This window comes from Phasianus colchicus, chromosome Z, assembly GCF_987193195.1.
Source record: "Phasianus colchicus chromosome Z, bPhaCol1.hap1.1, whole genome shotgun sequence".
NCBI classification, from domain to species: domain Eukaryota; kingdom Metazoa; phylum Chordata; class Aves; order Galliformes; family Phasianidae; genus Phasianus; species Phasianus colchicus.
In genome coordinates this window covers 55034794-55154108 of record NC_143476.1, presented here as the reverse complement: position 1 = coordinate 55154108, position 119315 = coordinate 55034794, and the positions used below count along the sequence as shown (strand labels likewise).

Below are 119315 nucleotides of genomic sequence, written 5' to 3'. Positions count from 1 at the left end.
ATCCACAAGTTAATTCTGACCTGAGCTATGCAGCTCAGATTTACTGGAGTCTTCTGTGAGATATCTTAGAACACTGAAATTTGCTATTGCTATTGTAACAGGTTATTCTAGGTGCTGAAGAAAGATCTAGGAGCTACAATCATGAATGTGAATGAGAGCAGCAGAGACTTCTAGACTAACTCTGGGACACCAGCAAAAAGAATATACAAAATAAATAAATGCATTGTTAAGGGGAATATAACAGAAGCTCAGTTAGCATTTAAGATTTGCAAGAGGGTGAATAACTCAGACTCTAAATTCCATCAGTATTACTTTCATATGGACCTTAACAGGCTCCAACCTCTTCTACAGGATTAAATTTGATATATTTAAAGCGACATCTGACACTCTGGTTTTCTTTCAGACATATTAGATGCTAGCATACCATTACTGACAGGAAAAAAAAAAAAAAAAGAAGAAAAGAAAAAGAAAAACAGGGAATAGCATAGGAGGCACAGGAACTGCTGAAACAAACTAGTCATCTATAAACCTTATTCCAAAAGCAAAATTCACGGTAACTTTGCCTTCTCATAGACAATCCAGGACAAGACTCATGAACTGTACAAAAGTATCCAAGCTGGAGCTTAACAAATAAGCCAAGTCTCCTACAGATATGCAATTAAAAAGCTATTACAGGAAACTGAGGATTCAACACAAATGGAAGATCACTGCTGACATTTTAAGTGCTGTCAAACAGCATGTGGGCTCAGACTTCACTCAGAGGTGCTGTATAGGCATACATTTTTTAAAAGCATTTCAGAGCAATGTAGCTGCAAAGGCAGGAAACACAAGGAAAGCAGCTTTGGACAACATTTGCCTATAAAAACGAGGCCAAGGACTACATTTGTTCATGGATCTCTGCATGTAACTTAAAGAAAGGACAAGAAAAAGAGGCATTTTCAATTAAATTACTGGTCTTTAGAGGACAAATTTCCTTACAGCTGAGTAATTAGCCTCCTTGCTCCAATTTTTTTCTCTTTTCTTTTTTTTTTTTTTCTTCTGGGACTCCAGGGTAACAGCAAAATATCCATAAAAAAATATTCTTTAGAGAAAAGGTAAGCAAGTCTGTGGAAACCCTATTGTTTTGGCCACCGTACTGCTGCTCCTACAGTGGTCTCAGTGAAACAAATTCTTTTATCCAAGAGTCATTCTGGAATACAGTAAAACTAAAGCAGTCTCATCTAAATAGTACATTAACTTCCTTTATTTACCTAGTACACTATATTACACAATTGGAATCAGCAAATGCCAGTGCTTGCAAGAACAGCACTGAAAAGCATTCAGACTTATTAGCAGTGGATTACATTTTCTAAAATCTGAATTAATTTCAGTCCACAGAGCAAATCACCATCAAATAAGAAAACAGGATGACTGTCCCACATATTACTGCTCCATACAGGGAGCAATCATGTCAGTGGCCCTTAAAGCAGCAAGAGCAAGAGCAACCCTACTTTTTAAATCAGAAATCCTACGGAAAGCAATCAACTGACATAACAAATAACTGCACTAACCTTGAAATTGACAGGCCCAATGAACATTGACCAATTTTCATCATTAGCAGTATTTTCACTGCATATCTAACATTTAAATGCAAATATGCCCACAGGTGAGATACACTCAGAGCAGTTCAAATACACTGTGCAGACAGCAAAGGAACTGCACGTGGACCTAACACACGCACTGCAGGGTACGTGCACCTGTTTTATCTTGGAGAAAGTCATAACAAGAAATATGAACTAAAAAACCCTGGTATTTCCTGAACAGCTCATGCTCCACCCCAAGTTGGCATGCTCAGTCTCTTGAGTCAAATAGAAGGAATGGACAAAGTGCTAAGGCCTCCCTGATCAGGGAAGTCAAAAGCCAAGATCAAAAGACTAGAAGGGGTGAGGAAACCAAAGCACATTACACATATATGGCTTTGTTTTGCTTTTCCATAAACTTTTGTGCACTGCACCTGGAGAGGGGGTTCAAAGAGGACAGTAGCTAGCAGCCAAGGATAGTGGTCAAGCCAGGGATTGCTTCAGAGCACTGGAGCCACACACATCCCTGAGACCTGCTGGGCTGCATCCCAGGGTGCTGATGGTGCTGGCTGATGCCTCTGTACATTTGTTAATACTTAGATCAGTTTTCCCAGAGTTCCATCCATCCTGGCCTTGAACATCTCCAAGGATGGAGCATCGAGCATCCACAGCTTCTCTGTGCAACCTGTTCCAGTGCTTCGTAACACTCATAGTGAAGAATTTTTTCCTCCTATCTAGTCTAAATCTGTCCTCTATCACTTTAACACCATTATTGCTTAGTCCAATCACTACACTCCAGAAAAAGAAACTCTCCTCATTTTTTTCTGTAGGACCTCCTTAAGTACTTAATGCCAGCAATGACATCTCTCTGGAGCCTTCTCTTCTCCAGACTAAACAACCTCAGCTCCATCAGCCTCTCTTTGTAGAAGAAGTGCCTCAGCCATCTGATCATCCTTGTGGCATCTCTAGATTCTCTAGCATTCAGCAGGTCCATGCTGGGATACCTGATCTGAATGAAGTACTTTAAGTGGGGTCCCACTAGCAAGAAGTAGAGTGGGATAATAACTTCCCTCGACTTGCTGGTCATGCTTCTTTTGATGCAGCTCACAATATGACTAGGCATAAACATGCCTAAAAGGTCAGACAGAGACAACTTGTGAAAGCATCTCAAATGTGCAAAGATCTAGAAGTACTGCATTCCTGAATACTCAACCAGTGAGGCTGGTCTAGGTTCAGTCTGGCATGTGTTTATGAACACTTACAGAACAGTGACTTGAGGTAATTTCAACAGAGAAGCAGTAAGTTTCTCAAATTTCATTAGGAACTACTTAACAGAGTTATTCTTAGTATTAGCAAATACTTGCATAACCTACTCATAAACAGTTTGCAAACCTTGGAAGTTTCCTGCAAATAAGAAACCACTAAAAGATTTCAATTGCCTATGATACTGTGATATTGGGTCAAATTATAATAGGTGTCAAGTTCATTCAAACAGTTTTGGACTATGTGGAACACTGCAGATCTCAAGCTGACTTCACAGCTGATCTAATAAGTAGAGTATAAGCAATTATAATGCTCAGGTAAAAATTACTTCTCCTTGTTAAGAATAGGAAAATTCTTCTGTAACAGAGCTCTGAGTGTGGTTTAAGAAACACAAGTAGAAAAGAACGTTTAATATTTGAGGAAACATAATCAAAAATAATAGCTGGCTGAAACAAACATCAGACAACCCCATACATGTAGAAAGAGGGACATACATGATACACAGGAAAATGTTCACCAAATAGTAAAATAAACAACTAAAAGATGAAAAATAAAAAGAAAAATCCAAAAGTATGCAATTTCATTACAGAGAAGGTTGAAAGAGAAAAATGAACACACTTTATGAGGTGCACACTTTCAGTTTCTTTTCCTTTCTTTCTTAACGTAGTATTGCATTCATGCAACTGAACAGGTATAAGCACAAGCTAGCTTCAGTTTGAAGCACAAGTTAACTTCAGCTTACATACACACCAAAGTATCACCAAATTAGCAGGAAGCAATAAAATCTTTACAGCATTTCTAGTTCTAAAACATTTGCAAAAAATCTTAGGATCTCTTTTCTTCTCCTCCAAAGCAACCACTCTTTTTGCACAGATCAATCGCTTTAGTTTTAAGACCAATGCTATTCTGTGTATTAATCATTTTCAGCAATGTGATTCATAGAAGTAATTTATTTGCTTTTTGGAAAATGTGAATCTTGTTTCACATAAGTCTTAGAAGTGAAACAAACAACAGAATAGGGTAGAATAGAATAGAGTACTTTAGTTCCATTAGAAAGGACCTTCAAAGATCATCTAGTCCAGCTGAAAAATGTTAAATGCAACATAAAAAAAGCAAATAGTCTTGCTTATGCAAATGACAGGGCTAATTTTTACCAGTTTCCTAGTCCTCAGAAAACCAGTTGTTTTCTGGTGCTTCAGCTTTCAAAAGTCTTTAATACAAAACAAATGCAAAGAAAAGTTAAATTTTTGTTCTAGAAACTATTTATTACCATAAACATACAATATCAAAAGGTGTTTCGGGATAGCAGCTGAGCAAAGAATTTTGGATGGAAACCAACTAGTTTATATAAGCTACAAAGACTAGCTGCTTGAAAAATATAAAAGCCAGATAAAAGCACCAGAATAATGTAATTTTTGTTGCTTGTTGAAGGTGTGGATGCCCAGTGCAACCTTCAGAAATTCTGTCATCAGGGATGTTTCCATTGTCCTCTTTCTTCCCTTTTTATTTAGCTTCTCCTCTTTTTCCTGATTCTTACTTCTTAATTTTCCTGATTCCCATTGCCTTCCTCTCTCTCTCCTTGTATCATCCAGGATACGGCCCGAACTTAAAGATAAACTCATTCACAGAAGTTATTTGGATAAAATTTTCTACTGCGAGCAAGTTAAAATTTATTGTGCAATTTATGTTACCTGGGTTTATGGTAAACCTTCCTCCCACGTATCCAGAAATGGTGTTCTGACATTGTAAGAGGAAGGATTTTGTTGTTATTGTTGCTTCCTAGAGTAGGAATTGCTAGCTTTAGGTCATTACAAAATTCATATGTACATTATTTTTGCACTGTTACCTGATTAAATTCTGGCACACCTGGCATCCTGCAAGACATCTATGACAAAGATAAATAATTAATATATGCATGTACAAAAGAAAACATCTGTAATAATCATAAGATATAAATTCATACTTGACAAAATTCTTACCATCAAAATTAAAGGTTGTCTTCTTCTGTATTAACCACTGGAAGAGCTACTAGATAACTTCAGTGATTTGGTTTGCATGTTACATCTCAAAATATATATTCCATCTACATTTCGAAGATGAGTTTCTCTTTTGTCTATGCAATCCATGTGTTCAAAACAACATAATAGAAATTACAAGTTCACGTCATCAAAACATGTTCTTGCTGAGGATATTTAGGCAGCAGCTTCCATTAGATACAATCTGGAGTGTCAAATCATGTTTTTTTTTTTCCCAGTTCCCACAGAATTGCTTAAGATTTTGATCTTTTCCTTACTCTTTTCACACTGTATGTCAATCTGAGAGGAAACCTGTATCTCACAAGACTTTGATCAACAGCAGGCAATAATTTGAGGATGGGAGAAAACAGTAGTACAGGATTATGGATTTCTGTGCAGTGGTAGTTCAATATCAGAAGCATGCTACTTTTTTTCTCTTTAATTTGGATGACATATCACAGTTTTAGTTATTGGATAGCATGATACCAGGAAGGCATGGAAGGTTAATTGTTTATAACTTCTAATTCAAATGAACAGCAACATTTAAAATGTACTGGTAAGAGGACCTATGAAAATCACCAACAGTTGTACTGCAAAGATGGAAAGAATTGCGCTCAAACTTCACAAAACACCCATAAAAGTGAACTCCGATTCTTTCTAAATTCAACAGAAAGAAATGAAAGTCATTGTTTTACCTGTGAGGGTCTTTCAAATAGGGAATAATATTTGCACATTCCCTTTTACTGAAGACTTCTTCTATCCAAGATTTGGGTATCTGAAAAAAAATTTCAAACAGAATTATATTCTTTAACTTTAGAACACAAAGCAAAACATGGCTCTACAAAGTTTAGGCTACTGTATATGCCTAATTCTGAATAATTTCCACCACAACGTCAAATGAAACCAAATGATATTAGCTGAAACTGGAGCTTTGAATTGTACAAGCCATACACTCCCAAACTTTTTTTCTTAGAAATATGTATCCTAATATATATTCCTATTCTTCAGTAATAAACATGAAAATGATTTAGAGGATCACATACATGTAACTGAAATTTAGAGGATCACATACGTGTAACTGCGCATTCTGATAGAAGACTAACAGATAGCAATATTACTAAAACTGATACTGTGCAAAAAGGCATTATTTCATTTTTACCTGAAAGACACTAAACAGTGTCTTTCCTTCTTGTTTTATTATTATAAGATTTCAGAATTGCTGCATCCTAGTTACATGTTTACTGAACTAGGACTATGCTGAAGTACAGAAGACAGGGAACATTGACTGGACTGCATCTAGAGTGTGTCAGGTGAAGTTTCCCCCCTGTGATACTGCCTCAATGAAGGCTGTTGTTGCTGAATGAACTGAACTGAATTGCTCATGTGCACAGATTTTTTTCAGAGAACCTCTTTCTATTCTAGCCAATCAGACCACAATAACCAAAGGATCCCCTGCAATCTCACCATGAGGCAGAAAGAGAAACCTATTAGACAGAGGTGAATGGAAGCAGGTCACTGCTCAGGGCAGCAGAAAAACTTCCAATCTGCCTACCCCACCCTCCAAGATGCTTTCAGACAACAGATATAAAGCTCTGGAACTTGGCGGACAGGCATCCTAACATCCATATCACAACCACCTCTGACAAGAAGCATTTCTATCATAGGCAAGTCCCTTATGAGGGCAACTAGACCAGACCTATAGGGAAGTCTGCTGCCTCCCTGGAGCCCAAGTAAGAGATGTTACTAGGAAACTCACTAGGTTGGTACAGCCCCCTGATTATTAACCATTATTCATGTCAGCAACAATGAGATATCAAAAAGAATTCCAAGGTCAATCAAATGGGACTTCAGGGCTTTGGGGTGACTAAGGATGAAGGAGCAAGGGCACAGGTAGTGTTCCCTTCTACCCTTCCTGTAGCAGTACTGATAGTAAAAGAATAGGCAGACCCAGCTAGTCAATATGTAGCTCCAAAGTTGGTGTTACCAGCAGAATTTTGGGTTTCTTGATCATGGGGTAATCTAAACAACACCAGGACTGATGATGCCTGGTGGGCTGCATCTTTCTCGAAAACAATTTCTGCTATAGGCCCCCTAGCCAAGGTGACAACATCTATGAATTATTCTTTAAGGAACTTAGAGATATCTCTAGATTGGCTGCCTTTGTCTTTATGGGTGACTTCAATTTTCCAGATGTTAACTAGGAACATCAGCTGACACAAACAGATATAAACAGATCCAGGAGATTCCTAAAACATTTTGATGAAAACTTTTTGGTACAGGCACAAAGGAATGGTACAGGCAACTAGGAATGGTTCCCTCCTGGATTTTTTTTTTGTCTGTAAGAAGAAAAAGCCTTGTGAGTGAAGTGGAAATTAATGGCTTTCTTGGTGATCATGAAGTATACAAGTTTAAAATTTTTGGTGATAGGAGGAAAACTGCCATCAGAACTACAGCTCCAGATATGGGGAGAGCAGACTTCAAGCTACTCATTTTATGATTCGGCAAGAAAGGCAAATGGTAATCAAATAATAAACACTGACTAAGTTCTCTAAGTTGAAAATTGATTACTCCTGTGCAATATGCCTAACTTGCAAAAATACTTGTGGTAAGTACTTTTCTTGATACTTGTGTAAAAAACGCCTCCTTCCTACAACGAATTAGAAAAGAATTCAATTTGTGAGAATCCCTGTAACAACTGATTAAGAGCAGCGCTCAGAGCATTTTTATGGTTGGAGTTCAGCAATAATTCTTATAAAAGAGAATACTTCTCTTTTATCTCCTGAAAAGAATTATGATCCTTAATAAAAAAAGGTTTGTTTGAGGATTTTTACTTCAGCTTTACATCCCTAAATACCTCTGCATTAACTCATAGCTGATCACCTGGTTATGGAATACCAAGAGGTACACGCATGAAATAGCAACCCAGCTCCCATCAGGACTAACAGCAGTCCTCAGAAAGTAGTCCGAATCAGTCCCCCATTGACAAAGATGAAAGAGTTTATTAAAAAGCAGTTTGCAGGTATTGATATGCGTGTGTATTCTTCCAAGAGTAACTAATTGAATTGTGTCTGTTTGAGCTTAGAATGAAGAAGAGCATGGAAGATCCTTGGGGCTGGACAGATCGTGGGCATACAGGAAAATTAAATATCTCAGAAATACACCTATTGAAGACATCTGACAAAAATTAAATCCAAGGAAAAACCCGAGAAGCAGTACAGCAAATTTCATTGTTTGAGGGCAGGCATGCAGTGCTTTCAAAAACCTTTCAATAGTAGTCTTGTTAGTAATCGTTATTGTTTCATGCTTCCCAAATCACTTTATTCTAGTTTCTGAGCTATCAAGCAAAATAGATAAATGTTTCTACTATTACAATGCCCTGGGACTCCGATCTTCTGAAATCCCTTAATATTTCTGGTAACACTTTTCAATTGGAACTAAGGAACAAGAAATCTTTTTATTTATGGGATGCCTTGGATAAGAATGAACTTCACTAAACTTTTCATTAACAGGAGAGGGAGTAATGGAGTTGCCAAGAAGTTGGCAAGCCTCACAGCACTTGCTAGGGAAACATGCTCAACCTTGTGAGAGAAGAACATTCACACTGCTGTCATTTTGATTAATAACACCATTAGCAGTTCAAATACTTTTGAACAAGCTGTTGGCATTATTCAATCTTCCCCTCAGCAATACTATCTCCAGCATGATGTGTTCTGTAAATCAAGCGTTATGGAGGTATCTTTCCAGGTGTGAAGGCCAGCACTGGAGAATATATAGTAAATTATATACCCCAGTACAACTGGGTGTATTGCATAAGCCTGCACAGCAACAGCAAAACATACTGTCAAATGAGCAACACATATGTGGTCAGAAGTGTGACTCCATTTAAAAAACGGTGTCAAAAGAAGATTTTTCCTCCAAAATTTAATGTTCTTTGGCAAAAAGCTGTATTATACAACTTACAACATCAATGAGTAATTTTAAAGAGGGTAGAGGTCATGTGGAACACTACCTGTTTTAGATCACAGAATCACAGAATGGTTTGAGTTGGAAGGGACCTCAAGTATCACTAAGTTCCAACTCTCCTGCCACAGGCAGAGATGTGGTTATTTAAAACCAAAATATAATTTACAGTCTTCAGGGATGGCAGTAAAGTTTGCTGAAGTTACAGCAGGTAACATGGGAAATAAAAAGCCTTCTTTACTGTTAGTTTTTCGAACATCTAGGCTTTTTCCTAAATAACATACCTTGTTCTAAACATTATTTTGTTTAGATTCTGGAGAATCTAAAAAGGGAGGTTAGGGAGTTAAGACAAAAGTAACAATGCTTAAAATTCTGGATGCTTTGTGCAACATTTTACAATTTAGTCCAACACCACAGGTTTTCTCATGCAGCTGAGACAGTGACTAACATATGCTACAGTTGATCAGGCCACTCTAATCCCAATGGGTTGGACTCAATGTATAACAAAACCAGTGGAAAAAATCCTACTGATTCCGACAAGCCTTGGTTGATATATCATTAACCCAATCTTGGATCATTGATAAAATTCCCATTTAATTTGAATGAACAAGGTCATGATTCAATTAATTTGATCCTTGAATCTTGATGCACCAAAGATGCACCTCACATAGTGTCTCTGATATACCCCTAGCCTCACACTCATCTGAGTTAGCTTCACTTCAAGATTCTTAATTATTTATTTTTATAACCAATGAGAAGCAAGTAAACATAGCCAAAAGCCTAGTTTGCAAATTCTATATCATTTTTGTCGTGATGAAATTTCAGATAGTTTTACTTAAATAAATAAACAAATTTATTCCAATCAGCCATAGGAAAAAATGAAATACAGGTTTGTACTACTGTATTTCACCTTGTTATGACTAAGTTCCAAAACTGAAACATTGTGAGATGCAATACATTTACCATTTTTATATAAAATTCAGATGAAATCTTTGCTTAATGTACAGTGTATACCATAAAAATAACATCCATTCCTCAGTCTAAGGTGTCCAAATTAATAAGCAGAAAAAGGGTTTTAAACTTTCATGTTCTCTACAGCAATCTGTGAATTCAGGACTGGGCAAGTAAGAATGAAAAGAGGAGACTTCTCATCTGCTGTTTGTCTTGGCTCCTAGCTTTTTGAAACACCTCTGCTATACGTATATTTCTCTCTTAAAACATTTCAGAAGTGTCATCATTCAGTTAAACTTCAACAACAGATTAAAACTTCTTCCTTCACTGCAACTGAGGTATATATATATATCTCAGTCACTATCAGCAAGCACTCTCTATCACAAAAATAGATCTACCTATTGTTTATGATTTAGAAATTTATTTTCTGATATACTGAAGACTGCAAGCAATGTTTATATTGCAGTTTTCCTCCTAGAAAATCTTGAGACCTTTATTTGGGAGATTTGCCTTCTCATTTCTTACCAGTCTAAGGATTAGGATTGCTTATGCTCCCTTGCCACAGAAGAGGCTTTGGAGATTTCTAGCCTGATTTAGTCAATGGAGTGGGAAGAGTTTGGCGCTGAAATTTAAGGCACATGAGTAGTTTTTAGAAAACCACTTTTAATCACTTCTCCAGTATATTTAGTGTCTGAGATTCTTACATAATATGGTATTAAAGGGACACTCTCAGGTCAAAGTTGGTTTCACAGAAGTAAGCTTTCCAGTAGTAAAGAAAGAGATCAAGAGACTAAAATTCAGAGAACACACCACAATGCTTATTTCTTTCAAACTCCTGTTGGTTGGAGGTGCAAGAAGACAAAACGTAAAAACCCAGACCAGCAGGAAGGCAAGCAGTTTTCCAAAGCCTAGCAGTGACACCCATGATGTGCCACCACGACTGGGACTTCACGCAGAGGGTTCAGTAGTTCTTCATGCCGGAGGGTCAGGCAGCATGAGCAGGGGAGTCACCCAGGCACCCCATGCTGACCCTATCCTCAGGGGTCCCCAGCTGCCTCAGAGAAACAGTGTGATCGCTGTTCCAGCTGTCTTCTGCCCATGCTCACCCTGCTCCCTTGTATGCAGCTTGTCAAAGTCCTAGATGCACTGCACTAATTACTAACAAACAGTGGCAAATGTGCAATTGTCCTGCTTTGGAATGAGCTTTCCTAAACCAAGGTCTGCAATAAACATTCAGGCTCTTCAAGAACAGACAACACCATTCATTGGTTAAGTACTAAAGTCAGGAAAATTAGCTTACACTGAGCATACTAAACAACAATTTTTTAGGACTATTGGGTGTAATAATGTCCACTTTGGGTTGAAAGGCACAGATACACACATCTTCAAAAGACACCACACACTACTTCTGACACCATCAAATCACCTGCAAAAAGTAATTGAAAGGCACACACATCTCTCTTTCAGAATTCCATCCATTATTGAAATATAATGACTTTCTCTACAAAACAGCAGCATCTGCATATTATAGATTTAGACAAGGGAAGATAATGTAAATTATATAATGACTAGACAATTCCAGTAATAATACGCTAAGTTATTTAAGCAAAATCCATTCACGCTGAAACTGGTCATAACAATCAAGTTTGTAATCTCTTTCTTACTACACTACAACAAATTGGTACTGACATCACAAACAGCAATGATCTGCAAGTCATGTCTTAGCCAAAACACTACTTAAAGAGCTGAAAAGTGCCACCAAACACTGTACCTATGCTCTGCAAAGAATCCACTATATATAACCTCTTTTCTAAGTCATATTGCAATGTCTCATATGCTCAAAAAGTATCCCTAAAGATCTTAACATTTGTAAAAAGCTGAGCAGATATGGCAGAATCACTGCAAAACAAGATACAACTGCACTGTTTCCAGTTAAGAAATGTTTTGTTATCATTAAAATGATGAGGTGAAAGCAAATACTCATTTAGTAGCAACAGATAATTAAGGGGCTGATACACTTGCCCCACACTCCTGAGTACCCACACAGTATCTGCAAAGAATGCTTATTACTAATGTCAAGAAATTGACCCAAAAGATCTAAAAGTGATTTTTGGTGCCTAGAAAGGAGGGAGCTACCATTACCAAATGAAAGCTGAGAGAAATTAATCTAAGGGAGTATGTGGCCAACGTTTACTCAAACACAAAGTGAGGGGAAGGAAAGAGGAATTTCTCAGCATAGCCACCATGGGAATACAGCCTCCACAGTATCCTAAAGCATTTTAAACCCTTTTAAAAATTAACTAGACATGGAGCAAGTCAATTGCAAGAACACCAGGTACCTGAAATGCAGCCAGATTTCTTGAAAGTTAACACTCAAAACTGTTTCACAAGAGCTCAGCCTGTCAGCCAATTTATGTCTTTTTTAACCCTTAGTCCTGGAATGCTTATTGAGCTATAAAAGCTAGACCAGCCTTGAAGGTATTGTAATTTCATGCATAATAATTCTTACGTGAAACATAGGACTTCAGCAATATTTCTACTCCCCAAGGTGAAGGCTAAATTACTGCCAGCATGAAAGATTTCAAACTTCAACATGCTGTCTCGGGGTAGGAACTCTCCTCCTTAGTTTCCATTACATACACACTTACGGTATGAAGTAATGTTCATACAAAGTAACTGTTCATAACAAAGAACGCCACTTCAGATTCACATAGGACAGAAGTGTATTGTAAAACATCAGAGTGTGCAATACGAACCCAACGTGAGGTTTCCAACAAACACTCAGGCATTCTAAAATTTCCTCCTGTTCAGGCTATACTGTTGGAAGACAGAAGCCTGGCTTTACAACACAGAAATGCTGCAGTTCCTCCCAACTTTCATCACTGCAGTACATTGGATCATCTGTTACTAACAAGTATCTTTTGCTTTTACCAATTTTCTTACTCCTTTGCTCAAGTGTTTAAAACTCTGTACATCTGTAAAAATACTACATTATAAGTAATTGGATTTGTAAGAAAACTGTCATCACTACATTTTGAGAAGAGTCTCAGAAGTACTGTGCAGAATGCTCCATTAGAATGCTTCACTGTTCAACAGTGAAATTCCCAATTACAAAAGACAACTCCCAGTTACTCCCAAGCCACTTCTGCAGGAATTCCATAGCTACGGATTCTTTGTTCCCCCTTTTTAAAAGTAAAAAATGATTTCAGCAGAAGTTCTGTGATTTTTTCCTAGTAGTCCATTTAACTGTATCAGCTCTTAATTCCCAATTTTTTGTTGATATGCACAGTAAAATAAGAGTCATTTCTGCTAGACGGGTAAATGCAGACGCAGGATAAGGAGAGGCAAAAGAACTTGCTAAGAATCTTCATGCAGAAAAGAGACTTCAGATTATTTTCCTAGCACAAACGGAGTTTATGAGCTTCTCAGGAATACACAAATTCAGACTTCTACCAATGTCATACTGTGGCATTTACTTTCACACTTAGGCAACTGCACATAAAAGTAAAGCATGCATGCCTAACTGCCTTTCTGGATTGCAGTCTTAAATTGAAGGCTCATAAAAATGTTTCCAAAACTGCAGTCCCAAACTCAGCAAATGAAAGAAAATCCCGTTGACAGTTATGAGCTTTCCAACACACTGCTTCTAATCTCAGAGTGGACTGCACAAGACAATAAAAAGAACATTTCTGAATGCAAATAGCAGTTGGGCCATGGCAACAAAACACAGGAAATGCTAAACAGAAAATTATCTTCTTGTTACTGTTGAAGAAGCTCCAGTTTGACCCTTGGAACACAGAACTAGCAAGCTGACAGAACACTAAGCCCATAGAATGAAGGACTAGGCCTCTGACCAATAATTAAGTCTTACTATTTTAAGCTTATCAGTTAATCAAGCAAGCCCTTCTGCTATCACCAAAGACATAACATTTTGGAAAAATACATAAAACTAAAAAAAAAGCTCTACAAGTGCTTCCAGCTCAGCACAGTTGCACTGGGAGGCTCTAAGCAAGCCTTCATCTCTGCCTGCATGGCCTATGGCACCCAACTACACGGGAGGAAAGCCAAGGAAGCTTCCCACCATAACACTTCTGCCAATAGTCCAGGCATTTGCAAATGGGCTAAACATAGGAAATCTACATCCATAATTCATCTTCCTCAGCACAGACCTTGAAGCCGGCCCCAAAGGCATTACTTAAAATCTTATTTTGTTATTACACATTCATAATTTTTTTAAAAAACAGATTTCCTGGTCATACTCCCCAACTGGAAATGACAAAAGGTCTCTGTGACATGGAATGTAATTTAGCTTTCTCCCTGAAATAGGCTGATCCAAAACCCACAATGCCAGCAGAGTGGCATTTTTGAGTAAGTTTGGATATGTCTATGCTTCATAACTGCAATCTACACAGACAACAAAGAATCTGTGCTTAAAGCAGATAGCAGCTGCCTTGCTAAACACTGACATCTGCCTCACATTGCTAGCACTGGAACACAGTATGATACTATACATCACCTTCTCTTACAAAGCCAATTCAATAAGCAGTTTAAAACATAGATTATTAAAACAACTAGTCACATGTAAAGATATATAGAGACATCTTATAATGACTTAAATTGATGGAAAACATTCCAAAACTGCAGAGTAAATTATGAAAGACAAAAAAAAAAACTTTTGATAGACAAGAGCAGGAACAAATAATAGAGTATTTTCAAATAATTATAAATCCTAAACTATAAAAATGGCCTTGCTTTCCACATTTCTTTTAGAGAACTCCTTAATGAATAGCTATGCTTGACTCACTGGCAATCTTTCTGAACTTAGTAGTATTGGCAAAACAGAGAAAATAAAGCAGTTAGTCTTACTGTATTCACTAGTGTTGTAACATCAGAAAATCCCACAAATTCAAGCAGATTACACATCCACTTTGAAATTATTTTATTGCAAGTCATTTTAAAGTAGTAAAAACCCAGGTAGTCATAAGAAAATGTTGCTTCCAGATTATTAGTCAGAGGATTAATGCAGTACTTCAAGCCTTACTCAGATTTCCACCTTGGGAACAACAGAAGCCGATGCATTTCCTTTGTTTACAATTCAAACAAGAAAAATCAACTTGTGGTATCTGAAACTGTGTCTCTCCTTCCTGGCAGTGAGGGATCACAATCCACCAAAGATTCAAAATTCGACACAGTTCTTCCTTGTTTAAACCAACTACAGCATCATTTGCAGTACATATCACCTATGGCTCACACTTGATGAAATTATAAAGCGTTTTACTCATAGCACTGAACACAGCTTTACAGCAAATATTGTGAGCTACTGATCAATAGACAAAGATTTTCTCTTGACAACCATCAAACCTCATTCATGTTTCTTGAAGATTTTTTTTTTATTTCTCCCAGGAAAATTCACAGCAAATTTTGCATTCAATTAAAATTTCTCCTCTGCTCTAAAAACATTCTATGGCTGCCTAGAAATTTAGTCTCTATGTATGAAGTCACACTGAAATGTAATTTATGCCCATATTTATACAATTTTTTCCTCCTTTCTCATTTCTCTTGTCTTTTGGACTAATGATATACATTTTTCTTCACCAAGATAAGGTGTTCAAGAGGAAGTGAAAGAAGTTACATTTGGCACCTGCAGGTAAATTCAGAGCTTTGTTTCTTTCTTTCTTTCTTTCTTTTTTTCAAAACAGAAGAATATTAGATAGAGAGGTGAACCTCCAAAGACAGGATATATCTAAAGTATCCAAAGTTACTGATGAAAGGAAAACAAATACAAACTGCAGAACTCACCTGCAAGAAGCATGAAGGGTGCCAAGAAGTGAGCTTGACAGAAGTCTGCGTTAAGACACAATACTACAAAGTTTGCAGGACGTGAACTACCTAGACTACTGGCTTTTGAAGCTACTTGGCCATTTGCAGTCACTCCTGACAGTGTTGCTTGTTTTGCTCCCCTGCTTATCTCACACTCTAATAAAACTTTATGGCTGGACTTGTACACAGCAAATTTCATACATACTCTGAGAGAGCTTTACTTTTCACAGTGCCAAAATCCCTTTTCACAAACAGAGGGAACATAGCTCTGATGACCACCAAGAAGGTCAAAAAGGCTGAAGCCATGGTTCTACATTTTCCAGCTGGGCATCTGCTGCTTGCCTCAGTTAAGCCCACCCTAGCACTCCATCCCTCCCCCCCAAAAAAGTTTCCCTTGTGGTCTTGTCTTGCCTTTAAATATAAATCTCACTCAATTTTAAATCATAGTATGACCTCATGGCTGGGGAGCAGCTGCATGTGTGTGGGGCCATGGAGATAGGAGTATCATCCTGCCCCTTTGCCACAGAGGCCACCTAAGCACATCCTTTGGCTTTTCACGGGTCTGTCAAAACTATCCCTCAGCCTCATGTGCAAAGATACCCACTGTAATTCCAGCGTTGCCAGCCATTCTGCGTGCCAGAGGCTGGCAGAGCAGCCAAAGGGCTTTTCTCCTGGGTTTGGAGAGTGAAAAGTAGCAACTAGGCCTTGTTCAAGCTGCTGCACAAGCAGCAGCAGGAGACCTGGCAGGGCTCCTGTACAGTCCAGGTGTTCTCAGATGCCTGGCCTCCTGTCCTCCAGTTGCACATCCTGCACTTTCTGCTCAGCTGAATCCATGGGACTGGCTCTGGCACCCAGCCTTTCTGATGAGTGCTGCTGAGATGGTTGGCAGATATATCTTGTAAGTATTTGGTGTCTGCTGGTACAAGCTTCTCTATCTCTCTTTGGGTGTTAAATTGTGCCATAAAGTATAAACAACAACAGCATTTTATAGTGGACTGTAAAAAATGTATATCCACAACCAAACCTTATAAACACAGCCTAATCCAACTGACATTAAAGTCACAGTTGGTGACAAACTCTTTATGGAAGTGACCAAACCCCCTTTGCATACTCCTCAGTGCTACTCAGCACCTAGGAACCCACTTATGTAATGAAATGTGTCATTTTTTGACTCTGCAGGGCTGGCATCGTGGCACGGCCCAGCTGTTTGTACAGTTCCAGACCATTACACCGGGAGCCACAAACAGCAGCAATGCACAAGTGGACTGAACTCTATTCTCATCACTGATAGCTACTAATTAGTGAAAAACAGAAGTACTCATTCCAGTAGCAACTTGATGGCATGATTTGAAACATCAAGATGCATGTTAAAAACCCTTTTTACTGGATTGCATATACCAGTTTGTCTATCTTCTGTCCCAAGACAAGACAAGAGCAGCAAGAAGCCCCAGACAGTATTTTCAGATGCCTCCTTTTATGCCTGCATTGTGGACAGAGGGAACCAGACAGCTCAGAAGAACTTGTACCAGAAACTACACTGTGGAAACAAGCAAAGCAACTACAGAATCATACTGCAGAATCACAGAATCATATCATAGAATATCACTGAATCTATCATCATGATGACAGAAACTTAATAAATCCTGCCCTTCTTGGTGTGTAAGCACTTTCCTTAGAGCTATGGCCCTCTCAAGGACTCTCTTTTAGTGCTAACTGAAGAATCAGTTTCTCATTAGCTCTCAGTAACTGAGTTAAAATAGTAGAGATAAGAACATAGAGAAAAAGAACTGGTAATTCAAAGCACAGAGTGGATCACAAGAGTTCATCCAGTATATCCGTTACACAGAAACACGTTCATTTATCACCTTGTGATATCAGGGGAGCTTTACATAACAGTTAAAGGAGGTCTTCTTGAAAAACAACACTGAGAAAAAATGAAAAAGTTTCATCACAGGCACCCCAACTTCCCACTACATTGAGAGCTGACTGAAGTCCAAACCCAATTCTCCATAAATTGAATTACCCAGATGGGACCTGCCACCCTCCTGGAGAGAACCAAAGGCCTAGGATCCAGGTTCTTGGTGTCATGTGGGGACTGACTTTCTCAGCAAACACGGTGCTGCAAGTTAAGGCTAACTGAGCCATGAAAAGGCAGAATGGAAAGTGGGATCATTTAGGAGAACACAGAGAACCCTCCTTGGAGTGTTCCACTCCAGGTTCTTTGTATGACACTCCAGAAGACTCTGTCAAATAGATTAACCCTTCAGAGTTAAAAGCTGATGTGTGAACCAGACATGTAACTGTCCTGTCAAGACCAAGACCAAGGAAGACTTTAGTGCCAGCATCAGTATTCAAGTTTAGCTGAAAGAGATTAGCTCATCTAGCTATTGCTGTAATTCCAGACCTTTACTCCTCACAATATATGCTCATCTGATACAATTCACCTCCAGGATAAACAAATTAATATATTTCTTGGAAATAGCTGTCTGATATAAAATACTTGTGATTTATGTGTAACTGTTCATATTGTTGCAAGAAAATAAAAGTAATAAACATGTTTAGAAGATTTAACATTCATTTGCACTTTTTTGTGTTGTCACAGAACTGACCACTTGCAGAAAAACCACCAAACCGCCTTCCTGATTCTCATCAAAAATGATCTCAGTTCAAGTCTCAAAACTGCTCAGTCAGAAAGAAATATTAACAGTCAGGTTCCCACTGAACATCTCTTTGGGAACATAGTATATGGAGTTGTGAATGCTAACAGGAGTTGAAGTACTTTGTAACAGACTATCCCTGTACTTATCCCAGTACTTCTACTCCATAACTTATGTGACTGAGCTAAAGCAGACAAATACTTACCAGTTTCTTCGTGCATTCCTCCAAAGAATGTTAAAAATGAAAGAACAGATTACATAGTTTCTATTGCTTCTCATATGTTTTGCGCGCTTAACCTCTCTCCAATAGTATTGAAAAGTTACAGGAACAATATTGTTCTTTTCCTCTTCTGCTTAAGGTTTTCCTCCTGGGAAGTTTTCATTTGGGTACAGCAGATATCACCAAGACCAGACACATGCTGATGGACACTGCAGACTGGATACAGCAGTCCTCCATCATCTTTGCCACCCTTTTGATAACATCAGCCTCATTCAGAGTGGTGCTGATAACAAGCTGAAGGTACCAGCCTTCTCTTCTACACTTGCAACTTTCCCCTGACAAGCTACTGTGTACCAAAACCCTCTTTAAAGACCTTACTTTAAAACAAAGATGTTTCTGGCCCAGTGAAGACTGCAACTTGTTTTCAATTATCCCTGAGCATCTGCCATAGCGATTACACACAGGTAAACAACAACTCCTTCTGACAAAGGAGTGGCACCATACAGCCACATTCAGGCAATTTGTGTAATAAGTTACCTGCAGCCCCGCCATGAGCTCAGCATGGTTACATGAATGCAGATGCTTACAAAGGCCTTTCATGAGTTGTAAGAGTTTTAAAGTCTGCTCTTTTAAATCCACTACAAGACTTTTAGGGTCTACTTTGGTGATTCCAAGTGAAAAGGAAAAAAAAAAAAAAAAAAAAAAAAGGTATCAAATATCTTCCTTATCCTGTCCCTGCAAGATTTAAGGAAAAAAAAAAAAAAAAAAATTAGGGTGGAGCACAGAGGGAAAAGTCTTCCTCCAGTACAGTTCTGCAGTTGTTATGATTTCCCCCTGATGTGGGTTACTTCTAGGAAAGCATACTTCACTATTGGGCAATTTCTTTGCCTCTGACCTTGTAACAGCTGAGAAAGCTTCATCCTTTGTCCCTCATCAAGCCCAAAGATGATTAAAGAAACTTAAGTTCAAACATAATTGAATCTACTTGCTGCTTATCGTGTTTTTAATAGCACTGCCATGACTTTATGCGAGGTTGTTACAGCATCACATAAATGTATGAAGAAAGAGCCTGTAAAGCAATTTCACAACTGCAAAACAAAATGACGCTTACTGAAATTCTTTTTAGCCTTGCACAAGTATGAGCACATTCCTGCAGGTAGCACTGCAATCCCTCTTGGTTTGTCTATCCATGATGTCCTACGTACAGTGAATCCATTTTGGTACCAAGAAACGAGCCTGTGATTTAATATCAGGAGCTCACAGCTTAAAACCTGATTGCGTTGTTTTCTCAGTGCGCAGGCAGTGTAATTTTCTGCAAATTACATCCATAAACTGAAATGCCCACAAAGAAAACTCCACAGCAGATGCATTTCTATCACCAAAATATTAGCAATGGACACTTGGGGTTACAGCATAAAACTCTGTCCCATCTGACAACTTCACTTACAGCTGCAGAGCTGTCTTCCCAGAAGCCCAGCATCCGAACCATTACAGTTCCCAGTCCCAAACAATGCCGTCAGCCGGCGGTACACCGAACGGCAGCTCCGGCAGAGGCAGGGGCGGCTCTCCCACACCTCACACCTCACCGTGCGGCCCCAGGGGGATCGTCCCGCGCCCACCAGAGGAGGGGCGGCAGCCGGGCACGGCTTGCCCGCACTCAGCTGACGGGGAACCATCCCGGGCTCCGCTCCTAACGGGCTGTCGAACGAAGCCTTCTTATTACCTCGCCGTCCCGGTGAGCTCCGACGCCGGAGCGCTCGGCCCCGGGAAAGGCACGCTATCCCCCGCGCGCGCCCGCCCGCCCCTCACCTCATGCGGCGCGGACGCCGTGGGTTCGCGGCTGCCCTCGGCCCGGCCGCGGCGGCGCGGGTGCCGCAAGCCTCCCCCCGGCCAGTCTCTGCCGCCGCGGCAGACGGGGCCGAGCTGAGAGAAGAGCAGGTCCCGCCACGACGCCATGCCGGTCCTCGTCCCGCGGCAGAGGGGCAGGCGGGCGGCGCCTCTACGGGGCGCGGCGGCTCCCGGGGCGCCGGCCTTCACCTCCGGCATGGTCGGCTCGGAGCGCTCGCTCCGCCCGGCGAGGTCCCGCAGCGCACAGCCCCAGCCCGGCCGGCTCTGCGTGAGGCCGACGCGTGGTGTCGAGCGACCCATCCAACACGCGTGTGGCTCCAGCTCGTCCGCTTATCGGTTATCCCCCTCAAGCTGGAGATGCTTTTTGTCTGAAAATAAATTCATGGTGGGAAATGAAGTTGTAGCCTAATGGAAAAGTCAAAGTGGAAACTTGTTATTCTCTCTTGGATTATGAAGGTTTAAATCATATGTAACCAGCACGCTGAGAAGCAAGAGGTGAAGAAGTGCCTGCGTTATGGCTCGTGACCGTGGAAAACTCAACCACTGTACAAGAAAACCAGTGCATTGTCTGTGTGTTAGTTAAACGCTGCTTGTGCGCAGAGGGATGACAGTTGGATATAAACCCAAACTTTTGAATGTTTTGTGACAAGACTTTGTGTCACTTTTTCGACAATAGCAAACAAAATTGAATGCAGAAACCACAGCACACCTTCAGCAGCTATCACTGTCTCCTGACAGGCTGGAGACCTTCAACACGGCAAAGTCCATGGGCTCTTGCACCACAACAAGATCTGACAGCAACCTGAATCACAGAACAGCTTTATAGGGATTGAAGGGATCTTAAATCCATCCGGTTCCAACCTCTCTGCCACAGGCAGGGCTGCCCCCCACCAGCTCAGGCTGCCCAGGGCCCCATCTAACTTGGCTTTGAACATCTCCAGGCATGGGGAATCCACAGCTTCTTTGGACAGTCTGTGCCAGTGCCTCACTGCCCTCTGAGTAAAGAATTTCCTCCAACCACCTAAACTAAATGTCTCCTCTTTTAGTTTAAAACTATTACACCTTGTTCTATCATTGCAGGCCCTGTAATAAGTCCCTCTCTATCTTAGTTTAAAGCATCTTTTATGCATTGAAGGACTTCACTAAGGTCTCCCCTTCTCTTTTCCAGGCTAAACAAACCCAGCTCCCTCAGGCTGCTTTCACAGGAAAGGTGCTCCAACCCTCTGATCATCTTTGCGGCCCTCCCCTGGATCCACTACAGCAGCTCCACATCCCTCTTGTGTTTCAGGCCCCAGACCTGAATGCAGCATTCCAGGTGAGGCCTCCTGACTTCCTTCTCTCTGCTGGCCACTCCTTTTCTTCATCCACCAGTTTCTCTGAGTTCTTCCCTCCAAGGGTGCTCTCATCCAGTTCATCGCCCACACAGTGTTGACATTAGGGATTGCCCTGACTCAGTGCTGGACCTGGCACTTATAGCTGGCTGTACTTAATGTGGTCTAACACATCTGGCATGGTTATTCTTCCTTTATTCCAAGCTCCATATATTTTTTTCTTTTTCCAGCATGCCTCTCAAGCCTCACTTTTTTGAGCTCTAAGTTGCTTTTTTTTTGCCCCCAAATCAAATTCTTTCCATAATCAATGAGTTCTTTGATTTTTCTACCCTGCCTTCTCCTCCTTTTTTTTTTTTTTTTTTTTTTTCCTTTTGATTGTTTTCAGTTGTGCCACTGAATTTACTGTGATCTTCAGTACCTGCCTCTGAATGCTGTCTGTATTTCCCATCTACTTTTCCATTTTCCAGTCTTCCCATTTCCAGTTTTCCTGCACAGGCAACCTCTGCTTCCTCCTTGGTGCCTTGCAGCTTGTCCTCCTCTCCTGCCTGCAGGACAGCTCTGCCTTCAGACCATGCTGTCTCCTTCCCTAAGGGCACCTGTGCACAGGTCATGTCGAGTGCCCACGCTTCGCAGCTCTGTAAATCCCAGCAGAAATGCCTGCTGAGTGTGCCCTGAGGCCTTGCTGCTAAACTTAGTGGTGGTTTCACATAAATGGTTCTTTCAGAGATGAGGATAAAACTGTGTTTCTAGGCCCCAGCATGTCACACATTTATGCTTCTTACATTGTTTCTATTTTGTCTTTAGCATACTTACATTGCATTTAATTCCAGGAAATATTAGCAGGTGATAAACAGTGTGTTCTTTCATTTTCCTCCTACATTTTTTCAATTATTTTCAGTTTTTGCAAACATATTATCCTGAGTCAGCATAGAAACTTCCAGCTCCTTCTCCTAGTTTCACCGATGTGTAAATGGAATAAAAAAATGTTCTTTTAATAGACATATTAGATGAATGTATCAGCCAGTATTACCAGGTCCCATCTCTGTATGAATCTGAACCTTGTAAGAAAACTGAGATATGTGTATGCCAGCACCTGCAGATGCTGTGGACTTTAACTGGAACACAGTAAGGTGTTCACATTCCTCTGACTTCAAGCGTTTTCGTAATTGCAAATCTCTGGTTTTTAATTCTAAGCTGTGAGTATTCTTTCAGGCACAGAAATTCTGTCTTCTTTGGAATCAAGACTCATCATTTGTTTTTAATATAAAAACCTAGAAGTCTGTTCTACAAAGGCATGTAAGCCAATTCTCGTGCTGCAAATTCTCACACCCATTTCTCTAGCACTTCACAGATATGAAAACGTGTGATGTGTTTTATAACAGACACTGTAAGATTTCAAAGTCCACAGAACTAACATGTACCCTTTCTACTGTTATCTCTAGAAATCAGAATTGCTAATATGCTTTCTCCTGCAGTCCTTCTGCAGACAACCAGTCCTATTTCTACAGCCTTACCTTAAGATCAGAGACAACTTTCCTGTTTACACTTTATGCTTCTTTCTTCGTGAATTCTATATTCCCAGTGTCTAAGCTGTTACTACAACAGTAATGAGGCCAGCTCAATTCCGGATGCCCATTAGGAATAAAAATTCACACCTCCCATTTTTCATGCCCTAAGCAAGCACATGCATGCCTGTCAAAGTATGCCTGCATTAATTCATACAGAACCTTCCATTTTATTCAAAGTCCAAGAATCTTCTACCGAAAACAGATTTTGAAAGATGATAATGTGCTTAATAGAAACTTTCACCAAAACAAGAATGGTCTTGTTTCTTTTGTTTTTTGTTTTTGTTTTTGTTTTGTTTTTCTTGAGGTGCCTTTATTCCAGGCAGAATAACAGAATTCTGTTTTCTTGAGGTGCCTGGAATAAAGGGATTAGCACCCAGATGCCCATTCAATTTAGTGTGTTCTGTTAGATCATACTTTGATCATACCATTGATCAAGAATATTAATAAGGTTTTCTATAAACTATATTTAATCAGGCAGGATCTACTGAAGAAGTATGAAGATTTTGAAATGAAGAAGCCAAAACTAATCTACATTTTATGTACCAACCTACTTAAGAGGGAACTCCCATCACTGTTTATCATTTCCAAACACACACTGAAAACATCAAATTTAATGAGACTACCTGAATTTTTTATCTTTTTATCTTTTCTTAGCATCCTTGTAGATCTTCAAGAACTGATGAAGAAGTGAAAAGCACAGCACGAAACTATTAAAGACTTCTTCATGAACTATTTGTTCATGAAGAAATGAGAGTACAAGGTAAGAACTCTAGTTATTACTAGGGTTATTACTAGAGTTCTTACCTTGTACTCTCATTTCTTCATGAACAAATCAGCCTTCTATTAGGCTTATTTATTTTATTTTCTGATATAAATTTAGAAGAATCATAAGACAGTCCAACACTCTGGCTGGGAGCAGATACAATGAGCACACATTTATCAAATGATGACTGAGCTACTGCTTTATCATGCTGTGTAGAGCAGTGAAGCAGAAACAGGGCTGTTTTTTTCAACATAGCACTGGCACTTGGCTGGCAGTGTGCACTGCTGGCTCGTGCCCAATTTTTCATCCACTGGTATCCCCAAGACCATATCCATGGGGTTCTTCCCCATCTGGTCTCTGCCCAGCCTGTATTTGTGTTTAAGATTGCCCAAACTCAGCAGCAACACCTTGCACTTAGTCTTGTTAAGCTTTGTGATGTTCACGTGTGCTCACCTATCAAGCTTGCCCAGATCCTTTTGGATGGCAACCGTTCTGTGATATCAGCCGCACCACTCACCTTGGTGCCATCCACAAACTTGCTGAGGGTGTACTTGATCCCACTATTTATCTCATTAAAAGATGTTAAACAATTCTAGTCTTCTGAGGAACATTATTCATCATTGGCCTCTATTCAGAGAAACTGATCTGCCAACAAAAGCTTTTCCAGGAAGGAGGACATGGTTTCCATCATGAACAGTAAAATGTTTTTGTCATGCATTCAAATTAAGGATGATAGAACTCAAGCTGGTGCATAAATGTTCACTAGATGTCAGTTCACGTAATACTTGTGCTTCAGTAGTAGTTAAGAAAGACAATGATCTTGAATATTGAATCATACACAGCCAGTATAACATTCGATGGTGAAGTCCATGGTGTTTTCTCAGTCAGACCACTCAGTGGTTACAACAAGTAGTTACTGGTATCTAAGCATGCCTCAAACTCTTTTATGATAGTTCAGACATCACTGTATTTGAATGAAGAATTATTCAAAGTAGGATTGTCTGAAGAATTTATTTGATGTGGGGAAAAAAAAGTTATTAGAATCTGCAAATAGACAAGAATGTAATGAGGTATGTTTTATCAGTTTGATGGTCCCTCATATAAACTATCCGACCACAAGCTCTCCCCAGAAAAATTCTGTAAATACCTTCGAAGTCAGTGCAAACCTGAGAAAGAACCAAATGTGACAGCATGATTTATTCTCTCATTTTAATAATAGATAAGTTTTGGGGCTTTCAGTGATAACCCCATAGAAAACAGTATACTGCTTCCTAAGGCAGGATATCCATGTCTGGAATTAAAAAATAACATTTCAGATGATGTAATTGGTCTCACTTTCTCAATTTTCCAAAGAAGCCTATGAGGTCTCATTGTAGGATTATTTTCTGCAGCTTTAGGAGGCAGTATCCATATCTTGAGAAGTATCCTACCCTCACAATGACCTCTCCACAATCACGGAGACAAGCATGACAATCTCGAAGGATAACCACTTCTGTCTCTGACCATAGCTCATCATGAGATGATTCCTAATATTTTTATCTCAACAGTAACCCCTTAGAATTTTTCTACATATCTGATGAGCCCTTCTTGATCCTTAACACAACCTCTGCTTCTAAAAATAAGAAATTTCAACTTTTCTGAAGAGTAGTCACAGGCCTGGGTCACTTTCTCTTTTCAGTTTGCTCTGTCATCCCTTGCATCCATCAGCTTAGCTAACAGATTTTTCAAACATTTCACCTATCTGAGAATTCCTAGAAAATTGGAATTCTGACTTGTCGTCCCCCTTGCCTGTCACACACAATTGTAAGTATTCTTCTGTGTGACTTTCTTCAGCTATCACCTAAGGACTTCCAAATCTTCCTCTTTAAACAGTTTTCAAAATCTCATTTTCCATCTTTTTCTTACTGGATATAATCAATTTACCTCATAGAGCTTGTAGAGAAGGTAGCTGACAGGATGGAGATTTGTGTTGGCACTCAGTGATGTACCAAAGCAAATATTTCAAGCTTTAGAGAAGAGAGGACAAAAAACTTCCTGCTTCAGGTTGGAAAAAAAAAAAGACTCCAGTCTACACAATCTCTTTATTTTAAAGTAATCTAAAATTATTTACTTAAAAATCAAGGGTTAAACAGAATGAGAGTACAGGGGGCATCAGATAACCACTTCAAAGAAAGAACTCTGTCCTTTAGTGACTCATGGCTGGAGACAAGAGTCAAACATGGTGCACTCTGAGTGCACTTGAGTGCACTCACTGTTTAAGTGACATAATCTGAGCAGAAGTTAAAGCCATGGGCTGATTTAAAGAGAGTAGTATTCTCCCAGGCGACTCGCAATTGCTGGAGGCCAGATGCCAGCTGAGGACACCTCCACGGTGCGTGTGACACTGTGCTTTCAAGACACAAGTGCTGACTGCTCTGCAAGTAATTCCAACTTCACTGTTGGTTTTCATAGGCAGCTGTATTTATTTTCAGAGGCAGTGTTTTAGGAACTCAATTTATTAGGCAGTGTCTCCCCATCAGGCACAGCACAATGGCAAGGCCATGGCACAAGAGGCCAATGACCACATGGAACTGGTGAAGCTGGTTCTGGTCTGCAGCCCATTGCCTGGACCACGCCGCTGGGAGCAGCAAGCAGTAAACAATTGGCAGAAGTCCCGTTTAAAAATACTGAAATATTTGTACCAGTTATGCAGGGCTCTGTTACGATTATTACTGCTTTCGGGCTGCTTTGAGAAGCTGGTAAGTGCTACATAACAGAAAAACAGCATATCATCAATTTTCAATCTGACTAACTGGCCTGTTGCTGATTGCTTGACAGTTTCATCTTTAGTTACCAACATTTCTGAGAGGAAAGCAGAGTGAATATAAGCTTATTTTTATTCAGCAGATTATCAAGATTTGGGAAGATTTCTTCTATGGTACAGTCACCCATTTCTGAAACAATTAGCATTTACATTATTTTTATACCAAAGTATTGGCTAATTGTTATATTCTGCTTTTAAATAGTAGTTTTTAAAGTCATAGAAACCACTCTCTTAAGTGCTTACCTCCTATGAAAGTACCTTATGTATTTTAACATTTGAAGTTAAAAAGTTAGTTAAAAAAAAAAGAAATTCAAATTTCCTTGGAAAAGGTGAGCAGCCTAGGAGGAAGGGTCTTATAATTCATTTTTTACTTACATACATGCTGTGAACAGAGAAGCTCTGATTTTCTTAAAAAGCCACCTTAAAAATACTGCTGCTTCAATCACTATTCGAGACATAAGATTAAAAAAAAAAAAAAGGGCCTGCTTTTGTAAATTCTAAGTTATTGCCTACTCCTGTGAGTTGTCCTGAAATCACGTGCAATTACAGCACTGCTATGCTGCATTTGCAGAACTTTAAGTTAGAATAATACAGCTCAAAAATCAATTCCACTGTTCTAACCTGTTGCACCAGTGAAATACTGAGACCTTCAAAATCACATCTTTAAAAGTGTTTCTCATTTTTCTTACTAAAACCAACATCTGATAATGCACTTTTATCATTCCGTTGTATTGTAGACAATAGTAATCACCACACAGTGTGATCTAAGAAACGTGAAAAAGCATTTTGAACGCTGAATTCATCATTAAAAATCAGTCTAAAAATGAGCAATTCTGGCCTTAGAATAATTCAAGACCAACTCACCAAAGTTAAAACAGAAAATGGAAAAAGATTTGAGAGTGGAGTAGTAAGGACTGACAGATCCAGAATATGCACAAATAATCTGCACAATAGAAAAGAGGGAGGAAGAAATGCACTGAAATGCAGGGATGAGAATCTTCCTCTCAGCTCAAAACTATGAAGGGTGGTGGGGAGCCCATTCTGCCTTTTATGTTATTTGATGGCACAAAACCACTCAAAAAAGGCACTCTCAGTACCTGCTTGTTTGATGCAAAGGAACATTGCAAACCAAGTTTTCTTTGAAACACTTTGGGCATACACACACATGTAAGGACTCATAAGAAAAAAAATGCATATTTTGGGGACTGAAACCATCTTAATTCCACCTTGGAGCCTTGCCATGTCATAGAAATTAAGTCAGTTTTATATTTATTGATTTTATTTTCAATATCCAAAGTATCAGCATTTTTGCCTGTTAGCCATTCCCTTCCATCTCATATCATCCTGTGGTTCAGAATCACACTTCAGAATTATTTTGTGGCTTCCATTTAATCAGTGAGAAACTGTAATGTTTTTCCCTCCTCTATCATTTGTGTCTGAATTTGCACAGTACATAATCAGAAATACAGAGATATATTTGAAGTGTACTTTTCTGTTTATGGACAGGTTTCTCATAATTAAGGAGCATACATGCAACATTCTGTAATTATTTGATCAAAAAATGTTGAAGTTTACAACTGAGAGTCATGAAAACATAGGATTTTGGTAGCTTACTGCCCCAGTAGTTCTCATATATTAGATGCTTTTTATGCAATAAGAAGCAAAATTAATTTGTTTAAAATGGAGCTTAGATCAAATGAACTTTGTGTTAGAGAATTCAGAATTCAGAATATAAAAGAAAATAAAAGCAATGCAGTTCCTCTTCTACAAATCGAAGCACTGAAAGAAAATAAGCATTTTTTTATGGCATCAGACTGCGGAGAGAACGTATTTGACACTTCAGATAGATTCTATGAAATTAATCATGTTCCTATTTAATTAGAGTATGGTGCATTGCTCTAATTAAGTAGACTACAAAATTCACCTGTGCAAGAAAACAGAGAGCAGAAGTTGCTCATATCCATTCATATTTTAGCATAAATAAAAATTCTTTACTCTGATTTGAATTTTATTGAAGATAGTACAATACTATTTTTCTTTACTTGGTTCTTCCTCTCATATTTGATAAGCCATCTTTTTCATCATATTTCAACAAAGTATAAACCCCTCATATTCTTTTAAGAAAGCAGAAAAAAAGGACAGTATTTCTAAAGCCAGACTCTATCCTGACACTGTCATTCTTAAAAAGGAAAACAGAGTATCAAACAAGAAGACTTTTTTTCCATCCTCCTTTCACAACTTCAATCCTGAGAATCATAGCACATCAGCAACAAGGAAACAACTTTTATCCCTAAAGTCATACATTTTGCACTACTGTATGTCTTTAAGAGAAAAAGAATTTTTAAGTTCTTAGAAGTAACTACCAGAAAGTCATGACAGGTCCGGAAGGATGATATAAATTTTGAACAAGAGTATTTAAAACATACTAATGAGTTTGCTTACAAATGAAAAACCAATAATTAAAATACACTGTTTGCTGCATCAGAAACAAAATCTCTTATATGTAAAGTTTGAAATAAGGATTTTAAACAAACAACCTTCTAATATGACTGCTAGAAAAATCCTCTGATATTTCCTCATGCATTTCCAATGTACTATTACCTATACTCCAACATTTTAAATACTACTCCATGAGTCAAAGTTAGTGTACTTACCTCCTTCTTCCTCATGTTTAATGAACACATTTCAAGCAGCCTTCAGCCCATGGAGCCAACACACGATCAGAAGAAACTTGCTTTCCAGTTACAACCAATGAAAACAGTGTTAAGAAGCAAGGGCAACAAATTCCCATGTGTTTAAATTGGTTGGTTTTTTGGTGGAGTGGGGAAGAAGGAAGCTATAAACAAGAGATGAACCAAAAACTCTTGACAAAACGTTTTTACTCTAATTATGATGAAAACTTTGTGTCACCTCATAATCAGGAACCTGTGGCTTGATGTGCTTTATTTATGTATCATGGTCAGGAAATGATTAGCATTCATGATGTCACTGCTTGAATTCTTAGCGGTAGTTCAGAACAAAAGCATACCCAAAACATTTTCCAGATCACTGTAGCTTACTGTGTATGTCTATTGCCACCTAGAGTCAAGGTTGTAACTGAAGGTAGGCATGGAAATAACTAAGCCTGGCCAACCATATGAGCAATTTTGAAATGCATCTTCAAGCACAAGTTTTGCTATAACACTTAGTCTATGCTGACTAACATCTCTTACTCCACCTATTGTCAGATACTTTCAGAAAAATGCAAGTGAATTCCCCACAGAGAATCTGCCATGAGCAGAACTAGCCACCAAATACTAGATGTACTATCTTTCATGCCACTTTGAAAGATACATTTGCAGTCCTATGTTCTTCACTAAGGTTTTTCAACTATCCATATACACGTGTATATTCTTTAAAGTCCATTACATTTTTAGACATGACAACAAGACATGAAGCATGAAACACGAAGCAATTAACTGACAGAACAATGAGAAAACTAATAAATTTACTGTCAATAACCATGTTCAGATTATTGTAAATGTTTTTATGCTGAAGATGGAGCCACTACTGTGAAAATAGTGCTTCATATCATTGCTCTGCTGACCACCTGCCAGCTCTTACTCTACTCTTCATAGTAGTTCTGTAATCACCTAATTTGGACTGACCTTCAACCTTCTCCTGGAGGCTTATCTATCTTAGGAGCCATAAAAACCTCAGCATATACAAGCAAGTACCAGTCTTCATGTAACACAAGGCAAACCTCTCAAAAGAGGCCTTAAGTTTAGAATGAGTCCAAGAGCTTACATAGGTGAACATGCTGCTAATATGACCTTGGTGGAATGAAAAATACTTCAGCAGAGGTTTAAACAGCTATGTACCTGTACCTGGTTCTCATGAGTATTCCCGTATCCTAATTGTCCTGCTCCATTTGCCACACTTATCCAGCGTATCACAGAGATTGCTGTATGATCTCTGTAATTACATCATTCATTTTCTTGCTCTTTTGAAAGTGGTTCCTTTCACTTTAGAAAGGAAAAATTTATAGGAAACTCCCAAGTACTTCGAGAGAATATAGACAGTTTTCTTTTGAATGTGAACAAATCAAGCAAAGACTTTCAACTGGTAGATGTTATACTTCTCATGAGTTTCTTAGGATTTCTTTGTGCTCATTAATTACACAAAAACATTTTTTTCTGTAGGCTTACAGTTCATGGACAGCACTTGAACTACAGCTGTCTTGAAGAACACAGCCAGAATTCAAAAGGCCCACAGTGATACTTGCTATCTGAAGACATTTAGATGTTTGGTAAAGATGCTTCTTGATTGCGTCCTCTGATGACTCTAATGCAAAGGTTATGCAATTTGACCGCACTCTCACCTTGCCCAGCCTTGTATTTAACCCAGTCTCATTTCAAAAGCTTTTCCAAGGCTACTTGGAAACAAATGAATGGAAAAAATGAATCAGCAACTGCTCTGAAAGTAGCAGTAACATTCCACCCCATAACTCAGAGCCCAGGAATGGAACAAAATGAGAGGAATAGCCTGCAGCATAATTGTAAATTAAGGAAATATATGGACTACAACATTATGCAAGCTCAATTTTTTTAAAGGACTTATTTTGTTTTCAAGAGCTGAAATATATACATTAAAGGCAATCATAAAATTTCTTCTGTTCTTTAAATATAAGGGCAGATTAGAGATGGATTTCAACCTTAACATGCAATCTACTACTAGGATGAATCTACTGTATATGAAGTTTCAGCAGATTATAAACTAAATGACTACAGTAGAAGGGCTGCTCCAAAAGTAATGTCTCCTATTTCATTATGTCGGCCCATGACCCCAGGGATGGATGTTGGCATGGCATTAGAGGCTGAACCTTCCTGCCAGTATCCTGTTACATTTTGCAGCCTTGTGGCAGATGGTAACAGAGGAGCACTCTGACAGAATGGCATCTGAACTGGTAGGGTAATTTCAGTTACCATGACATCTGGTGTAGATAACTGATGCTTCAGCTTTAAAATAATCTCCTGTTCCTGCCTGTTCTAGTAATTAATCTAATGAGCCCTGTTTACTTTAAGGGAAAACTGAGATGTGATCAGTCTAGCAGAAACATTTAGACTTCAAGCTCGCAATCACCTTTCTCTGTAACATGTTTAACATGCTTAACAATACGATGATGTTTTTTGGACTCTAGATTCCAAAGTGTTAATTATTTCAGCTGTTAAGAAAAAATATTCCTTTCAATCTGGTGAAAGAGGCATGCAGGAAAATAGTAAATCCCTAAGGATATGCTTGAAGAGTGAGCAAATGTTTTTTAACTGCTAGCCATGAGTAGCAGTAAATTTTCAATCACAAAAAAAGGACAAACACAATTCACACAGCTCTGAAAGCATAAGGCGAAAGTGTCAAGAGAACAGCTAGTGAATACAAAACAGCTAGTGAACACTGATTGTGAAACTATAGTAAGCCCTTCGTGGAGAAATATGATAAATGAAACTTTCAGAGTGTTTGAGTACAGAAAGAGAAGCATCGAGTTAGTTGTCAATAGCTCATCTGGGAAGATTTCTCTTACCTTTTGGAATTCACCTTCAGTAGGACTCAGTTACTAGCTCCGATCTGAGTTATCTCATCTAAAAGTAGTCAGCAGTTATCTTCAGACTAACTCATCTGAAGTCCAAAGAGAAAACAAAATCACAGCTCAGTTTGCTAAAATTAAACTAAGCTAATTAACTTCATTATTTGTGGCCTGGAGCTGGCACTATGAGAGGAAATGAGCCTATCCTGGTGACTGGATTATTATTATTATTATTATTATTATTATTATTATTATTATTATTATTATTATCATTATCATTAGAACACGAGGTCCATCTTTTGTTTATTGGGACCTGCTCTTGTTTCTTTAGCACAGTTTTGACTGCTAATTTCTGATCATAGAAATAAACTTGTGATTCTACAGCTTCCATAGGATCAGAAGAGGGAGAAACCAGCACAAGAAGAGAAACAGTCCTAACTTGTCAATAACAGAGACACTTTCTTTCTTTCTTTATCTTAAAATTATTTTTTTTTCTCTTAGAAGTAGACTGAGAGACAGATGTTCTCCTCCCAGCTCCTTGAACCCTCTTGCAGGGTGAGGGCTAGTTCTGGGTGCTGCTGTGGGCCTTCCTCTTTGATGGGCACCATGGCCACCAAACAAAGTGGTCTCTGCTCTGGATGGAGGGGCCTACTGTTGCCAACTGCCCCAGCTCTTCCTGCAGCTCCTCTTTTGAGGATATAATGGTGGTGGTGATGAGCCTTGGATGCCCACACAGGATGCTGGGGCCACTCAGTGCTGGGCGAGGGGAAGCCTGTAGGGCTGGCAGTGACCTGGGCCAGGGGCAGAAGGACTGCAATGGAAGATGGAGGGGCCAGGGTGGCTGTGGAGCTCCTCCCACCCTCCTCAGAATGGGTATCCTGCTGACCATGGATCTCTAAGCCATATAGGGCTACATAGCATTGATAAGCCTCTTCAAAAAGGACAGCACGAGGTCTTGGACAAATGGCGTCAGTGCCCATAACGCCATTTGGTCAAGCAACACAGTACTGTCCTGCAGGCACCTCCTATCATTTGTTGCTGCAGCTTCTCTCAATCTCTTGTTGGAGCCACTGGAGCAGGGGTCCAAGGTCTTCTGGACGTTGTTGGAAAAAGGCAGCCCAAAACTCGGGTGCGAAGCTATGCTCAGAAGCAACAAAACACCAGCTCTGCAAACCCCTGCTCATCCTGCAGGCCAGAATCTGAGTGTGCTGTTGCTGCAGGACAGGACACTAAAGGTAATCACTGTGTCACCTCATTGAGTATCAATTGGTCCACACATCCAAAGAGTGGATGTGAGTGCACTGAGGTGGTGGGCAGTGTGTTTCAGCTGGTGCCAGCATGCAGCACAAGTCAATTTCTTTTCCCACCAGAACACACAGCCATAGCAAAGCTGTAGGAAATGGGATCATGCAGGTGACATCACCCCAACTGTGCCCACTGACATGTCCAGTTAGATGCTACCTTGATGGTCCTGGGCTGTGCAGCGGCATGGGGAAAGCTGAAGTTGGGAAGCTGCTCCCTCACTGATGCTGCAACAGGCAGGAACTGTCACAAACTGCAAGAGAGGCTGCAGTCACACCATATCTTCAAAACAGGCAGCAGTGATACTCCAATTTCTCAGCAGCAAACACTCCCAGCTCCTGCTCCACACTGACCACCCTGGGGGCCATGTCCCCATACCACTCACCTCCACTGCTGCAAGTGCACCTTGCAGGGTCCTGGCTGCCTGAGCCAGGCAGGACCTGGGAAATGCTGTTGATGCTATGGGATGGACACCAGTAACTGCTGCCAGCAGGCCCACAGCATAACCTGACTAAAGCCTTGTTCACTGGTCCAAGTCTCACAGTCTGCTTTACTGGAGTGCAGATACTAGTCTACACTGGGCTCGGGCAACACCTGAATTTATAAAGTGAGGGTCAGCAAGGCTACAGTCATCTCTAACATCACAACCTGTTGGCTGGTGACCTCCCAATACCAGCACTACACATATTCAGGCACCAGCTTTGGCCCTCCCTCTATCATTCAATGATTTTCATTGATACGGTGATTTATTTGGGAAAATAAAAATTCCATGTTTATTATGTGAACAATAATCCATGTTCTACGAACTATTTACACTTTCAGAAACTTATCATAGAATCATAGAATCACAAGGTTGGAAACAACCTGTAAGATCATCTAGTCCAACCGTCTTCACACTACCACTGCTACCACAAGCTACTAAACCAGATCTCGCAGCTCTTAAAGACATTTTTTGCCTGTTCTGGTTTGGCAAATTGGCAGCAATCTCTACGTCAGGCTTGCCTTTCATTCCAAGTGCTCACAGGAGGTTGTTTGCTCATGCTTTCCTGGGTAACCTACGGGACCTGCTTTAGCAGGGGTTAGACTAGATGAGCTTCCAACCCCCACAATTCTGTGATTGAATTCTTCCATGCAGGAAAAAAAAAAAAAAATTAGCTCACTGTCATTCACTGACACTTGCTGAATGCTGATGGAGACCAAAGTGTGGATGTGAGTGCAGTGAGGTGGTGGGCAGTGTGTTTCAGCAGTTGTGACAGCAACATGACAGACAAGCCTTATTCCAGATGGCCATGTGGATTTTTATTAAGCATGGCATGAAGACTCTTGCTCATGACTGGAATCTGTTGTTGCTTCCATAGAAATAAATAAGAGGCGTTACTTTCAGGGTGAGCTACATGTATCTGCATAAGTAATAATGTAAAATAGTGTATCCTGAGAAATACTGAATGGTGTGGCATATTAGACAGACTGCAAATACAGAAAGGCAGTATATTAGTGCTTAAAAAAAAAAACAAAAACAAACAAACAAAAACCCTCACAAATGTATTTCCTTTCTTTCTCATTTACATTGGTTATACTAAACAATAATGGTTGCATTCCTGACAGAAATCTCGTAGGCTTTTAAGGACATTTTTAAAGCATCTCTTAAGAGAACTAGATTTGGACTTAATATTAAAATGCATGCTTAATATGAATATTGTTTTAAATGTGTATCTTGCCAATGTGATAGCAATTAGAAGCATATCTGAACGAGCACCATGAAACGTCCAATTTAGTAAGCCTTTTCCTTTCTTCTGCAAGCACTAGGGGACTCTGACAATAAAAATATTTTACAGTACAAATGCTGAAAAAAAGTTTTGAACTGTTTACTAAGAAGGCGGACAAGTTGTTTCTTTTTCAATAAGGACAATAAATAAAACAACCAAGTTACAGAAACAATCTTGAGAAAAGTCAGGAGTTTCGAACCTTAACAGTCCCAAGGCTTGCAAATGCACACAGACAACATTTTATCCACAAATATGTTAGTAAAAAGATTTTTTTTTTATTTTAAGATGACTCCAGCAAAAATATGACAAACTCACCTAAAAACAAGTCACATTCACAAGTCTGACAGTCTGCCAATACAACTTTAAATTTCAACCTATTACTGAAAACACATATTTCTAATTGTATTTTAACTTGTAAATAAATTACAAAAAAGCACATTACAATCATATTTCACAGCAAAAAAAAAAAAAAAAACACAACAATAGCCATGAACTAATTGAACTACTGTAAAAAAAGATTTCTGCAACATCCACAACATCTGCAAAAAACTAAATGTCAGTCAACTAGGTACACAATTCATACTGCATTAACCTTTCATGACCCTGCACACAGCTGCTATTTCCACATTACCAGCTAGTTTAATTTCACAAAGAGTAAGAAAATCATTAACTTTAGAACAGATTAAAAAAAAATGTAAAAGCTAGCTGCTTTGAGTGATCACAAGAAGACTGCAATCATTCAGAACACTGGCAGCTTATAGAATAGATCCCCTTTTCCCTTCCCATCCCCAATACACTCATTTTTGGTTTGCATAGAAAAGGGAATGTTTTGGTGGATATTTTTTTGGCTTAGGTATTACACAGAAAAAAAAAAAAAAAAAAAAAAAAAAAACACTAAAAAGTACTATTTTTTTGTGCTTTATGATGAAGAATTTCATATTCCGGTACAACAGTTACACTTCTTGTTCAGGACAGGCTAAACTATTTTCCATTTTCTTTCCATGTGTAACTTATCCAACTGTTTTTTATAACTACATCCAGAAGTTAACTAATTTTCTGTTGTTTTCTTCTACTTTGCTTACATGAATTCAAGCCTTCATGCTAAACAAACACAGCCTCATAGCCTTCTCCACACTGTAAATTCATATCTCCAGCCAGCTAACAGTACCTAATTGTGATGATTCCACCAACCTGACAGCTCTGACTTGCCTTTTCAGATTGATATAACACTCTTCCTTCATGAAAACAGAAGCATGTTGATTTTTTTCCCACACAGGAAAAACTGAATCCAAACAGAAACAAGCTTCCTGCGAGTAGATGTACAACTATGAAACAATGGATCAGGTCTCCATCTCAATCTCCATGGTATCAGTCCTTGAAGGAGTTTTATCAGCAGATGTAGTCTCTCCATGTAGGCTCTGAATATCAGATAAATCAATTGTAGGCAATGGTGCTCTCCAATACAAGAATGAGTTATACTGATTGAATTCTTCTTGCTTTGAAAAGATAAAAAAAGGCAACAAAATATTAATATATATCACATTAATCGATTAAGCAAATAATTTACTTTTGTCAAGTATTCAATTACTGCATCACTTCTGGGAAACATCTCTATGACCCCATCAATTTGTTCAAATGGCAATCTTTCATTAGAATCAAGAATCATAGAATTCTTATAGTTGAAAGGGACCTCTGAAGGCCATTTAGTCCAACTCCCCAGCAATGAACAGGGGCAACACAGTTAAATCATGTTGCCCAGGGCCTTATCCCGCCTCACCTCAAAAGTCTCCATGGACAGGGGAATCAACCACATCCTGGGGCAGCCCTTTCAGGGACGCAGTTGAATAATACTGAAAAACCTATGCAATTACTGTACTTCACACATATATAAATTGTTCATTCTTTTCTTCTCACAACAACACAGACATTTCATGTGCATTTAGAAGCTAGTATTCAAAAGAAGATGTTCAACTATTTTACCACATTGTATTTCTTCATTTCTACATGTACATTTTGTTCTCAAGTAGGCATCAGAAAAATCAAGATGTCTTTTGGGGCCAAAGAGAAGAAGGGACTGGTAAGCCATACAAGAAAAACATGAGAGGAACATTCACTTATCTGTTACCTTACTTGGTATGTACATGTCACTGAAAAAAACTTTTAGAAGTCTCTGTTGGATAGCACAGTTGGTTTTTAGCCTTATGTCCTTAATCACAGAATAAAATTTACAGACTGGGCGGCCAACCTGTGCATATGCCCAGTTATATATGTAAGAAGTGAAAAGAGGAATTCTCAAGCCACTCCTTACATCTTAAGCATGCACTTTCTTCTGGTATACAAAAACAAATGCTTTTGTTAACTTATAATTGGAACTGTTAAACATTATATTAAATGACTCATCATAACCAGTTGATGAAAAAATAAGTTTTGCAACTAAACTGTTACAACTGCTTTGATAAGACTTTTGAGCAAATTCATGCTCCATCTGCTGACTCTGTAATTGATTAATAAAAAAAAACTGTAATGTTCAGTAAATTCCAGTAAGCACTGACCATAACCCGTCTCAGCCACCGCAATAATGATGTCTTTTTTTCTTTAACTAAATTTAAAAAGTATATAAACTTACAATATTTTCCCTCTAAATAAACATTTTTCTATTCATTGCAATACAAGCCTACCATGAACTCCAGTTTGTATTAATTAACCCCTTTTTCCACCATCAAAACCTGCGTTATTAAAGGCCTTTAATATTAGGTTTGAGATGTGAAGACATCTCATAGCAACAGTATGTTTGTGCACCTGTAGAGTCCTACTAATGCATTAACTTGCACAAAGACTGCCTTCACTACAGATTACAGAACCAAAGTTCCCATTACTTGGATCAGTGAGCAAAACCAGTGAATGATATGGTGCCATGATAACAGAAGGATATGGAAACTGAACGAATACCTATCTAAACACCCAGTATCTGAAAGCAGCTGTACACATCTGAAATACAGTTTTGTAAACTGAATTTTATATACAGCATAATATTAACAACAAACCAAAGAGAGAAAGAGAAAGGGAAGAAGTTCCAGTCCAAGCTCCACACAGGGATGCGTCGCACACTCAGTACTGTGCAAGGCAGTATCTCTGAAAACCAACTCAGAATCTGTCCGCTATTCTTGACAACTCTCTACACATTTAATGAATTCCCTTTTTTATGGTTTAGTAATAGGTTACTGCTCGTACCACAAGAGCTTGATTCTTGACATCAGAATACCTCTGTGCTACCTGTTTTGCACACACTCACTAATCGACAGCATTTTTAAACTATCATGATCCAAAACCTTAGAACTACAAAGATGCAGATACAGATTTTGGCTTTGTACTACAAATGGGATTAATCTCATGAGCATTAAAGTCTCAAGAGCTGCAGTATTCTGCTTTATTTATATTCTTCACAAAAATTCTGTGTGAAAGCGAACAAGCCAGAGGAGCACACCAGAGAGGAGCAAACATTCAACATTAGTGCATCAAATACTCCTCTTCACCTATGTATCTCCAAAATAAGCTGAGAAAAATGAAGTTAATCTTCACTGGATGAAGTTGTTACAGAGTTAATTTCTCAAATGCAGTTGCAAATATTTTCAATATTTACAATGCCTGTAAGTAAACTCAAATACCATTTCTTCTCTGGCCAACCTAAGGATAATTGCCAGCAAATTTAACAGTAAGTGTGAAATTAACACTGTTCTGACCATGGTCACTACTGTCACAAACTAAACAAGCCACCAAAGAGCAAAGAACAATGCTAATCTACAGCTGCACTTTCAGAAAGGTACAAGAATCATCACAAGAAATAGTCACTGCTGTTTAAGATGCAAATCATACAGCTTGAAGGTTCAGAATATGGAAGAAACACCTCCTGTCTGCCATTGACCAAGCTTTGGTTCAGGGGGAGAGAGACATGTCTGCACAGTATTTTACTTAGGGAAACACACAACTAAAAAATACTGCCTAGCAAAAATATTATTTATAGCAAAGTATAAATAAAGTATATATAAAGTATATGAAGTATATAGCGTACTTGTATACTAAATTTTTTCCCTTCATGCTTCAATTCTACAATCCGCTGAAAAAAAAGCAGACAAAAAGCCTGAGATAGAATAAGTCACAAATCACAGAACTGTAAGGGTTGGAAGGGACCTATGAATATCATCGAGTGCAGCCCCCCTGCAAAGAAGGCCAAACATGTAGGCGCCCACAACCTCCCTGGGCAGGCTGCTCCAGTGCTCCATCACACACACAGCGAAGAAGTTCCTTCACATACTGGTGCAGAACTTCCTATGCTCCAGTTTACGGCCATTGCCCCACAGACTACTGAAAAGATGCCTTTGCAAGACATGGTGTGGTGCCATACAATTGAAGGACCACCCTGAGAACCGGCCCGATGTCCCTTCAGTTTACCTGACCTGCCCCCACAAAGCCACCAGATCTAATTCTTTGCTTTCATCTGAAAGGGCCACGTGAGTGTACACGTCGCAGACCTCTAGGCCGGTATTACTTTTAAGAAAATAAGACATTCTTGGAGCCACACGCTGTCTGCTATTCTACCGCACAGAACGCGGCCATCCCGCTCCATTGTTCGGCGCCGGTCAGGTGCGCTGGAAGCCAACCGTGCGCCGGCGCTGTGATCGCAGCAGCAGCAGCTGCGGCCGCCAGTAACGCCGACTGGGCAGCCGGGCCGTCACACAGCCTAAGCCCGACTCGTGAGAGCACTACCTTCAAACTTCCGCCTCGCTTTTGGACGGGGATGCGACCGAAGACGGAATAAACCGAGTCAAGCTCTCCCCCCGGCCTCTCCGCTGCAGAAAGGTTGGAGGGGCAGAAACACCGCTCCCTTAGCTTCACAAAACACAGCACGGGAGGACGAAGAGCCCGCAGGCGCCGCCCGCGGGCGGGCACGTGGCTCTGCGGGACCTGCAGCGCCGTACCGGAGCGCCCCCGAGCGAGGCCCACCCCGCGCGGCGAACCTCCCGCCCCGCCCCGCTCCCCGCGCCGTTACCGGGGCGGCCGCCGGCTCCTCGCCCCGCCTGCCGTCGCTTCCCTCCGCCGCCCGCCCGTCGTGGGGCGCCGCGGGCTCGCCCCGCCGCCGCCGCCTGCCCGCCGCATCGCCCTGCTCCCCTCGAGGACCGCCGCCCCGCAGCCCGGGACGCTTTCCCGGCGGCGCCTCGGCCTCCTCCAGCTTCCGCTTGGCGGGGGGTCCGGCGCCCGCTGCCTCGTTCCGCGGGCGGCGTTCGGGCAGGGCGGCGCGGGGAGGCGGCGGCGGCTCCCGCAGGAGCCGCTTGAAGGGCGCGTAACAGACCAGCGGTTCCGCGCGCCGCTTGGCCATGGGGGAGGCCGGGCGCGGAGGCTCCGCGTAACGCCAAGCGAACGCGCCGCCGCCGCTCGCCGAAAGCGCATGCGCGCCGCCGGTTCCCCGCCGCCCGCGCGGGGCGGGGCAAGGCGAGAGCACGCCGCCGCCGGGGGCCCCGCCCTCCCGCCTGTGGCTCAGCGCCTCCAGCGCAGCCCCGAGCCCCGCGTAACCGCAGCAGGAACGCGCGGGACCTAAGCCATACTGAAGCCGACGACAAACCACAGCGCACGCCACGTCGTACTGCAAACTTTAATGTCTGAGAAAAATCAAGTTCGTTACACACATTAAAAATAGCGGAAAGTTCACGCGGAGACATGAAGCTTCCCATCCCCATCGTTGTGACTGTGCTGTGTGCGCACTACATATAAATAAAAACACAGGAGGTTTTACATTTGTCAAACGTACAGCCTAGACAAAAGCGTCTGTTAGGCCAGGATCTGGGAGCGCGCTCACAGCGGGCGGAGCGTGGCACCGCGGTTGTCCCCGGCAGAGCGATGGAGCAGCCCAGGAACGTGCAGGTAGGGCAGAGGGTTCCACTGACTCACACCACCGATTCACAAGGCTGTGCTGCTTCCAGCTGTTAATGCAGCTGCTACACGTTGAAAGGAAATCCGTGGGCATTTTCCAAATGAGAAATACAAGCACATCGCTATATACATGATTAAAGTCAATAAAACCACCTCCTATAACCAGTGTTGAAAATGGAACTTGTGACAACATGAGGCAGCAATGAACAAACCCAACTGAACGAAGGATAACAATGTTCAACCAGAACACAAGAGTACAATTTCGTATGTGTAGGAAACATCGCATGTTGGGTATAGCCACTGACTGCTAACAGGACTAACATTCAGCTAACTGTCTGACTTCAAGGAACTTGGAAATCAAAAGACTAATCTCATCTTACCTATCTAAGGATAAAACAAAGTGAAGAAACACAAAGTCCATCCAGTAACCAAAGTAAATAAACACAGTAAGAGAATGAAAACAACTGAAGATTATCATCATTTTGTTTTTTTTTTTTTTACGGTGTGGAAGGACTTCTATTTTAATCCCCGTACAGTAGTGGTGCCTTAAAAATCTTTCTTGGACCAAGACAGAATCTCAGCAGTTCATCAATGGAGTAAAATCTTGGTGATACAGTTCAAACAAGAGTATTTTATGTAGAGTTGAAAACTTCTGTAGTCCAGAACAGAAGCTTACTTTATTCTCAGTAAAAATTCTGACCAGAAATGGGCACAGTACTGAAATATCCACAATCACTCTTTTTCTATACGCAGTGTTGAAATTATTTTAAAAACAAGCAAAAAAAAAAAAAAAAAAAAAAAAAAAAAAACCCACAAAAAAACAGAACAGAATTGTGTTTTTCTTCCAGGCAAACTTTCATTTTAGAAATGAAGGCACAAACATCCAGCCTTAAGAGGAAAAATCCCGAAGTTAATAATGGAAATATTAAAAAGATGTGATTATGAGAGTATGACATCACCCTGAAAAAGGGACCAGAAACAATCGTAAACATTTTAAAAAGTTATTGTCCAGTGCACCATTATGACCCTGAAAACACCCTTAATTCCTTATTATTAATTACTTAGGTTCTTATATTTTGAATAACAATAAAGGTGGTACTGAACCTAACGAATACATTAAGAGGACAAATGGCTACCATGACACCTCCTCTAAGCTCATAATTTTTTTCACTTATATAACTTAAGCAAAAGAAGATTCAGCCTTACTTCTATGAAGATTCAGCTGGGATTTGCAGATTAAATATCCACCGAAGCCTCATTAGCCAGAAAAAAACATAGGATAAGGAAGTAGTAAGCCACTAAGTAGTAAAGTGCCTAAAGCTACAATGCTGACTCAGGTAAGGAAATCACTAAGTTACAGCACATTATTTACATGTGTTTTTTTTATTATTCCTCGAGAAAGAGGGATTTTTCTCTGTCACTACCTACAAGTGGCATGGATAACTCAGTTTTGTCATTAACATTGAAAAAGAGATGAGTGCAAGGTTTATCCTAAGTTTCTGTTAGTTATACGTTTAACACTTTGGCTTAAGCAGTAAGTAGGTGACTTGAAATCAATACGTTTTAAAGCCACGACGCATCCAATATTTCAGTTTCAATGCTATAAGATGATCATTTAGTTCCAACCCCCTTGCTAGGTTACCACGACTCAATAACAGATCATTCAATCATTTCATAAATTTTCAATCATTTCAGACTTCATAATTGACTAAAAGTGTATGTTTAAAAATACTTCTTAGATGTGACGCAGTACAGTACGTACCTTTGTGCATTCCTAACATCAGAAAGCAGAACAAAGGAAATCATTATAAAACCCAGAAAAACGAGGCAGCATTTGCAAAATTAGCTTGGTTCTGGCAAACAATTCTTATATCCAAGAAAACATTTTTGTTCTTAATGCATTCCAAAGCACAAAGACAGTGTATGCAAACATTTTATCCTCCATTTTCACTAGTTATAGTACAAATATGTATGGCATAGTACATGTCTGGATAGCAACAGAAATATTAAGAAAATAGACACTATCTAAATCTTATTTGGAATAGGAAGGCACCACTGATTTGAGGTTGTGTCCAGACATCATTCAGTCCACATTATTTTTAATTCTAGCATTCAGGCCAAATTTTTTTCTGACTAACCTATTCAAAGCATTTCTCTTCTGGCTTTCTCACCACAAATAACACACATTCGTAGTAGTATTTCATCATGGAGAGTTCATTCACAGTGTAAGTTGACAGTACAGATTCTTTCTCCACCTGGAAAAGAAAGCATAAGTTTTCAAAACATTTTCAACATCTCTTAGTGAAAGAAACTGTTACTTAATTACAATCCATAGATTTCAAAACCTCACACTTTTCAAAAAATGAGGAAAGCAAATCTGTGACACAATTACACACAACCTACTCTCCTAAAAGTTGTCTACAACGCTAGCTTGAAAGAACTTTAAGATAAACTCTAATTAAGAAGTTTGTCCAGTCTTTACCAATGCTGCTCAGTCAAAACTACACCATCTTACCTCTATATGGAAGCCATACTGCAGTATAACATTTTTTATATCCTCATAGCTTAACTCTATTGAAAGTTCATTTGCCAAATTTTCAAAGTGGTAAAGAAGAGGACCTGGAGTGCAAACACAAATGGAAATGTCCATCAAAAGTGTTTTTAAAATAAGAACCACATACTGAAAACGTGAAGAATGCTAGCATCCAGACCCACTAAGTTGGAACACATTGCCATCACTGAAATAGGGTTCTTAAAATGAACGTCAGAATTCTGTACAATATCACAGTAGTTCAACTGCTTATGCAAGAACGAAGTCTCATTTCCCATCAAACCATGCTGTACCTTAAACTTTCTTCCATGCTATCAGTCTAGTATCATTGCTGTGTGTACAGAATAGAATGCAGGACAAACCACGGTCTACTCAAGACCTATGCTCACATTCTGTGACTGATAAGCTTCTCCTATACAAAATATTTAATGACAAAGCTTTGTCTGCCAGTCCCATAGGAGACTTAAAGCCTTTTTTTGTGATAAGGATATCCATAAACCTCATTTCCAAAACTTACACTTAGGAGCTTTAATTAACAGCAAGAATACAGCACACTTCAATTGTTAAATAACGAACAAATAACATATATAAGAAACCTAGCACTGGTAAGACACACTTCAACATTTCACATCACATGGTGATATAACTTGATTGTAACTAACAAATATTTGAACAAATGCTGAACACAAAATTCTAAAGTCATGGGTGTTCTTATCTCCACACAGTCTTTAGTACAGATGCCTTCACCCCCACACTATTATATTATAGTACTATATAGTACAGATGCCTGTTATGTGAGCAAAGGGAAGTTGGGGGTTGCGAAAAGGAAGTTGGTCACACTTGCCTACATTTATCCATATGCCTCCAGGCTTCAGTATTTTCCATATAGTATCAATATAATCAATAACATTATGTGCTGTATCAATGAAAAAGCAAGTTGCTATGCAGTCCCAAGTATCTGTGCAAGAACAATAAATTGTACAGATTAATTTAAATTTTCTTTTTCCCTGTAAAAATTCATCATTTAACACCAGTATTTGTTTATACACTCAGTAGTTCCTTTAACTAACAGTAACAATTGAACACTTTATTTAGTTTAAAAGTAAACTGTCATTTACAAGAAACTAAGAGCAGAACATTTTGCTTTATGTTAAAGAGATTTAAGTTTGGATTTCTGCAGTCTATATACAAGCTCTAAAATATTATACACATGCATTTGGTTTTTCTCCATTTTATAATTCATTCTATACAGTAAAATAAAAACAGTATAACACATTAGACCATTTGACATAAATGAAGGCCCAAGCATACCATTACCCATGAATCGTAGAAGTTCATTATAAAATTATTAAAAATACAAATGTAAAAGTATCCAGTGATTTGGGGCCTCTTCGGACACATTAATGTCTAGAAGAATACAATGCTCTACACTGAAGTGGACTTTCACAAATCACGTAACTCTAGAGTAACTGAAAATAACAAGGAAGATCTTTCAAGGACTACCTTTTAAAGCATGAATCTCCCTGTTTGTCTCTAAACATGTATCGTTGAAATTGTAAAAGTTTAAGCTTCTGAAATAAAAAAAGTAAAAATCTCAATTTATCTCCAGCACTGGATACTCTTAAGATAACATATTCAGAAAAGCAAGCAACTGTAAGGAAGGCAACCACAACAAAAATACCTGGAAGATTAGCTGCACGAAAAAAAAAAAAAAGTTGATGAAAAATATTTAATTATGGTGAAAAACTGCTATGGAAATGAAAGGGTGGGAGCTGTAACAAAAAATAGGCATTCCAAGCAATAATCAAATACTTTGTGAGGATAAAATACTGACTTCTATATAAGCTTACTTTTTACTCATTTATCAAGCTCTACCAGATTCTTAAGAGTTAAGGTATCAGACTACATATAAAAGCAAAGTATGTGCTGCCTTTGATCAAGTCTTGTGATGTAATTAGTGGAGGTGATAAATACAGTCATCTGCAGGTTAATTCAATCATAATAGACTACTTGAGTCGCAAAGAAAACAGCACAGCTAACCTAGCTCACAAGAGAAAATAGTGCTATCTGTACTGGCAGAAGTCTCAGCCCTTGTTATTTATCAACCGCACAGAGTACCTCTGAAATACTCATTACTGACCAATAAGCATATATACACCTGCTTTAATAACAGGACATTAATCAGTAAGAAATACAAATTTGTATTTTTTGCACCAAATAAGAAAACTGACTTTTTCTGTTGTTGTTCATAACATCATTTTTCTCCATCAGGTTAACTTTTCCCTATTTTTTTCCATTTGACTTATTCCAAAAGACTGTAATAAATATTCATTGGGAAAGGACACATCCTTTTTTTTTTTTCTTCTTAATAACCAAAATGAAAAGTTGATTTAGAAAAATAAAATCTTACTACAGCTAGTACATTTTTGCTTAATGTGCATAGATGTTAGTTCTGTTCTGTTTATATATATATATATTACAATCATAACAAATACTCTGAACTATGTGGATGGTCTAAATGATGCTTTTACTCACTGCACTCAGAGTAAATTTCTTGAAAATCCCCTGCCGTCATAGAGAAGTTTGAACCAGAAGGAAGACTGTGAGGATCAACATCAGGGAAATAAATTGGACGTATCTGATCTGCAGATCTTCTATTATTGCTAAACTGATGAATCCAGGGATAAAGCTTACATGAGTTAACTTCAGAACATCTACAAAATACGGAAATTGGAACAATTTAGTTTCAACTAATTGCTTACATATTATCTAGAAACGTACGAGTCAAACTTCCAACATGCATTTTTTTTTTGGTCAATGAAGTTCATGCTAAAGTTATTATTGGTTTTAGGACTTATCTAGCTCAAAACAATTCAGACTGCCTAAAAATTTATAAGCTGATCAAAATACCAAATTCATTCTGACACATCAACTGGAACTACACAATCACTGCCTTTTCTTCATTTCATTTTCTCTTTTTCTCCTTTTTACAATTATTCCTGATTTCTTCATTGACAATGGGTAAAATTCCTTGCACAGAGTTACTGAAATTTGTGATTCAATATCCATAGTAAAGATAAGCTTTTTGCAGCAACATTTTTTTCTATTTACAAAAATAATTCTCTTCCTTCCATACTTGTTTTCAACTTTCTTGGCCTCATCTGTTCTCATCCAAGGCTTTTCTGCTTCTGAACCATAATTGTAAAGATTTTGAAGCCCAACAAAATAAAAGCGTTTTTCAGATGCTAACTGAAATGATGCACTTAAATAAAAAAAAAAAATCAATTTTGCAAAGTGTAATAGTGATATCATTTTAAGCTAGCAACATTTAGAATATTCAAATTATGTCAAGGACGACCATACACCAAGTATGTCATCGTAAAACAGAACTTGTGCACTGACATGACCAACCAGAAGAACACTTATTTTAAAAACTGATAAAGACAACATGAAAATATGAAGAAAACCTTTTTCCATAGTCCTGCAAAATCAATATTTAATTAAAAAAATGAAGCAGTTTTCATCCCTTGAGCAAAACTGAACTCTGCACTGAAGCCCAATTATTAAGGACATGTTATTACACATGTACCACTAAATTCAGATAAAAGAGGACACATCTATCCAACAGAACACACAGAAAACACTTGTAAACTGCAAGCAGTCCACTAGGTTATAGAAGATGCACTCTTCACTGATAGATTAAAAAAAAATCTGTGACAGAGTCTTAGAGATAACAATTTTTATCTTCACTGTGTTATATTTGTATTTAATCAGTAAAAACAAAAAATAAACCCTGCAGTATTGCTGTTGCATGAGCAGCAGTATACTGAGAACATTAACTGTTATTTATATATTCATTATGCATGGAGACAATCAGATAAGTGCAATGAGCCAAAGAAAACAAGTAAAAAAAAACTGTAATCAGAGGGGCATCATTTTCTTAAAGCAAAACATTTCTAAATCTGCCAACAAATGTTTTGTGGAAACTATCTCAGCATTCTCACGTTCTCACGGTCGATTTTTACTATACTAAAAATATTTTTTGTAAGAATTAAATTTTCAAAAAAAAGCAAGGAAAAGAAAAAATCTGAGTAGATTAGAAAGATATTTTTTTCTGAGCTGTAATAGAGGACACACATCTCAGTATTTTTTTCCAGCACAAATTATATGCAGATGTCCCAACAGTTTCAGAAGGAACTACTAATTTAGTATAAAAGACTAATTCCCATGTCCACAGTTCCACTTGAAAAATCTTCCTTTCTACCTCAAAAAAAAAAAACAACACCCCAAAACAAACAAACAAAATAAACAAGCAAAGAAACTACTGCAGACCTTCACATTTCCCTCTTTCTGACAAAACATGTTAGATAAAGTTTATATCTTCAGTTAAAGCTGTGACACACTTCATTTCTTTCCAAGGGCAGAACATTTACTGTACAACAGCCTGTCTGAAAAGCTTGCACTGCAAAAGATAGTGAGGTAAAATCTTACTTGTGCCCACTGATTCAGAAATAAAATACTTAACTACTTTCATCCTAAGGCATTCATGGACATGCAATAAGCAGAGTTAAGCAGCCTTCATAAAGTGCCAAGATTTATCTACAAAGATATTTTTTCATGAGGCCAAGGATTAGCCAATTTTTAATTAGTGTGAACTCAACTTCCACTTAAAAGCTTTTCTTAAAGCACTCTGTTGTCATTTGGGTGCAAAATTATATATTACTTCACCTGACCTTTTGGTATGCCTTCCAGAGGCAGGAAAACAGGTTATGCTTTTTACAGTTTTTGTTTTTAATAAAAACCAAAGGGAGTCTATTCATCACCTCTGTCATTCTGTTATAGACTGAACTCATCTAAATGCAACAAAAAGAAACTAGCAGTAAGAGCCTTAAACATAAAAGAAAAAACAGAATCAAACAGGAGTCTTGGAGCCACTGGAGTTTAACTACTCCAGAACAAGTGTATTTTCAGATTACAATTTCCCAATAACACATTTTAATTTTATGCTTTACTTCTAATAGTCACAAGTGAACACTGTTAGGCCTTGATACATTTTCTAAATATAATACTATTAAACTTCATTCATGGTGGAAAAAAAGTCGTAATTTAAAAGAATAAAGTTTTTTACATGCATTAAAATCAGCAGGTATCTCTGCAGACAAAAGACTTCAGTCACTACACACACAGGCCCACTGTAGAAGTAGACTTGGTACTCAAGAAAGTAACTTATATTCCTAAAAATAAACTAAGGTCAGCTAGGGGCAGAAGGCAGATTGAATCTGTAAGCACACACCATAAAAATCCTTGCAATTTTATCAAATGAAAACCAGAAATGAATTAAAACCAGGAGACAAAGATTAGCTTGCAAAATTTTTGAACTCCTTTTTTTCTTTTCACTTGTACTTAACTGCTATGTTCTGTTCATTTTGATCATTGCTTTTTTTTTCCAAGGCCAGAAAGGTAAACATAAATCTCCAAAGGCTCACAAGGAACAGACACCTAATACTAAAACCAAAATTCTTAAAATTCCATAAAATTTTCCTAACAGATAACTCAAGACAAGATTAGATCTGATAGAAAGTAATCAGCTGAAATGACTGGAATTCAGGTAGTGTAGCAGTTACCAGTATTCTCTTCCCTGCAAATAACAAAACCTGTACTTGGTAACTCTCCCAGAAACAAACTGACACCCAATTTGACTGTGTAAGATCTAACACAGTTAGGAAGCATAATATATGCATGCCTTTTTGCTAAATATATTTTCTATAAATAGGAAACAGGCAGATGTTTAAAGATCCCGTATTTAAGGAAGGTGAAAAACACACCACAGGTTTGAACCAGTATGACAGCTGACTGATGTTCCCCAAAATGGGAACTTAATGCTTTTAAGCTATTTTGTATTGTCTCAAAAATTCCAAAGACCTAAGAAACAGAAAGGTTATATAGTTAGGGAGGAGAAGGTGACAACTTCTAGTAGCTGCAAGGTATTATATTAGCTCAACCGTAAAATACAACTTCAGCATCAGATGACAGTCATTTGAGAATAATGTAAAAAAAAAGACTAAATATATGTCTAGCAACTTCTCATTTTCATTACCACTACTGTTTTAACCAGACACGCAACAGCCATAAAGAAAGAGCATTTTCACCCCTTTTACTCTGAAAGACAATCCAAAGCAAATTTAAGACCAAAACACTCCACTGTGGACAATGACTGTTGCTAATCAGAGCTCAAAAATGTCAGAATGCTACAAAATACGAGTCAGTAATTCATGTGTTTTAACCAAAGGCAGATAACTGATTTTTCAATCTGAAGTTAACTGGGAATCAGTCTCTGAACTTGGTACAAAATCACCATGAAAACAACAAAACCCATATATATCTCATATACCCAATCTTTCCACCCTAATCCTTACAGGAACAGCTAGTTATACTTGGTGCCTTCTTCTCTGAGAAGTTCTTCATGAGATCAGCAATTTCCATTGTGTGTGAAAGAAAACCAAATACAAAAATTTCATTTTAAATTCAGCCTATACAGTGAAATCTGTTACATTCAAATTTATAACCTTATTGCAACTGAAGAACTATTAACTGTAACATTTCAGATGTTACCTCATGACAAATTTGCTTAAGAAGTGGATCAGTGTATTCTTTTCCATTTAAAAACTGTGCCTAAAATTTTAGTATGGAATCTAACACTGTTATCACTACCATCAAATATCATGCATGTAATTAATTAGTGCATATTTCATGACCCATGAAATAGGTGTGTACCTTTTTTTTCAGAAAATGATGTAAAAAAACAGTAGCACTTACTCCAGGTTACATAGGGAATCTGCGATAGAATCTAAGCATTTAGTCTTTTAAGCTTAAAACCCATGCTTCCTGCTGTATTCTTAATGACTTAACCAATAAAACTCAGATATAAGCTTCTCCCAATTACCCCAATCATTATTTGCATCAAAACATTCTAACAAATGGTTATCTGTGTCCTGTGTTATGACTTACAAATCTTTTATTTATTCAATTTTTTTTTAATTAATAACTTCGCCTCACCTGTACCTGTAGGTTTTGATCAGGAAGTAAAACATAAGCTATGTACCTGTTGAGTACAAAGTTAGAAGAAAAGAGCATAAAGAGGCTCCATTCATTTCCTTGGCAAGCATAACCGAGCATAGCTATTTCCCACGCCAATCTACCTAGCCCAGCACCAGGTACCAGGATATTAACTTTGGAGAAATCCCTGCAACAGAACAAAAATAATAGTTAAATGTTTATCTGATACCTCTTAACAAAACTTACAGAGGTCCAGCCAAACAATCTTTTCCCCATATACTTGGATGTTATAAATATTTCCCATATAACTTTACTTTTTAAAGGCAAATGGAGCCAGTTCAGGTCAGATCATTTAACCATAGTCAAAATAATTCATAGAGAATGATCAACAAGAACATAAGAAACCCTTATTGAGAATACAGTGCACAACTACAAAACAAAATATTTCTTCTGAAAACTTCTACAGTTATCAAAATAATTTCTTAAGTGAATTTCAGGAAGAAAGAATATGATTACATTTCACCATTTTTTTTTTTTTTATGATTATCACTGATAATTACTACAATTTCTAAAAATCTTCTTGCTTACACTGCACGGAAAATTAAACAAGCATTTTGGGATCAGAAAACAAAGCAAATCAAACTTCCATGAGCCAATGAGCAATTCAGACTGTAAAAAATTTACAGCAGTTACCCTTTCACAAACTGTGGGTGTTAAATATGCCTATTCAGTGACATAGGATTCCCTAAACCAAAGTACAGCACAGCTCTCTACCTTTTCACTTGCCAAAACTAGACATCAGTACAAGAACATAAGAATACGACCAGCACTGTGTAGCTACTGAGAAATTTGCAACAACTTCTCTCCTGTTCCAAGACCAGCAATTAAGAAATAGAACTGCTCTTTCAGGCAACAATGCAAGATACATATATACATACGTTTTAACTCATATACTTCATCACAATGCAACCAAACCTTCACTTCTGAAAGAAAAACACTCCCACACAAAACAGAATAGGCACATCATTTAAAAATAATAATTTTCCTGTTTCCAGCCCTCAACAAGACTATGTAATTTCAAATATCAAGAATGTTAGTTCATCCTCTCATTGCATGTCACCTTCAAAGACAAGCAAGTCATATATACAATTATATAAAGAAAGCCACACTAAGCATTTTCAAGTATACAATGAAGGAAAGCAAAATGCAAACCTTTTACTACTTAAAAATTCAGACTGCCAAAACACACTCAGTAGAGCCACTAAGCTACTGCATCATCATGAAGCCGAGCCTGGGAGATAGGTAAATTCTAAAAAGCAGTGCATCTCTGGAAGGTTATTACCCAAACACTTGAAGAAAATATTATCTCATCTAATGGACACACAAACTGACAGAGAAGTTTTAACTGTGTCTTTTGGTTTGTAGCTTAATCATGTTAACTACTGAAACCTCCCATCTACAAAATCAAAGTCATTTTCATTCGTTTATACTTACAGCTACTTTGTATTCTGATTAATAACTAACAGGATGTCACGACTTTGTAATTACTTAAGATCTGCTAAGCAACAGCTTCCCTTGCCTCTTCTACAGAGAAAAACAGAAGTAAGCTAGGTAGGAAGTCCTCCTTAAAAAACCAGGAGATGAATTCAAGGATAAACTACTTGCTCAGAACAAAACTTTTGAAAATAGAAACTCAATTTTAAGATTATTCAGTTAGAAGATTCTCATTCCTGAAGGTTATTTCTAGTGGTGTATCCGTTCACTATTGCTTGAGATGTCTTATCTATGTCTTCAGTTACTTACAGTTCACCATTATCTATAAAATATTTAGATCTGTGTAGACACTTTCACAGTAAAAAAGAGGAATGAAACAAAAAAGGCATTTTTCTTAAAAATAACCTAACGACAAGGAGTTAGTTATAAAGGTTTGATTTCAGTTTACAGTTTGCACCTGTATTCACCCTAGAACAAGATAAAGCCCCCAGCAGACAAATTACCTGTCTTCAAATTGCTTGGAATTGGCTTCTACTTTTTTGTTTTGTTTTTTTTTAATTAAAGCTCAATAACACTATTTGATAGAGCAAATTCTGACTTACAAAACACTGCTTATCAAGATAGTCAACAGTATTAAATATGCATTTTCATCAGCAATGAACAGCAATGAAGGAAGCGTGCATGCCACACTTGTGAATATCTGCATGGCCATTCAGAATGTGACTCATCTGTCATGACACTATCACTGCTGTTGAAACACACCACCTACCACCTTACTGTGCTTACATACAGTTTAGTCTCCGTAAACTTCTAGCAAGTGTCAATGCATGTCAATGGGTGCCATTTTTTATGCATGGAGGAATGCAATGACACACGTTTGTTTTATACATGCTTCTGTGTCAGATGCTGTTCTGTCTGACTTCCCCTCTGCTGCCGTCTGTCATACAGATGTCCTAACAGTATCTTGAAAATAATTTGCTGATCTAAATGATATATTTAAATTTCCAGTTAAAGCTGATTCAAAAGGCCAAATTAATGAGCAGGAGCTTATATATACCAAGTCTTATAATTCTTAACCATGGAATAACATTAACTAATTTGAAGGTTAACCATTTCCTTGTTCCTTTGGAACAAGAAATTCAATCTTCGTCTCCTTAATGGCAACGGTCAAAAGAACACAGAAGATAAAAGGAGTACTCTCAGATTTTCAACTTTAAGCTTCCCCTTAAAAAAAAAAAAAACAACTTTAACAACATTACTCCATCAAGAAATAAAAATATATGTTTTACTGTTTTCTCCTACAGAAAATAATGATCATGGCTCTTTCAAGTCCAAGAAATTCAGACAGCTTCATCAAAAGGAGAACAATTAGGTAAGCTGAGTCAAATTAAAAACTATCAACACAGGAAACCTACTGTTTCTTCAGGAAGATCTTTAATATAACTTCACTTTAAACTGCTTTGTTGATCCTACTAACATTTTCTGTGCTAAGTGGAAACAAGGAATTATTCCTTAAGAGGAGCAATATGCAGAAACAATGCTTGCTCTTTTAAAGTTTTACATGAAAGTCTTGTCAGAAGACTGGACTAAAATATGAGATAACAGTGGCTCTTATACAAAACACTTGTTCAAATTTACAGCTAAGTTCAACCACTGTTTGCATCTCTTCTACATCTCAAAACAGCAAGCGTAAACAACACTTCACTACTTCCTTTCCTGTTCTTCATGTATCAGCAGAACTTCAGAGGGTCACTCTTGCAAATAATAGCCACAATACAACACCAGCATGCATGGAACAAAACATACTTGGATTCTTTTTAAAAAGTGTATTCCTTTTTCAGGTGATTTCAGTGCAAGCAATCAATACAAGTGACCTTTACCAGAAATTGAATGTACAATTCTGTTGAAGTTACTAAAAAATAAAGTATGGATTGTACAGACAACAGTTGTACTTCTTCATCTTTTTCAATGCAAAACCACTGATGCGAAGCTGCCTTCCTTACCAACCACCAACAATGCACTCTTTCCTCTAGTAACTGAATTTAATCTCAGGACACTTCAGCACACTCCACTGTAAAAAGGAAGTGCAAGTGCAAAGAAATGCAGAGCTACACTTTGAGGTTCAATCTACAGATTCTCTTCCCACGTGAACACTCACAGCCAATCTTCTCAGAAGCAAATACACGATGCATCCAACCTAAGCACAACAATAAGTATAATTTCATCATGATCAATTCAGGCTCCGTCCATCTCTTTAAACTGAAATTGCTCTCCACCAAAACTTTAAAAAATGAGCTAGATTTTCCAGCCAACCTGCACTGCCACGGAAGTTACCTTTTGCCAGTGTTGAGATTACAAGCCATGTAACACAATCACTGCTCCATGACAGTCACCAAAATTAAACTTTTAAAATAGATATGTACATAATAAAATTTCTGAAATATAATATACTTCAAACTCAACCTTATAGTACACATGTTTCATCTATACAGTAATACTTCAATATTCCTGCACGCTAAGAAAACTCTGAGATTCAGAGCTATCACAACAAAGATAGAAGCACTGTTGCATTAGTTATGTCCAACAACCACTGCCGCCACCACCTCGTACTTCTTTGACAAAAAGCATTGAACTTCAAAGTTATCATTAGTAATGTGGTTTCCTAGTATCAACTTGACTTTGTTTATGTCAAATAGGTACAAAAGAAAGTTTTCCAACTGCAGTCTGTAAGACTTGATAAGACAGCAACTTCTACTACTTCTTTTTACCTGCAGCATACACACTCTGAGAAACTGACAACTTGCAAAGCTAGCATACAGAAAAAAAAAAGTGACCTGCGATTTTGAAGATTAGAATAATTACTTTCAGAACTATGACTCTGCCTACAGAGATGCTCTAGATGTACATAATGTAACTTCTAATATTTAATTCATATGTAAAACACTATTAACACCAAAGGCATATTACAGGAAGTTCACTCTCTTATAAACTATGTGCAGTGGTTCATCTACATTGAGATAAATTAGCCCAAAGCAAAAGAAAAACCAAGCACTCTGCCTGAAATTGTCATTCTACCATACAAGATTCTGCTCCATGTTCTGCTGCCACTAAGTGAAAACTGAAAAACAGCCAATGAAAAGTATTCACAAATTGGAATAAATGCATTATTAGCAATCACTCAGAAAGAGGATAATCGACAGTAACAGCCATCTATAATAAAGCTAAGTTCTGGCCAGTTAGATTTATGAATACCAAGTTCACAGTTGTTCCAAATAAGAGCATGAAGTGTAAACTGAAATGTACTTTCCGCTGTGTCTATATGGCACAATCATTAACTATGTAATTCCTACAATGGTAACTTCTTCCTGGATTCCAACATCATACTTTAATTTACCTAAAAGAATCAACCCATGCTAACCACTGTTTTTGTGTTTTTTTAACAAGCCAATCCAGTAACAAAGCTACCCACATATTTGAAGCAATTTTTAGTAATACAGGCCTTGTAACATCTGTCTGAAACTAACATTAGAATTAAATATTTGTATTAAAATTGTAGTAGGGGTTACAAGTCTACTTCCTTCCTCCTTCCAATATTAAGGGAAATATTAATGCCTGAAGCCATCACAAGGTTTGTTTTTGTTTTTTATCTGCAGCATACACACTCCAAAAACCTGCTAACTTGCAAACACAACTCACTGAGCACACCTGAGAGAATTTAAATGATCTCCCCAGGCCTATTATTTCAAAAGTAAAAAGAAATCCTTTTGTATCAACTTGAAGAAAAAAAAAAAATCCTGGCTTACTATTCAAGAAGTTTGAGACTGTTTTTTTCCAATATGTTCTATTAAAACTCTTGATTAATTCCATATCCACATCAATTTCAATACTTTTAAATCTAACCTTTTCATTAATCCATAAAAAACTTTGTTAGATTTGTGCAACAGCATGTGCCCACACAAGAGGTAAGACTTAAAACACCATTACCATCTGTCTTTTGGAAAGTTCTTTACAATTTCACTAATTATTGGCTGGTAGCAGGAATCTCGCTCAGGTTTCCCCTCTTCACTCCAGTCTCTGACAAATTGCTTCAAAGTGGATTTTAATTTATCCATGTCAAACGTTGAAGCGGGTGTAATCTTCCCTCCTCCCTAATTAAAGTGAGGAAAAAAAATGTTAATGAAAAAATGCACAGGTATTTTCAGTCTTGAATAACAAAATGTAAATCATAAACAGACAAATAAAACGCTATAATGCCTGTTGAGTTTCAGCCAGCACATGACTTTCACTTCTAAACCAAGGCTTACATCCAGCCCAAAATGCTAACCTGAGTTTGGTGGTCTCAGTTCAGCACCTAGGAGACCAGGTTCCATGTCCCAAAAGCAGTATGTAGTATGACAAAACAGAGCTCAACTTTTAGTCCTTATGCAAGAAAGGACCAGAGTTTCACTAGTGCAGAGAGTAAACTATTTACTGAGAAGATGACCCCTCTTTAGGTACTAATGAAGCAGTGCTGAGAAGCTCACACTAGCACTGCATATTACTGTACCTCAGCTGCAGATATATAAAACGACTTCAGCTTCCATCTCTGGCACACTTTTAATCTTGAATGCTTTTTTTTTTAATAGAGATGTCACAGCAAAAAAACAGATCAACAGTGAAAAAGCTCTGCAAATGGTAACAGTCAGAATACTTGGCCAAACTAAAACTGTAACTGATTCAGGATGCCACAAAAAAAAAAAAATCCTACAGAAAGATACACAATGATATTTGAGCTGTATACAGCTAACTGAAATATTAACTTTAAACTACCATTCTGGAGCCACAGAGTTTTCTTTTTTTTTTCTTGTTTTTAAAAACAAGTCATTACTGTAATTTGCCAGATTCACAATTAGCTTTCATTAAAGCAACTACAAAGACTAACATTGTTTAATTGTCAGCTCTACAAGATGTGAAAGATGAAAGTGAGAAAATACAAGCAAACAAGAAATCATAGAGGAGAATAAAAGAGCAAAAGGAAAGTAAGCCAGACACCTAAAGGTGTACAAAATTTGATTCTGGAGTATGAAAAAGTCAGTTTAAACATACATCTTCTCCATATTCTTTATTTTCAAACATATGAACGCAGTCATTCACAATGGTCTGCAGTATTTCTTGATTATGATCAATGCACTTCCGAATCTTGTCAAGGTGAGGAAGGAATTGAGGAAGAAGACTCTGCTGGTTAGCTGGAAGGGATTTAAACTGCCTCTCTGTTCTGTTCACACGTTCATGCATGTTCGTTCTAGAAAGGAAGAAGTTTAACATCTTTAGATACTTAGCAGCAACTGCACTAAATACAAGCAATTCCCTCTAGGCTACACCACTCAGAATTATTAATGTCTTTAAAATAAAAAAGACTCTTCAGACATTGTAAACGCTTACCAGAGGAAAAAAAAAAGAAACTTTTAGGTAAAAATGTTAGTTATTTATCTCTTCCACAAAACTGAATAAACAATCAGCATATGAACTCATCAAAAATAGCCAGATTACTTCCCAAAGCCAATTCACATTGAATGAAGCAACCAAATGCTGTAGTAACTTTTGCACAAAAAGGATATGGAGTAAGAACAGAGAGCCTTAAAATCAATTGCTTCTGAAGGAACATAACGCAAAGGTGGCTACAAAACAATGGAGTTCAGGCATTCCAACTGAGATACTAAACTACTTCATTTCAACAGCATATTTAATCAAGTATGAATACTGCACATTTGATAATGTAATTGACCAATCTAACCATATCTCCTCCCTTTACCAAAAATAACAGTTCCACAAGAAAGGTTATCTGCTGGCCAAGAGACAAAGGTTTTTTTTGTTTCTTTGTTTGTTTTTAAGTTCTTTCTCTTCCTTTTCCTTACATGAACAATTTCATCACCTTTTGACAAAGCCTGCCAGAACACTGACTTGACTAGCTAACTGACTGAGCCCTTTAAGACAGTTCTATTTGTTTTGTCCATTTAGCAAGTTAAGCCAACTGAGCACAGTCATAGCAACTACAGAAGGTAAAGGTTATGATGCCAAGGCAAGGGATATTGCCCCTTTGGGTAGAAGCAAATCATTTTCTCACATGAAGCCATACTGCAGTTTCTCAAACTGTAGTAGAGCTGAAAACTTGTAAGGTGCTGTGCTGCTTTTAAATGGGGTAGAATTCATCTCCCCTGCAGTAACTTAGACAGTGGTTTATTTCTGACTAGAAGTTTCTACTTGCACTATCAAGGCTTTCATTCTCATGCTGCCCAGACACCCAGGCTGGGGGCATGCAGTCAGGGCAGCTGACCCAAACTGTCCAGAAGGCTATGTTGTACTGGATGACATTGTGCTCAGCAGTAAAAGCTGATGAAAGGAAGAGAAAGGGGACATACGCACAGTTACAGTGTTTGCCTTCACCAGCAACTATTATTTGTGATCAATAGTTGCTTTTCTGGAAATGGCTGTGTATCTGCCTAGTCACGAGAAGTCACAAATGAATTATTTGTTTAGCTCCGTATGCTTGTGCGCTTTCTGCTTTACTTGTTAAACTTCGTCCCATGAGTTTTCACACTTTCACCTTTTCCACCATCTTCCTCATTGCACCATGGGGAGCGAGCAAGTAGCTGTGCCAGCTTCAGCTGTCCACAACTGGTACAGCTGCTGTAATTTTAGTTGCAGCAACAGTCTGGAAACCTGACCTGTTAAAATCTCCAGTGTTACTATCCATACTATCAAAAGAGGCATGTTCATTGTAATATATGAGTTTATCTGATATTTAAGAAGAATGAAGCATTAAAGAATGGTACAAAAAAAAAAACAAACAAAAACCCTGATCCTCTGTAGGATGGGGATTCCAAACTTCTGGCTTGCTTGGAACATGCTGAGTGAAAGGGAATTGTTTTGGGCTACATACACAAAATATTGTAAAGTTAATGCATAAGTAACAATTTTTATTCACACACACACAAAAAAAAAAAAAAAAAAAGAGCAACAAAGACTAAAACTAGTGAGATATTTGACCTTGTTTCTGGGAAACTAAAAACTAGTCTGGCTTGATAGTGTTGTGATTCAACCTGGCAGGCAGCTAACACACAGTTGTTCATTTCCCAATGGAATAGGGGAGAGAAAAAAAAAACAAAGTAGAACTTGTGGGTTGAGATAAAACTGTTTACTAACATAGAGAAAAGGAAAATAGTTATGATTTTATATATATATATATATTTATACACACACATACACACACATACACACAGACAAATGTTACAGAACTAATGTCAGACAAGTAATTACTCACCACCTCCCAACTGATGCCCAGATAGTGCCCCCAAGCAGCAGAAGAGAGCCAGGTGTACTCCCACCCTCTTTCAAAACTCCTTCCACTTGATGTCATATGGCACAGAATGTCCTTTGGCCAGCTTGAGTCAACCGTGTCCTAATTCTATTCCCTCGTGAGAATGGCCTTAGCACTTTACAACAGTGCTTAGCAGACAGCCATCAACACCTGTGTGTTACCAACATTGTTTTTCTCCTAGAATCAAAAGACAGCTTCATACCAGGCATTCTGAAGAAGGCAATTCCATCCCAGCTGAAATTAAGACAGATGGAGGTAGCTGCAATGCTCAGTGAGCTGTCAAGATGCTCATCAGAGATTTCTGATGAAATTTTATTCTTCCCGTGCTTCATCCTTGAAAATAATTGTTCACAAATGCAGGTACCACCACACAAGCAATAATATAAGGCATGATTGTGAAGCGGTGGATATCTTTCTCTGGTAAAAGAGGGCTTATAAAAGTGTAGTAGAGAGACACAATCACATTTTTACTTGAGTTGAAAGTCCGATTGTAATTCCATACAATCCATTCGAAAATTCTCAGGTTTTACGTCAATTGAAAATAGACTAATAAATATACAAAAAAAATTAGTGATGGCAGGTGGTGGGCTTGTGAGATGTTAGCATTGCACTGCTCTCCCCTCTACAGTGTTCCACTGCCACCTATGGAATCTGTGCTCACGTTATGTGCAATTGACTCAGGAGTATCACTAAAAATCACACAGTAATGTCAAAAATTTATCATCCTTTGAGACTCCATTGCTATCCGTCCATGGCTGCATGTGGTCCATGGGTTGGACATGCCTACTCTATAGATATCACTGCTTAGCTCAGTATCAACGTTTTCAAAGTTCTGCCAGTAAAGTTCTTTGAATCATAATACTATACCCTTTTGATACTGAACTGCAACCTTTTCGAAAAATGAAGATTCAGTGAAATCAAAATTAGAAAAATATGAAGTTGTGTCTGTCTCCAACCTTAAATCTGCAATGATCTGAAAATGTATTGCTGCCATGTTCATACAGGTGTTAAATCCACTTAAACTTCATTACTCTGAAGCCGAAGTAATTTACTTCAATTTCTATATTAGAAACTTAAGTCACGTCCACTTATTACCCGTTTACTGAAATTGAAGGATTCAAAAACAGAAACACAACTGAGCATGAAGTTGACAGGGATGTTTCTACTTTCTAAGGCCAGAAAATACTACCAAATCACCGATACGACAGTTATTTGTTACATCAACAGGCATTCTTTGACCAAAGCGGCCAAAGTGAATTACAGAATTCTGTTTGAAAGAAGCATCTGAGGGTCATGCAGTACAACCGCCTGCTCAAACAGTACTTCTAATAAAATACAACAAAAATATCCAAGACAGTAAAACAAGAAACAGAAAGAGAAGTTTAGGCGTCACCCATTTAACAGGAAGAATCACATCCAGTCACTGGGTATGCTTGTTTTATGCTGACAGAAAAGGCTCTGCGCACAATAATGGGTGAGCAGGACAATAAAATTGGTGGTATTAAGTACATCCTAAATGCACTTCCCAAACCTACAGTAATTAACAGCAGACGGCTTACTGAAATACCGTAGGCTGGGCATTTTCAGCCAGCCCCCCTTCGACACTGGACTTTCTGCCCTTTCAATCGATTAATTCAATTTCTTTCTTCCCCCTTTATTTACCTCTTTCCTAAAGAGGCACCGCGCCGTTTCTGGACTCATCAAACTCCCTCAGACCCCAAACTACCACAAACGGCTCCCGCCAGGCCTCTCATCAGCTCATCCGAACGCGGTAACCAAAGCAGCCTTCTCCCTGCCCGGCCGGCAGGTGCCGGTGCCGTTTCCGATACTCCACCAGGCTCAGCAGCTTTCTTTCCACCTCAGCAAAGCGCCCTTTACCACCGCCGCACAGATTTCCGCCGACCCCGACAGGGCGGCGCGCGTCTACCCGCCAAGCAGCGCCCCCGCGGCGGCGGCCGAGCGCAGAGCCCGGCGGGCGCCCCGCATCACGGCGCCGTCACACGGAGCCAGGGGCTCCGGCGGCGGGCGGCGCCGCACGCGCGGACGGCTGCCTCCGGCGTGAGGCGGCGGTCGCGGTTACCCGTAGTATCGGAAGGCGTTGATGATCCTCCGGAAATGCTCCCTCTCCATCCGCTCCTCCTCCGCCTCCTCCTCCACCCTGGCCGCCGCCGCCAGCGCCCTCGACTCCTGCGGCTGCCGCCGCCGCCGCTCGCCGCTCCGCCAGGCCTCCCGCTCCCCCTCCGGATCGCCGCCCCCGCCGCTTTCCGCCGGCCACGGGAGCCGCTCCTGGTCCCGCTCCTCCTCGCGGCCCCGCCGCAGCCCCCTGCGCATGGCCTTGGCCGGCGGATCTCTGTCGCCGCGGGGCGGCGGCGGCGGCAGCGCTGGCTGCGCCTCACGGGACACCGCGCACGCGGCCGACATGCCCCGGCCGGCAGCCGCCGCCAACGGTCGCGCACGCCCGGTCGGCCGCTTCCGGGGAGGGGCGGGCGCAGCCGCGCGCAGGCCTCGCCAAAGACGCGTTCCGCCGGGCGGGGCGGGGCGGGCGCACGCAGCGGCGTGTCTCCTCGCGGCACCTCGCTTCCGCCCTCGGAAGCAGCCGGCAGCGCTGCCGGGTGCCCGCGCTCTCCTGTCGCGTCCGTGCGGGCTGCCCCCGCCCTCCTGCCCCACCGGACCGAGGGGCTCCTTCAGGCCTCGTCCGCTTTACGTCGCTCACGTTAAGGCCTCGCTTATTCAGGGCTTTTAAGGCGGTTTAACGCTGCTAACAGTTAAGTAATACCTTTCAATCGCCACGATCAATTTAGCCCAACTGTAAGTAACGCAGTCCACGCTTTGCTTTTCATGTCTGCAGATAGATTTTCATTTCGGCTGATAAAATTGCAACAGATCATACAGAAAATAAAGGTTTATTCATCCTGCAACCGAAGATTATTAAATCTCCTAGTTTCCCAGTTCATGTAAGCATATACACACAAATCCTGTAATACAGTTTTAACATGCATTTAGTATACCCGCTTTTCAGATAATTTCATAAGTGAAATTTCATCCTGAGTTCTGCAGATTAACAAGGAATATTTCTTACATCCTCTTCCCTGAAGCACGCTTTTATTGACTTGCACTTCACCCCATTCTAATCCCTTATCTTTTCATGACATATGCACTAAATATTTTTGGTGACGCATCTGCATTCTGGCATCTTATTCCTTCACGTTTTCCCAACAATCTTTCTTTTTGAAATACCCTTTCTGAACTGGTCCAAATATGTAGATTACTTGAGAAATACTACTGTATAAGCTGTTAGACTGCTCACTGAATCTTAAAATTACTACTGACACAGCTTACAGCTAGCTCCTCTAACCATACTCACCAGTGATTATCTATAACATATTTAATAGCTTTTTATCAATTCCCAAGTACTTTATGAACATTTCAAATTGCATTGGTCAGTTTTCAAATAAACTTATTGATCCAGCAGAACTGCATCTTTACAGTTTAGTACTGTGTACAAAAAAATACATATTCTTTTGAATATACACGTTCAATCACATAGAAAGGTCAAAGCACAACTGATGGAAGGAATTCTAAACAATGCATTATTGTTGGCACTCAACCTCTGAGGGTTATAGAGCTAACACGTTAGCTACACATTCACTTGTGGTTGTATGAACTATGGACATTAACATAGGCATCTGTCCAGTTGGTGTCTTGCCAAGTTCCACAGTCCTGGGGCTTTCAGTTTGTATCAGACCAAACTGAGGCATTCTGCTTTATCATGCTGTGACCTGCTGATCTGAAATAAAAAGTACACATTTGTCTCATTTCTGTGTTTGCATGTGACATCACCATATATTTGAAACTACCATCACCAAGACACATCTTTCATTTATGTTTTGACTCATCTTACTTTTCTTTTTTTAGATTTATTTGTAGATAGCAGTGAATTCACCTATTATTTAACAAAATCTAATTTCAGTGAACTTAAAGATATACATTTTTACTCTGTCGTAATAAAATATAAAGCACATATGTATAAGGCAAATACACATAAGGTCTATAATACGCCTATACAGGGAGACAACAGATCTATCTAATCCTTGCAGCATTTACATACAGAGTAGTAAGCTTCTATTAACTTGGAATTCTATAAGCAAATTCAATTTCCAATAAAATCACTTACTTCCTTCTCTCAGCTTTTTTAATTCCTGTATTATATCATTATACACACAGGATAAAAGCTCCTCTTGGGATTTAGTTCCATCTAAATAAACTGAGAAGAAAAAAAAATCATTAGTTCTGTGACAGTTATATGTAATCTGTGGTAGCAATTAGCAGATATTTCAGTATTTTCAGGAAAAAATAGAAAGCAAGAACACTGCAACCCTCTGCTCCTTTCCCAAATTCAGTTTGAATGTTAGAAAGTACTAGTGTACAAGTATTCCAGTTAATAATTAGTTTACAAATATTTATAATAAAAAATTCTGCAAAAGAGTTACAGTAATAACATTAGGACAGTAGGACTGGAATAATTCAACAGAAGGGTTCCTACGCAAAGGTTCCTATGCAGGAGGAAGTTACAGGTTCTTCTTCAGCTTTAGGGTTTGAGCAAACTAAGGAAGGACACTGCAGTTCTCATTCTCACTGCACAGTAAGCAGCAGTGCCCTGCATGCTGATGAAACAGCTGACCTCTTTTCTCTGTCCAGAATTAGGCAGCCCCAAGAGCTGTGTGAGTGCAAACATCGCACAAACGCACAGCACCACAACATTTGACACTATTCTGACAAGACTAGTGACTGTATGTAGCATGTACCAAAAAGCACTTGTGCAATGTCCCATAGCTTTTAATAGGACTTCATACAGGATTTTCATGCATCAGATTCTGTCTTAGAAGTTTCCTGGTTAGTGTCAGACATGTATGCACGCATGCACATGCAAACTAGCTTGTTAATGGACATAGTGATCAAAAGTTTATATTTTTTAAACTCATAATTATTTAGAAAAATAACAAGACACGACCTTGAAGCCTTAAAAAAAAAAAAACAATAACAAAACAAACAAAACCAACACAACAACAGAAAGGTCAAAACCTGTTGACCTGTTGTGCATTGTCGCAATAATATTTGAAGAAAGTTTTGTCCCCTACAAAGAATGGCAACCAAACAAAATCCAGAAATGTGACACATTTAATCATTTTATATTTTTAAAATTAAAGGTATCATACCAATGTTAGTTGCACTTTCTTCCATTTCATTTTTATATTTCAGGTACATAGGCCACACATGTCCATCGAAGTACCCAGGTGTATCTGCTGGCTGATAGACTCTGGTGCTACACAGAAACATATGTGCTTTCCCATGCAAGTTTTATGTTTAAAAAATACAGAAGCAAGAATGCTGCATATCTACTGGAACAAAGGAAGCTACTTTGTTATAATATAATCTGTGATATGAGTTTTTGCTAATTTATTTCTGCCAATCAAATTAAATTAAAGATAAGGTAAAAGGAGCTTAACTGAAAAATAAATTACATATAAATTAAGCTGTATTGAGAGTTGTACCCAAAGAAATTACCTTTTTCTTCTTTTTATTGGCAAGGATTTCTCGAGTTTTAATTCACTAGAAATTCAGATACTAAACTCCTGAGGGGCACGTCTAGTCAAGAACCAAGAAAATATAGTCAACTAAAGACAACTGAGTGGAGAACTGCTTGACTCAGATGCCAGATTTTGATTTTGTGCAAATGTCTTGCTCCAAGCACACAATAGTGTTTCAAATCTGGAGCCAAGTCAGTCACTGGCTTAATATTCCAAATCAAATTTGCAATGTAACTAACATACAGTCTAAATGAAGCACATTTCCTTTAGGAAAAAAAAACAAAAAACAAAAAAAAAACACCACAACGAACCATGCATAAAGATTGGTACTATACCATTAATCATCATGTATAGCTGCATGTTTTTTTTTCTAATTCAACATTAGTTTAACTCTAGCATTTAGTTGGTAATCTAAATAGTTTTTCTGGACAACAAATCGTGTTTTAGTGCTTGTAAAACATTTAACATTTTAATATTTACATAAAAACAAAACAACAAAAAAAACTCCCACCACTACTCTGCATGTTTTTGTTAATGTCTGCTAAGTACCCACAGAGTGTTGCCTGGGAATAACGGATAACAAGTGATCTTAGCAGCTTATCTCTGTCAAGTGCTAAAGAAAAGCTGGTACCAAAAAAAAGCACAGTTCAGGTTAGGCGATACAGTCACCATCTGTGAACAACAACCAGATAATCTTACCTCCTTCTCCTTTTACACTCTTCATAAGGAAGGGTCAAAAAATATCTTCTATTCCAGAGTTCATTAAGTGGCCTAAGACAGTAATATAGAATCACAGAATCATAGAATCACCAAGGTTGGAAAAGACCTCTAAGATCATCCAGTCCAACCGTCCACCTATCACCAATATTTGCCTGTAAACCATGTCCCTCGGTACCACATTTAAATATTTCTTAAACACCTCCATGGACAGCGACTCCACCACCTCCCTGGGCAGCCCATTCCCTCTCTCTCAGAGAAGCTCTTCCTAACATCCAACCTGAATCACCCTTGGCACAACTCGAGGCCATTTCCTCTCATCCTATCACTGTAGTTACATGGGAGAAGAGGCTGATCCCCACCTTGACACAACCTCCTTTCACATAGTTGTAGAGAGCCATAAGGATTTCCCTGAGCCTCCTCTCTCCAGACTAAAGAATCCCAGCTCCCCCAGCCACTCCTCATAAGGGCTATGCTCCAGACCCCTCACCAGTTTCTTTACCCTTCTCTGAAAACGCACAAGAGCCCCAACATTTTTCTTGTAGTGAAGGGCCCAAAACTGAACACAGTACACAAGGTACAGCCTCATCAGTGTTGAGTACAGAGGGATGATCACTTCCCTGCTCCTGCTGGTAAAACTATTTCTGATACAAGCCAGGATGCTTATGTTTAGTACCCTCTTTTTAGGGCAGCTTTTAATATACCAATTTACGCATTACTACTTACTCATAATTATACAGCAGAAAGCCTTCAACAATCAAAATATAAACATCTTCTGTCATCTTTAGACTGTTAGATGTGTCCATCGGTTTTTCAGTCACAACGCCTGAGCTTGTATGGCTTTTCATCCAATTGTGAATACTTTTCACCATTTCATCCATATTGAGGGCATCAAGTACTAGATGAATCAGTAAGAAAGAAATATTCTACATATAAGCTTAAATGAAAGGGAATGCTATTAGCCCTACAGATCTCCTAGGTGTAAGTAGTTTCATGTTTGCAACTGATGATACCTTGAAACAAATCCTTCCCCATGTTTGGGATATATTTGGTGGGTATGGACTTTCAGAACCCTCTGTCAATAAGAAGTGTGTGAATTCACTTCACAGCCCTTTTCCCTTTGGAAGAAAATGCACGAACTGCTATCCTGTTCCATAGAACCTATAAATACTTAGCCCAGACTTCTACCCTTCTGTCAACTATCACTTAAACAAAGCAAGGAATGGGGTTCAAAAATCCTTTGTTTTTTTGTTTTAAGTTTTAGATATTTGGATGGTGGGGAGGGATGGCTTCCACTGATAGGATGACATAAGAGGTAAAATATTACAACATAGCACATGGTTTTGTCCAGAGTTAGATGTCACATAAATTACTGAACTATAGCCAGAAGGCAGATTCTGGACACAAACTTTGAAGTAATACCTAAGAGCAGTATTAAGACCAGAAAGATGAACTTTCTCATCGAGTTTCACATTCTACTTTCATTTAGTGTAGAAAGTAAACCGCAGACTGCATTAACTGATGAAAGTCAGATTTCAGCTAAAATTCAAGGTTCAGGACAATGTTCAGAGTAATACATTTTGCGATCACCATGTATCAGAAGATATTAACTGATAATCAACTGTTTGTAACTAGTCATGACCTGAAACAGAGCACTGGCAGAAAGTAGATCCAGGTCTAGAAGTTCACACAACTAAACTGGCATGCTGAGCCAGCATAAGTCTGAATTTGGAACCATTCTGGTCTCTGTGCAAGACCTGACATGAGATGAAGGTGTCTGGACCAGACCCAACCTTATCCAATTTGGAACATAATAAGGAAAGAGACCTGATTGTTAAGAAATCCAATCAGTTAGTTATTAATGTGAAAAAAAAAAAAATCCATCAATACATAGAAAGTAACTAGTTTATGCGAGTGCTGCAAGGCAAGAAACTTTCAGCTGAGCTGAACTATTTGCTACTGGACCAAATGCAACTCTAGAAGATTAAAACGAGGGAAGACAAGCACCAGCTTCAGTAGGTTATTAATTCAACAAGTTTTCTATTTTTATCTCAGTGAGGTGAGAGAAACTGAAGTAAGGATTGCTCAGCATTGTTTGTTTACAACCTTGCTCAGACTAGACACGGAACAGGGGAGTTGCTTGCTTAGAAGAGATAGGATTTAGCTCAGCACAACACAACCAACATAACAACAAGTCAAAGTTACTGACCATCATACAGCTTAAATCCACGCTCGTCTGTTTCTACTTCAGACTCTGGCTAAAGAGAAAAAACGTAATTGTCAATTGTGCTTTTATAAGCACTTACACAGGTCTGTTTTCTTCACTTACAAACATGAGGGTATACACATTTGTATCTTAACTGATAAATTTGTCTTCAAAATTTAAATGCTGCATAATGCTATTAAAATATACAAACCCTTCATTTCACTTGTAACAACAAATCCTCCAAATAATTGCTTGTAAGTTCACTAGAACTTCACCTTTCAGAAATAAGAATATGTTTAACCTCTTTAGCACAGAGCTTTGATATTCATGCAAAAGTTTTGATTTTTCTTTCCCTTTTTGGTTTAGGAAATGAAGAACTACGTATTGCTGCATAGCACTGGGGTTAACAAAGCAATACCATTAACTCTGTTAGTGCACAGTACCTTCAAAAATGTATCCAGCATATACACATTCCTTACTTTGAAAGTGTAAAAAATACAGTCAATTTCTTTTGATGAGCATACTCAGCAACTTTGGCCACTGAACGTTCAATTACCTCAGTGCTGACAAAGTTAACATTACTTTAAGAAGCATCAATTTTAACAGTCCAATAACAGAGAACTTTAAAAAGCAGAAATTATACTAACATCTACTCAAGTTCACTTCTACATATCAGGTTTGTTCATCAATAGCATTACCTTAAAGAAGTCATCCTGAGAGATTGTGTCACAGTTTGGAAGCAGTTTCTTAAGCTTTTCTGCCAAAGTTGTTTTTCCTCCATTTGTAACTCTGAGTTAGAAAACACAGACACTGCATCAGTCTCACTTTTAGACATATACACACCTATGCACATGCACCTCTATACAAATAGCGTAAACCACAGAGACACCTCTCTCTCCCCACCTCCAAGAGGTTTATTAACATTAAATACACTCTTGAAATTTTCTGGCAAGTTCTAACAGATTTTAGAGAGTAAATATAACAGTGACAAGAAAAAAAAATTAGAAGTGGTATCTGAGATCTCCAATAGAGGCAGGAATAATTTCTTAGCAGTTACACATTAGAAAAAAAAAAAAGGCCATAACATGCTATTTTCAAAAATGATCCATTCAGAAGTATAAGTTACACCACAGTTCATTCTGAAAGATAGACCAGTCTTGAGCTGTTGAGTAAATTTAATTTTCTAATACTTACCCTCCAAGGGCAATCACCAGTATTTTCATTGCTTGTTTTCTCTTCAGTTCTTTCTTTCCACTGTTAGAAACAGAGTCAGTGATAACTCTCAATTCAGCAAAAATAACAGCAGTTATTAAGAAATTCCAGTTATAGATAAGACTTGTTTTCTGTCTTTTTTCTTCCCCACAAACTTACTGTCAGAACCTCAACTGCTTTTTGCTTATAAAGCCCTCCAACACAAATGCTGTGTCACAGATATCTATGCATTTTACCTTAGACAGTATTTAATGACTTGAGGAAAACTCTGAGAGATTCAGTTCTACCACTACTGATTAGCACAGAAGTACCTGGAAAAAAACACAATCCTAGCTCAATCATTAACAGTATCCAAATGTAAACAGGTGCTGAGGTGGAAAGACAAACAAACAAAAAAAGCCAATTAAAAAAAAAAACCACCAAACAACAGAAGACAGTGACATGCTGAGGGAAGAAAGATGTTTAAAAACTCCAGTAACTCCTGAATTCCATGATTCACTGTGTGTTTATGGCATTGGCTGTCAGTGTGAAGAATTAAGACACATTAGCTGTTCTCAGGATATGATGAAACATGAACCCCAATGCTATTTTCAAACTAAACTGTGTTCTGGGGGATTAGCCTTTGTCCCACAGAAATGCTGTGGTACAACCCAAATAGCACCTGGGCACACGTGCTGAGCTTTGGACTCAACTTATGTCACCGGCTATACCAAACTTAATCCCAATTTTCTGGAAAAAAAAACAACCACCATGACGACAAACAAACAAACAAACAAACAAACACCAACTCTGCCTCCCTCAGAACAACGTACAACCCAAATGGCAAAGGCAAACTGGCCTCGAGCGTTGCAGCACACAGCTCCGAAATTACTCGGCCTCTTTAAAGGGCCGAGTGAAGTTCCACTGCACTCCCTCACAGAGCTGCCTCGGGCTGAGCATTAAATGTGCAACGACGGCATACAAACGAGCCACCCCGCCCCAAGAGCTCCGACAACGGAGGCGCTGACCCGCGGGACGCTCAGCGCAGCTCAAACCCACGCACCCAACCAAAGCCCACCCCCCTGCCGCGCTCCGGCGGCCCAGCAGTCAGCCACCACACGGCGCGAGCCCCGCCCCCTCCGACACCGCGCGGTCCGATTGGGCGCTCCTCAGGCCGCGCTCTCCGATTGGCCGCCCCTCCCCCCCTTCCCCGTGTTCTTCCCACCAGGGAAAAGAGAGCGAAGCGGGGATTGGTTGCGGGGTGTTTCTGGTCGGTGTGGTTCTCGCCGCTGCCGCTGCGGGGCGCTGCGCAGGGTACCGGCGCCCGCCCCCTCCCTTCCTCCCCGCAGCAGTCGCCGCGCATCGTGCCCAGCAGCCCGGAGCAGTTCGCCCCGCTCATCCCCACCGCCCCGAGGCACCTGCGCAGCCCGTCAGGTCCCGCCGCAGCCATGTCCAAGCCACCGCCCAAACCCGCCAAGCCAGGTAAGGGAGGGTCCCCACGGCTAGGCCCGCCACCCTCTCTCCCCCGTTTTCTCGCTGTCAGCGCGGGGCCGCCGTGGGTTTGGGACGGCCCGGTGCCGGCTGACACGTGGACAGCGGTGGAGCTGGGCTCGGGCTGTCAGAACCGGCGGCCCCCGCCTCTCCCCGCCCCGCCGCCATTAACCTCGGCGCCGCCCGAGCGCTGCGGGTCTGTCCTCGGGCACCGCGCGGAGCTTCGCTTCTCAAAACTCATGGCGAATCGCAGGGTTTTGTAAAAAAAAAAACACACTGCTGACCGGGTTTAGGAGCACTCCGTCAACCCCCACCTTCTGCTGTTCTGCTAAAGCCTCAGAACTTCTTCCATGTAACAGTTTGCTCCGGTCTTGCACCCGCTGAGCATCTTTCGGAATTGACCTGAAATAGGAAAAAGGTAGCGATAAGAGCCCCGGCACCGCGGTTGCCGCCGGGAGGTGCGTGAAGAGCTGTATGGGCTTCCGGGAGATGAGAAGGGTGTGGTGCTGCTTTTAGCAGCCAGATACGCAGGAAGAAGAATTTTTTTTCCAGTCAAGTGGTTACTCAGTCTCCGATTTGCAAAATGGTTGGTTAGGCTTAGCGTAAGAGTCTTACGGAATTCTAGGATCTATGCTGTTCACGCTTGCGGAGTTATCGGTCAGACTCTTTCTGTGTCTAATGCTGGGCATCCCCAGCTTGGCGGTGCAGCTTTGGTAGAGCTCAGCCGCTGGCAGACAGGCAGGCTCTCTGCGCCCTCACTGTCACTTTGTCCTTCAGTTCGGTGGCACAGCAGGCTGGGCTGGTGCTCTGGCACTGCAGGGTTCTGCTCTTGTTCAGGTTATTTTTCGTGTTCTAATGAACTTGCCGATCTGGTTTACCACATGATCACTTGATGCAGCAAAAGGAAATGGATGGGAATAAATGGCTGAAGAAGAAAGAGGAAGAGAATAAGACTTTCTTGGTCTTTCTTGGTAGTTGCTCTCAGGGATCTCAAAAGTCATTTTACGGAGTCCCTCCCTTTTGAGGAAGGAAGGTCTTTACAGATGCTATTGCAGAATTTTTTTATTTTGTTTCTAAGGCGTTTTCTGGAAGAGGCTGTCTTCTGGCTTCCTCCAAAATACTTTGTCCATCTGCCTTTGTAATATCAGTTACGTGTTTAACAGTGTCACTGAATTTCATGGAGGCTGTAGACATTAAAGTGTACTGACTTAAAGACATAAACATGGATTCTGCGTGTGCTGAAACTAGAGTAGCATAATGCTCTATTTGTTACCAACTTCTAGGCTGCAGGTGGGGAGATGTCTTCTTGGTTCTTTTGCTCAAGCTGTGTTATTTTTTTCTTCACTGGCTGTTATCTGGTATCCAGTCTGTAAACCATCCTGGCTTTGTCACAAAGCAGCAATCTACTTGCTGTGTCACAAATTCAAGCAGATAGAAGAAAAAATGAGACTTGATGGTCACAATTCAAGCAGATAGAAGAAAGAATAAGACTCTGGCTGCTGTAGTCATTTAAGAAACGTTCAGGAAGAAAACACGTAACTATGTGGAGATGGAAGGAGATAGAGCTGGTGGCAAGGAACTGTGTTTAGTGTTATATTCATTTCTGAAACTGTGAGTGCGTTCCTCGCAGAGCAGATTACATATGAATGCGCAGACAGTACTTTGAAAATGTGCAAAACAGAATGTTCTAAGGGAAAAATATTAAGTATAGTAATGGTGGGGTTTTCTTCAGTACATGCGAGATTTTTATTTGATGGAAGGCTCTTTCATTGTAATAATTTGGCTGCATGGGCAGTGTGTTGGGTTTCAGTTGCAAAGGAAAAGTCTTTGACATCGATAGATTTTAGACAATCATCTAATAATGTTTGTCAGCTCTTGAGCCTGTATTCGGGGCCTGTGGTTAGCCCTTGAGTAAGAGTCTGTGAATGTTTTTCATGGCTTTGGGAAATTTTTAATTTCTAGTGTTCCAAGACTTCCTCTAAAACAAGCTTCTCACTTTGCTTTTCTGCTGGAGCTTTTTGTACTAGTTTGAAAGCTTTTCTTTTTTGTATTCAAACTTGCCATTGGAGATACAGAGGAGTGAAGTGAGAGTGAAAATAATTGAAGCTTTCTTCTAGTTCAGTATTATGCAAGAGCAGGATTTCCCCCTCCATACTTCAAAAGCTCTATTGATATCTCAAACAGTATTATTCTTTTTAGAGTTCATTAACCTCCTAAATATTCTGTCTTATGTTAATTCTAATTATCAAAGTTACTTAAGTCTTTTGAACCTGACAAGCTGCGTTGATTCCTGCTAGTTGACTCCTTGAATGATGGTGGTTATGCATTTTTGGCTAGGGCCTTACACAGCGTGCAGTAAGAGCTCTTAGGAAGCTGGAAATGTTAATTTTTTCTTTTTAAATAAAAACCTTTATTACTTTTGTGTTCTCCAGATAAAGTTTGTTGATCTCAGGCTAAAGTCTACACAACACTTAAGTTTTACAGAGAAAGACAAGTCTTTTGAAGGAAATTACAGTTTAAAATGATTCCAGTTGAGAGGAAGTGAGGAAGGAGGAAGCGCAGCGTGTGTAACATAAAGGGACACTACCATAAAGTAGGTCTGTTGTCTTTGCAGCCTTCGCAGTTTTCTAAGTTAAAAATAGAATTCTGGATATAAATACTTAGTTTTAACCACAGTCAAGTTTCTTTCACATTACTGAGGTAAAGCAGAAGCTGTGGCAGTTACCATTCACAGGAGCGGAAGATCTATACTGAATGGCATCCATAAGGTCTTAGCAGTCTGTCTCCCTGGGTCGTCTCCTTCTGCAGTCACAGAAGGGTTTCTGTTAGCTAAAGAGAAGTGGGTGCGTGAGTTTGGGGAGTTATGCTGCAGTTGTGAGTTCAGAACTATTAAACAGCACAAATGCGAATGCTAGATTTGTATTTCTGACCCTAATCATTCAATTTACCATTGAAAGCCACAACAAGCCTCCTGCAAGTGAAGGTGTTCTTTGTATTGGCAAAAATTAAACTAGTAATAGGTAGATTTCAGCATTATACTGTGCTAGTCAGAATTCGTTTGTGAAACTGTTTGTGTCAAATGCAAAGTGAATACACCCCCAGGCATCTTCTCCAAGAATAATCCTGAATTTTGACTTTCTTTCTACAAATGCTGTGGAACAGAAAGAACAAATACGCTGTCAGGTGCAGCCTGTGTCTGTTACAGGGCTGCCCTAGCTTGTCATCTACACTGGTAGTGGTCTGCTCTTTGGATTCTTTTCTGTGTCTCTAAACACCCCCCTTCCTGCTCTCCCATTTGCGTGCCTGTATGCACTTCCCCTTTCTTAGTACTGCTAAGTACTGCTAAAAAGTGGAAGGTGGCTTTCCAAACAGTGGAACCTCCACTTTTCTGCCTCAGTTAAAACAGTACCTAAATGCTCTATCATACTCTGTTGTGCCTCTGTGCCGTGAACAAAACTCCAAATTTAAAGCAGCAGTCTTGTAAAACATATTCCCTCTCTTTAGACCTTGAAGGTCTGAGTGTAAAGTACTTTATTTTTCAGTTCCTGAAAAGTCAGGAAAAAGTTTCCATCTGCCTTTAATGTTCTAAGAAAATGGCATGTTTTTGAAGATATGCCTATTGTGATAAAGATATTTCTTTCCTTACTCATGCAAAATGCAAGCATATAATGAGAGATCCTGATCTGTAGTTTAACCACAATACTACTTCTTGACAAAACTTTTTGCCTTCCAAATGCTGTTGCCAGGTTATGTAGTTCTTTTGGAGGGTCTCAAACCAATGCTGAGTGCAATTCTTGCCAATGCAGTTAGCAAAAAGAAGGTGCCTGTCTTGCTTCAGAGAAAATAAAATGCATGAATGGTGTTCCGAGAGGACACTCTGAAACTGACATTGACCCTGGAACTGGCATACAAACATCTAAATAAATAATGCTATGCAAGAATCAGCCTTCTTTCTTTCACAGACTAAAGCAAGTAAGAAGAGAGTGGGACATGCTTTGTAGAAGAGGGAATTTTAATGGCAGCATCTTATGATGGCATAGAAAGCTGAGGTAAAAGAACAGAAGGGATGTGGGGTGAAAAATCCATCATTGAGCGATTAAATCCTCTTTGCAGAGACATCTAGCACAGCTTTGAAAACAACCTTTAGTTATGCTGCAATTAATTAAAAATATCAAACTGATAGGAGGAAACAAATTTTTAAACTTTTTTTAAATTTTGTATTGTGAATCCTGACAGCTATCAGTATATATCAGAAGCTGCATTTTTTTTTTTAACTGTTGTTACTATTTAGTCACCCCATTTCTTTATTTTCATGGATTTCATTTGCTATTCACTGTGCTGACGAATCAGTTTTACCCAAGAGATAAAGATAAATCTGAGTTGCATGTTTCGTTACCTAATTAAAGTATTTTATTGGAGAAGTTGTCCTAAAGAATTCAGACAGTTTTAGGACAACTCACCTCACTGCACTGCTGAGTGAGGGTTTGGTAAATTGTGGCATGGGGAGTTCCTGTGCCTTGGTTATATGTCAGCGTAACATGTGTAATATCTTTTTCTTTTTGTCAGATAATTGCACTGCAGATATTTATTGCAAATCCTTTGAGAAGGGACTAAGACTTGTGGCGAAAGAATGGGACTGAAAAGGATTATTCAGATTTGTCCCTGCAATTGGGAAAATATTTGTTCTGGGACATCTTGCTGCACTATGCCTCGATTGTTTTTATTTTTGAAGGGTTAGTCATTATCTATCTAGAAGGTAAAGTCATTACTGTTTGACCAGTATCCTGAAATATCAGAAATATGCATTTCCCCTTGCTTTAGTTATTTTGTCTTACAAATACATGGTTGGGAGGTACTGTCTGCTACCTTTGCAAAGTTCAGATCACTGCTTTTACCTTAGTTCTCTGTCCTACAGGAATCTCACGAAGTGGTGAATGGTGAAAAGAGGAGCTCAGTAAGTCCTCAGGCACTTCCTGACTATGAGCTTATTAATTCCAAAGGACACCAGCTAGTGAAAGCTGTAATTTTGACCATGTGCCTGAGGGTGTGCATCACTAAGTGGAAGTACTTGTATTCAAGTGAATGTAGTTAGTCACAGGGTCTAATAAAAGACAATTTATTTCCAGAAGAGAGATACTAATTTAATATTCCCTCTTAGTCCTTATATTTTGCTGTTTTAAATATTCCAGACTGATGGTTTCTTTTTTTTTTTTGTGGGTTTTTTTTGCATTAAAAGTAATTCCTGTGAAGTGGTAAGTCGTATTGTTCTTAGCTATTAAATTCACCACCGTAAGCAGGCTTTAGTATCTATTTATTAGTAAATATTTAAAAGATAATTTGAAAGTGCAAGAAGTTAGTAGTGCTTAATTTCCAGATGGAGTGTTGTGAAATTAAAGTTAACCAGACCTGCAGTTTTGCAGATACGGATACAGAGAGAAGTGTTTTAGAATATGCTGTGCTGTGATGTTACGTCTTGACATTTGGGGAAGTAGCTCTTATTTCTGTTGTAAATTATAGTGCACACACACAAAGCAAATTGTCTTCAGTTTAAACAATGTTTCAACAGTGCTTTTATCTGCATTTCATTTCTTCTTTTCTAGTTTTCTAAACCTGTTACAGATGCAGTATGTTATTACCAGAATTGTATACTGTACACACAAATTTAAACTTCTTACTTTTCCTTGTCTTCTGCCATCTTCTCATTTCCCCTTTTAATGTTTTTTATCTTCCCTTTTAGTCTCCAGTTTCTCCTTTTTCTTAAATAAAATCTTAAAAACTGGTGGATGATGGTTGAAATCATCAAAGGATTTAGTGTGCAGTTCTATCATAAATTGTGGTGTCGCCTTCATAAGAAAGCCTAGGAGAAGGAACAGTATCATGTACCATCCACCCCTTAATGCCACACATCCTGGTTTGTCATCTCTTCTTCCTTGCCTGTCTTTTTGTTGTTGTTGTTATTTGTTTTTGTTTTTAATTGAATTCTAGCCACAGTAGGGATGCTTCATTCTAAAGCTCTTAGAGAATAACTACAGACATATTACTATCTGGTTGGTTTGTTTTTTCTCTTGGTCATTTTCATATAGGTAATGAATAAAAAAGGTTTCATGCTTTTAGCTGCTGCCATACTGCAGGCATTTAGTTTCCAGGGCACAGGCCTATTAAGTATTGAACCCTTTATCTCTAAGACATAGCTGCTGTGTGAAAGTGCACCAGTAAGCCAAACTGAAATCTGATGGTATTACTCAAAAATAACAACTGCTTTGATTACAAGTTAACCCATACAACATGTAAAAATACAGCTTAAGAACCTCAATTACAGTGTGGTTTACTTGCATCATTGTGATACTCAGAAAGAAATCTACAGAGTTCAGACTGCGGATTTTTCAAAGCAGATAAAACTCTATACAGAGTTCAGAAGTTTAGTTAATAAAATTATGTGGTGTACATGTTTCTTCTCCTGTTCGTCTTCTGCGTTGTAATCTTGAAATAGACCTATGCTGAATATTTTAAATGTTTATAGGGATGCATCTTTTGCAATTAATGAAATCAAATTTATGTCTCTTCTTTTTTCTGGGCCTCTATGCTGTTGCCCTATTTGAAATAAACATTGCCTACTTAGAGATATTGTAAACACTATAGTTTATTTCATGCATCTAAGCAGAATATCATATCTGCTGTACCTGATATAAATAGGACTTGCTGACTGTCATTTTTCTTCAAATCCTTCAGTGATTTCTGTGTCATTGCATTATTTTCCTGATTAATAACAATTACAAATGAGTATGGGAATGTATGGCAGACATCAGTCATTGTTTTTGTTTCTTTATTTTTTTCCTTAATTCTGAAGCATTTAAGATGCTATTACGAAAAAATATGTGTAGCTTATATTGTTGCATATGATTGAAACAACACTTTGCATCAGAAATCAGTGGCTTACAATGACTAAGATGGTGAGCCATGAAGGCAGTGTAAGATATACAGAACAGGCAACATACACTTGTCTGATCAGTTGACACATTTCCTTCAGAACCTATACTTCTTGTTCGACATCATCACTTTCATTGCCATGGGCATGCCACAGGCTCATTCAGCAAGCAGTTTTGAGAGTTAAGGAGTTTACTTGTATATGGGTTTTGTATATGAATGCAATGTGTTTAGACAATGTTAATCATATTTTTTTTTTTTTTTTTCAGGACAGGTTAAAGTATTCAGGGCCCTATACACTTTTGAGCCCAGAACGGTAAGTATATTTTTTAGGGACTGGGAAGACTAATTTTTAAACTTATCCATAATAACACTTACTTAATTATGACAAGGTTGAACTATCAGGTTTGCTGTACTACTTTTTCAGTGAAGAAGTCTGTTGATGAATACTCATTCTTAAATATGACTTTTCTTCTAAAGGCAACAAGGGTAATTGAGAACTGAGAGAGTGTTGATAATCTGGGACCAGCCAAGAAAGGAGAAGTTAACAAACGTGGGATATATTTCACTGCTTTTGTTGCAAAGGGCTCAGTTGGAAAGGCTACAGTCTGTCTTTAGCATTCACGGAGATCAAAGATATGAAAAGTTAGCTGCAGGCATGTCAAACTACAGTATTAAGTCAAACTGCAGACTGTTAGGCAGTTATCCAGTTTCTACAGAATTAGAGGTGTTAATATTTTGAAAGAAATGTTCAATATATTCTACTTTTTACAGGTGATTATTCTATCTAAGTACAGATATTTGTATTTCTATTTACCTTTTTTATTTTTTTTTCTTTAAGCCAGATGAACTGTACTTTGAAGAAGGTGATATCATTTACATCTCAGACATGGTAAGTCTGATACATCCCATACACATACGTCCAAATGTTTCTGAGATGCAGTATATCCCTTTTAAACTCTTCTCCCCTTTCTCTCCAGAGTGATACAAATTGGTGGAAAGGAACTTGCAAGGGGAGAACTGGACTAATTCCAAGCAACTACGGTAATGTCTAGAATATTTTCCTTTGGTAAGATTATTTACAATCAAATGAAATAGCTATATGAAGATTACTGATACGCTCACTTTCAGAAACTGGTAAAAAATGCTGGCATTTGACAGTACTCTGCCAGAGTATTTCAGAGTATTTCTACAATATCATTTACCGCCATCCATCAGCAGCATACAGGCTGTGAGTTTGCCAAGTGTTTGTTTCTGGATGCGCACGTGAGAACAGACACTTTTAATTGGGAGAGAAAAAAACAGAAATAGAGGAGAGTTCTACAGAGTACACACAAAGCTCATAGCCTTATATTCTTTGTATCTGTGATGAATGTATACTCATTTTTAAGATTTTTCTCATCAGCGGTATTTGTTCAGTCTGTTTCTTGTTTTTTCTAAGTAAACGTAATGATAGGCAGGCACAGCCTTCAGTGACTTGGAGATCAAGGAGTCTGACACAGCATGGGGCGGCTTCTTACCAAGCTAATCAATAAATCAATACTCAAATAGTTAAGTAAGCTCTTATATGGACAGGAAGATAAAGAAGATGGTAAGCAACTCTGTAGATATACTCTGGCAGTTGTTTTGTTGTTTGTTTTTTTCCTCACTGCTCTGTTTGCCATTTGTTGCTTTTTACTGAAGGTCTTCAGCCACAGAAAATTCTGCTTTGACAGAATCGTAATTGCTTTTTCACATTCAACTAAAATCACTTTGAAAAGCCACAAACACAGTTAACACAATTCTTTAAAGTCCTCCCCGGAAATGTAGGCAGAGTAGTCATGTCACATGACAGATTGCATCAAAACTCTTAGTATTTTGGTAACAGTGTGGTTGCTTTGTGTTGTCGTTTCTTCACCAGGAGACACAATGGTAGCAGTGCTATGATTCCCTGCCCTGAAGAAGAGATAGGGAGAGATATGAGTGGAAGGCTATAGTGCAATTATTTGGACCCTGGCATGCAGTTTCATTTTTAGAAAACCATTGCGACTTCTGGATTGACTGTGCTCTTGCCATCTGCCAGAGCAGTTACTGTTATATAAGATAATGATTTCAATATATTTACCTGTATTTTTATTTCCTTTGGACATTGCAGTGTGCTGTATTTAAACCAACAGCCATTTCTATCTGTGTTTCCACTGTGATCATTTTGGAAAACTACTGAAAAATTATCTGAGCAACATTTTGCTTCTGTCAGCATTGGTGAGACTGTACCTGGAGTGCTGTGTGCAATTTTGGGCTTTGCCATACAAGAGAGGCATGGGTATGCTCACGATTGGCCAGTGAAGGGTCATGAAGATGATGAAGGGACTCCATACCTATAAGGAGGGCTTAAGGAGCTTCTCTTAGAGAAGGTTCAGTTGGGACCTTATTAGCATGTATGAATATGTGAAGGCAGAATGCAAAGAAGATGAAACTGGGTATTTTACAGTGGTGCCTAGTGCCAGGACCACAGACAGGAACATTAGGTTCCCTTTGAACATCAGGAAGCACTTCTTCAGCATGCAGGTAACAGAGCATTGGTACAGATTGCCCAGTGAGGTTGTAGTCTCTTCCTTGGAAGTCTTCAACAGCAGCCTGAACATGGGCCTGCTCTGGATCTCCCAGCTTGAGCAGAGAGATTGAACCAAGTGACCTCAAGCAGTTCCAACCTCAAGCAGTCATTGATTTTCAGGCCAGAGAAGTGTGTGTGCATTTGCAAAAATTTAATGTGTGTAAGCAGAACAGAAGTCTATGTAAGAACTAAAAATGAAAAATACTAGAAATCTGTCTTCTTTAAACAAAGAGTGCACAATGCCCCAAAGTCTCCTTCGTTGGCTATCACAATAAGACAGCCTAGATTTAGTCTTAACTATAGAAACATTGCTACCTTGTGCTCCTTTGCAATCTTTTTGAGAAAAGTGGAGACAAATATGGAAATACTTAGGCTCTGGTGAGGCCTTGTGCTCCATCTGCTGGGCTTGAAGGAACATGTTTTAAGACATTGAATAGAAAAGCTAACGAAGCCAGGATCCAAAGTTATCTGCGTTAAAAATATTTATTAGTGAACTCTTTATTACTGAAGTTTTATAAGAACAAAATTATTTTTAGCTTTCTGCCAGTGATACTAGCATTGCTGCTTTGCAATACAAGCACTATTCAATGTCAGTGGGGTATTTTATTTGTTTGATGGCTGTCTGCTCTGGGACCAGCTTCTTTGGCTCTGTATTGACTAGATGGAATGGTCTCAAGTTGTGCCAGGGGGGATGCAGGTTGTACATTAGGAAAATCTTTGAAAGAGTAGTTGTGTGCTGCAATGAACTGCCCGGGGAGGTGGTGGAATCACTGTTCCTGGAGATTTTCAAGAAGCTTTTGGATGTAGTACTGAGGGACGTGGGTTAGTGGGAAATACTGGTGTTAGGTAGATGATTGAACTGGATCATCTTAGAGGTCTATGATTCTGTGTATTATGATTCTGTTCATTGTTTACACAAACTTGAAATATTGGTATCTAACATGCATATTTTATTTTACTCACAGCTAGAGGCAGAAATGTGAAATGTTGCAATTGCAGATTGTTACGGGAGGAATATACACCAAAGTAAGAAAAGGTCTGGATAGGTCATGATTATCCTTAGTATTCCGTTTTTTATAGCTAAAGTATGTTATATTTACCTGCTTTGCACCTGATGGTAATAACAGTTTGATCTCAGAGACATACTCTTACGTTGTCCCAGCCTTTTTAATAAGCTGCAGAGCAGGGGTTTGGAGAGCCTACTTATCTCAAATTGAACTCTTAGTAGTTTCAGACATTTCTACCTAAAAAGATTTTTAAAAAGGAGTTGCCAAATCACAACCTGACTTCCAAATGTTCCACTGCACTGTTCATTTTCTTTTTGCTGTTGCAACAGAACACTGACCAGGAACTGGTGGGTACTGTTCCCCAATAAATCCTAAAGCTTATGAGATGAAGAGAAGATCTACAGAAGCCTGAACTTCCATCTGTATTCTTCGGTTAAGTGGTTTTGATCCTCAGATCTCCTCTAAGTTTTCCAGAGAAAATAAAAACCTCTGTAAAATAAATTGTAATGACCATGGGTTTTCTTAGTTACCCTCTAGATAACCCTTGCAAATAATTCTCTCATAACTACAGATGGCAATCTATAGGTTGAAAGCCTAGCTGCGTGCAGCTGCTTAAGAACATCTTATAACTGTAGAAAGGCATGTAACAACTGAGGTAGTATATTACCAGATTGCCAGTGACCTGCAGCTGCTGATCAATTCAGTGCTGCTGTTGGAAGTTTTTACAGGCTATTCTTTGAATTGCTTTTCCATACACAATATATTGAGTTTTATTTGACTAGTCTAGGCATATCCAACTTGCAGGTTGCATGTTGCCTGGCACACTTCACAATGCAGAGACCATGCTCCATCATGGCAGGCTGCCCCAAGTGCCCACCCATCTCTTGGAAACAGTCAAACCACTGAGTATGGTCAGCCCTGTTGGGATTGGAATAAAGACATGGAGAGGGCAGAGGGCTGAATCTGCCTCTTCCTCCCACCACTTGCAGTCAGCTGCATAAAGCCCTATGTTACACATGGCACGTGCTTGTGCTGCTTGCTAGGAAAAAAACAGTGATTTCCAATGCTCGTATCTCAACCTGCCTCATTGCATCTCAGAAAAAAAGCAAAACACAGTAAAAGAAAAATTTTGAGTGAAGGAAGAGTGTTCAACAAACAAGGACAGGTGAGTAGTTTTTTGTCCTGACAAATAGTATGACACTATGCTTAATTTGTAAGGAAACTGTCAGTTTTCAAAGATTATAATTTGGAAAGACATCTGCAAAAACGTGCTATCAGATTCATTGCATATCAAGGAGTGCTTTGTAAAGAGGTAGTGGAACTGAAAACGTCTGCCATCTCAACAAAACCTTTTTTAAAAAGTTAAAAAAGTTTAAAAACTTTTAAAAAGACTGTTATAAAAGCTTGTTAGGTGGTAGCAAATCTGACTGCAAAACAATGAAAACCTTACTGGTGGTGAGTTTATTGAGCAATGTTTGGAAAGCATGGCAGATATATTGTGCCCTGAAATAAGATTTTTCTAAAATCAGTTTGACTCAGCAGACTGTAGCCAAGTGGATTGAAGAAATAGGAGCATCTATAAAAATTTGGCGAGTAAAACTGCCAATTTTGAATTCTGAACTTGGGTGATAGGTGAAGGCAGTGGTACTACATATATGGCTGAACTTGCTGTTTTCTTTGGAGGTATTGTTGATGAATATAGTATGACTGAATAAATGGTTTCTTTGATGCTGTTAAAAGACACGACTAAATCTCTTTATCTGTATGAAGCAGTAAAAATTATATTAGAGTGATTTTCCTGAACCCTTGTTAATGTATGTAGTATAGCTATCAACATTGCCTTGGTGATGGTTGGTAAAAAATAGGAATTTATAAGATTAATAGGAGATGATGCAGTTGCCACCAGCAGCTCACGTTTGATGAAATATCATTGTGTCATGCATCCAGAAAATGTGTGTGAAAGCTTTAAAAATGGATAAAGCCATACACGTCATCAGCAAAGCTGTGAATTTCATAAAGTCCGGTGGAGTGAAGCATGGCCAGTTCAGGAGTTTTTAAAAAGTATGGATACTGATTGTTGGGGCATCATTTACCATTCTGAAGGAAGGTGGCTGGGGTGAAATGCTAAAAGATTTTATGATTTGCAAAATGGAATGTAGTCATTAATGGAATCAAAAGGAAAACTTGTGCCGAACTTAAGGATGAAGAAGGGCTCATAGAGTTAGCATTTTTGGTGTATTTGACCACTTGTTTAATCAAATTCAAAGTGTATTTTCAATTTGAGAATCAACTTATCAAATGGTTACAGTGTTCAAAATGAAACTTAAATTATGGCAAGCTCAGATTATGGCAAATAATTATGTGCATTTTGATGTGTTGGCTAAACATAGACTCATGAACAGTGAAAAATATGCAGCCTTGCTTTCAATTTTGATAAAGTGATTTTAGCATAGGTTTCAAGATCTCCAAAAAGATAAATATACAAGAAAATTTGCAAATCCATTTTTAGTAGATGTAAATACATTGCTGCACATTGCACATTTTCAAAAGGAATGCATGTAGTTGCAGTCAGGCATTCAACTTAATGGAAAACTTGTCCATGTCTCTTTACTATGATCAGAGGGCTGGAGCACCTCTCCTATGAGGAAAGGTTGAGGCAACTGGGCTTGTTTAGCTTGGAGAAGAGAAGGCTCTGGGGAAACCTCATTGTGGCCTTCCAGTTCTTGAAGGTAGCATATAAACAGGAGGGGGAACAGCTGTTTACAAGGGTGAATGGTAATAGGACAAGGGGAATGGTTTTAAACTGAGACAGGGGAGTGTTAGATCAGATATTAGGAGGAAGTTCTTCACACAGAGGATGGTGACTCAGTGGGACATGTTGCCCAAGGAGGCTGTGGATGCCACATCCCTGGAGGCATTCAAGGCCAGGCTGGCGGTGGCTCTGGGCAGCCTGGTCTAGTGGTTAGTGACCCTGCACATAGCAGGGGGGTTGAAACTAGATGATCATTGTGGTCCTTTTCAACCCAGGCCATTCTTAATTCTACAATTCTACGATACTAAATTTTTATAAGACCTGCCTTAACAGAGAAAAATATCTTGTGGTTCACAATCACACCGTATTCACATCATAACTTCTTGGCAATGTATACATTTATGAACAACTGTTTTCAAGGATGAATCACAGGAAGAGTAATATTTCATCAAAAATATCTAACAAACGTCTTGAGAGCTCACTGAGAATTGCAACCATTTCCATTGAACCAGACACTGATGCATTAGTTTCATGTAAACAAGGTCAAATATCTGACTAGTTTTATGTTTTTGTTGTGTTTTTTTTTTTTTATGTTTTAATAACATACATATATATGTTATTTATTTATTGTGTTTTGTTATATAATATATATATATATATATAATGTATACATACAAAAGTTTTTATGTGTGTATATATATATATATATATATATATATATATATATATATATATATATAAAGTTTTGTTACTTATGTACGTTAGTTCTGTTCCATGGTTTGTTTGTGGCCCCAGACAGTTCATCTTCACTTACTGCAGCACAGGCAAACCCAAGGGTTAGATACCCATGGTCTAGTTTTATCGTTCCCAAGTCTCTGTTCACATTCAGATTGAACATGTATTACTGGCACTTCCAGAACTAAGAAAAAGCTTTATTTCCGTGCAGATATCAAATACCCTGTTTCAGACTTAGTAGAATTTATTATCTGTTTTATTTCAGTGGCAGAACAAGCAGAGTCTATTGATAACCCACTGCATGAAGCTGCCAAGCGAGGTAAGTGTGATTTGGATTTTGGTTGTGTAATGCTAATGCTAGAAGACTGTTTTGTGCTAAAATAACAAATATATCTAGGATGAGGATATCTTGTCTGTTTTGGTTCCCTGGTATTTTGACCTAACTATCTAATGAAGTATTGCAGCTTTCAGAAGCTGGTTACAGCCTGGTAGAATTGCCACTAAATATGACATGATTGTATGCACAGCAAAAATGACTGGTGTTACACAGGTACAGGTACCTGAAGATCTCCTGGGAATGGAGTAAGAAATGTTTGTTATATACTAAAAAGCCACAAGCTGTAACTGATGCTGGTAATAATTTTTTCACCTGGTTTGTTCATAGAACAGAGAGAACTGAGTGCTTTTAATTATTCTGTTAACTTTTTAAAGAAAAATAATCAATAAAATGGAATTTTTTTTCAGGCAACCTAAGCTGGTTGAGAGAGTGTTTGGATAACCGAGTTGGGGTCAATGGCTTAGATAAAGCTGGAAATACAGCTCTGTATTGGGCATGCCATGGAGGCCACAAAGGTATGAAAGAATTAATTTAAAATAACTGACTCTTAATTTTCTTCACTTGTTTGTAAGACAGATTGATAAAGTCACTGTGCTGAATGATAAAGCCAGGATTTTCTTATGCTATTCTGTTTTTTTTTAAAGAATTAAAGTGAAGTTCAGATCTGCCAAATGCTGTGTATTTTGTTGCTGCTATTGGAGGGGTCATTCTAATCACTGTACTGTTAGAAGCAGAGTAGTAAGAAGGACAGACCAAAAAAAAGTGTTTTATATTTTATTGTAGTGTTTCATGGTGACTAACGGTTGTTTTCTAAATGTTTTCTGGCTGTTAGAGATTTTCATTAACTGATTGGATCTTTCTTTCATTGAATTTCAACTAAGATCTATATCCTGTATGCAAATAAGCACAGTTTCCACTAAACTCCTATTTTTCTCTGTTCTCTGCAGATATAGTGGATGTTCTGTTTACCCAAGCAAACCTAGAGTTGAACCAGCAGGTAGGACCCTTACACTAAAGATGTGATGCTATTCACTCATGGTACAAGCCAGAAGATTTTTTTTGCTGTGTTTTAATCCTGTTGCTTTTCCCTCTAACTCCACAGAACAAATTGGGAGACACAGCTTTGCATGCTGCTGCATGGAAAGGTTATGCAGATATTGTAGAGATGCTGCTGGCGAAGGGTAAAGATCTTCACCAAGATTTCAACAATTTGTATGGCAGACTAGCTTCCTGAATGTTTATTAATGTGTGTTTTTTAAACTCCTTTCCTATAACCCAGGTACAGTCCCTAGCCAGCTAGCCTGCCTGATTGTATAAGCCTTGCAGAAAATTTGGCAGCTGTTTGAGAAATAGACATTTTATCTGCTCCAGATAAATTTTTTTTCTGCTTTATAGACAAAATTAGGAACTTAACCCTAGAACAGCAGTTCCATTTGCTTCCTGAAACGAGAGGGAGAACAGCCAACAATTTCCCCAATAACTGTAGCTTATGGAAGAACATTCTTAGCTTTTAGTCTGCTTCAGATCAGTCCACAGATGAGATTTCCTTGTTTATTACTCTGAATTGTTTTACCCATGCTACTGAAAATCTTCTCATAATACCATTGCTTAAAATGTACCTGGACAATAAGTCATGATGGGAATTTTCTGTTATAAAGGGGCAAGAACAGATCTGAAGAACAATGAGAAGAAACTGGCTTTAGACATGGCAACCAATGCAGCTTGTGCTTCACTTCTTAAGAAGAAACAGACTGCAGGTATTTCTGATTTTTCTTCCAATATGTTTTTCATCTTTTGAGGACGCTTACTATTTAAACTAAATATCAACATGTTGATAGTTGTAATAACTACTTTGGCAATACATGGGATAAGAGTTTGTTTGGAAGGGTCTATCTGAATGGGAATGTTCAGCAGAGTTCTGATAGAGGCCTGTGGTTCATAACATTCAGTGTTACTCACTCTCTGCAAAATGCCATCTTTTGTCAGCAAGAGTCAGAGGAGTTTGTTGTAGAAACAATTGGGCTATTCAGAAGAAAAGCAAGGATGGAAACAAACTTCCTTTAAGAGTATTACACTGTAAGAAACAGGGTATGAAACAATATGGTTGGTGCCTTCTTAATCACACCTGTTACTCCAAACTAAGCCAACATCAACAGAAACTTCTCTTTTGTTTTCTTTTTGCTCTTTTTTAAATTTCTTATTCCTGTATTTCACCAATTTGACTCTCCATTAGAGAAATAAAGAAAAAATGCTTGCACAGTATTTATCAGAATAGTTTCACTGCCTCCCACTTGTGTTCATCCCTTCTAATAGCACACTGACTGTGTTTAAAAACAAACTAAACAAACAAACTGAAAACAACAACAACAAATCCCAAAAAGGAGATATAAGGCCACTTTAAAAAGCTGAACAAGGACTGAATTGGGATATGCAGTCTGGCAACTGTACCATTGTATGGAAAGCATGAGAACCAAAGGTATACAAACTTGTGGATAAATGATGGAATAGTTGAAAGGAGCTTTAGGAGGCTCAGTTGTGGCAAAAATAGCAACCAGTTTTTTGATAACAAGAGGTAGTACCAGGATTTATTAGAAAATGCTGACAAAATTGACATCAGTTTTGACTTGCAAGAAAGCAGCTATAACTAGGAGCAAGCTTTCCTCTGTTTCAATACAAATATTTTTTTCTAATGATAGCTAATCCTTTTAGGAGCACTGACTTTGTTTTTTCCTATCTGTTAGAAACACATCTGATAATGGGAGTATTCTCAGTTTTAATGTCCAAAATAATTGAATTAATGTTGTGTTTCCTGGCTGTAGAAATACTACCTACTTCTATTACATTTGCATCACTCCTCAATTATTTTTGTTTCATAGCTGACTAGTTTTTAATCCTTTGCACTTCTTCTGGCAGGCTCTGATACTCTCGCACTGTGTTTTCAAGTTGCCTTATTATGAGAGCTGATGTCAGTTTTAACTGCAGTTCCATTTTAGCTTCTTTACTTATTTCTCTCTATTAGTTTGGTCTTTTATAATCTCTGACACCACTGGTCCATGTACTTTTCTCTTATTCTGTATTATCTTAGTCATTTGTATTAATTTATTTTTTTTCTGTGACTCTTGATTCTACATTTTAGCATTTCAAGCAAATGTTAATTTGAAAAAGGATCTTTTTCAAAATTTCAGTCCTGTTGCAGTAGTTCACCTGTCCCCATTTTCAAATCTGTTCCTATTCAGATACAGCTTATATCTCGGTCCATCAATAAAATATTGTTTGCTCTTTGAAAGGTTATTTTACCACCGCTCAGATGTGTTGTTTTGTGTATAAACGCACACATTCATGTGTCATAACTGTTAAAGTATATCCTAAGAAATGAGATGTAAGATACACTTGGAAAAAAAACAAAAAAAAAAATGAGGAAAGAGAAGACGATAGATGGAATGTGTTCAGTTTTGTGTTAAAAATGGCAGCCGATTAAGCATTTGGAAGAAAACTGTGGAGACTCGCCTGTCAACTCAGTCATCCTTTTGTTTGCACTTTAAAGATCATACATACAGAAAGTAAAATTAGCGGCAGCTCTGCTGTATTCTAAGGAGCCAGAAGATGGCTCCTTAGAGTCACTGAGAACACTGAGAACAGGCAAGGAGGTGTGTGGACTGGCTTAGTCACTGAATGAAGGACTAGGGTGTCACTGCAGACCTTGCTGAAGAACTCCATGTTTGAGATGCAGATCTTCAGCCCCAACGTCTGTATAGTGCTAGCATAACTAAATGAGACAGGAATCAGTTTTCTCATATACTAATTGTCAAGCACTGCAAATCAGTGGGGGGTTTGTTCTGTTTTGTTGTATTTGAGGCTTTGTCTAATTTTTATCTCAGACTAAAAGAAAGCTTTGTTTCTTTCCAGGTACAGCCCGAACATTAAGCAATGCAGAGGAATATCTTGATGATGAAGATTCTGATTAGCTTTTTTCAGCCTAGAGAACTACAACCTATGTTATTATTTCATTCCCAAAGCATATCTTTACAACTATAACATTATCTTACTTAGAGTATTGCGTCTTCCAATTTAGCATATAAGTGAGAACGAAGTAATGCTTTCCAAAGTAATAATCTTCATGCGTATCAGAGATGCCACATTTTAGATCAGAGTTCCTTTGGAATTATCTGACAGGGGATATGTGGCATAGCCTTACCTCTCTTATCTATTGAATGGACAGAGAAACAGTCTTCCAAACGCACAGTTTTCATCTCAGACCCTCCCAGCAAGTGCCTTGCATCTCTGGAATAATATTCTTCAAACTTAAAAGGTCCCTCTGGGACAGCAGGACACCCATGCTAACATTCCCCAAAGCTTCTGCAGGAATAGGTTCCTTTGTGCAGTCAGACAGGCATGAATGGAGATGCTGCTGAAGAGAGTGACCATATTCTGCCCACATGGAGCCAGCAAGACAGCATACAAATTTGTAGGTTTGAGTGTTCTTTTTTTTTTTTTTCCTGTCCTTCTGAGTATAAGGGATAGGAAGATCAAGATCTGCCCCTGGATGCTCTTTCTTTTGTACTGTTATGGGCCCTATTCCTGAAATGTAAACTCAGGTATAGTAATTGCTTAAGTCAGCTTTGCTTGAGAAATACACTTAATTTTCAACTTAGTGACTTGATTATTTTGCTTTTTGAAGTGCATTTTGTTGAAACTGTAATGAAAGGAAGACTGAATATTTTTCTATTTATCCTGCCTACAATTTGTTTACTGATCTCTTGCTTTTATTTTTTAAGTGCCCTTATATATATTTTGTCCTAAATTACCTCACAGCTTAAGTGTTTTTGAAGGAATGAGGGAAGATGTATATTGAATATACTGCAGGTATCTTCATGAGAGGTATCTGAATAAACATTTTTTTAAAAGCATGGTTTCTTCCTGTGAATTAAAGAGGGCTAAGATTGAGCCACTTTCAAGCTTTTCTACAGAATTTAATAAATACTAATTTAGATTGCTCAAATAACTGCAACCAAAAACTGCACCTGACTGAGGGATATTTCTTTGCTTTGATGGGAAGGGAGTGTGGCATGAATTTGCAATACAGTCTGACTTTGTAAATTTGCTGCTAACTTCCCTGTTAGCAGCTTTGATAGATTCAGTCCAAGACCACATAGTCTTTGACACTTTGACACAACAACAAAAGGAGTGAAAGATGGGGGATAAAAGAAAATCATTGGATTTTAAAATTAGTCTAGAGCACTAAGATTACAGTTCTAAGATATATTGAATCAGATATTCATATTATTTTCCTAGAAAGAAGAAAACTACAGGTAAGGGTTTTCAAATGAACATATGCCAAAGAAAGTTCTTTAGATTGACCAGAACAGTGTGAGGCTGAGACACTGCACAAATAGTGATCTATGAATAGTTTCCTTTGCAGAAGAGTTAAAGCACTTCAGTTCTAAACTGTTGAAGTGTTAAATCATGTGTTCCAGTCGTGTGAAATACTGTGGTCAGCTGAAAAGCGATATTTCATTTTTTTGTGAACTCAGAAGTGAAAGTTCTAGAGGGGAAGAAGAAAAAGTAGCCAAGTTTTCCTCTCAGCTTTCATTAGAACAATTATTGAGTAGGACTCAAAAGGCAGAAACTGTCCTGCTTCACATTTTATCAGCTGGTAATTTTTGCTAGCACATTCAGGCCTCATGTTAGGCTGAATGCTGTTGATTAATGTGCAGTTGCACAGTGCAAGCAAAGATGTGCAAAAAGGGGAGAGAAGGAAGAAGTTTCCTATGTCTGTGAAATGGGTCTTCTGTGTAAGTGAAGATCACAAGGTTGAAATCCCTGTTTCATGGAGAGGGTGGCTTTTCCCCAGAATTACTGCTTGCCTGTCAGAAGTTTGAAAGATTTTATGTTTACCCTAATCTGATGTCTTCTGTGACTTTTCATCCTGAAAGTTAGTTGTGGGATCAGATTTAACGTTTGTACGTTATGTATTTAGATTTAACTACTGCCAGAAGACTGGCTTGTTCACCTGCAGGAATATCTGGGTGCTGCAGGAGAAGGCTAATGTCAGAAATACAAGTTGGATCCCCCCAATGCTGCCTTTTCAAAGTCCTTACTGGAGTGTCCTGAGGGACAGATACATCAGAAGGCAGTTAATGCTGTAACACATTTCTTCAACTAAAGTTACTGCTAATTTTTTTAGATTCATTTTTCTCATGCAGCTGTCTGCTCATCTTGTGAAATAAAACTACCTATGAAAATAAATGATTTATTGTCTACATAGTAGTTTTCATATACATATATCTATATATATATATATGAAACCCGTATATTTATATATATAAATTTTTAAAAGCAAAACTCATATAGTTTGGAGTTACAGCCAGAGTGAAATGCTACAGTATCTTCCATTTATACAAACCTACTTTCCGCCCTTACTTTTCTCCAAAGTGTCACTGCAGGTACATGGGAAAGCGTAAAACACTCTCCAAGGAAGGCCAGCTGCAGGTCTGTAAAATAGGAGTGGCAAAATGGTAGTTGTCAAGCTCCTAGTTTCACATTCAAATACTTTCCCATGAATTGCATATGCCTTTTTGTTGAAAAGTGGCTAAGTCTCAGTTTGAAATGCTTTGCTGTCCAGGGACAGAAGTTCTGATTTATCTGGGGCTTCTTCAAACCCATAAATTTTCATCAACAGTCAAATGCTTAGTCCCTGTTTTCTATAAATATTTAAACTGTCCTTTATCTAATTCTTAGACAATCACTCCATGTGGATATTTTTCAAGTCACTACAGTATTTTACTGTGACAAAACTCACTTTACTGAATTCACCTCTGAAAAGACCATTTGCCTGAAAAGTAATTTGGTTAAAACAACTGAGGCGACATTAAATATTTAAACTTAATTAGTCCACCATCTCAACACCCTTTACAGTTTAGGACGTTCCCTCTTTGTTGAATTCTAGTTTGTGAAGACAGCTTGATGCTCCTGTGCTTGAGTTTTATACCAAGGAAAAAACTCTGCTTAAAGTAACCTTGCAGTCATTTTGGTAACATGCTGTTCATGTTCAAGTATTTTAAGCATGCAGCGTATGTCCATGAATTAAAGATTTCAGTTGTTGTCTTTTAATGAAGCCACTGAAATATAACAAAGATGCAAAGTACAGTAAGAAATAACAGGCTGTGGATGCAGTGTTTCTTGAGACAGAGGTAAGCTGAAGCTAAATATTTCCAGACAGTGTTTACAATGCTATACTTTGATCTCTGGTGGCAAAGACAAGCAGAAATGGTTTTAGACAATTTGAAACAGGATTATTTTTTTTTTTTTCCAAAAGAAAAATCAATTTCAAAAGCAAATTGATATAAAATCATGTGTATTGATTTGCTAAGCAGTTGATTGTTTTTTAAAAAGCTACTCTGTAAAGCTGAAAATGGTAAAAATTAAAAATAATAAAACAGTTCAGAAAAACATAATCTTAGAAGTTCTAGGGCAGAGTTAGGGGTGGTTGAAGTATCTATGACAGAGGAACAACTTTATGAGGTATCATACTGCTGTACTGCTACTCCATCCTTAGTGAAACTCAGCGTTTCTCCTTGGGTTAACTGACACGAGTCTGATAGCACACCAGGGAACTCTGCTGGAAGATACACTTTGTGAGTCTTTAAATGATAGGTGAACATCACTGTAAAAAGCAGTTGTCCAGCTAATATTGATCCTCTCCATTACAGAAGGTTGTCAGTTTGCTATTGTCATAAGCAACGTAAAGGTCAAAGTCTGAGAGAGCTTGTGGCAAAGGTAACAGCACAAGTCTTCAAAATCAGCTCTTCTACATTCATGGAGTTCATGTAGTTAAGAAAGGGTCTTAACTTACCCCACTGCCTTGTGGGGTAGTTTTCACTGAAGCCTCAGATGGTACAAGACATTTCTAGCATGATATTTGTTTTGTGAAAGGCAGACAGTTAGAGTTTAAATCACAGAATCACAGAATTGCCAGGGTTGGAAGGGACCTCAAGGATCATGAATCTCCAACCCCCCTGCCACATGCGGGGCCACCTCCTCATTTAATGCTAGACCAGGCTGCCCAGGGCGCCATCCAATCTGGCCTTGAACACCTGCAGGGACGGGGCATCCACAACCTCTCTGGGCAGCCTGTTCCAGTACCTCACCACTCTCTCTGTAAAGAATTTCCCCCTGATGTCCAACCTAAATCTCCCCTCCCTCAACTTACAGAATTTCTTCCTGTTGCCCTTCACATCCCTGGCCAGAATTAATTCTTTCTGGGTTTTAGCTTTCCTAATCTTATTCCTGGCTACTTGGACAACTCTGTAGTCCTTTCAAGTAACCCTTCCCTGCTTCCACTCTCTAGAGACTTTCTTTTTGAGCTTAAGTCCAGGAGGAACTTGTTGATTCATGGAGGCCTCCTGGCATTCTTGCCTGCTTTCCTTTTTCTTAGAGTGCACTGCTTCTGGGCTTGGAGAGATGGTCCTTGAATACTGACCAGCTTTCTTGGGCCTCTCTTCCCTTCAGCAAAGTAGCAAGCTTGTTGCACATTCTCTTTGATGCCCTAAGAATCTTGAACTCCACCATTTCTTGATCACTGCAGCCAAGGCTGCCCGGAGCCTCACATTACTAACCAGCCCCTCCTTGTTGGTGAGGACAAGGTCCAGCATAGCACCTTTTCTCATGGGTTCCTGTACCACATGGAAGAGGAAGCTGTCATTAACACAGCCCAGGAACCTCTTTGATTTCTGGTACACTGCTGTTGTCCCTCCAACAGATATCAAGATATCCACCATGAGGGATATATTTTGTGAATGTGAAGCTGCTCCTATATGTTTATAGCAGGCCTTATACACTTAGTCTTCCTGACCATGTAGCCTGTAGCAGATTCCCACTAAGATGTCTCCTTCCCTGACTTTTCTTTAACCCTAACCCATAAGCTTTCTGTATCTATCTTCTCAGATAATTTCCCTAATGTAGGTAAAGTCATGGCACATTTAACTTAATCAAAAACTCATGAAGAATAGTACATTTGTTTCTCTGTCTATCAATTTTTATTTCTCTACAGAAGTTAGTTTAGGTTTTTCCCCAAGATTTCTATTTCTAGCTATTTTCGTAGAAAATCCCACAGAGATCTAACATCCTGCTGCCTAGCTGTAGGTTTAAAACAGAAAAGGAACAAAGGAACAAAAAAATACGTCAGGACTACTTGCAGTTATGCTAAAAGCAACAGTATGGTAAACATTTTGTTAATGAAAAGGTTGAATAGCAGGTATTACATATATTGGAAACTTGCAGAGATTGCTTGGGCTTAGAGGACTGCATCAAATCAGGGAAGGTGGCCAATTCAGTTTCAGTTCTGTAAGTACTCCACATGGAGCCAAATTTCATACAACTAAACAATTTCAACTTTCAATTCCACAAGAAACTCCACATGGAGCCAAATTTCATACAGCTAAACAACTTCAACTTTCTTGAGTCAGGCAGTAATTATTTAAAAGCATGAACAATTGCAGAAGCTGAACAAATGCAAATAGTTTCTCATCAGTAGGAAGATCTCTGAGGACTGACAGTTAACATCCTCTCCTTCAAACTGATGCTGAAAATGCTTGAGTAGATGTGGTAGAAAATGCTTCAGTAGATGTGGCAAGATAATTCAAGATAAATGAGTTTGAAAGGGAAGGACCTTTTTATAGAGGAGAAAGTAGATTGCAAGGCTCTGGTTATGCTTATTGCAGAATAACAGAATTATCAAGGAGTCACTTCCACTCTATAGCATGGAGTCCTTAACTCCTTAACAAGGAATTGTTTCTATTGAGTTTACCCAATCCCAGGTTGTATTAGATAGATCTTCAGCAAGGCTTTCTTAATTTCATTGTTCCAGGTTCCAGTATTAGTCACATTATATTAGGGAGATTCTAGTTTAGCATCCTGTTACCATTTTAAGAGATGCTGCATTTCAAGCCTAGCTGCTAATAAGCTAAGCTTTGTTATTTTGCAGTCTTCCAGGTGACACTGATTTCCTAGAACCTGCCTGCTGTTATTCTTTGCAGTTCACTCTAGTACCTTAAACTTTAAATTAGATATGATATTCTTGTGCTGGTGTTAGTTTTCCAGATGTCCAAACTGGACAACCTGCTGAAAAACACTGTAATCTTCTCCTGATCTCTGTGACTAGACTAATATAAGCTAGGAATATGCTCTTGCAGCTATGAAGGCTGATACTGGGCTGTCTCAGGAACAGCCTCATCAGAAGGCCAAGGAAGGTGATTCTTCCCTCAGTGCTGGATGATGGAATGTCTGGAATGCTGGTTCCTCTTCTAGGCTCCACAGTATACGAGAAACATTAATGTGCTGGCAAGAGTATGCTGAAGGGCCAACGAGATGATGACAGGACTGGAACATCTCTCCTATGAATAGGGAGCTGGAGTTATTCAATCCTGGAGAAGAGGAGGCTCCTCCCATACCAATGTCTGTAATTATCTGATGTGAGGATGTGACTAGAGGATAGAACTAGAACCAAGCTCTTTTCTGTGGTGCTCAGTACCAGAATAAGAGGATGCGAGCACAAAAACAGGAGGCTCTCTCTGAGCACCAGGAAGCAATTCTGTACTGTCAGGATGATGGAGCACTGGCACAGGCTGCCCAGAGGCTGGGGAGTTTCCTCCTTGGAGATCTCCAGAAGCTGCCTGAACATGGGCCTGGACACCTGGTTGTGGATGTCCCTGCTTAAGCAGGATTTGGACCAGAGGATCCAGAGGGCCCTGCTAGCTTCAACCAATCTGGCATTCTGTGATTTTCTTCAATAATAAAGAGACTAAAATATATGTGCCTTGTACATATATCTTGAAACTATGTGCCAGTATCTTGAAACTTAACAAAAGTTAAATGAAAAAAAACCTCTAGCATATGGACTTAATAAATCTAATCTTTTTGTTGAACTGTGGTTTAGTAGAAAGTCGCTTGTCTTCTCAGATATAAAAAGGAAAGAGTTTGTACACTAGCGTGCCTTTCTGCATACGCATTGAGATTTAACCAGCAGGCTGCTGTGAGTTCCACAGAGCTCACTCTCCCCAGGTGGTGTGCAGAAGAGAATCAGAAGAGTAAAAGTGAGAAAACTCATGAGTGGAGATAAAAATACTTTAACTGGAAAGGCAAAATCTGCTTGTGCAAACAAAGCAAAATAAGAAAATCATTTGCAACTTCCTATCAGCAGGCAGATGTTCACCACTTCTGGGAAAGCAGGACTCATTGCACATTACAGTTTCTTGGGAAGACAAACGCTGTCACTCCAAATGTCTCAACTCTTGTTCCCCTCCTCCCCTCTCCTTTTCTTCCCCAGCTTTTATTGCTGAGTGTGGTGCCATATGGTACAAAAAACTCTTTGGTCAGCTTGGGTCAGCTGTGCTTGCTGTGTCCCCTCCCAGCTGCCAGGGCACCCCCAGCCCTTCGCTGACAGTGTGAGGAACTGAGAAGCAACAATTAAAATATCCACATATTGTCACCACTATTTCCATAATAAATCCAAACTAATACTGCACCAACTACAATGAAATAAAGCAACTCTGACCCAGCCAAATGAGGGCAATGCATGATAGATACTTCTGTGTTATTGCTAGTTTAATAACATTATTTTTGTGTAAGTCCATGTCAGCAACATAAAAGTAGTGTTAAGTGGTTGTATAATTTAATGTTCATATCTATGGCTTGATTTGGAGCCTTAAAATGAAATCATTGTTTGTCAAAACTCGTTTCCTGGTTTCCAGGAAGCATTTTCTTGGGCTTCAATTAAGAAAGGGGAATTTCAGAGTCTCACATGAAAGAAGTGAAAAATGCTTTCCGCACATTTGGTGTTTTACATACCCATCTTAACTGTGATGGCTGGATAACATTTGTTACACTGATTGCTGTATTAGGACAAAAGTTGCCTTTTACAAAGAAATTAACAGCAGTTAAGCACTGAGTGATTAGAAGAAGCCATTTAGAGGATGTTTCAAAGAAGTTTTCACTTGTGTTAAAGACAGTTTGTCACAGATGCTGGTAAGTTCATACAGTACTGATATTTACTCCTATACATGAGATCTTTTTGTAGTTAATAATTTTTATTTTATTTTAGATGCAGCTATATAAATTAATGATTTTCTACACACTGTGCTCTGAAAACTGATCTTGCACATAGCCTGATGGACCCAAGTGCATCACCTTCACTACCATACCAAGTAGACTTTGTTCATGAAAGTAGTGGTTCTGCTACCTGGGTTAGACCTCACTACATCCTCTATGCAATTCTGTTTTCAGTATTGACCAGTTCCTAATCATTATACTATGCAAATGAATGTATTGCCTGCACAAGGTAGCTACACAGACTTTGCAAAATCCATTTGTTTGCACACTCAAGAAAATTGAAGCTGAAGTGCTTTGCTCACTTTTTCCATGTATGGTTAAGTGATCCAGGCTAAGATAGCACAAAATAAAATCTCCTCACTTTGAACTAAATTCTTGACTTGAATTTTGCATAATTTGCTTCTGCAAGAAGGAATGTTACACTTACATATTAAGGAAAAAAGTCTACTTTGTAGAAGAACTTTCTAGTTTTTTTTTTTTTTTTCCCATTATAAAAAAACAGTATTTTTCAGTGCTTATCAGTTTATTAAACATAATCATCTAGCTTACATGAAATGTGTACCCCATATCTGTAGTAAAACTGGTTCAGTAGTTTATTTTCATTTCACTAATCAACTGAATGTTGCTTCTGCCTAGTTGTACATCTATAAACCAGAAGTAAATATAGAGCAGGATGTATAACTAAGTATATTAACTATCATGAGGCTTCCAGGCCCAAAACAGAAATCTAGATGTGATCTGAAGCCAGTTGTAGCATTTTGTTCTTCAAATAGTTTACCATGGAGTTACATCCAGAAAAAAGGATGAGGTCAGTTTGGCAGTGTGGGAAATCATCTGAAGGAAATTTTATGCTGGAATTAACATGAAATACTAGATTTTTTTTTTAAAGAGGAAAGATGAATGGGCATATATGCAAGAAACTCTAGCTTCAGGATGGTTTCTTTGTTGAAATATGAATGTGTACTTGCAGCAGCTTTTAGCTAGTGGACTAAAATCCAGCTTAATTTGTAATCCTTCTCTATTTTTTCATGAAGTATACAACATTATATATAAATAACTTCCTTCTTAGCCCAGAGGATGAAGGAGAAAATAGAAAACAGTCAGGGAAGCGCCAAGACTTGTGTAGTTCATATTTAAATATAGTTTTATGGTTAGCAATTTCCAGCTTCCCTGTGCTTCAAGATACGCTGTACCTCTCCTACGCTTCATTAAAAATATTTTCCCTACTAATTTTATTCCCTAGCTTTCTAACTGTTACTTGGAAAGAAGATTTAACTCTCACTTTTAAAGGCAGAACAGATATACTTTGCAGGCAAGACAGGTCATTACATTCCCAGTAACATTAATTTTATTGCCTGTTTCAAATGCAGGCATTTGACAAAATAACTAATGTTGCATATTCTTATGAAATTCAGTTCTGCACTGGAGAGTAAACAGATTTTAGCAGGAGCAGATGAAGGGTGGGTTTGGCTGATTTTGCTCAGTTTTCACAAATCTGATGAGGGCAGACCCAAAAGGTCTCCATAGGCTCTTCTGCTTACCCATTGTCAGGACTATGCGCACAGCCATCCCCATCCAATGATGTAATAATACACAGGTGTGCTGCTTCACAGCTCTAAAAAAGCATACCTACCTGCTTCTCTTCTCTTATGGTGATATCAGTATTTTTATTTTCATCTAGATATCTTTCATGAGAGCAAGCAGGACGAGGCCAATATGAATTGTTCCAAGGGACCGTATGGAGGTTGGCCATTTTATAGCATGAATAGTACAAGATGCAGGAAAAACTGGACAATTAAAAAGTGAAGTAGGATAATATGCCCACAGCACAATGAGATGTTTTTCAGTTCTTTAGTACTGAAAGGTTGGTAACATAGTTAAGTATCAGCATTTAAAGCTGTAACACAATCCTGAGTACTAGAAGACCGCAGGCAGACAGAAGAGAACTTGTGTGCCCGTACTCAGGAAGCAAAGCAGCATAGCAGGAGTAAGCCTGCATAAATTCATATGGTGGCATTTGCCAGCAAAGGTGTGCAGTGCAAAAAATATCAGAGCTTTAGTAAGCAAACAAATCTGATGATGCTACATGCAAAGATAACCAGTCTTCAGAAATACATACAATATAAAAATGAATGCTGCGCTACATTCTCAATTCAAATACAGTTAGAATGCAGGGTATGCCTACTACCTACCTGACATCTCAAAACATGTATATTCTGGCAAAAATCTATTAAATGCTGAGAATTATATACCATTCTCATCTATCGCATCAAACTTTAAAATCACAGTTGACTAGATCTGAGGATGTAATAATGACTTGTGAAACAGTAAATAACAACGGAGGCTTTATTTATGGGGATCTATTCCCATGAAGTACTTGTAAGTAAGCCAGATGCAAAGTTATGCCCCTAGGAAGAAGGAATGAAGGGAATGCAGTTACAGAATAGGCAATTGTGAGTTTGCTCAGGCCATAATCTATCCCTAAAATCAATTTCCTTTCTAAGGCAGAAATTGAAAAATACTCTCTGCCTTTTACTTGCCAATGTTTTCTGTATTCAGACAGATAAATCAGTCACTCCCAGATACCTCCTGTCACACAGCAGCCCAGGGTGGCAAATTTGTAGCGAGTTAGTTTTTGTTCAGGCGTGAATGAGTTTTTATTCTGTTCACATTAAATTATATAATGATTTGTTACAGAAAATAAAAAATATTACTGCAAAGCTATCATCATGAGCTCACTTTATACGGTACTTTTTTGCAAAAGTTACAGTTGAAGCCCAAGCAATCAGATTTTGTGTTACTCAGGTTGATCTGCATTAAAAGAAAACAGAGAAAAGAAAGGGGTGTCTTAAGAGGAGGAAAAAAAAAAAAAAAAAGGAAAAAGCAAACCAAATAACACCCCTACGCCTTTGACATTTTTCTTTCTGGTTTGTAAGGCCATAAGACCAAGTGTCACTTAGACCTATTTAATAAAGTGGCACTCTTATACCACAGACTATTTGGCCAGTTTGATGGAGGGTTTCACATGAGCATGAAAATAAATCCTCCGGGGAAAAACTCTGCTGTTTGCATTTTACTAAGAGATGACATTTTTCTATGGTGATGTGTTATTGTTTTTCCAGGTACAAGTTTCTGCTCATTTACAGCAGCAAATGTTCTTTCCATTTCTTCTATGCAATTAGAGCTTGCAGACCTGCTCTGATATGTCTGTTTCTGCTGCAGCAACTTTATTAACGTTACAGATCATTCTGAGATAAGAAAATTCATAGAGGCATAAAAGGCAACTAAAATACATTTTGGAGGTTCTCCTAATTTATCTATCTATCTATTTATTTATTTATTTCCTTAATCACCTCCTTCTGTGTAAATGGAAATGAAGTCTTTATACTCCTAGAAAAATGCAGTGTTTGTATTCTCTCACCAGATGTCCTAGAGATGTCATCCTCTAGCAAGTTTCCGCGCACCTGGAGGTTAATAGTTGAGATAGCTTTCTATGTACCTTCCTATAGAAATTTCTAAATAATTCTAGCAACATTTCCTGTGAGCCTCTCAGGGAAGTCCATGAGCTAAGTATGCTGCATGTTTTGGACTTGAGCAGTAAATCCTTGAAGCAAATGGAACCGAGCACAGAAATTGCTTTTATCTTTTGTTCCAATCTGGGGCTCAGCTTTTCAGCACATGATAATCAGTGTCAGTAACTTTGACTCGACAAAAATGTCCCGTGGAAGCAAATCTAAGCAAAGATGAGATGCCAGTTTCATCCCTTATGTTGTCTGCGTCATGCTTTTGTTTTAATCTGGTAGACACTTCTGTGTTTGATTCAGGAATAAAGTCAATGCTAGATTCTTAATATTTTCTTCTGACATAACTTTTAACATACTTTAAATACATTTTCCTGTTTATCTAACAAGTTGGAATCATAACTCACTGAGCAGTTGCCTGATGCTGTAAGCCTCACCATTCTGTAAAGGGTTACAGCAACCATGCTGTTTCTTCATTTATGGTCAGTCTCATTCATCCTCTGAGTATTTAATACCTCATAGCTAGGTTGTCTTTGGTGAGGTGAGAGATGTCTGCTCTCCCCTCCTCTTACTTATCAATTCGTGATGCTGGAAGAATCTGATGTTCAATCCTCTTGATTTTTCTCAGTCAAATCTGATGTGTTATGAGGCTGTTTGGGGTATATGCAGAAGATGTCTCAGTGAAGTTTGGAGGATTAGAAAGTGATAATAGAAGATAAAGAAAATCACAGTAATTATTTTTGTGGCATCCCTCTGAGGGACTGGTTTGTTTGCTACACTACTCTGCACATATGAGGACAGTAAGAGATCTTTTCAGTGGTGCCAGTAGCACCTCAAATTTAATATAATGCCTTAAATAGATGAGATTAGTTTGTGGTCTACTCTGCTTTTTTTTTTTTTTTTTTTTTTTTTTTTTTTTTTGATACACACATTAGTAAAGAATTCAAGGAGTTCTTCTGTGATTTTTTTGACTGTGACAGTGTGTACAAGAATGGACCCCAGATAGCCAGTCATGTGTCAGAGACATGCATCCTTTACTCTGAGCTCCCTTCTGGCAGAATCGTGACAGCCTTTTCAGTCTTTACCATTGCCTATCTATAAAAGGCAAGAGAGTCCTCAGACCCTTGGTCTAGTAACTATCCTTGGACAAAGCTCTGAATAGACTGAACAACTTCTGAGAAGTTACAGAAATAAGATATCTGGATACACCTGTTGTTTTTTTTCAGTTTCACAAGGTGAAAGTCACTTTTTTTTTTTTTTTAATGTACTCTTTTGCACAGATTTTTCAGACCATATTTGTGCCTCCTGATGCTACTCCAATGAAAAGGAGTGTCAAGAGCCTCATCTCGTTCTGCTAGGGAGTGTATTGGGAGAACAGTTAATGTCAGATAGCTGTAATCTGGAGGTCCACCACCCGGCAGTGTTTTGTACATAACTGATATTCCTAAAGTGGCAGCTGACTGCTTTTCAATGACTGCTTTTCTAACCATCCTGACATCAGCAGTAGCACCCATGCACTTGTAATAAGTGGGCATGAGCTTGTCAAAACTGATTTGTCTTCAAGAAATATTCTGATTTGCATACAGCATTCTATTTTCATGAAACTCCATTTTACAAGATACAGTTTATATTAATCTATTAGCAGGAATGCCCCCATCCTATTATGTAAGCCAGATTGTTCAAACTGTTGTGAAAAATACTTATTTCCTGTGATTCAATCACTAACACATCACAGAAAAAAAGTCACAAGCATCCTAGATAAGATAATATGGTGAACAGATCTAATTCACTGCAATTTTAACGGCCTTTGATTTGTCATTTCTCTTACTGCAACATCTGTAGTAAGGCAGCATATCACATTTTCCCGGGAGACCAGGAAAGGTTAAAGGCACTTAACAAAGTGCCAGGAACAGACATGCGGAAAAGAAATGTGTTTTTTAAATGGAAAAATAGAGAAAAAGGAAAAGAAATAGGAGATAAACAACTCTTCCCTCTGTCTTTATACTGTGTGGTACGAGAATAAGGTACCCGCTCTGAAGAAAGAGCACTAGGCACACAGCAGCAAGCTGCCTCTCCTGTCTCTCTCAGCATGTGCATGTGACTGCATCTCCAAGTAGCTGACAGCATTTCAGTGTGTAGGAGCAAAGTTTAGGAGGAATAAAACTAAAAGAAGATTCAGAAATGTTAAGGGTGCCTGACACCATGCAGCATTTCACTGGCAATGACAGAGCTTTATTTAAGAGGACTGTGACTGCTTGGCAGCTGAATCAGGTGAGATGTCATAGGGTCTGAGGAACCACACATCCTTTTCTTCACTTTGCGGAAGCACTGGGCAGCAGGCATGTTGTGGTGACCCCATGCATATCCTGGATCATGTCCCCTGACTGTCTGCATTCAACTTTCTGAGCTCTCTGGATGAGCAGCAGAGCTGATGCAGGTTTTTAGCAAATCAGATTTCAATCTACTGGCTCTCCTTGTGACACCAAGTCCTATCCTTTGTCAGCGTCTGCTTTATTGGTGCTGTAACTGTCTTCTTGAAGCAAAGCCCATATACACAGGCAACACTGCTCTCACTCAAAAATGAATTAAATATGCTTTGATATGCACTTTGGTGCACCCTGAGATCTTTTAATTCTGCTATTCCTTGTAATCCATCTTTGCTAAGTGTGGGCTAGGCCATAAACAGGCTGAGTCAGAACTTGATGTTGTGTGACTAGTGAGGTACATTGTAGAGCAGGAAATGATAATTGGACTTTTATTGCACTGGCTACAATTTCTAAACACTTTAGAAATTTAAAAAAAAAATCAAACTGAAAAAGAGTCCTTAAAGAGCCTAGCTTTCAGAATCAGGAGAATTTATGGACTATTAAAAGTAATAAAAAGGTACTTTCGGTCAAAAGTGAAGCCTAAGCTATAGAACATAATCTTATTCAATGAATATCAGGGCTCTTAACCTTGCTGGCTTTTCCCAGCATCCCTGGGGTGACATTAGGCTACATACTTTTATGAAAAATATTAAAAATATGAGGAAAAGCAAGAGCAACGGTCACTGAAACTGATCCAACTCCATGGCAAGAAATAAAGGTCTTTTTGATTTACTGTTCACCAAAGTTGCATCCAGACTTGTCTCTTTTCAAGGAAATACGCTCTGAGAGACAGTGAATGGAAAATCAATTCACCTTACCAGCAGTCGACTACGGTGTGTGAATTTATATTTACATTCCTGTATCTTTCTCACACATCTTATCTCACATGGATAAATAATGTTAATACACTGTATTTGCACCTGTGCTGGTAGAGAGGAGGGCCTGGAGGACTGGGGGAAATGGCCTCGCCTCTGCATTTCATACAATTCAACAGCTGCTCTGAGGAGCTCTTTTTTGGTCAAAAGAATGCCCTTGGGGGGGGAATACTGCTTTCGGGCTGATGCATGTGTACCCCCATGGTATTGCCTGAAGGCAGTGGGCATGGTCAGCCAGACATTCCCCAGGTTCACAGTGCGGTGGAGGCCCAGCTTGAACCCAGGCTGAAGTCACCACAGGTGATGGCAGAGCAAATGACATGATGCTGCCCTGCTGAAAAAACTGATGGCCCCCGGGAGACACAGCTAGCATTTGCCTTGTGTCAATGGCAAAATTTCTGCTGATACTTCTACTTTCACTGCTCTGGCACTCGGAGACTTTCTGACAAGATGTACAGTCAAATGACCCATCTGCCTGACAGGACTCTGACACACACAGAACTTGCACGTTTCACTTCACGCTGGCTTTGACTTCCTTTCAAGACAATCTGAAGCTCTGCTTGCCCTCACCATGGTCAGCAGGAAGGAAACAGCAATTTCTCTCATTTTCCTAGCGAGTTTTCATACTCTTTTAATCTGCTGGCAATCCAGCAGAGACAATTCTGCCGGATTCCTGATTTTCACATGCTAAATCTCCATGGCTAGTGTACTCATTTATATCTGGATGGGTAGTCGTCTCTCTTGCCTCCCTGTTTCACTCCCCATCACCTACAGGTACGAAGAAGTTTCCTGCCTTGACTGAAGGACTTTGACTCCATTTTTGACTTCTTTATTGTTCTTTTCATTTCCTCAGCATTTAATGTTAATTAAATTATTTAAATGTACTGTTAATTAAACGTATCCCAGCATCTAATGTTACAGTACACATTTTAAGAATAACTTTTCCCTCCCAGGAAAGGTTGACTGTATTATTTCTATGTGTATTTGAAGATCCTGTACTAACAGCTGTCTGGAGTCTGAAAAGCCTTACAGGTACAGCCACTTAGGAGGAAAACAGACTTCCAGAAGTAACTTTATTTTTTTTTGCAAAGCTTGAGCAAAATTCCAGCAGAGATAAAGGAGTAGTACCCTTGCAGACCTCAGTTTCAGCCCTTTTCTAGAGCTCTTTGCACTGCTGGCATTTGTGTGGGCACTTCATATTTTTTCTAGAATTTATCTCCTGAATACGTGTTGCTAAATTCCTTAAGAATAATGGTGGAACAAGCCTACCTTTTTCCCCCATCATACTAGACAGGCAAAAAACAAAGACTCATGTAATATCAGCAATCATTTTGATACTAATTTTTAAATCTATTCAGAGAGCATTAATGGTCATTGAAAAGAAGCGCTGCTTAGAAAAATGCCTGGAATATGTTTACCTATATTTTCTTTTAAATCTACAGTACAGTTCCTTTCCCTATCCTGACTTTTCAGTTAGTGTAGTATGGCAGCTCCAAAAATCTATAAATTTTTCATTTTTTCACACGCTAATTGAGAAGTAGTTATTTTAAAAGTAACAGTATTCATGGGACATGAAAAGAGGTATTTCCTTCCAAGTAGCTGACTAGATGCAATACTTTAAAATGCAAATTACTTAATGGATTAGTCAAAATTTTGTGTTAAAGCAAGTGTATGAAACATCCTCAACCACTTTCAGGTGAGACAATAGAGTTTTTCAAAAGAGAGAGAAGACAGCGTTCAGTTTGTTAGCCTGAAAAATATGACTGTATTGATTCTTGTCTCCACCACATTGTTTTTACTGTATCCTGCAACTGAAAGAATCTTAAGCATTTTACAGCAATTAGATACTTCCATACAGTAGAATAATATTGTCTGATGGCTTGCTTTAAAGTTAATAGAGACCAAACAACTCTTTCACAACATGCCAATAGTTTATGAATAGTTTAAAGTGGGAGCAAATATTTCTGGAATTTTCTGCTTCACATCAGAAGTTATAGCAGATATTTAATAATTTACTGGTAGCTTGTCTAAAAAACTTTTGTAGAAAGAAGAAAAATGAAAAGATTCTGTCAATGCATATTTTCTCTTAAATATCTGGCATTATTTGTTGAATGCATTGTACCAAATACTTGAAAATAATTCAGCTAAATGTCTTGAAAAACAAAACCAATAGCAACAACAAAAAACAAATTCCCCCATTGCTGAATTTTCTAGAAGTCTGAATTCAGTTTTAAGGTTTAAGGTTGATATGGAACTGGCTATGAAAGATTCACTAGAATTGTGAGTGCTTCATGAGCCTTGGGTTAATAACCTGTCTGGTATTTTAAAAATTTGAGACAATCAAGGTTTAAAGATGAAAAGCATGGAACCAATGTCATTCCTACCTCACTGCAAAAGTGGGAATATTTCCCTTCATTAAACCGGATATTAACAGGACTGAGTTGAGGCTGCGCTTCAGATAAAAAGACAATCTGCGTTGATCACAATCTTAATCTTAAAAAGATAGCAAGGGTAAATTAAAATGTAATAGCATATCTTTTGTACTATAATAAATTAGTGTAGTCATTTCAAAAAAAATCTACTTATCTGATTTCATATTTGAGGACAGGAATGCAGGATTAGGAGGAAGAGCAGACTCTGTGCTGTATAGAGTCCTCTGAAAGCTCTCCGAAACAAAACTTACCTGTTCCTTCCTATACATTAGACTGCCTTGTTTTTAAATCAGCTTTATCAGAGTATATTTCACTACAAGTGAGTATTTATGGCCATCAGCTGTGCATTATCTTTTCCTCACTACTTGTTCTACAGCAACTACTCTGTGTTTTGAATCTTGCGATATGCTGTTTGAACATCTGACATTCTGTGCAGACTAATTTCTAGTCTTATCTGTCTCTCCTGTTCCTGCTCACTAGCCATTAGAGTTCTTATTGGTAGGGGAGAATCGCAGAGAAATGTTATCTCTGTTCAAAAACTGGGAAAGAAGCACAGAGATTTCCCCGCTGCCTGATTTGTTTCAGTGTAGAATTTAGAAGGAAACCCCACTTCTTGTAGGCACCAAGAAATTGTCAAAGAGTCTCATTAGAACAGGTTAGAACAGATTTCACAGTGCTAAGATGCTGATGCTGTTTATGATTTGTTCTTGGATAGGACTTGATCTTGAAATCTCTAACTATATATCTAACTTTTCTTTGCAAAAAAGTCTGGCAAAAGGTGAAAATGCAAGCATGAACTGCAGAGATGAGCACTATAGATTATAAGCTGTTGTGTTGGTATGTGTTAGCTGAAGTATGTCTTGATTTACCTCTACATCGACATACTAAGCCACATGTGAATGCATTTTATAGTGCCTGGAATTTTTCTACTGCAGTATTGGCTCCACAGACACAGTCTGGTCTCCTCTGAAGAAGAGAAGCTAGGCCTTGAAAAAACTATGAATTCTGTAGAGAATTGAGAAAGGAGATTTTTTAATTTTTTGTTTCTCTTCTTCTCATATCACCCTTCTTCCTTTAATAAGGAAGCATCATGAGTTGCCTTGGAAACATACTGATATTGAGCAGCAAGCTTTCTGATGCAAGGCATTTTGCACAGCACACATTAATTGCACGCAACGATGATGCAACGTTCGTCATCAGTGACGGTTGAAAGTTTTCTCCCTCAGAGAAAAAAACTGCTGATTGACAGAGCTTCTTGAGAATAGCATGTTAAAACTGTTTCTATTCTAATTTGCTTTTCTTCACCTACTACAGAAATCTACATCATTTAGTGATGCACAAATCAAATTTCTACAGATTTCTGGATTAGCTTCATGAATTAAAAGGAGCTTTGCACTAATAAAATTATCATTTAACTTACTAAAATTTTTACTTTTCTCTACTAAATGCATTTCAGCCTAAAATACATGCAGTACAAGTAACAGTCCTGTGGAAGTCACATGGTAATTGACTGTGATACAAAGAAAATCTTTATTTTACATAATTATGCGACATTTGACATGAATGCATTGTCACTTCACTTATAAACCATCTCTATTTTGATCTTCCTCACAATTGTAGCAGTTCCATTAAAAAAAAAAAAAAAAAAACAACAAAAAAAAAACCTCTTTTAGATAATCTTGATGATAATCTTCTGTTCCTTGTTTTTATGTCCTTTCTGCCTTTTCACTGTGTGACTTGTACCAATGCACTCAAACATACACTCTTTCAGCTTGTACAGACTTAATCGCACGACTGTATCAAAAGCCAGACAAAAAGAAACCAATCTATTGGATGTCTTGAATGCTCATGTATGAAGCAGTTCTAATATTTAAGATGAAAGTGAACCCCATTTATCTGGGGATATACCAGTAATCTTGGAGTTTAGGAGTCCTCCTCTCAAGGCGTAGTATCTGACACCGTGTAACTAACCAAATGTAGTACCAATGGTTTTTATAGGGGATCAGGTGATCATTTTACGAATAATGAGGTATTGATATATTGATATTTTAACTCTAACATGTTCCACAGAGCTCAGTCCTTATGGAGATTTACATCAGATTTAGTCTCAGAGTATGCCTGAATAGCTTTTACTTCTTATTAAGAAATAACACTCAATTTCTCTTTCCCTAAAGGAAAAAAAGAAAAAGGGAAAAAATGGAATAGTGCCACTAGACCTTTAGTATATAATTATTCTCTTTAAAAGCTGGAATACTATGTGCTACAGCATGTAACACAACACAGATTGTGTGTACATTTCTTGCACATGTATCAACCACAAATTTATTGCAAAAGCTCATCTGGCAAAATAATAAGACCAATGAATATATTTATTTTCTAAAACACAATATTGAGAATGTAAATCAAAATCAATGAGAGATATCCTTATTGTATGGCAAAACTGACTTAAAATACCATCAGTCCATGACCAATCTTTGGGAGAAAGAAAACAGTTTTGTGTTCACTTAAGGTGATGATATTCTTTTTATATGAAAAAGCCTAGTAACCTAAATTCCGAGAAATAGCGAATTATGGAATTGGCAGATAATTTCCTTTCTGTAATAAGATATATTTCAATCTCTAGGTAGTAATTGTACCATATTTCACAAAGTGCCTCTCCTTCCATTGCACATACATATAGCATTGAATTTAATGGAGATACTTTAGATACAGATATACTAGGGATCTGAAGTTTGAGTACTGAGAGAGCTGAAAGTTTCTGTGCCATGACACAGTGGACAAAAATGCTGCCTTGACCCACTGTATCTTTCAAATCTTAATTCTGATTTCTTTTATGCTTAAACGTACTAATTTTTAATAGTAACACCTATTAAGCTTAATCTTAAAATATTACTATTAAAACATATGTGTTCTCCAAAATTTTCTGGTGAATTTGTGAGTAAGAAATCCTCACCAGCAGATTTTCTGTAACACCTAGTCAGAATTAGACAGTGGTTGTAATGCATTCTCTGTTTCACTGAAATGTGGACTTGTAGATCCTATTCACCATTATTCCCTGGAAATCTTCAGCACACATTTGATCCCTTCCTGTATGATACCATCTTGCTCCAGCATGATCAGCCATGTACTTGAAAAGTACCATATCCACTTTTGCAGTCTTAGAATTTCAGAAGTATCCATGGTTTCAGTCTTCTGCCAAACTTTGAGAAGGGACTTATGCCAACTGCTTCATACTTAGAAGTTTAATTTCATATTATGCTGGAAAATATTCAATTCAAAGTGCTTCATATCTTAGTTTTTTAAAGATTTTCATATAAGAGTTTTTGTAATACCTTTACACTTCTTATGAAGAAAAACATGGAACTTTAATATTAGAGGAGACCTTTCTTGAGAAGTGTCATGGCAACTGGTGCCTCTATTTACTGGTGTCAGTAAAAGGCTGACATTTACTTCCCAGTCAATGCCTTTGGATCCTTCCCATGCCCATGGGCTGAGCGTCGTTCTGTCCTTTCTGGAATCCAGCCAATTGCACAGGCTACCTGAGTATAGAGTGATTTAGCAGTTTTAGGTTTGCGGGAGCATTTTATTTGTAAGTGTGAAGAGATGGCTGATTAATATTTTCTCTACAGACTTGAAATTTGTGGAGGCTTAGCATAAGGACAGTAAGGGTGCAGTGCCCTGCTTAAACAAAGATTCCTAGCAGTGGGTTTAACTTTGGCTATGCAAATTTTGAGTTTGACTCAAGTCAGCCAGAATTTAACTAAAGCCCTCTTTTTGTAATCTCAGAAGAAAGCTCTCTATGTCTGTCAAGACACCCTATATATATATATATATTTTAAATTTCCATGAATTGATTTAAATTCTTACCTGCAAGCCATGTGGCACCAATCCTGTATTCACCTGCAAAGCAAAAAGTAACACTGTGGAAGATCTGTCTGCTTGGACCAAACATTGCCACCAGAAACTAGCAATGCAGAATGAGAAACCTTGGAAAAGCAACTAACTAGGTTACTGTGAATTGAATATTATAGCTAGTTCAGTCGCTAGGGACAAATTTACTTCTCAAGTCCAGTTAGTTCATTGCAAGAAAAAGTCACCACAAAGCAGGGAGCCAAGAGAAACATCCTTTTGTCAGAGGATATAATGACACCAACAGGACTTTGTCCTGTGAATTGAAACATAACCAAAACTTATATTTTGTTTCTGTAAAATAACATCAATCACTTAGGAAGATTGAAGTGCTTGTCTACAAGGAAAGGAATCTGCAGGAAAGTAGGAGAAAAAGGTTTTTTTGTTTGTTTGTTTGTTTTTTACTAGATAGTCTCTGAAGAACCCTTCCATCCCAAGCCATTCTGCAATTCTATGATTCTATGACAACTGACAGTATGCTTTCTGAGCACACAACTGTATATATGTATGTGTGCAGATACACTCATGTCTCCCTGAAATTACTTCCGTTCCTAAATTAATTGAAGTATCTTGAGGGACACGTCAGGACATGGCAGTAGCAGGAGATGTAGGCAAGATGATTTTTGCAACATACCAGTATTTCAGAAACTGTCCGCATTATCATGCTAGCAAGGAGCCTGGACAGCTATATGCACACAGAGTACAACAAGCAAATATACACATAAGAAATCACCCATTAGTGCACAATTGTTACATGGGATCAAACTGATTTTATCATATGACTTCCAGGGGGAAAGTTAAACTTCATTGTTCCAGTCTTTGGGGAACAAGTTAATTCCTGTGGAAATGCTTTCTTGCCTCAGACTATTGTAGCATATTCTCACCTCTATCATACATTGCTTTTATTATTATTATTATTATTATTATTATTATTATTATTATTATTATTATTACTTTACTTTCTGCTTAGCATTTAAATTCATTCTGCTTCTGTGATCCCCCCTTCTTTTCAAATAATTTTCATATTCATATAGAGCAGGGAGTAAAGAGGTGAATTCCTTTCTGAAGGTCCCTGTTCTTCCCTTAATAGCATAGAAGATTGATCTCTAAACCCCTGCGTTAACTGGTATAATCTGCCCCTGAGATGGTACTTCACCTTGTCCGAAACGGCTGCATCCAATATCATACTTGATTCTTATGTGCAAGAACTATTCTGCAGAACAGCTTATGAAAGAACTATTAATTGGTTTCTACACATCCTCACAAAGAAAAGTGCACTCACAGAGCTGTCATAAGTGAATTGTCTCGAAAGTTTCCAATTAATTACTCTGTTGAAATTTAAATCATAGCAATGCTGGAAGGGTTCAGAAGGGCCACAAAGGACATGTCACAAACAAATCTGATAGGTAACCCTATAAAAACTGACACAGTTTTGTTTCTCACCATATCCATTCACTCAAGTGTTTCCCACATCAGTTCTACCAATGCAGGGTATAAATGCCCAACATCATGCTCAGATGTATTTACAAAATTGTAATCCAGAAATGCTCTATACTTAAATGAATATCTTTATTTCCTTGAGAGTATCAGTGGTACATCACTTAGAAGTTTTTAAATTTTAATTCTCAGGATGTGTAACTGCCTTCCTAGCCACAAGATGTGTACAGTTTTCACTTCTAACATTAGGAAAAGAAGAAGAAGGAATGATGGAGTATTTTAATATCATAGTATTATCACTCTCCTTATGTGCTTACCTCTAAGGTCATGTTCCCACTGAGGACTTGAAGGTATAATTACTAGTGTAAAGCAAGAGCAGTGAAATTTATGCATGCAACATATATCAGTGAGTGATTATCCACAGGATGATTTATGCTGATTTAGTTCTACCAGTAATTTCTCCTAGGAGGACAAATCATAACTAGTAATCTTCTATCAATTTTTTATGCTTGCTTTTAAGTGTAGGTGTCTTCACTAAATATTATTGGCTCTTCGTGCAATTTATCCTATGAAGGATGGCATTTTTAGAGAAGCATATTAACCAAGTCTGAAATCTACACTCCTTCCCTTTTAGCTGCATTCCTTTTAGAAGAAGCCTTACAGTTTTCCATCAGTAGATGGCCATGTAGCGTTACAGCTTTTTTCTCCTTCAGTTTACTTGAATTCAGTGTTAGAAAGAAAAAAATGTAGCTGGCCTAGTGTGATCTTTTTAAGTTGTGAATTAGCAGATGCAATGGAGTTCTGTCTTTGGAGGTCGTGCACACTGTAGAGATTGCAAAAATCTTTGCAAATGAGCTTCAGATGAAAACTGGTGAGGAAAACTAGAAGTCTTTCCTCAAGAGTAGTTACTTCTTATCTCTCCAACAATAGGCCACTACATGAACTTTTTTTTGATTAAAATTATTGCTCTGTATCAAAGTCTAAAACAAAGTGGGATCCTTAAAAATGCAAGGACTAACACATTTTTTGTATTTCCATCACAAGGCCTGTCTTCTTCTAAAGATTTGTCAGATGAGATTTTGCTAAATGCATTCAGAAGATATTCAGTATGAACTACAATGCTTCATAATGATAAGGTTACAGTCCAATTCTCATAACAAAAAGTATGGTTGGGCATCAGTGCAAGAAGATCACTAGACACACTTGGATCCTAGGTGGAGTTTACAATAAATCCATCTAATAAGAATGAAAACAAAGATTGTCTTTAGACTGAATTATTCTTGCAGACAGACTTCAGAACACTCTTTCATACAGATAAAAGAGCTAGTTGACAACATACTTAGCCAAGATGTGGGAAGTCTGATCTCAGATCTTTGATTTCAGCTGACCACAGTTTCCATATTTGGCACAGAAAAACAACAGAAACAAATCTAAGAAAGTTTTTTTTTGATGGAAAGTTCTTGTTTTTTTCTGTTTTCCTTATGAAAATAGTTTTGTTTAAATAAAGTTTAATGGTTAATTCTCTATTTAAGTTCTATCACCAACTGTAAACAATACCATAAGCAATCCCAGTTCTGTCCAAGAATACACATTCCTGTATAACTAAAAGTTAGGTTTCAATTTCAGATATTTTTTATTCTATTAAGAACATGATAATATGTATTCTTCTAAAAGTTAAGCACAGGAGTCACGCTTGACAATACGCAAATAAAAAAAAAAATACTTTTATTTGTTTAAAGATTGCTTTTTACATTTTATAAGATAAATTTCATTCTAGTGAAATCAGTACTCCTACCATTGTTTATCAGGCAAAATACACTGTGCAGAAGGAAGTGCAACGCTATGAGCTCAGCCTTCTCCTCTTGCCTCTGTCTGTGGCAGACAGCCCAGGACAGCCTTCACAGCACACAGTGTCATCATGCCCCTTTGAAAAGAGTTGTGACCTCACTGGTCCTCAGGCTGAGCTTTCAAGATGGTGGTCTCTTACACAGAAGACCAGTTGCCAGGGTGGCCCCAGGGCTATTTTCAGCTGGTTGTGTATTCATAGTTGTAAAGTGTGTTACCAGGAAAATTCTTAACTCCTGTAGGCAGCAATTTTAATAATCAAAGAAGCATAGAATCCTTAGAGTTGGAAGGGACCTCTGAGGGCCATCTAGTCCTAATCCCCTGCAATGAACCAAGGACATCCACAGCTTGATCTGATTACCCTGAGCCTGATCCAGCATCGCCTTGAAAATCTCCATAGATGGGGCATCAACTACATCACTGGGCAACCTGTTTCACTGCCTCCTCTTTTGCCTTATATCCAGCATAAGTCTACCTTCTTTAAGCTTGAAGCCATCACCACAGATCCTGCTTAAGAGTCTGACTCCCCTTCTTTCCTGTAGCTCTGTTTTTAATACTGAAAGGCCACTCTCAGGTCACCTCGAAGCCTTTTTTCCAGGCTGAACAGCCCCAGCTCTCTCAGCTTGTTCTCTTAGGAGAGGCGTTACATTACTTGAATCATTTTTATGGCCCTTCTCTGGATGCACTCCAACAGATCCATGTCTCTCCTGTACTGAGGTCTACACATCAGGATGCAGTACTCCATGTGATGTCTCACATGGAGTCACCTCCTTTGACCAGCTGGACATCTTCTTTTTGATATGATCCAGGATACTGTTGGCATTCTGGGCTGTGAGGGCACATTGGTTCATGTCCAGCTTGCCATCCACCAGTTCACCCAGGTCCTTTTCATCAGGGCTACACTCAACCTTTTTATACCCCAGCTTGTATTGGTAATGGAGGTTACCTTGATCCAGGTGCAAGACCTTGCACTTGAATTTGCTGAATCTCATGAGGTTCATCTGGGCCCAATGTTAGTATCTGTAGCTATATAGTAGTAACAAAAATCTGCATGAAATTTATTTCAGGAAGCAAAGTAGGACTTTGAAGATTCCCCTCAGGTGGTATTTCCCACTGCTTTCAATGTAACCGTGTAGGCCACATAAAGCCATGGTGTAGCATGCAAAGAAACTTCTTCAGAGTGTACTGAAATCACATCATCACACATAGGTCTGCCTTCAATTTAACATCTGGATTTTCAGCTGCCAAATGGAGACGGCTGAATACCCACAGCAGACATTTATGTTGTGTTTTTTTTTTTTTTCTTTTCACAGAAAAACAAATAAATAAGGCATTAGTAGGCTTTCTAAGCTTTGCTGAGTTACTCCAAACTGCCACTAACATGTGTAACTTCCATTACAGATCTCTTTGGCAGGTTAGCCCTGTTTCTCACTCAGCTTTGACAGCCCTGGCTCTCCCTGCAGGCATTAAGGAACTCCACAAGAGCAGAGACCTCACCTGCATGTTTCCCTCTGCCATGACCCTTTCACCTCTGCAGGATCTGCTGGAAACAAGCTCAAAGTTTCTTGAAAGGAAAAAAAATAAAACTAGCCCAAGTTACATTGAATAGATGCAGGGAAGTACACTGAAAGATCCTCTAACAAGAACTTTAGTACTGTGTTTGTGATCAACATTCAGATTGTACTGAAATAGTCATTAGCACTCAGATGTGTAACAAGAAATAGTGTTAAATAGTCCTTAAACTGTTGAGTAAAAATACTAAATCTTTTTCTTAAATAATCCAAACTTCAGGTAAGATTTAACTGCAGAAACCACATTTATCATCTTTATGGGTTATAGCCAACTGCTGTCAGCACTGGGTCATATCAGTTGCAAGAAGGTGGTGAAGAATAATGCAGACTGCACAGTAACCATACATTTCAGAAAACAAACCAACTTGTCAGCCCTCTCCCAACTCGCTAGTCGTGTCACATTCCTGTCTAGGATTTACCTCTATGTTACTCAGTGAAGATATGTTTTCACTTTCCTCCTAAAGACTTCCCTAAGTTGTGTTTCTCTGAGAGATGCCACACACATCAGTCGAAACAGATGGAGTATATTTCTGTTGATCAGGTAATAATGTCCATTCCTTATGAGACTCTCAAATCATGGGAAGCCTGGCTGAGCATAGGCTGTAGCTGTTTCATGCCTTTATGGCCCACAGTGGAAGAGGACTGGTGAAGGAAACCCTATGATGTATCACACTATTCCATAAGGTCTTTTTTTGGATGTTTGGTGATTAAGGTAGGCTTATTTCAGCAGGAACTTTCTTTCTCTCTCATCTCATTTCTATTACTAGTGCAGCATGGATGTCCAAACAAATAAAGAGCAGCTGAGGGAACTGGAATTATTTAGTCTGGAGAAAAAGAGGCTCAGGGGAGATCTTGCCACTCTCCATGACTACTTGAAGGGAGGTTGCATCAATGTGGGGATCGGCCTCTTCTCCCAGGTGTCAGTGACTGGACAAGAGGTAATGGCTTTAAGTTGTGCCAGGGAAAGTTCAGGTTTGAATATTAAGAAAAATTCCTTCTCAGAATGAGTGATAAGGCATTGGAACAGGCTGCTCAGGGAGGTAGTGGAGTCACTGTCCCTGGAGATGGTCAATAAACTTGTAGATGTGGCACTGAGGGACACGGTGGGGATAAGCTGGTGGTTGGACTGGTGGTCTTTTCCAACCTTAGTGATCTTATAAAATCTAGATGGCAGAAAGTAACAGGAGAGGACACAAGAAGTGAAGGTATTACTTAGTGATGTAGAAGTTTATTTCCACCTTGTTGATGAAAATTTATTGTTGCTTGAGTCCAGAAAATTCATCAGCCACTTGAACTTGTTACCTTCCATTTAAATGCAGAGACAGCAATATCATAGTTGTTTGTAATTACAGTCTGTTGAGTGTCAGTGAACTGCCATTCAATCTTAGCTCCGACAGGTGCAATCTGACTGCTTCAAAAGTGGATTTGTTCACAATTGCAACAAGTGCTCTGACCACATCAAGGCCAGGATTTTAATTGCAAGATGATAACTGATGCTCTTGAGGTTTTCCTCAGGGGATCATTTGTAAGGGATGATAGGAAAGATGATTTTCATTCTGGGTTTTTCACTCCCAAAGGGAATATGGTGCAGAGTTTTCTTGCCCAAAACAGACATAAAAGCTTTCACAGCTCAAGCCCACAGGGGGAGAAATGTGGCTATGAACTGTGCTATAAACCTGCACACAAACTTCTTTGTCTCAACAAACACAGTTTCTTGCATGATCAGGAAATTAGAAGAACAATAACTGGGAAATAGTTTGACCTCTCTCCTTTCTGAAGACTACTCATAACCTTTCATTACCAAACTATTTCTTCTGGCTCAGTGCCTCTTGCAAAAAAACCTGCTCATTTCCTCCAAGTAAAGACAGTTATTAGGGGTAAGTTTCATACATCATCCTGTTCATTCCAATCTGCATTGTACTTGCTACATATACACTGCAACTTCACGTGAATAGTCAGTTGCAGGCCCATATAGTATTTGGGTGAATTTTTGGTGTGAATGGTCTGAAGCTGAACTTACAGAGGATTTCAGGGCATTTCAGCTCTCATTTTTCTATTCTTGAGAAAGTAACAATTAAAAAATAAAAGGATCTTTATGCATTTGTGAATCTAAATCCCCTAAGCTGTCAGTAGGACATCAGGGCCTACATTTACATTAGAAAATTTTCCCAAATCCTCATTTTTGTTTGCCGTACTTCCTACTTTCAACTGCATTTACAAGCTATATATCATCTATTACATAAATTAATTTTAATTACCATCAGCTTCTCCAAAGTAGGCAGCTACAACTGCACTCACTGAACCTTTCTATTTCACAGTTGCAATCTGCCCTTCATTCACTTCCCCCCTATTATCTCAGTAGGTGCCTTCATACTCCTTAGCTGTCAACCACACTTCAGTATTTCTGAAATACAGAAACAAAAAATCCCAAGTGGTCTGAACAAGTAGATTAAATTTTTTTTGATGGTACCTCACAAGTATGAATTTTCTACATGGAGATATAATAATCTAAGAGTAGGAAAACAATAGCAGCTAGCTAATCCTATTTTTTTCTTTAATTTCCTTGTTCCATCTTCAACATCTCTTTTATATTTCTGCTTTTCAATTTCTGCAATACAAGGGAGAATATTCAATTAATACCTCATAAGAGACAAAAATTGTGAACTATTTTGAAGGTAGTTTGAAGTATTGCTACACGCTGTGCCACATCAATTATTCTATTACAAAATCTCATCCCTCTTTTTCCAATTTTTCTTCTCAGTGAGAAAGACTTTCTGTGTTTTGGATGAAGAGAGTAGATTTACAAAAAGTAGTGTTCTAAGCAACATCATGCAAAGCTATCATGATTTTTTCCACTCCCCCCATTTATACACTTATTCTCTAGATGCTATTTTTGGCATATTCAATAAAACTTGTAATTTCTGGAATGTACATTTTGTTTCACAGTTGTAGCGCTGGATGGGGAATGTAGGGCTGATGACCTACCAGCTCCGTGGCCGATTATTTCAGTCAGTAAAACTCCAACATCTGTTTTAGTAATGAAAAGTCAGCAACAACAGTGTAAATCTTTTCACCTCCATTTCTCTAGTGCTCAAAAATGTTGATCACCTATACTTCTGATTCTCACTCTGAAATAGATAGCAGTGTCTGAATTGATGCTACTGAGTAAGATGAACAGCTGCAATTGTCCAAGGGCCAACAGGGCAATGAACAAAGAAGAGTCCCTTGTCTTTCTGCCCCTCTCACACAGTCAGACTGTACTAAGTGGAGTTTGTGAAATCATTGGGCATAACTCAGTAGAAAAACAAAACAAAACAAAACAAAACAACATGCTTTCGGTTTAATATGACAACATGCTAATGGTCTGGTAGTGTTATCTGAAGTGTACCTCATATGGAAATTCTAATCTTCAGCTGGAATGCTTGTATAAAAATATAATCCCACCACAAAGCGTATTTTAAAAAGTAGTTATAATTGTCTTCCATAATCCAAAAAATTTTTGTGGATGAAAGAAAATGCAAATAATAGCTATTGGCTTCAGTCAGTGATGCATTTGTTCCTCTCCTGCAAGAAACTGCCAACAGCATTCCTCCCATTCCAGAATGGGTTTGATTTGGTCCCAGGAAGATAGAGGAATCGAACAGGCAGGCAGAGGAATTTGTGAAGGCTTGGTCCCAGGAGAATACTGGAATGCTCTTTGGTGACTGATCTTAAAAACTTTCTAGTTAAAACTTATCTTTTTTTCTTTGAACTGTTTTCTCCAGCTCTTTCCTCCATGACTTTGAGCTAGCCAACAGCATCCTCCAGTCATGTTAACCTATAACATCACTCTGCAGAACAAGAAAGTGTTGACACACTTATAAAGTACTAGTTCAATAAAGCAGTTGATTTTACATTGTCTAGATGCCTTGGCATTTAGCTGCACTGTCCCAGCTCACACTCTT

At 38.6% G+C, this 119315-nt stretch overlaps 4 protein-coding genes across 10 annotated transcripts; 1 reads left to right on the top strand and 3 right to left on the bottom strand.

Moving 5' to 3' along the window:
- Positions 1–32948: 32948 nt before the first annotated feature.
- CZH9orf40 (chromosome Z C9orf40 homolog) lies at positions 32949–40995 on the bottom strand. Its single transcript, XM_031602373.2, has 2 exons — positions 40434–40995; positions 32949–36882 (listed from the first exon to the last, which is right to left on the bottom strand). Exons 1-2 carry the CDS (start codon positions 40758–40760, stop codon positions 36727–36729), a joined length of 483 nt encoding a protein of 160 aa, XP_031458233.1. The 5' UTR covers positions 40761–40995; the 3' UTR covers positions 32949–36726.
- Positions 36790–62238, bottom strand: CARNMT1 (carnosine N-methyltransferase 1). Of its 3 annotated transcripts, XM_090132540.1 has the most exons (9): positions 61850–62237; positions 57498–57693; positions 56397–56560; positions 50965–51105; positions 46398–46576; positions 44707–44820; positions 43827–43930; positions 43450–43566; positions 36790–36882 (listed from the first exon to the last, which is right to left on the bottom strand). In XM_090132540.1, the coding sequence occupies exons 1-8, from the start codon at positions 62188–62190 to the stop codon at positions 43450–43452; spliced, it is 1356 nt and encodes a 451-aa protein (XP_089988666.1). In that variant the 5' UTR covers positions 62191–62237; the 3' UTR covers positions 36790–36882. The 3 variants fall into 3 exon arrangements, with proteins under 3 accessions (XP_089988666.1, XP_089988667.1, XP_031458232.1); XM_090132541.1 differs by lacking the exons at positions 36790–36882; positions 46398–46576 and adding an exon at positions 45366–45433 and having other exon boundaries at positions 42090–43566; positions 61850–62238; XM_031602372.2 differs by lacking the exon at positions 36790–36882 and having other exon boundaries at positions 42090–43566.
- A 315-nt stretch (positions 62239–62553) lies between these two features.
- On the bottom strand, positions 62554–72019 carry NMRK1 (nicotinamide riboside kinase 1). 5 transcript variants are annotated; one of them, XM_090132543.1, is made up of 10 exons: positions 70535–70630; positions 69729–69803; positions 69475–69534; positions 68979–69069; positions 68284–68332; positions 66801–66972; positions 66057–66128; positions 64986–65092; positions 63944–64033; positions 62554–63556 (listed from the first exon to the last, which is right to left on the bottom strand). In XM_090132543.1, exons 3-10 carry the CDS (start codon positions 69501–69503, stop codon positions 63537–63539), a joined length of 630 nt encoding a protein of 209 aa, XP_089988669.1. In that variant the 5' UTR covers positions 69504–69534; positions 69729–69803; positions 70535–70630; the 3' UTR covers positions 62554–63536. The 5 variants fall into 5 exon arrangements, with proteins under 5 accessions (XP_089988669.1, XP_089988672.1, XP_031458235.1 ...); XM_090132546.1 differs by lacking the exons at positions 69729–69803; positions 70535–70630 and adding an exon at positions 71247–72019; XM_031602375.2 differs by lacking the exons at positions 69729–69803; positions 70535–70630 and adding an exon at positions 71277–72019.
- OSTF1 (osteoclast stimulating factor 1) lies at positions 70820–91556 on the top strand. Its single transcript, XM_031602374.2, has 10 exons — positions 70820–70953; positions 78156–78202; positions 78728–78778; positions 78867–78930; positions 85239–85292; positions 85718–85825; positions 86258–86307; positions 86413–86491; positions 86969–87067; positions 89217–91556. Exons 1-10 carry the CDS (start codon positions 70920–70922, stop codon positions 89273–89275), a joined length of 645 nt encoding a protein of 214 aa, XP_031458234.1. The 5' UTR covers positions 70820–70919; the 3' UTR covers positions 89276–91556.
- The last annotated feature ends 27759 nt before the right edge of the window (positions 91557–119315 follow it).

Excerpts from the sequence above, each read along its gene's own strand:
- CARNMT1 (XM_090132540.1), bottom strand. The coding sequence starts at position 62,190 with ATGTCGGCCGCGTGCGCGGTGTCCCGTGAGGCGCAGCCAGCGCTGCCG. Across the intron at positions 56,561-57,497 it reads ATAAAGAATATGGAGAAGAT|GGAGGAGGGAAGATTACACC; the intron begins GTATGTTTAAAC and ends CACTTTAATTAG. Across the intron at positions 46,577-50,964 it reads TCTAACTTTGTACTCAACAG|ATGTTCTGAAGTTAACTCAT; the intron begins GTACATAGCTTA and ends CGTATTTTGTAG.
- NMRK1 (XM_090132546.1), bottom strand. The coding sequence starts at position 69,503 with ATGAAAATACTGGTGATTGCCCTTGGAGG. Across the intron at positions 66,129-66,800 it reads TTTCTGCTGTATAATTATGA|GCCACTTAATGAACTCTGGA; the intron begins GTAAGTAGTAAT and ends TTACTGTCTTAG. Across the intron at positions 64,034-64,985 it reads AGAAAGTGCAACTAACATTG|TTTATTTAGATGGAACTAAA; the intron begins GTATGATACCTT and ends TTTTCTTCTCAG.
- OSTF1 (XM_031602374.2), top strand. The coding sequence starts at position 70,920 with ATGTCCAAGCCACCGCCCAAACCCGCCAAGCCAG. Across the intron at positions 78,203-78,727 it reads ACACTTTTGAGCCCAGAACG|CCAGATGAACTGTACTTTGA; the intron begins GTAAGTATATTT and ends TTTTTCTTTAAG. Across the intron at positions 86,492-86,968 it reads AGAGATGCTGCTGGCGAAGG|GGGCAAGAACAGATCTGAAG; the intron begins GTAAAGATCTTC and ends TCTGTTATAAAG.
- CZH9orf40 (XM_031602373.2), bottom strand. The coding sequence starts at position 40,760 with ATGGCCAAGCGGCGCGCGGAACCGCTGGTCTGTTACGCGCCCTTCAAG. Across the intron at positions 36,883-40,433 it reads AGGAGCCGGCGGCCGCCCCG|CAAGAAGAATTCAATCAGTA; the intron begins GTAACGGCGCGG and ends ATCTTTTCAAAG.